At 38.3% G+C, this 113,510-nt stretch overlaps 31 protein-coding genes, 1 long non-coding RNA gene and 1 pseudogene across 51 annotated transcripts; 11 read left to right on the top strand and 22 right to left on the bottom strand.

Moving 5' to 3' along the window:
• Nucleotides 1-1,693: 1,693 nt before the first annotated feature.
• Nucleotides 1,694-3,456, bottom strand: LOC9301188 (probable pectinesterase 68). The gene is made up of 5 exons (XM_021016280.1): nucleotides 3,050-3,456; nucleotides 2,727-2,916; nucleotides 2,436-2,642; nucleotides 2,055-2,293; nucleotides 1,694-1,970 (listed from the first exon to the last, which is right to left on the bottom strand). Exons 1-5 carry the CDS (start codon nucleotides 3,343-3,345, stop codon nucleotides 1,814-1,816), a joined length of 1,089 nt encoding a protein of 362 aa, XP_020871939.1. The 5' UTR covers nucleotides 3,346-3,456; the 3' UTR covers nucleotides 1,694-1,813.
• A 1,731-nt stretch (nucleotides 3,457-5,187) lies between these two features.
• On the top strand, nucleotides 5,188-7,898 carry LOC9299416 (phosphatidylinositol/phosphatidylcholine transfer protein SFH11). Of its 3 annotated transcripts, none has more exons than XM_021015556.1 (11): nucleotides 5,188-5,849; nucleotides 5,919-6,018; nucleotides 6,101-6,367; nucleotides 6,448-6,525; nucleotides 6,595-6,696; nucleotides 6,770-6,819; nucleotides 6,924-7,032; nucleotides 7,111-7,185; nucleotides 7,268-7,342; nucleotides 7,416-7,457; nucleotides 7,564-7,898. In XM_021015556.1, exons 1-11 carry the CDS (start codon nucleotides 5,683-5,685, stop codon nucleotides 7,627-7,629), a joined length of 1,131 nt encoding a protein of 376 aa, XP_020871215.1. In that variant the 5' UTR covers nucleotides 5,188-5,682; the 3' UTR covers nucleotides 7,630-7,898. The 3 variants fall into 3 exon arrangements, with proteins under 3 accessions (XP_020871215.1, XP_020871216.1, XP_020871217.1); XM_021015558.1 differs by having other exon boundaries at nucleotides 5,685-5,849; nucleotides 5,960-6,018; XM_021015557.1 differs by lacking the exon at nucleotides 7,416-7,457.
• A 109-nt stretch (nucleotides 7,899-8,007) lies between these two features.
• LOC9301187 (ras-related protein RABA5a) lies at nucleotides 8,008-10,410 on the bottom strand. Of its 2 annotated transcripts, XM_021015559.1 has the most exons (5): nucleotides 10,203-10,410; nucleotides 9,394-9,461; nucleotides 9,234-9,313; nucleotides 8,691-9,104; nucleotides 8,008-8,550 (listed from the first exon to the last, which is right to left on the bottom strand). In XM_021015559.1, exons 4-5 carry the CDS (start codon nucleotides 9,028-9,030, stop codon nucleotides 8,225-8,227), a joined length of 666 nt encoding a protein of 221 aa, XP_020871218.1. In that variant the 5' UTR covers nucleotides 9,031-9,104; nucleotides 9,234-9,313; nucleotides 9,394-9,461; nucleotides 10,203-10,410; the 3' UTR covers nucleotides 8,008-8,224. The 2 variants fall into 2 exon arrangements, with proteins under 2 accessions (XP_020871218.1, XP_020871219.1); XM_021015560.1 differs by lacking the exons at nucleotides 9,394-9,461; nucleotides 10,203-10,410 and having other exon boundaries at nucleotides 9,234-9,322.
• A 1,221-nt stretch (nucleotides 10,411-11,631) lies between these two features.
• Nucleotides 11,632-14,171, top strand: LOC9299415 (cytochrome b561 and DOMON domain-containing protein At5g47530). The gene is made up of 3 exons (XM_021033137.1): nucleotides 11,632-13,298; nucleotides 13,381-13,635; nucleotides 13,725-14,171. The coding sequence occupies exons 1-3, from the start codon at nucleotides 12,669-12,671 to the stop codon at nucleotides 14,028-14,030; spliced, it is 1,191 nt and encodes a 396-aa protein (XP_020888796.1). The 5' UTR covers nucleotides 11,632-12,668; the 3' UTR covers nucleotides 14,031-14,171.
• A 47-nt stretch (nucleotides 14,172-14,218) lies between these two features.
• LOC9299414 (putative MO25-like protein At5g47540) lies at nucleotides 14,219-16,811 on the bottom strand. Its single transcript, XM_002863292.2, has 11 exons — nucleotides 16,264-16,811; nucleotides 15,993-16,154; nucleotides 15,790-15,908; nucleotides 15,645-15,719; nucleotides 15,448-15,541; nucleotides 15,284-15,343; nucleotides 15,105-15,173; nucleotides 14,917-15,015; nucleotides 14,790-14,834; nucleotides 14,591-14,693; nucleotides 14,219-14,509 (listed from the first exon to the last, which is right to left on the bottom strand). The coding sequence occupies exons 1-11, from the start codon at nucleotides 16,390-16,392 to the stop codon at nucleotides 14,433-14,435; spliced, it is 1,032 nt and encodes a 343-aa protein (XP_002863338.1). The 5' UTR covers nucleotides 16,393-16,811; the 3' UTR covers nucleotides 14,219-14,432.
• A 641-nt stretch (nucleotides 16,812-17,452) lies between these two features.
• LOC9299413 (cysteine proteinase inhibitor 5) lies at nucleotides 17,453-17,990 on the bottom strand. Its single transcript, XM_021033159.1, has one exon. The coding sequence runs from the start codon at nucleotides 17,944-17,946 to the stop codon at nucleotides 17,578-17,580; it is 369 nt and encodes a 122-aa protein (XP_020888818.1). The 5' UTR covers nucleotides 17,947-17,990; the 3' UTR covers nucleotides 17,453-17,577.
• Nucleotides 17,991-21,210: 3,220 nt separating this feature from the next.
• LOC9299412 (tonoplast dicarboxylate transporter) lies at nucleotides 21,211-24,214 on the bottom strand. Its single transcript, XM_021032550.1, has 3 exons — nucleotides 23,528-24,214; nucleotides 21,545-22,685; nucleotides 21,211-21,467 (listed from the first exon to the last, which is right to left on the bottom strand). The coding sequence occupies exons 1-3, from the start codon at nucleotides 23,972-23,974 to the stop codon at nucleotides 21,433-21,435; spliced, it is 1,623 nt and encodes a 540-aa protein (XP_020888209.1). The 5' UTR covers nucleotides 23,975-24,214; the 3' UTR covers nucleotides 21,211-21,432.
• Nucleotides 24,215-26,333: 2,119 nt separating this feature from the next.
• On the bottom strand, nucleotides 26,334-27,862 carry LOC9299411 (NADH dehydrogenase [ubiquinone] 1 beta subcomplex subunit 8, mitochondrial). The gene is made up of 4 exons (XM_002863289.2): nucleotides 27,596-27,862; nucleotides 27,439-27,525; nucleotides 27,275-27,370; nucleotides 26,334-26,589 (listed from the first exon to the last, which is right to left on the bottom strand). Exons 1-4 carry the CDS (start codon nucleotides 27,731-27,733, stop codon nucleotides 26,533-26,535), a joined length of 378 nt encoding a protein of 125 aa, XP_002863335.1. The 5' UTR covers nucleotides 27,734-27,862; the 3' UTR covers nucleotides 26,334-26,532.
• A 79-nt stretch (nucleotides 27,863-27,941) lies between these two features.
• LOC9299410 lies at nucleotides 27,942-30,529 on the bottom strand. The gene has a single exon (XM_002863288.2). The coding sequence runs from the start codon at nucleotides 30,291-30,293 to the stop codon at nucleotides 28,047-28,049; it is 2,247 nt and encodes a 748-aa protein (XP_002863334.1). The 5' UTR covers nucleotides 30,294-30,529; the 3' UTR covers nucleotides 27,942-28,046.
• Nucleotides 30,530-30,795: 266 nt separating this feature from the next.
• LOC9299409 (putative 57 kDa heat shock protein) lies at nucleotides 30,796-32,271 on the bottom strand. Its single transcript, XM_002863287.2, has 3 exons — nucleotides 32,161-32,271; nucleotides 31,422-31,796; nucleotides 30,796-31,345 (listed from the first exon to the last, which is right to left on the bottom strand). Exons 1-3 carry the CDS (start codon nucleotides 32,213-32,215, stop codon nucleotides 30,984-30,986), a joined length of 792 nt encoding a protein of 263 aa, XP_002863333.1. The 5' UTR covers nucleotides 32,216-32,271; the 3' UTR covers nucleotides 30,796-30,983.
• Nucleotides 32,272-32,744: 473 nt separating this feature from the next.
• On the bottom strand, nucleotides 32,745-33,757 carry LOC9299408 (14.7 kDa heat shock protein). The gene is made up of 2 exons (XM_002863286.2): nucleotides 33,392-33,757; nucleotides 32,745-33,288 (listed from the first exon to the last, which is right to left on the bottom strand). Exons 1-2 carry the CDS (start codon nucleotides 33,438-33,440, stop codon nucleotides 32,948-32,950), a joined length of 390 nt encoding a protein of 129 aa, XP_002863332.1. The 5' UTR covers nucleotides 33,441-33,757; the 3' UTR covers nucleotides 32,745-32,947.
• A 96-nt stretch (nucleotides 33,758-33,853) lies between these two features.
• LOC9299407 lies at nucleotides 33,854-34,940 on the bottom strand (the record flags this gene model as incomplete). Its single annotated transcript, XM_021030159.1, has 2 exons — nucleotides 33,854-34,470; nucleotides 34,550-34,940. Coding segments are annotated over 2 exons (738 nt in total), but the record flags the coding sequence as incomplete, so codon positions are not given.
• Nucleotides 34,941-35,742: 802 nt separating this feature from the next.
• LOC9299406 (RING-H2 finger protein ATL79) lies at nucleotides 35,743-36,750 on the bottom strand. The gene has a single exon (XM_021034710.1). The coding sequence runs from the start codon at nucleotides 36,436-36,438 to the stop codon at nucleotides 35,938-35,940; it is 501 nt and encodes a 166-aa protein (XP_020890369.1). The 5' UTR covers nucleotides 36,439-36,750; the 3' UTR covers nucleotides 35,743-35,937.
• Nucleotides 36,751-36,817: 67 nt separating this feature from the next.
• Nucleotides 36,818-39,377, bottom strand: LOC9301186 (heterogeneous nuclear ribonucleoprotein 1). Its single transcript, XM_002863283.2, has 5 exons — nucleotides 38,989-39,377; nucleotides 38,826-38,905; nucleotides 38,528-38,751; nucleotides 37,209-38,268; nucleotides 36,818-37,112 (listed from the first exon to the last, which is right to left on the bottom strand). The coding sequence occupies exons 3-5, from the start codon at nucleotides 38,747-38,749 to the stop codon at nucleotides 37,099-37,101; spliced, it is 1,296 nt and encodes a 431-aa protein (XP_002863329.1). The 5' UTR covers nucleotides 38,750-38,751; nucleotides 38,826-38,905; nucleotides 38,989-39,377; the 3' UTR covers nucleotides 36,818-37,098.
• A 1,453-nt stretch (nucleotides 39,378-40,830) lies between these two features.
• LOC9299405 (acyl carrier protein 3, mitochondrial) lies at nucleotides 40,831-41,719 on the top strand. The gene is made up of 3 exons (XM_002865065.2): nucleotides 40,831-40,905; nucleotides 41,066-41,275; nucleotides 41,350-41,719. The coding sequence occupies exons 2-3, from the start codon at nucleotides 41,066-41,068 to the stop codon at nucleotides 41,536-41,538; spliced, it is 399 nt and encodes a 132-aa protein (XP_002865111.2). The 5' UTR covers nucleotides 40,831-40,905; the 3' UTR covers nucleotides 41,539-41,719.
• Nucleotides 41,693-42,993, bottom strand: LOC9301185. The gene is made up of 2 exons (XM_002863282.2): nucleotides 42,235-42,993; nucleotides 41,693-42,165 (listed from the first exon to the last, which is right to left on the bottom strand). The coding sequence occupies exons 1-2, from the start codon at nucleotides 42,431-42,433 to the stop codon at nucleotides 41,873-41,875; spliced, it is 492 nt and encodes a 163-aa protein (XP_002863328.1). The 5' UTR covers nucleotides 42,434-42,993; the 3' UTR covers nucleotides 41,693-41,872.
• Nucleotides 42,994-43,793: 800 nt separating this feature from the next.
• On the top strand, nucleotides 43,794-44,897 carry LOC9299404 (nuclear transcription factor Y subunit B-2). The gene is made up of 2 exons (XM_002865064.2): nucleotides 43,794-44,602; nucleotides 44,633-44,897. Exon 1 carries the CDS (start codon nucleotides 44,016-44,018, stop codon nucleotides 44,583-44,585), a length of 570 nt encoding a protein of 189 aa, XP_002865110.1. The 5' UTR covers nucleotides 43,794-44,015; the 3' UTR covers nucleotides 44,586-44,602; nucleotides 44,633-44,897.
• On the bottom strand, nucleotides 44,871-48,585 carry LOC9301184 (nudix hydrolase 2). Of its 5 annotated transcripts, none has more exons than XM_021028573.1 (8): nucleotides 46,589-47,051; nucleotides 46,199-46,264; nucleotides 45,967-46,104; nucleotides 45,796-45,873; nucleotides 45,666-45,716; nucleotides 45,535-45,569; nucleotides 45,348-45,456; nucleotides 44,871-45,249 (listed from the first exon to the last, which is right to left on the bottom strand). In XM_021028573.1, the coding sequence occupies exons 1-8, from the start codon at nucleotides 46,889-46,891 to the stop codon at nucleotides 45,061-45,063; spliced, it is 969 nt and encodes a 322-aa protein (XP_020884232.1). In that variant the 5' UTR covers nucleotides 46,892-47,051; the 3' UTR covers nucleotides 44,871-45,060. The 5 variants fall into 5 exon arrangements, with proteins under 5 accessions (XP_020884232.1, XP_020884249.1, XP_020884239.1 ...); XM_021028590.1 differs by adding an exon at nucleotides 48,504-48,585 and having other exon boundaries at nucleotides 44,895-45,249; nucleotides 45,535-45,716; nucleotides 46,589-46,778; XM_021028580.1 differs by adding an exon at nucleotides 47,058-47,159 and having other exon boundaries at nucleotides 44,895-45,249; nucleotides 45,535-45,716; nucleotides 46,589-46,778.
• LOC9301183 (trihelix transcription factor GTL1) lies at nucleotides 48,237-50,358 on the top strand. The gene is made up of 2 exons (XM_002865063.2): nucleotides 48,237-49,006; nucleotides 49,437-50,358. Exons 1-2 carry the CDS (start codon nucleotides 48,582-48,584, stop codon nucleotides 50,185-50,187), a joined length of 1,176 nt encoding a protein of 391 aa, XP_002865109.1. The 5' UTR covers nucleotides 48,237-48,581; the 3' UTR covers nucleotides 50,188-50,358.
• On the top strand, nucleotides 50,341-51,709 carry LOC9299403 (nuclear transcription factor Y subunit B-6). The gene is made up of 2 exons (XM_021028609.1): nucleotides 50,341-50,673; nucleotides 50,870-51,709. The coding sequence occupies exons 1-2, from the start codon at nucleotides 50,610-50,612 to the stop codon at nucleotides 51,505-51,507; spliced, it is 702 nt and encodes a 233-aa protein (XP_020884268.1). The 5' UTR covers nucleotides 50,341-50,609; the 3' UTR covers nucleotides 51,508-51,709.
• LOC9301182 (tRNA (guanine(9)-N1)-methyltransferase) lies at nucleotides 51,686-53,016 on the bottom strand. The gene is made up of 2 exons (XM_002863280.2): nucleotides 52,160-53,016; nucleotides 51,686-52,088 (listed from the first exon to the last, which is right to left on the bottom strand). Exons 1-2 carry the CDS (start codon nucleotides 52,952-52,954, stop codon nucleotides 51,849-51,851), a joined length of 1,035 nt encoding a protein of 344 aa, XP_002863326.1. The 5' UTR covers nucleotides 52,955-53,016; the 3' UTR covers nucleotides 51,686-51,848.
• A 129-nt stretch (nucleotides 53,017-53,145) lies between these two features.
• Nucleotides 53,146-62,695, top strand: LOC9299402 (sister chromatid cohesion protein PDS5 homolog A). Of its 4 annotated transcripts, none has more exons than XM_021028543.1 (33): nucleotides 53,146-53,440; nucleotides 53,964-54,167; nucleotides 54,250-54,431; nucleotides 54,637-54,763; nucleotides 54,859-55,077; nucleotides 55,289-55,505; nucleotides 55,578-55,723; nucleotides 55,813-55,958; nucleotides 56,093-56,242; nucleotides 56,354-56,402; nucleotides 56,508-56,699; nucleotides 56,785-56,967; nucleotides 57,156-57,310; nucleotides 57,412-57,538; nucleotides 57,640-57,789; nucleotides 57,891-57,950; nucleotides 58,083-58,219; nucleotides 58,298-58,415; nucleotides 58,521-58,655; nucleotides 58,755-58,951; nucleotides 59,083-59,236; nucleotides 59,391-59,537; nucleotides 59,696-59,782; nucleotides 59,857-60,456; nucleotides 60,549-60,635; nucleotides 60,738-60,817; nucleotides 61,063-61,114; nucleotides 61,204-61,290; nucleotides 61,368-61,423; nucleotides 61,527-61,592; nucleotides 61,687-61,817; nucleotides 61,987-62,246; nucleotides 62,343-62,695. In XM_021028543.1, the coding sequence occupies exons 1-33, from the start codon at nucleotides 53,348-53,350 to the stop codon at nucleotides 62,391-62,393; spliced, it is 4,845 nt and encodes a 1,614-aa protein (XP_020884202.1). In that variant the 5' UTR covers nucleotides 53,146-53,347; the 3' UTR covers nucleotides 62,394-62,695. The 4 variants fall into 4 exon arrangements, with proteins under 4 accessions (XP_020884202.1, XP_002865107.1, XP_020884212.1 ...); XM_002865061.2 differs by having other exon boundaries at nucleotides 53,147-53,440; nucleotides 61,386-61,423; XM_021028553.1 differs by having other exon boundaries at nucleotides 53,147-53,440; nucleotides 61,386-61,423; nucleotides 61,984-62,246.
• Nucleotides 62,696-63,083: 388 nt separating this feature from the next.
• On the bottom strand, nucleotides 63,084-64,031 carry LOC9301181 (60S acidic ribosomal protein P1-3). Its single transcript, XM_002863279.2, has 4 exons — nucleotides 63,918-64,031; nucleotides 63,772-63,846; nucleotides 63,386-63,595; nucleotides 63,084-63,311 (listed from the first exon to the last, which is right to left on the bottom strand). The coding sequence occupies exons 2-4, from the start codon at nucleotides 63,841-63,843 to the stop codon at nucleotides 63,258-63,260; spliced, it is 336 nt and encodes a 111-aa protein (XP_002863325.1). The 5' UTR covers nucleotides 63,844-63,846; nucleotides 63,918-64,031; the 3' UTR covers nucleotides 63,084-63,257.
• Nucleotides 64,032-68,130: 4,099 nt separating this feature from the next.
• LOC9301180 (protein C2-DOMAIN ABA-RELATED 11) lies at nucleotides 68,131-69,841 on the top strand. 3 transcript variants are annotated; one of them, XM_021028999.1, is made up of 5 exons: nucleotides 68,251-68,436; nucleotides 68,587-68,622; nucleotides 68,926-69,044; nucleotides 69,166-69,261; nucleotides 69,343-69,841. In XM_021028999.1, exons 3-5 carry the CDS (start codon nucleotides 68,934-68,936, stop codon nucleotides 69,634-69,636), a joined length of 501 nt encoding a protein of 166 aa, XP_020884658.1. In that variant the 5' UTR covers nucleotides 68,251-68,436; nucleotides 68,587-68,622; nucleotides 68,926-68,933; the 3' UTR covers nucleotides 69,637-69,841. The 3 variants fall into 3 exon arrangements, with proteins under 3 accessions (XP_002865106.1, XP_020884658.1, XP_020884651.1); XM_002865060.2 differs by lacking the exon at nucleotides 68,587-68,622 and having other exon boundaries at nucleotides 68,131-68,436; XM_021028992.1 differs by lacking the exon at nucleotides 68,251-68,436 and having other exon boundaries at nucleotides 68,453-68,622.
• A 168-nt stretch (nucleotides 69,842-70,009) lies between these two features.
• On the top strand, nucleotides 70,010-72,675 carry LOC9299401 (probable acetyl-CoA acetyltransferase, cytosolic 2). 4 transcript variants are annotated; one of them, XM_021028962.1, is made up of 14 exons: nucleotides 70,010-70,114; nucleotides 70,202-70,264; nucleotides 70,395-70,493; nucleotides 70,569-70,742; nucleotides 70,824-70,929; nucleotides 71,028-71,166; nucleotides 71,270-71,347; nucleotides 71,430-71,495; nucleotides 71,569-71,654; nucleotides 71,763-71,973; nucleotides 72,058-72,099; nucleotides 72,175-72,261; nucleotides 72,338-72,423; nucleotides 72,531-72,675. In XM_021028962.1, exons 2-14 carry the CDS (start codon nucleotides 70,225-70,227, stop codon nucleotides 72,562-72,564), a joined length of 1,248 nt encoding a protein of 415 aa, XP_020884621.1. In that variant the 5' UTR covers nucleotides 70,010-70,114; nucleotides 70,202-70,224; the 3' UTR covers nucleotides 72,565-72,675. The 4 variants fall into 4 exon arrangements, with proteins under 4 accessions (XP_020884621.1, XP_020884632.1, XP_020884614.1 ...); XM_021028973.1 differs by having other exon boundaries at nucleotides 70,016-70,114; nucleotides 72,338-72,445; XM_021028955.1 differs by having other exon boundaries at nucleotides 70,091-70,264.
• Nucleotides 72,676-72,934: 259 nt separating this feature from the next.
• LOC9301179 (SEC14 cytosolic factor) lies at nucleotides 72,935-75,657 on the bottom strand. The gene is made up of 11 exons (XM_002863278.2): nucleotides 75,135-75,657; nucleotides 75,031-75,059; nucleotides 74,742-74,825; nucleotides 74,605-74,658; nucleotides 74,443-74,520; nucleotides 74,302-74,355; nucleotides 74,157-74,216; nucleotides 73,982-74,077; nucleotides 73,766-73,867; nucleotides 73,593-73,673; nucleotides 72,935-73,515 (listed from the first exon to the last, which is right to left on the bottom strand). The coding sequence occupies exons 1-11, from the start codon at nucleotides 75,187-75,189 to the stop codon at nucleotides 73,183-73,185; spliced, it is 1,026 nt and encodes a 341-aa protein (XP_002863324.1). The 5' UTR covers nucleotides 75,190-75,657; the 3' UTR covers nucleotides 72,935-73,182.
• Nucleotides 75,658-78,511: 2,854 nt separating this feature from the next.
• On the top strand, nucleotides 78,512-79,809 carry LOC9299400 (U-box domain-containing protein 37). Its single transcript, XM_021016015.1, has 4 exons — nucleotides 78,512-78,950; nucleotides 79,034-79,152; nucleotides 79,255-79,370; nucleotides 79,453-79,809. Exons 1-4 carry the CDS (start codon nucleotides 78,689-78,691, stop codon nucleotides 79,682-79,684), a joined length of 729 nt encoding a protein of 242 aa, XP_020871674.1. The 5' UTR covers nucleotides 78,512-78,688; the 3' UTR covers nucleotides 79,685-79,809.
• LOC9299399 (serine/threonine-protein kinase D6PKL2) lies at nucleotides 79,754-82,460 on the bottom strand. Its single transcript, XM_021016007.1, has 3 exons — nucleotides 82,173-82,460; nucleotides 80,996-81,936; nucleotides 79,754-80,834 (listed from the first exon to the last, which is right to left on the bottom strand). Exons 2-3 carry the CDS (start codon nucleotides 81,877-81,879, stop codon nucleotides 79,955-79,957), a joined length of 1,764 nt encoding a protein of 587 aa, XP_020871666.1. The 5' UTR covers nucleotides 81,880-81,936; nucleotides 82,173-82,460; the 3' UTR covers nucleotides 79,754-79,954.
• Nucleotides 82,461-83,005: 545 nt separating this feature from the next.
• On the bottom strand, nucleotides 83,006-102,406 carry LOC9299396 (phosphoglycolate phosphatase 2). Of its 5 annotated transcripts, none has more exons than XM_021016011.1 (16): nucleotides 102,229-102,406; nucleotides 101,166-101,280; nucleotides 100,876-100,947; nucleotides 100,317-100,411; nucleotides 100,169-100,241; nucleotides 99,799-99,842; nucleotides 84,826-84,996; nucleotides 84,682-84,749; nucleotides 84,516-84,611; nucleotides 84,302-84,445; nucleotides 84,123-84,182; nucleotides 83,987-84,039; nucleotides 83,813-83,910; nucleotides 83,646-83,745; nucleotides 83,462-83,565; nucleotides 83,006-83,346 (listed from the first exon to the last, which is right to left on the bottom strand). In XM_021016011.1, the coding sequence occupies exons 7-16, from the start codon at nucleotides 84,902-84,904 to the stop codon at nucleotides 83,243-83,245; spliced, it is 906 nt and encodes a 301-aa protein (XP_020871670.1). In that variant the 5' UTR covers nucleotides 84,905-84,996; nucleotides 99,799-99,842; nucleotides 100,169-100,241; nucleotides 100,317-100,411; nucleotides 100,876-100,947; nucleotides 101,166-101,280; nucleotides 102,229-102,406; the 3' UTR covers nucleotides 83,006-83,242. The 5 variants fall into 5 exon arrangements, with proteins under 5 accessions (XP_020871670.1, XP_020871671.1, XP_020871669.1 ...); XM_021016012.1 differs by having other exon boundaries at nucleotides 100,322-100,411; XM_021016010.1 differs by having other exon boundaries at nucleotides 100,340-100,411.
• Nucleotides 92,140-94,258, bottom strand: LOC9301178. Its single transcript, XM_021016008.1, has 2 exons — nucleotides 93,495-94,258; nucleotides 92,140-93,106 (listed from the first exon to the last, which is right to left on the bottom strand). The coding sequence occupies exons 1-2, from the start codon at nucleotides 94,194-94,196 to the stop codon at nucleotides 92,252-92,254; spliced, it is 1,557 nt and encodes a 518-aa protein (XP_020871667.1). The 5' UTR covers nucleotides 94,197-94,258; the 3' UTR covers nucleotides 92,140-92,251.
• LOC9301177 lies at nucleotides 94,802-97,184 on the top strand. The gene is made up of 2 exons (XM_021016009.1): nucleotides 94,802-95,878; nucleotides 96,267-97,184. The coding sequence occupies exons 1-2, from the start codon at nucleotides 95,177-95,179 to the stop codon at nucleotides 97,050-97,052; spliced, it is 1,488 nt and encodes a 495-aa protein (XP_020871668.1). The 5' UTR covers nucleotides 94,802-95,176; the 3' UTR covers nucleotides 97,053-97,184.
• Nucleotides 102,407-103,385: 979 nt separating the features above from the next.
• Nucleotides 103,386-104,655, bottom strand: LOC110225861. The gene is made up of 4 exons (XR_002330013.1): nucleotides 104,479-104,655; nucleotides 104,195-104,322; nucleotides 103,920-104,098; nucleotides 103,386-103,802 (listed from the first exon to the last, which is right to left on the bottom strand). It is a non-coding gene; the product is annotated as an uncharacterized LOC110225861 (long non-coding RNA).
• Nucleotides 104,656-113,371: 8,716 nt separating this feature from the next.
• The window catches only part of LOC9301176, a 1,792-nt pseudogene continuing 1,653 nt past the window's right edge, over nucleotides 113,372-113,510 (bottom strand).

The raw sequence follows: 113,510 nt of genomic DNA, 5'->3' as shown, positions 1-113,510 counted from the left end.
AAAAAGAATTAAAATCGTAGAAACATAACATCATTAATAGAAAATAGAGAATACACAATGAAAAATAAAAATTAGATTGCTCAAAAACTGAAGCATAGATGCTGAGAGAAGTTTGTGTGGATGAATGAAAAATGATTTGCCGAATAGCAGAGCCTATATTTATAATGTTTAGAATTAGGTTGCTTTATTAGGGTTTTAAGAAAAGCATATTCTGCAAAATATTCTATAAGTAATTAGCGTAGATATGCTATAGTTAATCGCATCAGAATATCTAAACGAAATTAATTTCAGTTTCTATCGTTAAAGATCTTAACATATTTGATTTGCGCTTTCGCGATTTTTATAATTTTGCAGTAAACCAACTTTATGACTTTCCATAGTTCAAGATCGTAGAGAATATTTGATGGTTAATCTGATAATTAGAAGATTCTATATATCTTAGCGAAATTTTTTCACTAAATAACGAAGAAGTTACCATATACTTCGGAATTGTATTTGTTGATTTAATATTCGATTTTAAATTGAATAATTTACATAGAAGTTACCATACAAGTTCGGTAAGGTTTCTTATTTTTGCTGTCAAAAATACTCATATATCCGATTATCATTATTTCTATCAAAAATACCCAATTTATTAACTACATTTATTTTATAATAAATTAAAATAATATAAATATAACATCAAATAAAAGTGAAATGAGAATTATATAATTCTGTTTAAATTAGGTCGAGAGATTGTAAAAAATTAGCTCAAATTTGTTAATTAGCATTAACTCATCATATTTTATATCTTTTTCTGTAAAAATCGTGAAGAATATATGTCATAAATAAAGAGTTTAGATATAGAAATAGTTAAAAATATAGATATTTTTAGAGTTTATAAATTAATTTCGTTTTGGATATTGCCAAAATTTAAAGAAAGATCCAATTGAATATTTTTGGTCACAAAAAAAAACCTACCCATAAAGATTAAAATTTAGGATTATAGTTATTTCAAATTTTAAACTAATTTAGATTTTATAATTTTCATAAATACGAAAATAATTTGTTCACCTATATCAGAAAATATAACTAAAACAAATTACGTAATATTATATAAAAATTTAAAATAAATAACTATTTTCATTTTATGGTGTAGACAAATTATTATTAGTATTTATGTAATTTAGTTTCAAAAATAATTTAGAAAAATAACAAACATTAAATTTTATAACAAAACAAATTATTTTCGTAAGAATTTGTCCCCAAATTAATATTTACAAAATATTTATTTTAATCACATATTCTTTCTATATAAAAATAAGTAGTTAGATAATTATGGTTAGAAGTAAGTAAGGTAAATAACAAATATGGTTAGTTTAGAGATATCATATATATATAACAAATAAGATTATTTACCATTAAAATAGGTAACTTATTTGTTTTGTTATACGCATATTCTCTTAAAGAAAATTAATAATTAGGTGTGGGGAGAAGTTAAGGAAATTAACAAATATGAATTAATAAAGGAATTAATTTCGTTTTAATATTGCCATAAATTTTTTCAGTTTGAAATTAATAAAGGCTTCATTTATTAGTTTGAAATTAAGACAACATCCTTAAAATTGCTTATCCAAGATCCGAATAGACTAAAACCGGGTCAAACCCGGATCCAAAAGAATTAAAGCAAAAAAATACTGTAAAAATGTATATGTAGATGTATAAAAATAAATTGGGAAAAAAATAAAACAATAAAATAAATAAACGAATGATAAAAATAATAATGAGCGAAGGAGGAATTAGGAAAAGAAACCCAGCCAAGGTTTGAAGTTTGTTAAGCGTCTCGAGGAGCGATCCAATGTCTACCATTAACGAAGCTCTTAGCTATAAACGGATGGGCCGATTCATAGTCCAACGCTCTAGCCCATGACACGCCTCTCGTTGCTGCAGCTCCCGGCCCATAGCAATTGTACACTCCGAAAAACGCCGTCCTAATGATTTTCAACATTTTTCTCAGTCATTAATTTCTTCGGATTAACTCAAATCATACATATTTTGTGTTAAGTAGTACGCACTTGCTTTTGTTGGATTTGTGGTCCCAATCGTCCCAGCCACCGTGAGCGACGAGAGCATCAAAGTAGGTGTAGGCGTAAACGATACGTGAGTATTGTCCCATGGCCCGGCCCACGTACAACGGACCCGTACCTGTTACCCGACAACCCACGAACGCGAACCCCGTTTTCTCCTCCGGGCATGTCCTCCCGTGCGCCGCTATCGACCCGAATCTCGACGCTATCGAATGCAACTCACAATCCTTCACCAACAAGCAACACATTAATAAGTATATATATTTCACAAGTCCCAAAACATAGTCTATTTCCGCCTCGAATATTCTGGTTATAAAAAGTTATTTATATATTCATATTAATGCTGTAGTGCTATTTAGAAGTTCTTACTTTATACATGGAGCGGCCGTTACCAAAGATAAAGTCGATAGAGCCTTCAATGTAACACTCCTTGAAGTAATGACGGCCAGCATCGTCGCATAAAGTGTCTTGTGCACCATAAAACCCGCAGCCGAAAAAGAAAGCTTTGTCACCGGAGATCCTAAACGCCACCGCTTGCCACCCTTGCATCCCCGGCAATGGAGCCGGCGCAGTATTCTTCATAATTCAAAATAAATATATATAAAATACTCACATTTTTTATAAAATTTTCCTTTTTTTCTTGCGTAAGAAATAGAGTACCGTGAAGCTAATGTTTCTAGCGGTGAAATAATTAGCGTAGACGGTGACGGAAGCGGTTTGATAAGTACGTAACTGTTGACCGTTAGCGCCAAGGTCGGACGCACGGTCGTGCCACTCTATAGCCGTCACATCCCGACCCGCTCCTTTGAACGTTATGTACGGTTTTGTAGCTGGAACTACCACTTTCTCTCTGGAAAATGTATTCATATGCAAAGTTAATTAGATTTTACATGAAGCAAAAAAAAAAAAAAAAAAAAAGTGTGACAAATAAAGGAGAACTAGGTGAAAACAAAAAGGAGAATTCATTAGGGGATTATATCTACCTGTAAAATCCGGGAGCAATCTTGATAGTGATGCTCATGTTATTGTTCTTTGGTATGGAGTCGACAGCGTCTTGGACGGAGCGAAAGCGAGCGTGGCCGTTAATTGAGACGGTGATGACTTTGTGGCCTGAGGGACCAACCCATTTCCGGTGGTGACGGTGTTGAATCTGTTGATCGTCGGTGGAGTTTGAACAAGCTGCAACCAAAGAAAAACGAAAACATAAGCAGTGGAATGATACAAATAATAAGAGGGAAACATAAAAGAGATAATTGAGGGAATTAGTAAGTTGCGCCATTGGATTGTGAGAAAGGAAACGGTCGGAGTAAGTAAATAACGATGGAGGATCGATAGGTTTTATATATGTACTTGTAATAAGGTGGTCCTTTTTACGTTTCAGTCTCAACGGTCATATTTTTTGTGGTGAAGTGTATAGCAACAAAGGCAAAGAATTACACAACAAGATCTATATATGTTTTTGTCTTCATATGTATGTATTAGCTTTTACTGTTTAAACCAAGAAATTGAGTTGGTATATTTTATTTATATAATAAAAAGTAGCCTGCCTATTATCGTACGTGTTAGGTCGTTTATTTTTTCTATTTGGAATTACGTGTTTGGCTAACTATATATTTCAGGTTTATATGAGTTTAGGGTTTGTCTTTAGTTCAGATTCGACCAATAGTGTAGCTTCATTACTAATTATAAATAGGAACCCATGATTTATTATTTAAGTGTGACTAATTGTTTTTTCATAGCCTATAGCTACCATATATATATATATATATATATATATATATATATATATATATCTTGGGACTGCCCATAATCTTGATAATTTTATTTGAAAACCGCATGCTTGATTAACCACAATGTAGCATGAGGAACCCACTCCTCTCTCTCCCTCGTTCGTAGTTTTCTATTTATACATATACACATGCACCCAATCTATTGAAATTTTAAAAATAGCTTCGGTGTTAAATGGGAATATGGACAATAAAACGGTCTTGTGTTGAGGAGAAAAATGAAATTAAAAACAATAAAGCAAAATGGGATATAAAAGAGGGAATTAAAGAAGAAGAATGGGTGAGAAAATAAGGACGTGAAATTTATGATAGTGCGGACACACTGCTTCTTAAGCATCACGTGAACCTCCTTTGGGTCCTACTTCCTTTGAAAAGTTGCACTCATCATTTATCAATCTAGCATTATTATAGCTAGATGTATATTTTGAACGTTGGAGATTGTTCCAAACCTTTGTGGTTAAATCCGAAGCCGAAGGGGACCATAGACTCCTTTGATATCCGATCCCGTTCGTTATTACCTTTATTTCGACGGATCTTAAATTTTTAGTTAAAACATAAATTAATCAAATGCGGGCTACAAGTCTACAACCTAATAATATTCATCCTATTGGAATAAACCAAATGACATTTGAATAAAATTTACGAGGATATATGCATGTATAAAACTCTAAAGTCTACATATAAGTAAACTACAAATCAAGAAAATAAATACGAAGATTTACATGAATATTTATCAAAGTTTTATTTTTAAAGGACATATCACATATCAATAGGACCGAAGCTTATTTTTTCCTTTTTTTTTGTTTATTTGTTAATAGCTTATTTTAGGTGTGTTTTTAAATAGAGAAATACCATGTAATAGCAAGCAAGCTTTATGGACAATTGTATCATACATTCCACAAATTTCCAAAATTACCGTTAGTGAATTTACAAAAAAATTAATTTACTTTTGTCTAATTATGTATAATAATAAAATTAATTACAATTTGAAATAGCGATTATAATATGATAGCATGAAACGTCAATTAAATGTTTATATTAGTCTTTTAAATACTCCCTTTGTTTCACAAAGAGTGTCATTTTAGAGTTTTGCACACAGATTAAGAAAACATTAATTTTTTTGTTTTTTCTAAACAAAAACATCATTAACTATATACCTAAACATAATATGCCCAATAGTAAAACAATCTGCAGAATACTAATGGTCATAAAACATAAAAAATTATTAAATTTTGCATTGAAAACCTAAAACGACACTCTTTGTGAAACAAAAATAAAACCTTAAAACGACACGCTTTATGAAACGGAGGGAATATTAAGTTTGTGTTATTTTTGAAACTTTGGAGATTGTGTGCTAAATTTGGTAACAAAACTTAAATTTGTGATATTTGTGAGCATTGTACCTTTTAAAAATGTCTCTATTAATTAAAATATCTGATATATATAAATTTGCTTTTTTAAAAAATCTTATTTTATGTATAGAGTTAAGATATGTAAATGAATACTTTTTTGGTTTAATTTTTTTTTATTTTCTCGTATATCAATGAAGATCAGTTGATTAAAAAAAAAACTAATTTTTAGAGAAATGTAAATGTATAACCATCCTTGAGGCCCACCTTGTTTCAAAGCAAACAGAAACGACGACGTAAAGCAAGAATTAATAACACAAAAAGACCGTTATTCGCCTAACTTTTCCCGCGCGGAGAGAAACCAATTATTCGATTATCTCTCACAAGTTTTCTTTTCTTCCTCACTAGTTCAATTCCAATGCACCATGTATTTCATAAATTCTTCTTCTTCTTCTTCTTCTTCTTTAGAAACAGAGCCCCATGAATGATCGATCATTGCAGATGATGATGCAAGAAACAGACAGAGATATACACATCTCTGATTCTCTGCCAAATAATAATGAAGATATGGTTGAAGCGTTTCGTAAATTGCTTCTCCTCCATGGCCACTTACCTTCCAAGCACGGAGATCATAATACACTTCGCAGGTAATCATCATTATCACCCTAAAGTTTGATTGGTTTTTCTTCTCAAAATGTTTCATTTTGTCATACAAGGTTTCTAAAAATGAGAGATTTTGATCTGGAGAAATCCAAAGATGCGTTTCTCAATTATATCAAGTGGCGAGTGGATTCTAAAGTGGATTTCATCTCTCAGGTAAGAAAAAATGCGAGACCTTTCGGTTTATTTTTCGTTAAGATCAGCATACTCACAACGTGTTCGACGAAATGTCTGACAGACGTTTAAGTTTGAGGAATATGGTGAAGTGAAGAAGCATTACCCTCATGGGTTTCATAAGGTTGACAAAACTGGTAGGCCAATTTACATTGAGAGACTCGGGATGGCTGACCTGACCGCGTTTCTTAAAGCAACCACCATTGACAGATATGTTAAGTATCATATTAAAGAACAAGAGAAAACGCTGAGATTCAGATATCCAGCTTGTTCTATTGCTGCAGACAAGCATGTTTCGTCTACCACTACCATTTTGGATGTCTCTGGAATCGTAAGCAGTCCGCCTTTTATATTGTTGATGAAATTTTATCAACATATTGTTTGTGAGCTGATCCATTGTTTTTTGAAAAGGGAATGTCAAACTTCTCAAAACCTGCGAGATCTCTCTTCATGGAAATTCAGAAGATAGACAGCAACTACTACCCTGAGGTAGCTTGATTCACTAGCAGCTTCATATCAACAAATAATGCTTGTAATTCTGATTGGTTTTGGCTCTAGACTTTGCATCGCCTCTTCGTTGTCAATGCAAGTTCTGGATTCCGGATGCTGTGGCTTGCACTCAAGACCTTTCTAGATGCTCGGACATTGGCCAAAGTTCAAGTAAGCATATGCCACTCGATGCTTGCTTTTGGTTTAGTCACAAATTTCTTTACCAAAATCATGTTTGTTGTAGGTGCTAGGACCCAATTACCTTGGAGAACTACTTGAAGCAATAGATCCAAGGTATAAACCCTTGTCAGATTTCTTTCTCTCCTAAACCAGTTGGTCGTATATTTGGAATTGCGTTGGAATCTCAGCATTGTTTGTGTTTGATGTCAAAAAAACAGCAACTTACCAACATTTCTTGGAGGAAACTGCACCTGTTCAGATCATGGAGGCTGTCTTTTTAGCGATGAAGGACCTTGGAATGATCCAGACATCAAGAAAAAGATCCAGGTTTGTACCATAACCAATGATTGAACTTTCATCAAGTACTATACACTACAATTTGGATAATTTGTTCGATATTTATAGGAGCCTTCCACAATCGGAGATGCTGATTCAGAGAGTATGGATAAAGTCTCAGAAAATGCTCCAGCCAATCAAAAAGTAAAAAAAGATTGTGTAAATGAAAATCGAATTCTTGAATTCAATATTGGAAAGCTGATTCAGATATATAAATGGAATGCAGGAAAGTACAGGCAAGATCATGATTACATTGGAGAAGTATGCTGCCCTGAAAACTGCTGTCAAGGATTCCCAGAAGGTGAAATTGATGAGAACAAATATTTACTTATTTAGTTTAACGAATCTATTGACTGATTTGTGTGTGTGGTTAGAGAATTGAAATGTTGGAGATATCACTCCATGAGACAAAAAAGGTAAAGAGAGACAAGAGAAGCTAAATGACTAGACAGCATTTGAGCTTTTCATTTACAGTTTTACTTGTATATGCTCAAGAGTTAATGGTCTTTCTCCTGTTTTCAGGTCTTGAATGGACTCGCGGAGATCATTGAACCGAATCAACCTATAGACAAATGCAAACCGGTTTAGAACGTAAGACAATAGTCAAGAAAATGTCCGGTTTAATGAGCTGAAATGATGATGATGATAGTGTGTGGAATCCTCCGTACTACGGCGATTAATGCAATCATGTGTAGAGCCAATCTGTCTCACATGCAACTGCACGTGTGATCTCTGCACCACAAAACTTTCATCTCTCACATTTATTTCTCTATTAATCTAATTCCACAGCTCGATTTGATCCTCTTCCCGATGACAAATGCTTCTTTGAAATAACAATATTTTACTTAGGGAACAAATCATTTCTAGTAACAGGATCTATGTATAAAGATTTGGCATATAACAAGTGACAATAACAGAAGACTAATTAATCATCATCATCTTTCATCATCATGAGCATTCGTCAAGTTAAACAACAACAAACTCTATGGAGAGACTAGTGTGAGTTTCATAAAGCTTCTGCAATAGAAAATTTACAGATTGCTACTACACCCTAAACACTTCACACCACAACACAAACCCATCTCAAACTTCAATATTCATGTCAGCGTGGACCAAATAAAACAATCGAACAGATGATCAATAATAACCTTCCTTTTTAAGCTCTCTACAATTTTAGTTTCTATCAAGAAGAACAGCATCCACCTTTCTTGGACTCTCCCTGCCCATCTGATGGAATCACAACTTTCTTGCCATTGCTGAGTGAAGCAGGATCTTGTTTGTTTAGCTCCTGTGAGCTCATCACTTTCCTGCTCAGTATGTTGTATATCTCCTTCACAACCGTCTCAAACGCAGCTGCCACGTTTGATGAGTCCAGAGCCGATGTCTCCATGAAGAAAAGACCTTGTGCTTCAGCCAATGCCTTCCCTTCCGCTGTTGACACTTCTCTCAAGTCCTTCAGATCCGACTTGTTGCCCACCAGGATCGTCACAACATTCATATCAGAGTGTGCTGCAACAGTTTTATGAAGACAACCCTCAGTTTCATTATTCTTGAATCAATTAGCATACCAAAGACATTTGCATTGGAAGATTGTTTAGCAGAAGGTAAGAAAAAAAGATAAAAGAGTATTTTTCTGTGTGGTTTCTTACTGTGTAGCTCGTTGAGCCATCTACCAATGCTGTGAAAAGTCTGCCGTCTGCTGATGTCGTAAACCAGAAGAGCTCCTACTGCACCTCGGTAATACGCAGAAGTGACTGCTCTGAAACGTTCTTGACCCGCTGTGTCCCATATCTGTGCTTTGATCTCCTTTCCATTAATATCCATCTTCTGTGTCTGAAACTCCACCCCAATCGTCGACTTTGAATTGGGATAGAACTCATCCCTCGCAAATCTGGCAAGCAAATTTGATTTCCCCACAGCAGAATCACCAATTAGAACGATCTTAAAGAGGTAGTCTTCGCTCTTGTCATCCTCAGAGTAGAAAGCCATCTCCTTTATATGCTCGAGATTACCCCTTCTACAGAAACATATCTTTACCACTGGCTTGTAGCCTGTCAACAAAGCTAAGGACAAAACAAAGTGCCAAAGTGAGGAAGAGGGTAGACAAGTATAAGAACAGTTGGCAAAGGAAACTTGAGAAACATGAAAGATTGAGATCTAAGAGCTAAGAATAAAAGAATATTTAAGATCACCTGTCTACTTGAGGTAGCTTCCTAGAAGGTTCTGTGGAGCAAAGTTGACTAAATTTCAAAACTTTCAGCTCTCAACCACCCTAAGAAAATCAATAACAAGCAAATGAATCAGCACATAAACGCATTCTGGATCCAAAGTAAAGACAGCAATACAAGTTACCTCTTCTGAAAGCTGGATCTGACCCTTAAACACCTCCTAGAGAAACTTGTTATACAAGCTCATTAAGCCTATATACAACAAGTAAAGGCAACTTTAGTTGTGAGCTCACCCTAAGAATCTAAGTTAAAGACGGTAGATACTAACTATTCACAAATCATGAAAGCCTCCAATAAGAAAGCAGAGAAAGATTCTCTCTATCATAAGGAGGAACAGAATTGAGACAGAAAAGACAAGCGCGGGCCCAATTCAACCAACACTAGTCATCACTTGATCACACAAAGTGCAATCTTAAAACTCAGTCTTGTCCTCAGGGCTCACATTAAAAGATGAAAATTGCGTTAATGATTGCTGCAGGTATATAATATCTGCCTGAATATGAAAATCTATTTTCAAAATACGCCATTAGAAAATGAAGGTAGGCCACACATTACTTGTGAAAAAGATGATGAGACGTGTGTAACAGAGACGATTTATAAACACCAATTCACAACAAAAATCGAAACTTCACCTACGAAACTAAACCCAAGTAAGAACCCATTTCGCTAGAGAGAAAGAGGAGAGATTGTAAGAACTCTTTAAAGGAAACAGAGCATTGTAATACAAAATTCCAAAGTTACATGAGAGATCACATTAGAATCCCTTCAAATGTAAGATCACACACATAACAACACAGAGAAAACGTTGATGATCACAAATTCAGAAGACTCATTTGACAAAATAGAACAAAAACCTCACATTTACAGGGATAATCATAAGGAGAAAAACCTTGTCTTTTTTATCTCGGGAATTGCACAGGAAAACAAAATTACCTTGTAGAAGCAACAACGATTTAAGAAATTGGGAGGGTACATGAAGGAATGGATCCAAAGAGAAGAAACGAAACAAGAGATCCCAAAATGGAATCGGAAAACGAAAGGATTCAACGCTTCTCTTCTGGGAAATCAAAGACACGCAGAGTTACTCTGGCATAGAGAGAGAGAGAGAAAGAGACCGGAAATTTTCCCATTTCGGTTTGGATTGGTAAAATGGGCTCAGCAAAAATAAAACATCTTGGGCCCTTATGGACCCACTTACCCTATTTTACCATAAACTTTTTATTATCGTAGGTAAGGGTGTCAGTTAACCCAACCCAACTCAACTCATTACCCAATGAATTTGAAGTTAAATGAGTTTATGGGTTGAGTCGAAATGAGTTTGAGTCAACCCATGAACTCATTTAATTTGATGGGTTAGATGGTTAAATCGGTTGACCTATTAATGTAATAAATAAATTAATAATTAAAATAAATTAATAATTAAAATAAATTAACAATAAAAAGAAAATAATAATAATCACGGATTTATGTTTTTGGCCGAAAAATAACCGATTTACGTTTTTTGGCGGGAAAATCATTGATTTACGTTTTTGGCGGGAAAATCATATATTTACGTTTTTGGCGGGAAAATCACGGATTTACGTTTTTGGCGGGAAAATCACGGATTTACGTTTTTGGCGGGAAAATCACGGATTTATGTTTTTGGCGGGAAAATCACAGATTTACGTTTTTGGCGGGAAAATCACGGATTAACGTTTTTGGCGAGAAAATTATCCATTCTCATTTTTGGTTAAAAATTGTAAAAAATTTTGGCGGAAAAATTATGGATTTACGTTTTTGGCGGGAAAATCACGAATTTATATTTTTGGCGGGAAAATTAAAGATTATATTCAATCGGTTTAGAAGTTTTGGTTAGACTCAAATTGAAATCAGTTTAGAGATTTGGATTGGTTTAATTCAATTTAACAAAAATTGTTGGGTTAAATGGGTAAACAATTGACCCATTACAACTCAACTCATTTCACCCATCAACCCATTTGACTCAATAACTCATTTGATCCATCAACTCATTTGAGTCAAAAATTTCAACTCATTAGGGTTCATGGGTTGAGTTGAATGGGTTGAGTTGAGTTGAGTTGACCCATGAATCTTGACCCATTTTGACACCCCTAATCGTAGGTATATTATAATTTATTTTTCCATTGATTTGATGGTTTTTTTTTTGTTTTTGTTTCACTTAAAACATATCACTTGTTAGTCCAAAATTTAGTTACCAATTATGTACACTCTAGTGTTACAAAGATATAGATATATTTAACACTGTTATTTATTAAACACAAAAAAAAACTTTCAAATATCATGGATTTCAATCATATTTTTTACAAAGTAAAATATTTATATTTGAAACATCAACAAAAGCTACTCAAATCATAACTCCCTCTAAAACAACTATGCTATTTGAATTGTTTTTCATGAAACTAGTGATTTTTTAATAATTCAAATACTTTTCATTCATTACAAAATATATCTAAATATCTCCTTTTTGTTTTTTTTTTTGACAATCCAAAGCCCATATAGAAGAGTAGGGGACATGTGGCAGGTAGTAATTGGAGCGTTGACCTAGAAAGGACATTATTACACATCCACGTGGTTAGCAGTTGAAATATTGGTCGCGAAGAACCTAACCCTAAACAGCTAAACCAAACCAATTCCCTTGGATTGGAATCTCTCACAAACTCGATATTCGGCCTCGTCCGCTTCGGTCCAAACTCATAAGGTGGTGGATATATGTCTGAATTATAAGCTAGAACAACAAAACTTAGGGCATATATATACATGCACAACTTTAGTAGTTGCATTGTTTACTCTTTATCACGCGAGAGTCATTCCCTTGAATTACACCACTAATCCTTTGATACTTAATATGTAGCTTATATATAGTCTAACTAAAAGGGAAATGTCATGAAGAACAAAGAAAAATAAAACACACGAGAAATGAGTTTGTAGTAAGTAAAGTTATTAAAGTTGGTCAGGCAGGTGTGAACTGGTTTTTGAACGTGAAGATGACCCCTTCATATATTTTATTTATTTATAACCACTTTTGTTTATTTACTTTCACATTCTATTATTTCTTGGTTTTTGCTTGAGAGAGTTAAAGAGGAAGAAATACATTACCCGTCAATCCTTCTTGGGAAAATAATGAACGCTTCATTTATAATGTTTCTTCTATTGGTTACTCTAAGGTAAAACATTGCAATTGATAGATGAACAAGAAAAGCAGAGGATTAAAAGAAAAAGTGTGAAGAGAATTAAGATTCTTTATTAAGACAGATTAACTAACAAACCTAACCCTACTTGTCCCACTTTCTATTCATACTTAACTCATTCCCCTCTTCCCCCTTCATACGTAAATCTCATCCTTCATCCATCTTTAGTCATATAACTCAAGATTCTGTTACCATGGCCAAATCCTCAAATCTTCTCCTCTGCCTCTCTGTTTTGATCTTCATCATCACCGAATCCGCCTTGGCTCAGAAATGTTCCAACTACAAATTCTCCACCAACCGTCTCTTTGAGTCTTGCAACGACCTCTCTGTTCTTGATTCCTTCCTCCACTACACTTATGATTCTTCTTCAGGCAATCTCCAAATCGCGTATCGCCACACAAAACTCACCTCCGGGAAATGGGTGGCATGGGCAGTGAATCCTACATCCACTGGCATGGTCGGAGCTCAAGCCATTGTAGCTTATCCACAATCAGACGGCAGCGTTAGGGCTTACACGTCACCCATCAGCAGCTACCAAACGAATCTCCAAGAAGCTGAGCTGAGTTTCAACGTCTCTGAGTTGTCTGCCACTTACCAAAACAACGAGATGATCATCTACGCAACGTTGAATCTTCCACTTGCGAATGGTGGAATCATTAATACTGTGTGGCAAGATGGGTCTCTGTCAGGGAACAATCCTCTGCCTCATCCAACTTCCGGCAACAATGTTCGCTCTGTTTCTACTCTTAACCTTGTCTCCGGTGCATCTGGTTCCACCTCAACCGGAGGAGGAGGAGGAGCTTCCAAGCTACGCAAACGCAACGTGAGTCCATGGTCTAATCCAATCATTGTTAGTTGGTTTGAAGAAACTTAACACTCGGATTAATTTCTAATCATTATGGCAGATACATGGAATATTGAACGGTGTGAGCTGGGGAATAATGATGCCAATAGGGGCAATCATTGCTCGCTACTTGAAAGTCTCAAAATCAGCAGATCCAGCTTGGTTCTACCTTCATGTTTTCTGCCAGTCTTCTGCTTACATCATTGGTGTTGCCGGTTGGGCCACAGGTCTCAAACTGGGCAGCGAATCAGCCGGGATTCAGTTTACTTTTCACCGTGCTGTTGGGATCGCTCTCTTCTGCCTCGCAACAATTCAGGTAGTAAATAGTTAACGGTACAGAGAGAGAGTTAAATTTGTCATGAACATGTTGCAATTACTAAATTGCTTGTGTCACACGTACGTCAGGTGTTTGCAATGTTTCTGAGACCCAAACCAGAGCACAAATACAGAGTCTACTGGAACATTTATCACCACACCGTAGGCTACACCGTGATCATCCTTGCGGTGGTAAACGTTTTTAAAGGACTAGACATCTTGAGCCCTGAGAAGCAGTGGAGAAACGCTTACACCGCTATAATCGTAGTACTAGGTATAGTCGCGGCTGTGCTAGAAGCGTTTACTTGGTATGTAGTCATAAAGAGAGGGAAAGCAGAGGAATCTGCGAAAACAGGTCAGCGTGTAGGCAACGATGGTCGGTCTCTATACGTATAGACAGGCTGTGTAAGAGATTAGAGTAAAATTTTCTGGCTTATTTGGTCATTATGGGTTTTCTGTTGGTTAATTTTGATTTGATTTCGGGTCTCTACATACATATATATATTGCGAGATTAAATTAATACATTTGATGTTGAATAGTTGTTGAAGTTGAACAACTCTTGTGCTCTTTACAACATTCACGATGTGAACTTCTGACAAACCATTTTATTTCATCGACAGTGAAGTAGTGTACATATGAATACATATATCGAACAAATATCTTTTGTGTGTGTGTTTTGTGTGTGGAGAGAGAGTGAGAGAAAGATTGGTTACCTAATTTAAAAAACAACAAGATGCTTCAAAAATGTCTTTTCGAGTGTTTTCAAAGGGAAGGAAGGATGATTTGCATTGGTTGGTTCAAGCAAGATCTCGAGGTTCAAGTGCTGCGATTTCTCTCAAAACCTGACTTTTGTCTGCTTCAAACCGCTCATCCTCTGCCAACCAAACAAAGCATTATTAAGGTTGAGGAGAAGGATTAGATACAAGCGTGTCATTTAACAAGATCACTTCCATACCTTTGTCTGGTTTTAAATCAGCTAACAATCTCAGAAGCTTGCTTCTGTTGGCCACCAGAATGTTGACTATATCTGCAGGCTTGTTTTGGTTCGCTGCAAACAGCTGTACAACAGCGACGACAATCTCAGTACATACATGTTGGATTGACAAGTGACAATCATCATTATGTTACATCTCTTTAATGTAGATAAACTATACCTTGAAGACATGGAATGCTTCTATTTGGATACTCTTGCTTGACTCCTGTAATTCAAAGTGATTTGAGTATATTTCCCAAACTAATATAATCAAGAACAAAAAGATCAAGGAGGGTAAAGCATCATACTCTCAGAAGATTCATGAGAATCCTCAAGTTATCCCTTGAGCTCACATATTTCGTCATCACAGCTGAATTTGATCGATCCAGTAATATATCACCCAACAACTGTTTAACATTTACACCATACAGTACATGAGATTGATCAGCCACTACCATCATTTTAATGTCTTAGATTCTCGTATAAGTTGCCCTACCTTAATAGCTTGCCGTCTGGTTATATAATTACTTGATTCAAGAAGCTTTGAGTTGTAGTCTGCGAAAAACTGCAAACCAAAAAGTTTGAGATGATACTAATCTAACGCAGGATCTTGAGAGTATAAAATCACAATGTTATGTCTTCAAGCATGAATTATAGCGTTGTTAGAAACCTTACCCAATCTTCATTCTTGGTTAGAAACTCGGCAACAGTAGACTTATGCCTTGTTAGCAGTTCCTGTGAAAATAAATTACAGGTTTGGAGTTATGATTGAATGTTTAATAGTCCCAGACAGGGAAAGATCCAAGCAAAAATGCGAATTTGTTGCAGTGTTTTGGAACCTTAAAAGTAGCAGCAGCATCGGCAGCAATGTCGAAATTAGGAAGCTGTATGTAATCGAAGAATTTCTTCACATGGTCAGACTCCAAAACATATCTGAATCCAAAGAAATTATGTCAGTAAACCCATTTGTGGATACCTATGAACCGATAATTACTTCACAGATTGTAAACTGAAGAAAATGAAATGATTTGCTCACTTGGCCACAATCTGATGACGGATGCACTCCCTAAACATAGCACCATAGTGTAAAGCCATGTCTGTGTTCTCGAAGCTGACATGAAACATGGAAAGCTATAAAAAATGACATGAATTGACCACTAAAATAGGATCACAACACTCACCCTTCTATCAAAACATCCATAAGATCAATGTTGGCTTCAAGATAATCAGATGCAATCAACCGTGAATTGACCTGTTGCCTCTGTAGATTGGCAACAACTTGAGTAGCATCTTTCCTAGCCTAATAACAAAAAAAAAACAAGCGATTTCGCAATCGAATGAATCTCAAAAATGCTGTCTTTCCTAGAGGGGAAATGTTAGCTACCTCCAAGTTAAGTTTAGGGAGACAAGTAATCAAGAGACGTAGAGTATCCTCTTTAAAGAATTCTTGAGTCAACTGCGCACAAGCCTCAGCGACAGGCTCGGCTTCACTGTTTCCATAGAGAATCGACTTCATGTCACGGATATTGCGGCTTAATTCCGCCATCTGCAACCCAAGAAGAATTCATGGTCATAATTGGAGCACAGATGGTATACGACATTATTGCAATGAAGATACCAAAACCAAACACCAAGATTGTATATAAAAATGGAACCTTTTCTTCGCGTTTGGATTCTCGGAGGTCAGGCAAAGAGGTAGATCGATCGGCGTAGAGGAGGAGATCGCGCGTTTGTCGAACAAGGTCAGCAGGAGTGCGTGGCTTAGACTTGAAAAGCCCTTTCATCTTCGCACCGCCGACATCGGATTGATCCGACGGTTCTCCGCCGTAGCCAGAAGAGCTAAGGCTACCGCTGTGGTGGTGCTGCGACGGAAGCCTCCTCGCCGATGCGGAGGAGGAGGCTTCACGTCTAGCAGCACCTCTCGTTGACACGCACGACCCTATCCTTACACACCTTTCCCTTCTTCCCCCAAAAAGACAGAAACTTTTTCACAAAAATTGAAGCTTTTTTGTTGTTGTTGTGTCTGAATATGAATATGGATTCTCTCCTTCCTATATCTCCTCGCCTTTCACCATCTTTCTCTCTCTCACTTGGGCTTCTTCCATTTTTAGCGCAGGGAAATGTTCAGAGAAGAAGAGAGAGAATGCTATTTTCTCCTATCTCTTGCTTCCCTCGGATTTTAAAACTAATTTATATTTTGTTTTCGTGTCATTTTTTTTTTTATTATGATTATATTTTTTCAATATGGCTGAAAATCAATTGTTCGAATACTTGGGTATGTGATTGCAAACATTTACTAGTCAGCTTTTATCGTTTTAATAAAAACTAGCAGTACTGATTTTAGCATTTTTTGGATAGTTGTCTTTTACCATTGTTTCTTATATATCGTGATTGTTTCAGTATCGTTATTGTTTTCTTTTAACGCTAAATTGGTTTCACCGTTTTGTATTGCCAATCGGATCTGTTGATTACAAATCAAATAAAATATATTCCCATAATTTAGACACTTAGTACAATATTTCATAGAAAATCTTCTTCTTTTTTGTTAGTAGAGAGAAATGAATGATGATGAAAAATGTGAAGAAGGTAGTTGGATAAACAAAACAGGAGAGGGTCGTCGGTCGTCACATGTAAATGAGCTTATATGGATGGATGGACCAAAGACAAATGACACCTTCACTCTTTCTTTCCCTCAGCATCACATGGTTCTCTCTTGTCTCCTCTTTTGCAATTTGACTCATTTAATTTAATTATTTAGTGAGTGATACATCTCTCAACTTTCTCCTGACTGACCCATAATCTTCATACCCGGCATAATTACCGGATATGTCAAAAAAAAACTTGTTCACTTATCATTTCTTCAGATTTGCAAATTTTGAAAACTAATACAGAAATTAGACAATAATTATCTTCGTTTATTTTTGTTTGGTTTCTGCAATATTTTAAAAGAGCGGTTACATGTAAAAAACTTAAAGGAAGCGACCATTATTGGCAGGCTCGAAGGAAGTGAGATTTCTGAATTTCATCCACGGCTTTTCCCATACAATCGCCAAGTAGTTCTTGCTCGCTCCTTCCCCGTCATTAGCCGCCACCGTAAGCCGGTAATTCGTTCCAGCGACCACCTGAGTCTCGCCGCGAACAACCGTCTCGAACTTGAGTCCCGATTCGCTCCGTTTGTTGTACTCGGAGACCGCGAATTCCCCGATCTCTACGACGTGAGGGTCCGTAACGTTGCTGATGGGACTCCAACCACCGACGCGGGCCGCCGCAGAGGCGTAGAGAGGGAGGAGGAGGACGACGAGAGAGAGGGTAAGAAGAAAGACGACCTTACTAGTCATTTTGCTTTGTAACCGTTTGTTTCCTCAAAGTTGATTCATTGGGTTTTATGGGGTCTTTAAATACACTAGCGGTCTGCCACGTGGCATAACGTGTCGCTTAATTCTATATTACTAGCAGATTTTTTTTTTCTAATGTTTAATACATGGGCTTAAGTTAGGTGAATTATTTAATTAAAACAGTTTTGGTACTTTTTTGCTTTGTATATGTATTTTAAAATTATATTTTATTGCAAAATAGTTAATACTCACAAATTTCCTTAGAAAATATTTATAGGTAAAATATACACTTTCTGTTTAATAAAAAGTGTCATTCTACAGTTTTATTTTTGTTTCACAAAGAGTATTATTCTACATTTTTAATGTGACTTTTACACAAAATTTCTTAATTTATCCTTAACTTAAAGCTATTTTTCATTGATTTTAAATCAGGTGTCACTTATGAAGTATTCGGTATATATCTGTTTTGGAATTCAGCATAATAAAGACAAATTAATGAGGTTTATCCTCTAGAGGTTGGATATCATTTATGTAATTTGCAATGGCCAACTTCTACCTAGGAAAATAAAGAATACCCAAAAGGATTTGACTATTTATAGTTTTCTACGATTATTTAATAGACAAGTACTCCAGTATATAGCAAAGGACAAAGAAAGAACGTAAATGAGTGTAAAGGACAAAAACTAATTAAAAAGCAAGCGTTACAAACCATGCATTAATGTTTTTTTTTTCTTCTTTGCTTTTTGAGTTTGTAGAAAACCGGAAACAGAAGAAGACACGCTGGACAATGACGTGGTATGGTATGGTCAGTAAAGTTGGCCCGCTGGATATGCCACTAGTGGCACTAGTAGTGTTGTGAAGAAGAAGAAGAAGAAGAACACACAAATCTGTATTAATTAACCCTTTTTATTAGGGAATTTGGTTGGAAGTATCATTCACGGTATCAAAACTTATCAAAAATGCCACAAAACATAAACTTTTTCAAATGTGCCACAATTGAACTTTATGAAATAATAAAGAAGACGAAAATGCCCCTTGACTAAACAAGTGGGAAAGAGATGAGAATGTGTTGAGTACACAATACCCACGTGCCTTTTTGTTTTTATTTATGGTTTTAATTAATTTATATTTATTTAGATGTCAGATATTTGGTATTTAAATAATTCATTCAGATGCAATAAAGATGTCATTTATCGTGAACAACTACTATTATTGTCCACATCTAATATTCGTGGACAAAATCTAAAATCCTTGTCCATATTTGAAACAACAAATTCGAAGATATTTGACGGACAAGATTTTGAAATAACAGACTTAAAGAATTTTGGTAGACAAGTATTGATGTCCACGTTCGAAACAACAGACTGGAAAGATTTTTTGTGGACGAAAAAACTTGTCTACATTTGAAACAACAGAGTTCAAAGATATTTGGCGGACAAGATTTTAAAATAACAGACTTGAAGAATTTTGGTAGACAAATATTGTTGTCCACGTTCGAAACAACAGATTAGGAAGATATTTGGTGGACCAAAAAACTTGTCTACATTTGAAACAACAAAGTTCGAAGATATTTGGTGGACAAGAATTCAAAACAACATATATAAAAAAAAATTGGTAGACAAAAAATATTGTCCACGTGCAAAATATAACAGATCTCGTCTATCTTCTTTCTCAGATTTAGACTCGCTTCTACTTTCTAAATTAGATTCAGACCCAGATCCGTTAAAAAATCGAAAACAATGCAAATAATATTTATTTGAAATTAAATTGGACCATATTTGAATAAGAAGAAAAAAAATCAAAATTTGAGAAACTTTTATATTTATGGAGATTGAGTTATCCATGGAGATTGAGCTCTATTATTAGAGAAAAGAGAGAGATGAAAGAGAAATGAGAGAAAAGGAGAAGAAGAATGGAGAAAAAGAGAAAAAGAAACGTGGAAGAGAGAAATAAAAATAGAATTATTTATTAATGATTTGGTGGAAGGGTAATTTTGACATTTCTCGTAGAGACTATGACAATTTTGGAAAGAGTGAAGCCTTTGTGGCAATTTTGCTGTATCATATGGCACAACACATTTATTAGATTTCTCTTTTTATTATAGGGAAAATTCCCAAAAAAACCTCAATTATTTTTTATTTGGACGTTTAATACCCAATTATTTTCGGTTGGAAAAAAATACACATATTAATAAAATTGTGCGATTTAATATCCAAACAATTAAATGTTGTTATTTTCATACTGACGATCTCACAACAAAAATAAAATTCCAATTTTACCCTTACTATTTCAATTAATTATTAACTTTTAGATTACGTCACAATAGTTTTTTATTTAAATAAAAATTAATTTTATAAATATTTCATTTCTTTGTTATCCCAAAAAAAAATTCAAAAAAATTTTCAAAATAATTTTCAGTTTATTTTACAAATATTTAATTTTAAAAATTAAAAATAAAATTAATTAGCTAAAAATTTAGAAAAAGTAAAAAAAAAAATTAGCCATTTTTATGAATTGATAAATCTTGAGAGAGACGATGAGATTCGGATTGAGATTTTGTCGAAAATAGTTTCATTCGTGAAGGATTTATATTCGAATAGAGAGTTTCTCACGACGAAAAAAAAGTTCATATTGATGCTCGTTGATATCATATGCATCACGACGAATCAAATCAAATTAGTTTTATTGGCGATGAAGATTTTGGATAGGATTAAAAGGAGATTGCGAATGGTTATCGAATTTGATGGTTACAAAAGAGGACGACGGAGATTGTTTACCGGTAATTCTCGTAGATATTAATCAAAAAAATTAGAACCGAAGAGAAAACGTCTCTTTGACATTGCAAAGACGGAATAAGATTGTACAAATGACTATTTTTAATATTTTTGATTTTCTGCTAATTTTTATGTTTAATTTTAAAATAAAATAATTATATAAATTTAAAATTTATTTTTTAGGCATCATAAAATAAAGCATTAACAAAATTAATTTTTATTTAAAGAAAAAAAATATCACCTTATTTAAAAGTTAATAATTAATTGAGATGATAAGGATAAAATTGGAATATATTTTTTGTTGTGAGTTCGTAAGTATGAAAATAACAACATTTGATTGTTTGGGTATTAAATCGCACAGTTTTATTAATATGTGTATTTTTCTTCCAACCGAAAACAATTGGGTATTAAACGTCCAAATAAAAAATACATAAGGTTTTTTTTAGGAATTTTCCCTTTTATTATATACACACACAAAAAAAGAAGACCAGACTTATCCGTACGTTGGACGCACAAAAGAAAGCAATCGTACCGGAAACTATAATCAGGCGGGTTACAAAAATGGGCCGATTTTGTGAATTTTGGCGACCACATCTAGATTTCCCATTCCATCATCCATTGACCATATATATCTACATGCCATATTAGGGTAATTCATAAACTATAGTACAACGAATCAATAGTGTCCATATGTTCTTGTGCTTCGCTCGTAGAACTAAACTCCTCCCTTTGATGCAAAAACGTAAGCCCCTGCCATCATATAATAATAATTATAAGCAAACTGGATTATATTTATAGAAGAAGGTTTTGAGTAAAGTTAGGTGTACCAAGCGTGGGCATCAAGATGGAGAGAAAGATGGTTCCAGCAATCTTGAGAGGCAAGCCTGTTTTGATCATGTCTTTGATCTCTATATGCCCTGTTGTGAACCCAACGACGTTAGAAGGTGTTCCCGTGGGGAGCAAGAAAGCGAACTGAGCCCCTATGGCACCAGGGACCATCAAGAGCAAAGGATGGATCCCCATGGTCTTTGCAATCTCGATCAGTAACGGAACCAACAATGTAGTGGTTGCGTTGTTTGATGTGAACTCTGTGATAGTAGCAGCAATGAGGCAAACCGTTGGAGCAATGGCCCAGTAAGGAGCCGTTTCAAGAAAGACTAGTCCTTTGGATAAGACTTCAGCTAAGCCACTTGTGCGTACTCCATCGGCTATAGCGAATCCAGCTCCCAATAACAAGACAATGTTCCATGGGAGTTTCTTGCATTTGCTCCAATCCATTAGCTTCTCTCCTTTTTTAATCTTGCTTGGGATAATAAACAACAATGTCGCCATCATCACACTCACGGTTCCATCCCCAGCCCGGCCGTCAAAGATCCGACCCCAGCCGGGGATGTCATCGGTTATATTCCTTGTCATCCACAACACAACCAACCCACCAAACACGGCTAAGACCATCTTCTCAGCGAAATTCATTGGTCCTAACATATCAAGCTCTCTCCTAAGATGAGATTTATGGAGATAAGGAGAAAGAGCTTGTCCTGCTCCTTTAGGACAATACATAACACATAGAATACACCAAAGCACCACAAATATGCACAAAGCCAACGGGAAGCCAAAGAAGAACCATTGGCTAAAACTGATTGGATCAGCCTCAGGGAAATAGCTTTTCCACATTCCAACAAGTATCAGATTCACACCAGTTCCAGTGAGTGTGCTCATTCCACCAACAGCCGCCGAGTATATCACACCTAACACCACCGCTCTGCAAAACTTCCCCACGGCCGGATGCACCACTTCTGTCGACGATGATGACGAGGGAAGTCTCTGAAGTATCCCTGTAGCCACTGGCATCATCATGACCGCAGCTGCTACGTTGTGCATCCACATGCTCACGAACGCCGTTGTGGCGCAGATGCCAAGCAGAAGCAGCGGCGCGTTTAGCGGCTCCACGCAGAACACCAACGTTATCTTCAAGAATAATATAGATTATCCATTAAGTTTTGTTATTAACTTATCATAATTAGATACGTAGTGACTGGTGAGCTCCACTTAGTTAGGATTATAGTTTTAAAAAGGTGATGATGATTATAGTTGTGACTTGTGAGCTAATTATTGGAGCCCGCACAAATTAAATCATTCTCATTGCTTTTTAAATAGTCCTGGAGAAACAGAGTGTTTACGTGTCTCTCATCTATTATGGATTGGCCTAGGCCATGAAATGACTTCTCATCTACTATACTACTCATAATAATATAAAAAAATTGCATAAGTAATTTGTTTGTTTTAAAAAAAATCAAAATTGAATAGAGAGAACTCTTTGTGTATGTTAACAGCTTAACTTTAAATGATCAATTTATCATTAGACTTTGTACTTTCTGGAACAAAAAAAAAAAGTTATGTAGACACAAATTATTGAATATGTGAAGAATCAAAACAAAATAAATGTGTGGGGGAGGGAAAAGTATATAAACTGGCATCCCCACGTATAAACATGCATGGACCACTACACATTGTTATGTTATCATAAGTGTATAATTTTATAAGTAGGGATTCAATTGAAGCAATCCACCTATTTAAGTACGATCATAGTTGTAATTAATTCACCCGTGGACCCGCACACAATCAACATGTCTCCCCCACATCAAAAACTCAAATATAATTCATATAAATAAAAATAACACAATTGGTGAAACTACCGTTGATATTTTTTAAAAATATATATATAATTCATATGGACGAAAATAATCAAATACTGAATAAATATGTAGAAAAAAATAAGAAGAAGATAAAGAGATAAAGACAAGACTAACGTTAAGGGCGAGCCGGCGATGGATGTTGTAGTGTTCGACGGCGAGAGCGAGTATGAAGCTGCCGAGGACAAGGGAGATTACGTCATCCATGTATGAATTGGCCACGTCATCCGCCGCCGATATTCCAAAGAGAGGGAAGAGGAAGAGCGGCGTCATGGAAGTGATAGGCATCGGAACGGCCTCCGTCAACCACCACGCGAACATCCACACCAAAACGCCGAGCATGTTCCTCGCCGTCGTCGTGTCATCTCCGCCGAGATCTACGCATAGACACACGACGGCGCAAAGAAGAGGACCAAGAGCGATGTAACAATTCTTGGGCGTGAATATTGTCCGGAGTTGTTGTCCCACCGTTTGTCGTTCGAATGGTTCATCATTATGGACGACTGGTAAAAGCGGAGATTTCAGGTCGTCGGAACCGGCGACGGTGACATCACCACCGTTCATTCTGTTTATTCTGTTTTTAAATGGAAGGACAGAAAAGAATTAGAGAAATGTTAGGAACTAAAGAAGATGGGAAAGGAGCCTTTTTATAAATTTGTTTATTTATTTATTTTATTATAATGTGTTTGGCATAAAAAGAAAGAAATGTGTTTATATTAAAGATTATTTATAAAAGAATTAAGTTTTGTGATCATATGAAGAAAATATTCGGTTTAAGAGCGTGAGTAACACATGTTTAGTATGTAAAGACCTTTTAGTAGACTTGTATTTTTTTCCTGTAAAATGTTTTATTTTTTTATTAAAAAATTGTATTTTCAAACAACAAATATTTGCTGGTTCACAATTATATTGAAAATGTATGGGGTCAGATAAATTTAAGAGACAAATAATGTATTTTCTTGGAAGACAAAATCGCATTATTGAATAATAGGTAAATATAAAAGAAAGGTCATTCTTGATTCTACGGTGAATATACTATGATAACTTTTCAGTTTATCTAAGGATATTATTTTTATTTATTTAATTTAGTCCATTTTAATATATTTGTAATCGACCCTTGAAAATGATGGGGTCTCGCAAATTACAAGTTACAAGTGGGAAAGCTGTGATGGCTTATATTTTGTCTAGACTATGGAATATGATGACCCATAAGGACATTAGAGATTAAGATGACAAGTAATCATAACAATCTATTTGCTAATTTATTAGTCATATAAACCAAGTGCCATAGATAAACTTGACTGTAGCTTCTCCATTTATGATTTAACATTCATTAGTTTCGTTTTATTCACAATAGTTTATAGCTCTGATTAGAACATGTGCAGCGAAAAGTTCTCACAAGTGTTCTAAAGAATATAAAAAATGAAAATAATAAAAATTAAGAGAAAAACATGAGTATGGGTTCTCACATGAAAACTTTTGAAAACCTCTTGAAAGACCCATGTTACACATGACAACATGTAATTGGTATGCTACACTTTTTTTCGACGATTCGTATGCTACATATATATTTTTATATATAGATGTATATCTATATATAAAAATATATATTATGGTTAAGAATGAATTAAGAGGTTATGGAAATGTTGAAAAAGATGGAAATAAATGAGGAGAAAAGAGAATAGAAAGCCAAATTGATAGTTGGCAAGAGTAAAGAGAGAGAGAGTGAGACACGTTATATATGCAGCCTTTGGTACTCCTCCAGAGCCCAACTTCCCTGGTTCTTACCTTCCTCTTTTTTTGTCCTTTTTTTCTCCAATTCTAATAAAGTAATAATAATGATATTATTCATATGTATCCAAAATAGTGAAGAAATATTCAAGAATCCACAAGTATTTGAAATTTTGAAGGGTGCCAAATCTTTTTATTTGTCTATTAAATCTCTCTAAGAGATATATATGGACTTGGTCTAAAGACTAAAGATAATAATTCTACACATACACTGATACACACATGCGTGTAGATATACGTACGATGAGTTTTGCTATATCCAGTTTGCCAACAAAAAAAAAAAAGGAAGACTAATAAGAACTATTCCCTCAAATATAATTAGAGATGTAACATAAAAAGAGAGAAAGAGAGAGGTGTGGTACCAATCACAATCTTGTTTTGAAGGGGTCCAAAACAATCAGGTTGAAGAAGAGCCAGTAGAAATGACACGTAGGCAGATCACATTGATGATCTTGATTCTTGATCTTGAAACTATTAATTTACTCAATGGAATATTTGAAACTTGAAAGAAATCCATATATCCATGAGACTCATGTGGCTGTCTTTGACTCCATCACTTGGAAAGTTTTAGCCCATTAGATTATCAACTATACTTTTAATCGTCTGCATTGTAGACTATGTGGTCTCCAAACTTACCCCTTGTGATAGTCTCCTTTAAACGTGTATTTGTACAAGTCAAATTCAATTCACTAATCAAATTTCAAATTAGAGTTATTCTCTTTTTCGTATAGTCTCCTTCTTAGTGTAAAAATGTTTAAAACAGTCACACCAGTCTTTCAACATATTAATTTTTACCCGTTAGATATCTTCCCTAACCTAGTTGCCGTGATGATTTTGATAGATAATCATCAGAGAAAACGAAGAGAGGCATAAATAAAATGCGTATAAGATATGAAAAATATACAAAAGAGGAAAGGAATACCGAATACCGAATACGTAATGGTTAAAACCAAAACGGATACGAACAAGTTCAATTGTTTCTCTCAATGTCCCATTCACATGCCACATTAGGCTAATTATGTAGCCTTTGTTTGATTGAAGTCGTAGGAGGCTCAAACTTGGTTCGACACATGGCTTTAACTGTCAATTGGGAGAAGATTGATTTCTAAAGGTTACAAAACACAGTTCAAGATTTGCTTAACCAGGAAGTCTTCTCTTATGAATCTCTCATTGGTCACTGTTAATTACAGAGACAACGCATATAATAAAGACAAAGTCTTCTTTTTATTCTTTTGTCTTCATGTTCTAAGTAGGAAACAACAAACATTTTGAAGAAGAACAAAGCAGTGAAGAAAACAAGCTTGAGTTTTTGATGAGCAAATCACTTGTCTCTATGGCTCTCCTCCAAGCTCAACTCTCAGGTTGTCATATGGATACACTCTCGGTGTCTGCAACGAAGACAGTAAGAGAAGAGATGATTATGATATGGAAAAATAAGTTCCAAAATGACAAGAACATGAAACAAAAGCAGAGATATGAGATTATCACAGAAGAACATCTAGAGTAAAAGAACAGCACCAATTCATCTCTCATGTATATAGACAGGCCTAATTCTTTACTCGAAATCCTTCAAAACAAGACTCATCATAGTATAACCTATTAACATTTGATACAGAGTCTATGATTCTTCACCAGTGGACACTAAGAAAACTAAATCATAGATTATAGCTGCTGATACATACACCGCTAGAAGCCCTCATGTTTTTTCTTACACGCATATAAGCTTAAGCATTTACCGAGTTCCGAACAACATTGTGGGTGTTTCTGTCAAATGTTCCTAACTAATATGTACAGGCTCAATATTATGAAAGCAATGCGGACATAAGATCCATCTGTTCCACTAGATGCAAGAATTGTTTATGATCATAAACAGGCAAAATGCAAAAACTGAAAGCTAAATGTTGCGGCATTCAGCAAATGAAGAAAAGAACATTGACACATTCTCTGTTATGCGAGCATATATGGTAGATTCCGGCAAAAAAAGTTGAACAAGAAACATAATAGCTGCATAGGGATGATAGATCACACTCAGGACAACAAAGTGGGCTTGAAAGTTGAAAGATTTTCACTTACAAATGGAACCTTTGAAGCTTTGTCGTTCAAAACAGCGAGCAGACCGAGACCCGCAAAGAACCCTAATCCGCCACTCAACCATGCCAATGCTTCATACTACTCATAATCATCCAAACATCAATCAATCATTTGCTTTTTATTTCATCAGAAAATTAGAAAACTACCTTTCCAACGGTATCAGCAATCCGATCTATGCAAGGTTCTGGAAACGCAGTCCCGTTGTCCCACATCAGCTCGTCGTTAACCGAAAGCTGAACCGCACAATTTGGGAACGTAAGAGTTTCAGAATCGAAAAGAATCTAAGAAGAAATTTTAACTCACCGGCTTATCGGGGACGATGTGTTTGCCGACGGGGAGACCCATTCCGGCGCGTTGACGGAGAGAAGAGCCGACGGATCTGGCTACGACGCCGTTTCCACCCATGATTCGTGAGGCCACACCGCTCAATCTTCCAGCCATTTTCGCTCTTTTCAGGTTTCGATCCAAAATCCAATCAATTTCACAGATTGAGAAGACGACGAAAGACGCAGTCACTGAAACAACAATTCCCTAAACGCCGTCGTTTTAAAGAAAAGGGTCAATATAGGAATTTCCTTTTTACGAATTTTAAAATCAACAATGAGCAACTTTTATTCATCTTATACTATTCGAGCACAGACACTTCAAGTGTATCATCAAAAGCTTCAGATTCTTACTATATACAATGACATTCATGTGGTGTGAATACACAGAGGTACAAAAACAGAAAAAGCTACAATCTTTAACATCATATCTATTCAACAGTTAGGCGCAGTTCGTCCGACTCCTGATAAACTGTGTTGCTCTTATTATTACACTCCGAAGAGTTTATCTTGTAGAATGCTCTCCATTCATCGATGTTCTTCATCTCATCACATCTCAATTTAGGTAAGCTTCTTCTCTCTAATATCTCTAGAATCTTCTCTGTTCTTCCCAGATGCAGAGCCGCTCCTCTCACTGATTCTTCCCTCACTTCTACAGCCGACACCAAACACTTGACGGATATCACTTGTGCTACGTTGCAAAAACAACCTGAAACTATGTCTGATATTGTGCTTTCCAGCTTTCTCAATAGGGCTTCCCCTGTTCCGTAGTCTCTTGATTCGTAGTTGAGCAGAATTGTTTGACATATTCGGTACATGGAGTTTGCCGCTAGAGTCTTGATGGGCCAGTGAGAGGGCTTGTGCTTCATGCACACCATCAGGTTCATCTGCCATGACTCTGAGAACTCTTTCTTCGCGATTTCCATGAGCTCCCGAACGGTTTCTTCTGGATTTCTTTGTTGCTTTGATAGTTTCCGAAGATCCACATCAAACCACTTGTGATAGAGATCAGCTCCTAGCCAAACTACCTCAGCAGCTTTCCTGAGGTTAGCTGACTCTCCTCCCGTATCCAGGACGCGTTCAAACTTGTTGACAAAGTCCAGTGCCTCGTTGACAGCATTGAGTAACTTCTTGAGGGAGGGGGGCTTGACGTCCGGAAGAGCCACAGCGATGCTTGTGAGTGTTACCAGAGGGAGAGCCCAACAATTGGGTGGTTCTCCATGGGCAAGAGAAGCCACTTTGTTGCTGTCAAACTCTGCAATCCCATCAAATCCTTTTGAAATGGGTGCTGTTGCTTCCAAAAGCTCTATCAGATTCACTGGTTGTTTCTTTCTGCCATTCTCTATCCAATGATCTGTGGCTTCCCGGTTGCTCCGCACCATCACATCCACCAGCGGATCCTCTCCTTCAAGATGCAGGACAAAACTCGCAAGGTCCTGTCTCGAGCTTGGATTAGAATCGGATTTTTCTGACTCACTGTGTGTGATAGTATTACTGGTCCTTAAGATAAAATTACAGCACATCAAGATCTTACCCACACAGAAAACCGAGATGTAACGGATAATTTTGCTACCAAACACAATCACATACTGTATGACAATACATACATCCAATATCCAGCGTTTTGCATTGTGCGCAATCTTCCTGTATCTGCGATCTTTGAGGATCCAAAGGCTTAAGGGATGTTGCTTCTTCTCTGAGAACCAATGTGTCCAGTAACTCTCTACTCTAAACTCATCCCTATAATACTTCTTCCCTCTAATCGGACACCTGAAGTTCACAGCAGTGAACCATCTGATCGCAGGAGCAATGGTCCCTATGGTCACGGCAGTAGTCTGGCAAACAAGAACCAGAGAGGTTGACCATTTGTAATCAGAATCTCCATGGCAGAACCCAAGTGACCTTGGTCTTAAGAAGTAACTCCTCACCATGGCTTCACCAAGCGTAATGGCACTCAAAAGACAGAAGAAACCAGAAGCAGTGCACGTGACAGAACGAGCCATCACGAATTGAGGGCTACTAGTATGAGCCATCATCCAGAACTTTGACAAATCTTGCTGAATTTTCTTAGCAACAGTTCTCTCTGTAGCCAAAGGACACTTCATGGCAACGTCGTACCTCTTCTTGTACTTAGCCTCCAAGATTCTTTTCGTGGTGGGAACAGTAGTGGCCGAGAAACACAAGATCATAAGCATAAGAAGCATGAGAAGTACGACCAGAAAATGTTCTTCAGAGAAGACATAAATCGCACCAGTACCCAACTGAATACAGATGTTAACAACATCAGTGATTACAAGAATCCCTAAAGCCATAAGATTCATAAGGAGATCATTGTTGTCCATTATACCCAGAGAAGGCATCGAATTTCCCATCACCGTACACACAAAGACGGTGCTGCTGAGTTTAGCTAACTGATCCTGACGACTCGGCATTGAAGTGTTGAGATCCACAGAGAGTTTGATTCCGACAGCGATGAAAGTCAGAGAAGTGGCGTTGAGAGAGAAGAACTTACACGGAAACCAGAATTTGCGGTGTCGGAAGCCGTGAATAAGATCAGCGGCCATGGCTAGACCACAGATCAGTGAAGCTACGGCAACGTAGATACCAATCAAAGGTAAGGGCTTGCTGAACTCTGCATCGTTCAAATCGCCATGGGCGTCGCAGCCGAGGATACCCATCAATCGAATTCAAGGATTTGATCGAAAAGCTCTTCTTCAAGTTGACTCCATGGAAATGAGTGATCTTGTTGACATCATTCTAGAGACTGGAAAAGTAGCAAACTTTGACTTCTCTGACAAAATTCCAACGTTCTACCACACTCTTCTATGACCATTTCAACTAAATTTCGGATTAGACATTGTTGAATCGCAGATCAACCGGGAAAAACTCACGGGGAGAGGTGTTTCTGCCGGAGCTGCCTGCTTTCGTGGAGGTTTCCATTTTTGGAAAAGGCCTGGAGCTATTATGGGCCTAAGAATCGGCCCAATTAGTTTTGTTACTGGATGTGTTAATAATGATGAAGACAAGAAAATGAGGAACTTTGACTTGGCTGATAAAAATTAAAATCACCACACTCCTTTTATGACCATTTCGATTCAACTGTTGAGTGACAGATCAAAATGTCCAACGTTCTTTCAACAATTGAGATTCCATGGAATAAAAGAATTTTCAATATCAGCCTTAGGGGTTTTGAGCAATCATGCATCATCACCAATCAGGTTATTCGATGGATCCAATTTGTTTTAAAACGTTTTCAATTAGCTTAGGAAAACAAATAACATATATCACTTGATTCCCATAGCAAAAACAAATGTCTCAACATAAACAGAGAAAAACTAATCAAAGTAACTTGTCCCAAGAGAGGTCGATCACTCAATAGGGCTTCTTTTGTTGTTGATGATGGCCATGTCGCCAGGAGATGCGACAGCAATCCTGAGAACACCAAATTCTGCATCCCAAGCGATGGTGTTGTTCGAAATTAAAGAGGGAAAAGGACTCTGGACGCTTCCGAGGTAGGTTCGACCGCTCTCATCGTGCTCATACACGTTCTTGATCTCAGCTCTGAATCTGATTTCATTTTCATTAGCAGACACTTCTACATCATCCGGACTAACACCTGGCAAGTCCACTGCAAAGAAAGCCCCTCCTCCCGCTGTTGCCTTCCCAAATAATGCTCCCTTGCGACCATTCACCAGACACGGGTGTTCCTCCAAGCGTATTCCGGATTGACCTGAGAAAACAGAGTACTGTATTAACAACAAATGATGCAGCAAAACTTTAAAGAAGAAGAATGGGATCGAACGAACCTGTGAAAGGAGGCACAGTGAGAGTACACTTGTTGTTGTGTTGATCCTTGTTCACAACCTTGACCCTTGAGAGAATCATCCTCAAGACTCCATCTTTCATTTTGGCATCGACGACGCCTGTGATCTCGCAGCAGTCACAGCCAAGACCAGCGGTTCCAGAGTACTCACGAATGCCGCCTTCCTTGGGATTGAGAGTCTCGCCGGAGAAAAACACAACCTTTTGTCTCACCGCGTCAACTCTGTGATGAACGCCGTCGTCTGGAACACCAGGCAAGTCGACACGTACATAGAGATTGTCATTCTCCAGAACCTTCACTTCAATGAAACCCTTTGGACCCGCTTTCTGAAACTGATTGTTCGTCGCGTAGAATCCCTCTGTAAACAATAAGTGCAAAGATCAAAACTTGATGAAGAAAAGTATACAGAGAACAAAGGAAGACACTTATCAAAGATGGAATCAACTCGATCTGCTTCATTTTCATGGCAAAAAGATACAGAGAAAACTTATAAACAAATCAGTAAAGAAGTAAATTGATGAGCTTCATTTCTCATGAAAAAAACTTGCTTTTTTTATCATGCACACAAAAAATGTAAATCTTTGTACCAAGTTCATGTTATCTCAGTACTTCACCGGAAAAAAGGAGTCAACTTTCTAGAAAACCCACAGGAAAAAAAAACAATGTTCTTGGGAAATCTAGTGGCTCGTGAAAAGGAAAACAAAGAGAGAAGAAAGAGGTACCTCGAACTTTAGGAATTCTTGACATGTCCCTGAATTCTACCTTTGGCTCACCCATCTCTCTTCTCTAGTTCAAGGTAGGATGCGTAAAAATGGCGTTTTGTTTTGCTGTTGATAAATATAGACGAAGCACCATCATGAGGTACAGTCTGTGACGTGGCACTCTCCAGCTGGCTTTTTTCACCTTCATAGCCAAGTTTGACTGGTCTGTCTTGCCTACGTCACCCACTCTCTCTCGGTAAGAAAAAAACTTGCTTTTACTCTTTTGAATTTTTTTATCCCATGCTTTTTAGTCATTTCGTTTACGACAAAAATGACTGCAAAAGACCCACTCTCTTCATTACAAGAAGACGCTGACGTCAGCAATTATGAGCTGTACATGTCAATTATCTTTTTTCTCATCAAAGATCAAATAAGGTTTCAACCGTTGTGTAGTGTTTATCCAGTTTTCCCAACACAATAAAAAAAAAGTTTGTTCCTTTCTTACAAAAAAACATGTCAAGGTTATGTACTTATCCAGTTTGATAATGGCAAAGATCTGTAGTATGATCGATTAGCTATATATCGCCTATACGTTTAATGCAAGATTAAACAAATCAAAGAAAGCTGACAACTTTTTCATTATTGAGATCACGACATTAGAAGCAAGAGCGTTCTTAAACCACAAAAGATAAACATAAAGCAGCTAGCTGCATCAAAGTTCCTAGATAGATAGATAGAGACGCTAGCTAGCTAGCTAGCTAAAACCCTAGACACATGCATGTACCATTAATACGAGACACAAACCAAATCAGTAACGGATGATCCTCTCGATGACATCAATGGAGGCGTTTTTGCCTGGGATCTTAGGGACGGTGATCCAGAGCACTCCGTTGATAAGCTTCACCTTAACTTTCTTGACGTTGTAAGACTCAGGGTTGAAAACCATGGAGCCTCCGTATTTGCGACCGGTGTTTTCGTACTCGGGCATGGCTGGTTCGTCGGCGAAGAAGTGGACGTTGTTGTCGTCGACCCAGTAGGTGAGATCTGACTCGGGACAACCAGGCATGTCGACTCTCATCACGCAAGCTTTCTTTGTCTCTGACATCTCGTACACTGCTTGACTCCCACTTTTCTGAAATAGGTTCCTCACTGTACATAAGATAAACAAACACAAATTCGTTATTAGAAAGAGAGATTTGACGAAAAAGGTTGGATTTTTATAAGAAATGAAAGTGAAAGATGAGAACTTTACTTGGAGACGGAATGCTATTTTCGCTGGAGCTGCCTGCGTTCCGACTCATTTTCTCAATACGACGCTCTTTCTCTTTCTTTTGGCAGGAAACCGAGTGAGAGAAGTCGCTCTACTCTACTTGCTTCTATTTGTAGCCGAGGGAGGGACTATAGGGTTTTGGGAAAGGCCTGGAGTGACCTATCCATTAGGCCCATTAATAAGCCCAATTAGTGTTAAAATTCGAAAGTGTTTCTGATTTGGTGAAATTGATCGAAAAGGAGTGATCTTGTTGACAACAATCTGGCGACCGGAAAAGCAGCTAACTTTGACTTGTCTGACCGATTTTTAGCACTAAATTCCAACACACTCTTCTATTACACACTGTTGAATCGCAGATCAACCCGAGTGACCACCTATTATGGGCACATGAGCCCTAAAATTGATTTGCTCTTGTTGAACCGATCATGAAATTGTCCGTGGATAAATCTATAAACAATTGACATAGTATACTATATCAGCTTAGCTTTCTGTAAATTATGCTATGGAACCAATTTGTTTCAATCAGCTTAGGGAAAAAAAAGAGTTAAGTTTGTGAAAACAAATGACATGAATCATTTGATTCAATAGCAAACACAAAAGCAAGGACTACTCTCTCTTTCAATTGTCTCAACTTCAACAGAGAAAACTAATCAAAGTAACTTGTCCCAAAATGCAAATATAGCTAGAGAGAGAGAGAGAATAGGGGTTGGTTCCTTAGTTGTTGTTGGTGTAGCCAGGAGGTGTAGCAACAATCTTGAGAACACCAAATTCTACATCCCAAGTGATGTTGTGGCTCGAAACTGAAGGTAGAATACGGGAAGGAGGACTCATGATGCCTCCCGAGTAGATTCGACGGCTCTCATCGTGCTCACACACGTTCTTGACTTCACCATAGAATCTGATTTCATTTTCATGAGCAAACACTTGTACATCATCCCCACAAACACCTGGCAAGTCTACTGCAAAGTAAAGCCCTATTCCCGCGGTTGGTACCCCAAACAATGCTCCCTTGCGACCTTTCACCACATATGGATGATCCTCCAGATATCTTCCGGATTGACCTGAAAAAACACAGTGTATATATTTACAACAATGATGCAGCAAAAAAGGTGGAGACTTTATAGAGGCATGGGATCAAACCTGTGAAAGGAGGCACAGTGAGAGTACACTTGTTGTTGGGTTGATCCTTGTTCACCTTGACCCTTGTAAGAATCATCCTCAAAACTCCATCTTTCATTTTGGCATCAACGACGCCTGTGATCTCGCAGCAGTCACATCCAAGACCGGCGGTTCCAGAGTACTCACGCAAGCCTTCCTTATCGTCGTTGAGAGTTTCACCGGAGAAAAACACAACCTTTTGTCTCACCGCGTCAACTCTGTAGCGAACGGCGTCGTCTGGAACGCCAGGCAAGTCGACACGCACATAGAGATTGTCGTTCTCCAGAACCTTCACTTCAATGAAACCCTTTGGACCCGTTGTCTGGAACTGATTGTTCGTCGCGTAGAATCCCTCTGTAAACAATAAGTGCAAAGATCAAATATGGAAAACATCAAAAACTTCAGACTTTAATGCTCAAAAACCTGAAAAAAAAACTCAACTTTTTCATGGCAAGGGAGAAACAATCAAAGATCAGTGTCGAACTAACTCGATCGATCACGATCAGCTTCATTTCCATGAAAATACTCATCTTTTTCATGGCAAAAAAAAATGTATACAGATAACTAAGGAAGACACTATTATAAAAGGATCAGCTTCGTTTTCATAACAAAGTATCCTTCATTTCACCTCAAAAAAATGTAATCTTTGCACCAAGTTCACGTTAAAGACACTCTATATCATTTCATCGGGAAAAAGAGACAACTTTGTAGGAAAAAAACACATTTTTTTGGGGAAGAAAACGAACGATGTTGTTGGGAAATCTAATAATTCGTGAAAAGAAAAGAAAGAGAAAGGAAAGAGGAGGACGAAGAGAAACCTGGAAAGAAAGTAGTTCTTGATAGGTCAATGCATCTTACCTTTGGCTCACTCATCTCTCTTTTGGAAGAAAATGAGTGAAAAGAAAGTCTACTTTGCTGTTTATAGCCAAGGAAAAGTCTACTATAGGTTTTGGAAAAGGCCTGGAGTGATCTATTCTTGGGCCCATGCATCAGCCCAATGAGTGTTCGAAAACTGCTTTTGATTTGGTGCTGTATATGTTAGTTATGAAGCTGATGAGCTTCCATCATTTATTCTCCTCCATACACATTATAATTTAACTTGCTATTGATTCTTACTGAAAAAAATGATTGATTCATCTGATTGGTCCAGAAACTTTCCTAGTACGATGAACTCGTTTTAATCAAAAAACTCTGTTTCATTGCGTGGCGGTGTAGAATTAGATTGATACAACAAGTACTAGTAAGTAATACAACTTGGTTGGTCTACCGTCTACGTTACTTAATAATACAAAGCAGAAACAGGGCTATTCTCAAGCAAAACATGATACAACTCTAAAGCTTTGGAAAAGACAAGATTAAAAATAAAGAAGCTAAGCATTGATCTGGCTTGAAGGTGTTTCCGAGTGTTGTGAGAAGATACAAGTTCTACAAGTGGGACAGGAGGAGCGAGTAGAGAGCCATTTGTGGATACACTTGACATGGAAACCATGTTGGCATTTCTCCAGCACTTGGATACTTTCTCCTTGTTCGAATTCCGACAAGCAAATGGCACACTCTGCTTCAGCTCCTGCGAGTTCAAGGTCGGAGGAGTAGACAAGTGTAGGAGTTGTTGCAGTGGATGGAGCAGCTGCTTCAAGGTCAGGCTTGTGGTCGTCTTCAGTCTCGAGGGTTGGTCGGAGAAAGCAACGGATTGCAGCGTAAAGAGAGAGAGCACAAATGAGAGCAGAGATGACAAGGATGAGGAGGACGGATGCATTAGCTGTGAAGTCAGTAGAGTTTGAGTAAGGCTTCCATCTGCAAGTATGAGAGTTACATGTTGGAGTTGCAGCAGAGGACAATGGTGAAGCTACTTCTTCTACTAGAAAACGCATCTTAATTGGTTTGAGAGAGAGCCTCGTGAGAAGAGACCTTATAGAGGAGGAAGAGTGTAGGGACAATGGTGGCGATTCCAGTGAAGTCTTGAAGCTCTGAGAGAGAGAGAGTTTGAAGGATTAGGATGGTTTCGTCTCTATTTTGAGGACTGTAACACTCTCTTCTCTCTCTTTTGGTCCACTTCACATTAATGGATATTATTGTGATGGATGAGGGATTGCTTTCTTTGTCCTGTGGCTTATCATCATCCACATGTTTGCCACACGTCGGCCTCATACTACGTTGCCTACATTCTAGGCAAATTGCTCTTTTTTAATTCGTTTTCATGTTTGAATTTGTCAATATACGGATCTAGATAGATGATAAAAGAGAGAGAAAGACAAGAACAAAATACACTTCATTGTTTCTCTGTCTCTTTTTATATCACTCAAGTTTACATCTTTTTCTTTAAGATAAAAAAGAAACAAAACCCCAAATTAGAAAAAAAGGGTGAAAAGAAAGCTATAACAACAAATCAAAATAGTAAAAAAAAAAGAGTAAAGAAAGCTTTAAGCTTTTTGGTACCAATATATATATATTTTTTTAAAGTAACTTTTTTCCTCTTCTAAAAACTCTCTTCTGCAATCATCTGATCTCCATGGTATGGATTTCTCACTTCTCTAAGCTGCAATTCCTGCAACAACACCATTTTCATATGATTTCATCAGATTTTCTACAAATCCTTGAATTCTCAGATCGAAAAAGGCGTTCATTCATTCATTATTCATACCTCCGTTTGGTTGCCTGTTCATGTATCCAGCTGGTCCTCTAGACATGAAGTCCAATGCTCCCATTCCCAATCCTTCCTCTGCCTTTGCAGGCAGAGAAAGCCACATTGAGTCGCTGTACAGAGAGTCTGCCTCCATGCTGCTTGAGCCACTGCTGTAACCACCAACATGAACTCCTCTCATTGCTTCTAATCCTACACCTCCTCTCTCACCGTGGTAGCTACTACGTCCACGTGCAGCTGTTCCCCAGTTGTCACCAATGCTGCCTAGTGAAGACGTTCCAGAGTTTCCACTGAAGCTGCTTCTTGATATCGGAGAGTTTGACATGTAACCTAGACCACCATTTCCCCATAAATGGTTCTTTGTTGCTGCATTTAGCACAGAACTGTTCCCAACACTAGCTCCTCCCGTTTCCATCTGGCTACCGTATCTGCCGAGACTCGCAGCATACCCAGGGCTAAAAGGTCGTCCAAAGCCTCCGCTGGAACCAGAACCGTAGTTCTGAGTCTGGTTTGGCTCAAAATTCAGCTCGATTCCGTATCCATGCCCAAACGGTGAGAATCCGCCCCTATTACCTACTGCTGGACTGTACCTAACTTCAGGTTTTACTCCATAGCCAGAGATTGGACTCGGGCTGAATCCTTGGGTGTACTCGTTCAGCAATGTACTGATTCTACTACTGCCAAAGCTATTTACATTCATTTGGTTCCGCATTGTGTTGAGAGCCATTTCCTTAGGAACAGCTAGTTTGACCTCCACCATCTTACCATTGAGTTCGTGGAATGTCTTCTGCAGCACTTTGTCAACAGCGTCCTCAGAGTCATATGAGATGAACCCAAAGCCTCTCGGCCGTTGGGTCCTGTGGTCATACATCACCACAACATCAGTGATCATTCCAAACTGAGCAAAATACTTTTTGAACTCAGCCTCTGTGACGGATGAAGCCAAACCTCCCACAAAGATCTTCTTGGTGGTTGAAGGGCCAGGTGATCCCTGAAGGCTGCTGTTACTTTTGTTAAAAACTGCGTGATCATCTCTTGGAACAGCCTTCTTTGCCTCAACCTGGATATATCATGGAGAAAGTCAACACACCACACCACACAACTCAAAGAAAACAATTTGTTATATTCTCTATCTTTTGATATTGGTGCTTGTTTACACTGCTGATGATTGTAAACAATAGAGAGTCTACTAACTAGAACAGGAAGGAAAAAAAGGGAGTAGCTTTGCTTTGAGAAGCAGCAACCTCAAAATGAAGCAAGTAAGATTGTTGAAAATGGAAGCAATGTATATTGGTTGGTATATAGAGGAGGAAACTTACAATTTTACCATCAATGATATGTTTAAGCAAGACGACTCGCTCAGCAACAATAGGATCAGCAAAGACAACGAAACCAAAGCCACGAGCACGACCAGTGGCACGATCCTTCATAATAACAGCCTCTAGAACCTCACCAAAACTGTGAAAATACTCACGAAGACGATCTTCACTGGTTTCCCAAGATATACCACCGATGAAGAGCTTACATGATTCCATTTCCATTTCTGCCGAAAACAAACACGAAAAGCTGATGTCGTCGATCTAAGTGAATAATGGAATCGAAAGAGAAAAAACAAACCTCAAGGGAAGCAATGAAAAAGAGCAGATGGGTCGTGATCGGATTGTGTAAAAACCGATCGACCCAACGATCTTGGATTCCTGCAAAACAAAACAAAAACCCAAATGATCAAAAAAGGTGTAAGCTGAAAAACCCAGAAGACAGACAGAGACAAGGAATCTACCGAAAATAAAGAAACGGAGAAAGAGGAACCAAAAAAAAAAAATAAGATTTTGGATTGAGAAATCTTCAGATTTGGACAAAGGCAAGGTTTTTAATAAGAGGGCGAGAGGCCTTCCTCTCTCGTTTCTGATTATCGTCCAAATTTTAGTCCTTTTTTTTTTCTTTATTTTGGAATTAAAAGGAACAAAAATGGATGGAAGCTATGCTCAGCACCAATTCAGAAAAAAAAAAGAGAAAACTTTTCCTTACGTTTTTGTTTTTATATGGCAATGTTTCGCTTTGGCTATCCTCCTTTCCTTCTAAGAGACGAGGGCTTTTTCGTCATTTCTTTTTCTTCTCTGTGTAATAAGTGATTTCTTAAATCTTAATAATAAATGTACCAATGCGTGCACCTTTTTCCCCTTAAGTTAAAAAATCTATCTATCATTAACCCTGATTTCTTCCTTCTACTAGATTTTAACTTCATTTTTATATGCTAAATATTTACACATTAGCATATACATTTTTTTTTATGGTTCGTTAATCAGATGATTATGAAAGATGCAACATGTGCTTTTCAAATACAATAATTTGATTGCATGAATTTTTTTACATTAAAATGAAAATGGCATGAAATTCTTAGTATTAGAGCTTTTGGGGAATCAAAGTGGGCAGGAACATGGGGAATGGTTGATGACGATGATAAAGATTGCCATCCCACAATTTTTTTATATGCCCCTTCATTTTCCTTTCAAATAAACTAATTAAATATGTTATGAATTGAATAATCATTTTTAAAATAATTTATCACCAAGTGGAAGATGTTCCAAGTACACAAGGCATTACTTGTGCTTCCAAATTATTATTACCAACTTTCATAAGCTTACTTTTCTTCTTTAAATTAATCACTTCTTTTGCCGTCCAATTTTTTTTATTTACACCCTTTAGAAAACAATGTTATGTCCGTTTAAACTTAGATCGACAACATTCATACAAACCACTAGATTATTACATCTACAATTAATAAAAGGGACTTATTATCTATAAAAAAAAAACATGTTTTTATTGATGGTATGTACTCCCTCCGTTTTCGAATAGTTGTCGTTTTAGAGTTTTTTTTTTTGTTTTAAATTAGTTGTCGTTTTAAGGTAATAATGTAATTTATGCCAATAACTACCCAAATTACCCTCATTTTATTGAACACAAATTATTTGTAAATAATTACTTGTCATTTTTATGAGGTTAATATAGTCATTGTATATATTTTCTTAATTTGTCCAAATACAGTTAAAACGACAACTTTTAAAAAACAGAGGGAGTAATATATACAAGTCAAATATCTACCGTTGACAATGAATACGGTTTGCATTACATAAGTCAGTCAATATATGTATACCACTTATTTTTTAATTTTTTTAATTTACAACACTAGTCCAGAGTTTAATAATTCGGATCACCTAATATGTATTCATAGACAAGGTCTATTAATTCATTAAAAGCGTGACATCAAACGTTAGACACATGGAGATGGAATTGAATATTAGTCCACTAATCATAATAGTAATACACGACAAGTCTTATAGCCTATTTATCAACTATCTCTTGTATACTAGTATTAAAGTTTGTTTGTTCTATTAGTAATAAAACTCATCTTGCAAGAATCCAAGATTAAGCAGCCTTACTAATTCGGGGAAAATAGGTTTATATAATTAGAAATGAGCAGGAGAATTGTATGGGAAAAGCCATAAGCTTCGTTGGGCCTACAATTTGATTGAAAAGAAGAAGACGAAACGCCGCATCCCAAAAAGGCCTATGTTATCTTAAGGCCCAATAATGTTTTCGGCCCAGTAGATGTTCTCTACTCTCTGCTCTCTCTCTCTACCACCATTCTTTCTCCAGCTTCAGAGGAATTAGACCTAAGAAGAATCCTCACTCGCAGGTATGGCTTCAAAGAGCTCTCGATCTATGTTATCGTCTCTATTTGAAATTCGGTGTATAAAGTTTCAATTTTTATCACCTTGAATTTGATTTCTTCCATAAAAGCTGAGACTTGATTAGAAATTCGTCCATTTAGATTGAAATGCTAATGTTTGTTTCAGATGCATTGCATTAGGAGCTCCATTCTGCAACACTTGAGACTGAGAGTCTCTGTCAGACCCACTTTGCTTCTTCAGAACGAGAATGGTTTCAAGAGTATTGGTTATATGAATTTCACATCAGAAGCAGCTGATGCAGATGGAGGCCAAGATCAAATCTTGAGCAGGGTTATTGAACTGGTGAAGAAATACGACAAAACCAACACCTCTGAGGTTATTATAAAAACTGCTGCTTTTTCTCTGTGTGTAACCTTTTTTGTTTTGTAAGACGGCTTGTTTACTTGCAGGTTACTGAAAGGGCTGATTTTCAGAAGGATTTGTCGCTGGACAGCTTAGACAAGGTGGAGCTAGTTATGGCTATTGAAGAAGAGTTCTCGATTGAGATCCCTGATGAGAAAGCTGATAAGCTTACTTGTTGTGGTGATGTTGCAACTTACATACTCTCTGAAACTCCTACCAAAGCGTCTGAGTCCTGAGTGATATCTCTGCCTTTCAGTCTTGTCTTCAATGTTGAGTAAATGCAAGTTTAGAGACATGGTTGATGTCTTTGCTTCACCCAATATTATTTGGGGTTTGTGCTGCTAAACATTTTTCATCTGATACATATTCAAATGTGATCACACTATCTTGTATCAAAAACATAGAAGCCTTTTTATACATGATGCAAACAATTTAGAGAGACTCAACTCGGTTCTGTGACTGTAGCGCCAGCTAAACAAACGAGGACCAAAAGAACAAATCCTTTTCACAAGATGGAACTTGAAGAATCTGTTGTTTCTGTTCAAATCTTTTGTTGACACAACGAGCTTGCTATGATCTTGAAGTGTGGCCCTGTAACCTGATCTTCCCTGAGGTGTAGACTCGGAGGCCATTGGTAGAGGAAACAAGTTTAATACGTTTGTGTATATTGGTAGAGGTGTGATAGCATCTATAGTGCCTAGGCACATATACTGGCTTGATGAAACATTTGTTTTCGAGGTCTGGAATCGCGTGGAGTTGGGAGGGGAGATCGATTTCAAACTCTCCCAATTCATCAGTAACAGCCTTAATCCATTTGGACCTCCTTTTGGATCCAGTTTGGCATTTGATGGCAACAGTGGCACCTATGAGGATCATATAAGTATTCGGACGGAAGACAAGAAACGTGAAGAGGAAGGTAGAGAAACAAATACCTGGAATAGGGACAGAGTGAAGGTAAGGACGTGAAGTGTCGCAGAGAAGAGATCCGGCGATGATGACAGAGGAGAGTTTCTGTTCACCGTAGCCAGCCATCTCCACCATTTCCGTTCTGGTCCATGTATTCCCAAATGCTCCGTTGAAGAAAAAGAAGGAGAATAACAAGAAGCAAAGGAGGATGAAGAAGCTTCCCATCGTTAAACACAAAGAAAAGAGGTTTGTTTGTTTGTTTTTTTGGCTTTCTCTGCATATGAATACGTTGGATTTTGTTAAAGAAATGAAAATAGCATGAATATATAGAGAAGAAGGAAGCTAAAGAAGAGGAAGAGACCCTTTGCGTGGTGGCTTCAGGTCACACAGCTCTGTACGGCAGTGTCTCTCTTTATACCATATAGTAGCCTTTTTCTTTTTAGTTGTATCTCTTTTCTAAATATATAAAAAAACTAATACATGGCTGACTTTTTTAGGGTCAAATTTAGAGCTGAATCTTCCAAATGAAACAATGAACCGAGAGAGAAAGAGAGACGGCACTTGGAAGCAATTACTGAGTGGTTCGCCTACTCTTTCACTCCTTGTATAAGTATAATTTATTAATAATATTTGGTGCAACGTTTTTGTATCAAGTGTGACGTTTCTCCTTTTCTTCATTTAATTAAAGCCACAATTCAATTGGAGTAGTCATGCAGGAACCAAAAGATTCAAGCCTACCTTCAACTATATACTCCAACACAGATTCACATTCGTGGGTTTAGTCGTCTCCACGTGGCAGAGTATCTAGCTCAAGGAGTCAGCAGCACTAGACCTTTAAGGTTCTGTTGACCAAACCACACATTTTGATGAGGAAAGGAAAAAAGTATGGGCCAAAACTAGCATATTAGCCGGTAAAAAGGTCCATCACCTTTGATGGGTCTTTGAAATTGAAATATTGACGGCCCATTAGGATTCCAGGTGGGACAAGCATTAGTGTGATATAGTATCATTAAGAGCTTAATACAGCTGGGAGCTGGTGATTATTGTTAACTAATCACACGCTTAGAAAAGCGACAATGGATCGGAGAAGATCGAGACCGTCAAAAGTGGGACGCTTTTTGTTTCCAAACAGCTGTTTGATCTGATTGGTCGATGCAGTTTGATGGCCATGAACCCCACCACAGACCACACACCCTCAATACCTCAGTCATGATCCCAACCCAATTCGCTCTTAACACAAAAAAAAAAAAAAAAAAAAAGTGAAAAATTGACCGATGGGTCGTTGAGTGGCAGTTACCCTCTGTCCCCCTAACGCCTTCCACTTTGCTCCGTGTCTTACACGCGCTCTCTTTCTCTCTTATGATTGTTGACCACGCTCCCCTTCTGCGCGTCGGATTTAGACAAAAGGTCGGACGGGTCCACTAACGGTCCACAACACGTGGCAGAGTGTTAAAGGGGCTGGTTTTATCTCTCAAACAAGATCATTCCAATCCGACGGTCGAGCACGAATCCAGTTGTCAGAATCTTATCAGTAAATGGACGGTTCATATGAGATCACGTGAACAGAAGTCGTGCTTCCTCGCTTTTATATAAACTCCGGCGACTCCTTCACCACTGTGTACAATCCCAGCCGACACTTACCAATTCACACCTGCTCTTTTACTCTTTCTTAAACCCTAATTTTCTCGCTTCAGTCTTCCCACTCAAGTCAAACCACCAATTGAATTCGATTTTGAATCATTGGTGGAATGATTTGAAAAAAAGAGTAAAGTTTCCATCTTTTTTTGATTTCTTGTAATTATCAGAAATGGGAGATTCCGACAGGGATTCCGGTGGAGGGCAAAACGGGAATAATCCCAACGGACAGTCCTCGTTGTCTCCAAGAGAGCAAGACAGGTTCTTGCCGATCGCTAACGTCAGCAGGATCATGAAGAAAGCCTTGCCCGCCAACGCCAAGATCTCCAAAGATGCCAAAGAGACGATGCAGGAGTGTGTCTCCGAGTTCATAAGCTTCGTCACCGGAGAGGCATCGGATAAGTGTCAGAAGGAGAAGAGGAAGACGATCAACGGCGACGATTTGCTCTGGGCTATGACCACTCTAGGGTTTGAGGATTATGTTGAGCCATTGAAAGTTTACTTGCAGAGGTTTAGGGAGATCGAAGGGGAGAGGACTGGACTGGGGAGGCCACAGACTGGTGCTGAGGTCGGAGAGCATCAGAGAGATGCTGTTGGCGATGGCGCTGGGTTCTACGGTGGTGGTGGGATGCAGTATCACCAACATCATCAGTTCCTTCACCAGCAGAACCATATGTATGGAGCCACTGGTGGCGGTAGCGACAGTGGAGGTGGAGCTGCCTCCGGTAGGACAAGGACTTAAAAGATTGGTGAAGTGGATCTCTCTCTCTCTCTCTCTCTCTCTCTCTCTCTCTCTCTCTCTCTCTCTCTGTATATAGATACATAAATACATGTATACACATGCCTATTTTTACGACCCATAAAAGTTTCGATATATAAGGTATCATGTGATAGAACGAACATTGGTGTTGGTGATGTAAAATCAGATGTGCATTAAGGGTTTAGAATTTGCGGCTGTGTAAAGAAGATCAAGTGTGCTTGTTGAACAATAGGATTCACTAACGAATCAAATCTGCTTCATTGAATCTTGTATGTAACTAAAGCCATTGTATTGGATTTGGATAGCATTGAATGCAAATGTTTTCATTAGGGATGTCTTTATGTTTTGGTGAGAGCTACGTAGTGATTCAAGTGTCAAAATGCTTACATAGAGAGGCAGCAAAGAAACCAGCTTCGTTAGAATCTGTGAGGAATGCTCTGTTTGTTGAGCAAGAAGGTCAATTGCGCGAATGTAAGTCGCGGGTGTTGTAGTACAAGTTGCCTTGTTGATCAGGTGCGGTGACGCGGAGAGGAGTGAAACCTTCGTAGTCTCCGTTGGTTTTAGCAGAGCAAATTTCTGTCATGTACCTCAATAGCTCATAATTCTGTACAAATGGTTGCTTTATGTATTCCTCCCAAGGCATCCACTGCACCAAGGTTCCCATTTTCAGAAAGAGAAGAGGTTTATGAGTGTCTTGGCGGATGAGACTGGAGAGTCGTTCAAGTGGGGAGGAAAATATGTTACCTGAGCTGCCTCAATCTCTGACTCCTGTGCATTGATCTCCAAAGAAAGGGGCTTTAACATGCACACGAAGAACAAATCTGACTTTCCAAAGAACGCTTTGTGTGTTTGTCTGCCAGAATTTTAAAACAGATAATAATCAGTTATGTTGCAATATAGAAGATTATGCGGTTGGAGTTGGAGTTGCAACCTGAAGGCCAATATTTGGTCGAATTCTGTATCCACCTGAAAACATACGATGCAAAGAAGAGTGGGATTAGCCTTGGTCTCATGTAAACTGTAAATACTAGAGTGAAAAGTTGAGGCATGAAGAAGGCTCACTCCGGTCTCTTCTTTCACCTCTCTGACTGAGCCATCATGGATGTCTTCACCCTACGTCAATACAAACAAAAGAAAGGCGCATCAGAGAGCTGAACCTAACCATGGTATGAGCTTTGATAAGAAGCAGCACCTCATTCACAACTCCGGTGGGGAACTTCCAGATACCTTGGCCTTGAAATCTCCCTGTCTTCTCTTGAACCACCAACACCTTAGGATAAAAATACAGAAAAAGAGATGTGATACATTCTTGGAGATGTTCCAAAAAGACACTGAAAATCTCTCATCTCATCAGTAATCACACCTCTCTGTTGTGGTTAATGACAAAGGCACCTATGCCAACACGGTGAGATGCATTGGCAGGAAGCGTATGGTCTTCTTTGGGAATCCAATACACAAGCATCAAGTAGTCTTTCTCCGCATGATGAAACCAGAATCCTTCCTACACATGGTACACAACCAGTCAGTGATTTGAATAAACAAAAGGGGCTTTGAAGAAATCTGATTGCAGGTTAAGCATCAGGTAACAAGAACACCTTAACAGCAGTTTCAGCAAGACCGATAAGCTGCTTTGGCAATTTGATCCACACTCCCTTCTTGCCCTGCATACACAAAAACGTTTGTAGACGATCTATCATAGACAGTAGATCGGCTCATAGTCCTATTCACCGTCTATCCGGCCTATTGAGCAATGGTTACTGTAGTGGAAAAGTTGAATTCACTTTCTTTGCAGCAAAGTAACAGAGAGTCTCTGGCCCGCATTAGAATACAATAATTTTCAAGAGGAATAGTGACACCAAATTTTTCAATGATTCTTCTATGTAACAACAAATCGGTACCAATATCTGAATTCGGATTACAAAATTTGTCATTCTGATCCTATCCAATCAGAACAAATTTAACAAGAGGAAGAAGGAAGAGAGAACCTGAAGAGTCCAGGTAGAGAGAGAGGATCGGAGAAGTGTGGAGAAGAGAGAAGGATCCATGGGATGAGACATCTCGGTCATCACGCCACCGTACTTGTCTTGAACAGACGGAAGCAGGGTTGCCTCGTCACGGGACATGGGATTAGAGGAGGAAGAAGCAGACATGGATCTGTTCCTCGTGGTGAAGCAACTGTGAAACGCAGAGAACCCATCAGCCGGAAGACGACGCCCATTATTATTATTACTCAACAATAATTTGATTAAACCATAGCTTTTGGCCAAACGGCAACTCATCATCATCATTAGAGAAGAAAACACAACTTTCAAAAACTCAATAACTTACACAAAAAGATTTGCCCTTTATTACTTTCTCAATTCTCTTACACTTAAATAAGAAACAGACAAAACAAATCTGAAAGTTATTAAATTACAAAATGGAACACTCTTTCAAGGATTGAGCGTACAAAACCTGTGTTTTTTTTTCACCAATGCACTTCAGTTTCCCCAAACTATGATGGAAATAATTAAAAAAGGAAGGAACTTTTAAGCCTCGAATCTATTTTTATACTATATACCTTTCTCAATATATATTTTGCTAAACAAAAACAAAAAAATATATTTTCTGTTTAAGGTCAAAAGTTAACACGCGGAAATGGAAAAGTTTATGTGGATCTATATATACATTTTTGGAGTATATTTAGCAAATAAATCCTGGAGTTGAAACTTATTTACGAGTCAATGTCATTGGCATTTATTATTTACTTTTACAAAATTTAAATAAAAGATATTAACCAAACAATATCTTGCCTAATTTGTTTCTAAAAATTTTTACGCAATCTTTCCATATATCTTCAAAAAAGAATTTATAGCAAATATTTATATTAACATTTTGCATAGTAATAAAAATATTAATTTAAAATAATCAAAATATTCACATAGAAAAATCATATACACATACAAGAAAAAAACTATATTTTATCATCATTTAAGCCGTTGCTTTATTTAAATAAAATAAAAACACAAAAACTTGAAATCATATATTTTATATGATAAATTTAAAATATATATTAGTAGTATAAATTTAGAATCATTCAAAGAACGGTAAACTACGGGTAAGATCCTAAAATTATTGGATTTGTAACAATAATAATTTATTTTCTTGGATTTTATAACACTAATAATTTAGCTAACGGGATAATATAGACAGGTTTATATAGAATGACGGGTTTGGGTCGATATTAATAAATAACGTTATATCACAGATGAAATCCTAAAATTAACAATCAAAATACATTATACAATCTTAAACACAAAACAAAAGAAACAATATTAACAAAACAAATACAACTTATAATTTAAATTTTTTAGTTATAAAAAAACCGACCCACGGTATACCGCGGAGTAAAATATTCAAAATTTTAAAATTGACCATACATCGTTACTTAAAAAATGTATGTTTTCGTATCTATACTTCAAAAATTGAAACCTAAACAAAAGTAATCATACACTAAATAATACATAGATAGATATCTATATTTAAAAATACAAATTAATATGATATATCTTCAATTAATTTTAAAAAAAATAATATTACATTTTTTAGAAAAATATAGCGCCGCGGTATACTGCGGGTTAAATTCTAGTTGTCTGTATAATGACACGCTTGATAGAGAAATAAAATTACCAATGATTTTCTTCTAATTTTTGTCAAATTCCAAATCTTAATAAGGATTACGATCTAACGTTTCTTTAGCATTTTATGATTTTAAGAGAAGAAAATTATGTCGGTATCTACTAGCTGAGCCACAAAACATATTCGGGTCGGGTTGTATAAACGGGTAAGAAAACGACTGAGGATAAAATGGAGGTTATGTTGCTCCTTTGAGGGTATAAAGGTAAATATACAGTTTTTTACCCTTTGAACTGCTTTTACTTTGGCCAGTGTCTCTTCTTTCACGCCGCCCATTTAATTTTTTTTTTACCTTTTCCCGAAATGGAACTTCTCGCCGGCGACTGTCGGAAACGAGTCGGCGACGACTTTGACGAAGATGTTAACCCATTCGATGGCTCAGATGGTGGCTGCGGGTGGATGTACGGTAGCCGTCAATCGGGAAACGACGACGCTTTGGCTACGCTCGCAGACTTGGCTTCGCCTCCTCAGAAATTGAAACCTATCAGGTGTGGCGTTAAGCTTCCGTCGGAGGATCGACATCCTCTTGATATTCTCGCCGGAACCCTAGATAGGCTGCCGGAGATGGGGTTTGGCTGCTTCGAAGCTCCTTTGGGATCCAAGATTGCTGACGTGGAGCAAAGTGGTCAATTGACTCGTGGGTTTTCAAAGGAGGATGATGATTCTCTTCCGCTTCAAATGGAGTTTCAAGCTCGAAATCGCATCTCTTGGGATGGTCTCTCTCTCAGGTATAATCTCACCATTAAAAAAATGTGAGCTTTTTGTTCAAGTTTGGATCTGTTACTGTGAAAAGTTGTTACTTTTTTTGTATTAGTAAGAGACTAATTTTTTCACGTTTATTATAAGCTTGTTTGGTAAACACATTCTCTTCCTCTTTATACACTTGAGCTTTGCGGTTTCATTTGATTCTAGATTGGTAACCAACTGCTGCATCTTTGAACATCTCAGCTTAAAGCATTAAACTTTGCAGATAGTAATCAGATTGATGTGGCGTCATTACAACCTTTTACAATATATATTCTGAGGGTTGTTTATACCACTTCTAAGCAGTGTTTGTCTATAGATTCTGAGAAACTTTAGGATGATTAGTTCTAATAAGATAATGAAATCATGTTGGAAGCTTTGAGTTTTGACCAGTACTTCCAATTGATTTTGCAGCTCCTCTGTTGATAGCGATAGCGACTCTTCCTCGGACGTTCGCAAGACCGTCACTGGTAAAAGAAAGCGGGAAACAAGGGTAAAGCTGGAGCATTTCTTGGAGAAGTTGGTGGGGAGTATGATGAAGCGGCAGGAGAAGATGCATAACCAGTTGATTAAGGTGATGGAGAAGATGGAAGGGGAGAGAATACGCCGTGAGGAAGCTTGGAGGCAACAGGAAATCGAGAGGATGATACAGAATGAAGAGGCGCGGAAGCAAGAGTTGGCACGCAGCTTGTCTCTCATCTCTTTCATCAGAAGTGTTATTGGTGACGAGATCGAGATCCCTAAACACTTTGAATTCCCGCAACCACTCCAGCAGATTCTTCCCGAACAATGTAAAGAAGAGAAATGTGAATCCGCTCAGACACAAAGAGAGATAAAGTTTAGGTATTCAAGCGGCAGTGGGAACAGCGGGAGAAGGTGGCCGCAAGAGGAAGTGCAGGCATTGATAAGTACGAGAAGCGATGTGGAAGAAAAGACGGGGATCAACAAGGGAGCGATTTGGGATGAGATATCAGAAAGAATGAAGGAAAGAGGCTACGAAAGATCTGCTAAAAAGTGTAAGGAGAAGTGGGAGAACATGAACAAGTACTACAGGAGAGTAACGGAAGGTGGGGGGAAACAACCTGAGCACAGCAAGACTCGCTCATACTTTGAGAAACTTGGAAATTTTTACAAGACTAATTCCTCGGGAGAGAGGGAAAAATGAGTGAAAGATTTTAAATTATAGGTGTTTTTGGCACGCAAAACGGGAGGAGAACTTGTAGATGATTTCTCGAGTTTAATTTTTATATTTTGGTGTAGTTTGTTTTTAATTTTTAAACTCGACGACTCTGTATTTGTAGAAGGTTCGAATAAAAAAGACAAATACGTTGGGTGATTGTAACGGCTAAGGGAGACGAGAAGGATCCTCGGGCACATCGACTATGGCTGCCACGTTGTACAACTTGTGAGGTCTGAAATTACAAATGCTGACACTTGCCAACACTAATACTAGCTTTATTCCAATTACTCTCTTCTCTCTCTGATTCACTTCTCTTCTTCAAATGCTTCTAAATTTCGGGCATTGATTATTATTTTTTTAGGGATATTCACAAACACAAAAGTCGTGAATTTAGAACAAAGAAAGATATGGAACGTGGAGGCTTCCATGGCTACCGCAAGCTGTCCGTGAACAACACCACTCCTTCACCAGGTAGTGCCATTCTCCATATCCCTCTTTTCACAGGCTTCTTCATTCGGTTGCATGCGAAACCATTCTCCATTGTCATGTCTGTAGTATTTTCATGACGAACAGCGAATGAAATAGCTTTTCAATCTCATAAACCGTGCATGCAGACGTCATCGAAGCCATTATGCACTAAAACTTCCATTTTTCTTCTTTTTGTTAGGATTACCAGCCAACTTTTTGATGGCAGAGGGCAGTATGCGTCCCCCAGAATTCAACCAGCCTAACAAAACCAGTAACGGTGGTGAAGACGAGTGCACAGTGAGGGAGCAAGACAGGTTCATGCCTATTGCCAACGTGATACGGATCATGCGGAGGATCTTACCTGCCCACGCCAAGATCTCAGATGACTCCAAGGAGACGATCCAAGAGTGTGTCTCGGAGTACATCAGCTTCATAACAGGGGAGGCTAATGAGCGGTGCCAGCGGGAACAGCGCAAGACCATCACTGCTGAGGACGTCTTGTGGGCAATGAGCAAGCTCGGTTTTGATGACTACATCGAACCCCTCACACTGTACCTCCACCGCTACAGAGAGTTGGAGGGTGAAAGAGGGGTTAGCTGCGGTGCTGGATCCGTTACTATGACCAACGGCTTGGTGGTCAAGAGGCCTAATGGGACCATGACCGAGTATGGAGCCTACGGGCCTGTGCCAGGGATTCACATGGCGCAGTACCATTATCGTCATCAGAACGGGTTTGTTTTCAGTGGTAACGAACCTAATACTAAGATGAGTGGTTCATCTTCAGCAGCAAGTGGCGGCAGAGTTGAAGTATTTCCGAGTCAACAACATAAGTACTGAGAACAATGGCTAATAACATAGACAGCTGACAGAGCGAGAGTCATAACCGTTAGTAAGCGCAAGCTGTAGCTTATGAATTCAAGTTTAAGCGAAAACAATGATGCTTTTTTCTTTGGTTGTCATCTAGTTGAAAGAACATTGTGTTTTTCATCTGATCTGTCTTGTGGTAAAAAGTGTGTCAATAAAGCATTAGTTTTCCAAACCGCATGCATGTGATCTTACGAAAATGACGGTGAAAGTCGCAATGCGTCTTGCCTCAACATACATAAAAGGGACTAAATATTCCAGATTCCAAAACTCAGCTACAGAAACAACTCTCATATGCATAATCTTCATTTCATCTAGCTACTACTTTCTAGAGGAACTTCAACGCATACCTTTTTCCTCTCCAGAAGATCACTCTCGTCCGCCTCAGCCTCTTCCTCCAGATGCTCTTCAGAAAGAGGTTCCAATTTCGAACAATCAACAGGATCAAGTCCGGTTCTTTTCCTCTGAGGAATGACAGTGAAGAAGGCTGTTTTCCAGTCCCTAGTCTCCAGAAACTTGACGAGTATCTCCAAAACTTGGTTCACAGTGAGAACCTAAATCAATAAAACTTGACATTAAGAAAGTACAATGAGACAAGAATTGAAGTGGCCTTTTAGTTAGTTACCTGAGAACTTGACATTTTCATATACTCTCCAATGGGAAGCTTAGCTGTTTTAATGCCTTGTTCTTGAGCCTTGGTCATGGTGATCCCTTTGAACCGGTTTCGATCCACTAAGCCACCGATAATGTAGATGTGCTTGAGGTCAAGATCATCCAAAACAGTTTCAGAATCAGCCGTAAGATAGACCAAATGATCTTTCTGATCAGCCATGGCTTCAATGTAACACCTACTCTCCTTCTCAATGAACCATTTCTCAAAACCAGGAAGCTTGTCAAGCTCAGTACTCATCTTCCCTTGGACTCCTGTAAGCCATAGATGACAAGGTGAAGTGCTTCTCCCATTGACCGCATAGCAATACATAATCTGCTGAACGAGGCTTGAGATCTCAGACTCAGACATAAGATGAGCAAAATCAACATCTACTACGATCTTTTGACCTATTTCTTTAGCTCGATTAAGCCTCTCCATCTTCTTCTCCTTCTCCTCCGATCTCTTCTCCATTCTCTCTTTCCGAAGACTCTTCCTCGACTCAATCAGCTTCAGCCTCTCTTCCTCCGTCGCGTTCGCTAGGGTTTCTTCCCATTCCTTAAGCTTTCTCTCTCCTTCTTTCCTCTTCTGCTCCTTCTCCTGTGCCTTCTTCTCAGCTTTCTTCGCTTCGTATCTTTGCTGCTTCAGCTGCTTCTTCTTAGCATTCTTCGACAGAGGAGGCGAAAGGTTTACCGGAGCCGGTTCAGATTCTGGTTTTGGCTGGTTATCGAAGCAGCCGTTGTCGTCGTCATTGCCCGTCGCCGCCGCCATTGCCGCGAGAGAGCAAAGAAGAAGGAAGGGAGGTCAAAAAAAAAAAAAGAAAGTGTCAAAACGACGTCGTTGTTCTTGAAACTAATGGGCCTGTTTGTTTTAAAAATGGGCTTTAGAATGGGGTAAAAAGGTAAAGAGAAGAGAAAGTGAGGGACCATATATATAAAATAAGAGAAAATGAGGAAGCGATGAGAGACACAAAGCCGTCGTAAGTCAGCTAATCGGGGCTCTTGTTGTTTAGAGAGAGAGCTCAGATCAGATGTGGCTTTCTTCTTCTTCCTCTTCCGTAGAGTGACTCTGAGAACATCAAATTCCACCTTTTTTGTTTCCTTGTTCGTTTATTAGGGCTCCTCTCTAACAGCGTCGGTTTAAGAGTTGTCTGTTTCACTCGCTATGGCTCAGAAGCCGGAGGAACAGTTGAAAGAGCTGGGATCGAAGCTTGACCTACCTCCTGTTTCCAAAGATTCGTTGCTCAAACTCTTAAAGGTGATTCCCCATCTTCTACAAAGTTTCGATTTTTCGTTTGGAGGGAACTTTTTTCCATCTTTGTTCCTTGTTTAAATTCGGAACCGAATATAAAGTTTTCAGCTTTGTAGATCCTCTTCCATTCTGGGTAATGCTCATTAATTGAGCTAGTCTTTTCTTCTTTCGACGTGTGTTAGGGTTAGTTTGTACCATCTTTTTCGTTTACGCTTAGATTGTTCTTGCGAAATTAGGTCACTTGGGATTGTTCCTAGGACAACCAATTCATTTTCTATATTTGCGACTTTTCCTTTTGTATGATGTCTGCTGTTAGAATGTCGACTTGTACTCTCTACATTGACTAAGATGTGTATTTATCATCCACCTTTGTGGAAGTGTGATTTGCTTTTGATTGGTTTCATTGGGGTGACTTGGTTGGGTTAGTTTACTAAGATATCTCTCTCTTTAAACACTTTTGCGTACAATACTGTGACTAATCAATCAAAAAAACTTGTGGTCTCCTTAACTTGTGTGTTGCTACATGCAGGAAGCTGCTGTTTGTCTTTCTGAGTTGGAGCAGTCTCCACCATCTGCAGTGCTCAAGTCCATTCAGCCTTTTCTTGATGCAGTTATTAAACCTGAAATTCTCAACCATCAAGACAAGGATGTCAAGCTTCTTGTTGCAAGCTGCGTTTCTGAGATAACTCGTATTACAGCACCTGAAGCGCCTTACAGTGATAATATTATGAAGGTTGTTTGTCCTGAATTTTCTCTGGCACCGTGATCACAGACATGTCCACTACTGATTTCTTCTGTTTCCTATCTTGTTTCAGGATATTTTTCAACTGATTGTGAGCGCTTTTGCTGGGTTGAATGATGCCAGTGGTCCATCATTTGGAAGGAGGGTTGTCATTTTACAAACGGTTGCAAAGTACAGGTCATGTGTAGTGATGTTGGATCTTGAATGTGATGATCTGGTGAAAGAAGTATTTACTACATTTCTTGATGTTGCTAGGTGGGTTTCACTTTCAACCTAGATTTCTTTTCAGATTGATTAAAAGTTCCGCTGATTCACAAAACATCTTTAAATTTTCAAATTTTTAGTTGTGCTTTTCGTTGCTGTTCTTGGCTAGTAATACAAAATATGAATGGTTTCTGTGATTTTTTTTCTTTTCTTTTGGGCTTCATACTGAAAGATTGTTTTATTTCTGAATGTGCAGAGATGACCATCCGGAGATGGTTTTCTCATCAATGCAAAATATAATGATTGTTCTTTTAGAAGAAAGTGAAGATGTGCAGGAGTATCTTTTACTAATTTTACTCTCTAAATTGGGCCGCAATAGAAGTGTGAGCATTCTGACTTTGCTGGATCTGGCTTCCAATTTAGGATTCGTTGTTTTATGGAATATCAGACACCTCATATTCTGCATTTATGATGGCAGGACGTTAGAGATGCTGCAAGAAGACTTGCTATGAAAGTCATAGAGCAGTGTGCGCCCAAAGTTGAATCTTACATAAAGCAGTTCCTTATCTCTTCAATGTCTGGAGATAGCCGAGTTTCCAGCAGTCAAATTGACTACCATGAGGTTATCTATGATTTGTACCGCTGTGCTCCTCAGGCCCTATCTGGAGTTGCACCATATCTCACTGGAGAGCTTTTGGTATAATTTTATTTTTGGTCTGTTGCCAATATCTTGCACGTCAAATGTCATCATGACTCTTGAACCATGCACAATACTTTTATTATTATGTATTTTGTTTGAATAGTCACTTTTATCCAATTGTTGTTTCAATACTTCATGTGGTATGAGCTCATCTTTTCATGTAGATTGGTATTGAATAATACATAATGCATACTATTAACATATGCAGGCGGATAAACTGGAAACTCGTTTGAAAGTGGTTGGATTGGTTGGAGAGTTGTTTTCCTTGCCTGGGCGTGTCATCTCTGAAGAGTTCGGTTCAATTTTTTTGGAATTTCTGAAAAGGCTGACCGATAGGGTAGTTGAAGTTAGGATGGCCATCCTTGACCATATTAAGAACTGTTTGCTCTCGGATCCTTTGAGAGCTGAGGCTCCTCAAATTATATGTAAGTCTTTCTTTATCATGCCATTAATATACATTAGAATTGACTAATCTTATGGTGTTAATACTTATGTAGCTGCTCTCTGTGACCGGCTCTTGGATTATGATGAGAATATCCGCAAACAAGTTGTTGCTGTTATTTGTGATGTGGCTGTGAGTGCATTGACTTCGATTCCAGTTGACACTATGAAGTTAGTTGCTGAACGGCTTCGTGACAAAGCTGTACGTTTTATGTATTCAGTCTGGATGTCTCTGATAGTTGCATATTCAAAGCTGTACCATTTGAACTCAGAGTTCTTTTTCTAATTCAGATACTAGTAAAAACATACACAATGGAAAGGTTGACTGAGTTGTTCCGGGTATATTGCTTACGGTGTACTGATGGGAAGGTAGACACTGGCGATTTTGATTGGATTCCTGGGAAAATCTTGAGATGTCTTTATGACAAAGATTTCAGGTGGGACATTTGTCTAAAACATTTTGAACCCTGCCTGGCTGGCTCCTTTTCTTATATTTTTGTGGTTTACTTAATTCTAGTTGAATATTATCGTACCTTTGGGAAAGATGTTCTAAATATTTTATGTGTTGCAGGTCAGATACAATTGAGTATATTCTATGCAGTTCACTGTTTCCTAGTGATTTCTCTGTAAGAGCTAAAGTTAAGCATTGGATACAAATCTTTTCCGGGTTTGACAAAGTGGAGACCAAAGCTTTTGAGAAGATACTGGAGCAAAGACAAAGGTGTATTTGATGACTTTTTTTATTGCACTTAAATTATTTTGAATGATCGTTATCATGCTGTTCATTTTTTCGATACTGAAGATTGATCTTGGAGAATTTTTTGACCTTTAGGATACAACAAGAAATGCAAAGATATTTGTCAATCAAGCAGACGCAACAGGTTCGACCAAATCTAGTTGTAGATTTTTTCTTTTATAAATTTCTGGTTGGAATTTTTCCCTTTTAAGTTTCACCATCTAGAACCTTATGTTCTGTCTGAATGCAGAGTGCTGATGCTCCTGAGATTCAGAAAAAGATCCTATTTGGATTCAGAGTTATGTCACGTGCATTTTCCGACCCCCCAAAGACTGAGCAAAACTTTTTAATTCTTGATCAACTGAAAGATGCTAATATCTGGAAGATTTTGACTAATCTGCTTGATCCCAACACTAGCATAATGCAAGCGTCCAGGATTCGGGTGAGAATAACAAGAAGTTTGTATTTACATTTAGATTTACTTTCGACAACCTTATAAATGGTTTATGGTTTTAATTTGTGTGCAGGATGATATGCTCAAAATACTCTCTGAGAAGCATTCTCTCTATGAATTTCTCAGCACTCTCTCCATAAAGTGTTCTTATCTGCTATTCAGCAAGGAATATGTGAAAGAGATATTAGCGGAAGTATCTGCTAGAAAGTCGTCTAACAATATATTGGGGATCCAACCTTGCATGGACTTCTTAGCGGTAAAAATTGATCTGACACATCATTTAAGATTTACTAACTTTCTGTCAATAAATTTGTTTTGGCTTTTGTTTTATTTTTTCAAAGTTTTGGCATTTATTATAGCCGAGTATATCCATGCTCATGAACATATTTTCTTTTACTTACTACAAACTCCGCCGGGTTGATGCTTGTTCATTGATTTTTTTAGCTCCTGGCATATTTCTGTCCATCATTGTTTGATGGTGCTGAAGAAGAACTCATAAGTTTCCTTAAAGAAGATGATGAAATGATAAAGGAGGGTACTCTAAAAATTCTGGCAAAAGCAGGTGGTACCATTCGGGAGAATCTCATTGCTTTAGCGAGGTACTATATATATATTCATCTTTTTCATAAAGCTTGATCTCACTTCTTTCGTTAATTGCCAATTTCTGATTTATATTGTTTCTCCTTTTGTCCCATTAAAGTTCTGTGGACCTTTTACTGGAGAGGATTTGTGTTGAAGGAAACCGCAAGCAGGCTAAGTATGCTGTTCACGCACTAGCATCAATAACAAAGGATGATGGCCTGAAGTCGCTCTCTGTTCTATACAAGGTGACAATTCTGTTGAGTCATGGATAGTTTGCTTAAAAGTATCACTATCTGTAGTTGATAATTAGCTTGTGGAAACTCTGGTTTTTATACTTGATTTGTAGAGACTCGTGGACATGCTGGAGGACAAGAGACATCAGCCAGCTGTTCTTCAGTGTCTTGGATGCATAGCGCAGATTGCGATGCCAGTCTATGAGACTAGAGAAAGCGAAGTAGTTGAGTTTATTAGAAGCCACATCCTCAAGCTCAAAAGTGTATGTATTATTAATGTTTTGTTATCCGCCCTCTCTATCTTTCACTGGTTTCCCAGATTTCTTTTCATTTTTAATTGAAAGACACTTGAACCTCTTTGCAGGAAACTGTAGATGACAAAAAATTATCATGGGATGACAAAAGTGTAATTTGTCAACTGAAGGTTGGTACCTGACGAAAAGTTTCTTATAACTAACTTCACTTATAGTTGCCAATGTTTGTTTGACCTTATGTTAAAGTGATCAAGTAATTTCTCTCTTGTCCGGTTAGTTTAAAACTCTTTTTTTCCTGATAGATATATGGGATCAAGACGTTGGTTAAGAGCTATTTGCCTTTTAAGGATGCTCAGCTTCGTGCGGGTGTTGATGATCTTCTTGGAATACTAAAAAACATTCTTTCCTTTGGCGAAGTATCTGAAGATCTAGAATCAAGGTTGGTAGATGTGTTAAATATGCTAAGAGGTCATTCTTCTTTAAAATTTGAAGGCACTCATGCTCAACCTCTCCACAGTTCTGTTGACAAGGCCCATTTGAGACTTGCTGCTGCAAAGGCAGTCCTCCGCCTTTCTAGACATTGGGATGATAAGATACCTATTGAGATCTTCCATTTAACTTTAAAAACCCCCGAGGTACCATCCGTCAATTTTGTTTTCCATTCACACCTCCCATCCAATCCTTCATCTGATCTGGGTTCTATTTTAACTTTTAACAATTTTTCTTAACCTCTTCTGTAGATACCATTTCCTACAGCTAAGAAAATATTCCTCGGGAAAGTTCACCAGTATGTAAAGGATCGGGTTTTGGAGACAAAGTATGCCTGTTCATTCCTATTTGATATCACTGGATCAAATGTTCTCGCATCAGAGGAGGTATGTCATCGCCCTTCACTTGAAAACACATATATAATGTTTCTGAGTCGAGAATGTTGACAATCTGGCTATAAACTATGCGTCTGGATTGGCATACAGGAGAAACACAACCTAGCTGATATCATACAGCATTCTTATCAAACGAAAGTGCGGAAAATTTCTGCTCAGACTGATGCAAATTCAGTGACTCTCTACCCTCATCATATCCTTCCTTATCTGGTTCACGCACTTGCGCATCATTCTTGTCCTGACGTTGAGAAATGCAAAGACGTTATGGAATATGAAATGATATATCGGTAATTTGTTTTCCTGTTTACCTCGATATGCCACCACTTTTCTCTTTCTATAACTGTGAAATTAGTGATTTCAGTTATTTGTTTTTTTCTATTGATAATTTATGCCTACTATTTCTGATTGTTTATTTCAGCCAATTATACTTGATCATTTCTATGTTGCTCCATAAAGAGGAAGACGGGAAGACTGAAGATATTGATAAGGAACATGAGTACGTTCCCACCATTGTTCTTATCTTCCATAGTATAAAACAGTCAGAAGATGTCACTGATGCAACAAAGTCAAAGGTTGGTAAAAGACTTTCTTGAGCTTGTTCTATTTTACAGCAGTCATGTCAGGACTACTTTTTATAATGATTCTAAGCATGCCGGTATAATGAATCACACTACTTGCCACTGTCGTGGTGCCATGGGGCTAACATCTCATAACTTATATTAACAGAACTCACATGCGATCTGTGAGCTTGGGCTGTCAATAATCAATCACTTAACTCAGAAAGAGCCTGATATACAAGGGGAAATCACACCTGTATCGTTGCCTCCGACGCTTTACAAACCTTCTGAAAAAGTTGAAGGTGACAAGTCTCAGGTAAGAACCCAGAAATTTTTCATGGTTGTGGGTTCAAATTTTCATGATGAGTTCACCAAGAATTCTTTGGCAACCTGAGCTCTCTGTCGTATTTGCTTATAGATTGCTGTGTTTGACCTCATATTTTATTCTGGTTTGTGTTTTCTAACCATGGACAGGTAGGTGAAGAGAAATTGTGGCTAGCTGATGAGACTGTCCGGGCACACTTCAGGGCTCTCAAGTTGGAGAGTCATGCTGATGCATCTGTATGTTATTCAACTTGAAAATCTGAGTTGTAGTACATAGTGATTTCTGTATTAATCCATATTTCCCCTTTCAGGTGATCCCCCAAACTTCGGAAAATGAGGTTATGATTGATGGGGAAAGTGATGGAAATGAAATTCCTCTGGGTAAAATTGTAGAGCGTTTGAGAGCTCAGGGAACCAAGACTAGAAAGGGCAAAAAGAATAAATCTGTACCACCTGAAGATGAGAATGGTAAAAATGATGTCGATGTTTTGAAGATGGTGAGGGAGATAAATCTAGATCACTTGCAAATGCTGGATAAATTCGAATCCAGTAATGGACATAAACATTCCCCTGGTGAGGGAGCAGAGATATGTCAAAGAGATCAGAAGGGTAACAAAAGGAATGTTGGTGATGCAACATCAGTAGTTTCAGTCCCTAAGCGCCGGAGATCATCTTCTGGCCATAGTCCTTACAAGTTCTCAAACAGTGGTCCTAAAGTTCCACTGAAAGGTTCTGAAGATGAGTTGCATCAAGAGAGAGACATGGACAAAAATGTCTCTTCGGACTCGCACGATGAAAATTCAGACCAAGAGAAAAGATTAGCAAGCATCTCTCCCCGAAAGAGAAAGAAAAGCTTATCATCAAAATTAAAGATTACAGAATCTGATTGGGCTCTCACTGATCTGGAGAGGGTAAAAATCATCAATAGCATCGTACCCTTTGTTTTATTTCACTCTAATTCTATTTATTGATATTCAATCAATATGCAATTTTTTCTAAGCAGAGTAGGTCAGCAGGAAGTGGTGATAGCAAATTAAAGTCTGCCTCTGGATCAATGAAAAAGCGAAAAAACATGTCAGGACTGGCGAAGGTGCGGAGCTTTACCTTCCATTGATGTTTATCACTGTCACTTTGTGGTAATTGAACATTGTGATAACAAATAATTTCTTGTCCGACCTATTTTCTTGTCCAGTGCTCTACAAACGAAAATAAATTGGTAAATGATGAACTGATCGGTTGCAGAATAGAAGTTTGGTGGCCTATGGATAAACGGTAAGCATCTTTTAGCGACTTTCATTGGATTGACAGTGCAAAATTGATCTCATTGTCTTTATACGAGTTACTATTCTGACATCCATGCAAATCTACACTGTGAAGGAGTAAATTCGTTTAGTTCCCATTCTTAGTCTCATTTTGTTACTTTGAATCCATCTGATGCAATCATTCATTTTCAACAAATTGTGGTATCTTTTTCTACATTTATCTCACCAGAAGTTGCATCTTGGTGAAATAAATAGGTTTTATGAAGGGACAGTTAAATCTTATGATTCCACTAAACAGAGACATGTGGTAAGCTATCGGCACTTTGTTTCTCCTTTGTCCTTTTCTTAGGTTAGTTGGTCCAGCCAACTTTGTACTTTATCCATATGATATCGCAGATACTTTACGAGGATGGAGATGTTGAAGTACTTAACCTAGAGAAAGAACGGTGGGAGCTCATAGACACCGGTGGAAAGCCCACGAAGGTTCTGAGAATTTCTGGTTTTTGGGTTCTGTTGTCAATATTCTATCGTTCCTTTCAGCTTAATAAATATTCTTACAGTATTTGTACCTACTGCAGAAGTCCAGAACATCAAAGGGGAGTTCTAATAAGAAAAGGTAATACTTACTCTCCGCAACATAGTGCAGTTGGCCTTGTATTCGTCTTTTAGCTTATACACAACAATCTTATTCTTTTGTTCCATTGATTTTTTTTGTTTAGATCTTCTGAAAGTAAGCCTAAGAATTTGGATGGCCTACTGAGGGATGAAGACCCAGTTACTACTACGTAAGCGAAATTCTGTCATTAGAAATCCAAATACGAGTCACGAGTCATTCTATTGTTAACCTTTTGTTTTTCTCGGGACTGCTATCTTTTCTAGGCCAAAAGGGAAAAGAACTCCTAAGAAAAACTTAAAACACACACACCCAAAAGGCACACCAAAATATCTTTCTTTAGAACATGAGAAACTAGAGAGCAGAAACAAGAAAAGACGATCTTCTGCCATACCAAGTAAGCTCCATTGGGATCCACTGTTTTGTTAGCAATCCCTACTGCTTCTAAATTCTTTCAGCCTATTTACTTTCATGCAAACATACATACAGCAACGGTGTTAATCTTATTACACAATGCAAGATTCTTTTTTGTAACTGAGTTATTCTATTTTGAAATGATTCAGTAGGGACAGAATATAGTGGGGAGGCTGGCGAAGAGAAATCAGAGTCTGAAGGAAAGTTGTTGAAAGAAGGCGAGGATGATGAGGAAGTTGTAAACAAGGAAGAAGATTTACAGGAGGCAAAAACAGAGTTGAGTGGGGACGCTGAGGGGAAAGAAGCTGAACATGACAACTCAGATACTGAAGGGAAACAAGAAAACAATGAAATGGAGACAGAAGCTGAAGACGATGCCGAGGATGCTGAGACTTCTGACAATGAGACTCTTGTATCTACCTACCTTTCTCTTAAATCTTTCAAGCAGCATAGACAGAAAGATGAGTAGAGAGTTCTGATATGTGTTTACTTTCGAATGCGTGTGCAGGGAGCGTGGAAAAGTAAAGTGGGTAAGTCAATCTCGAGGAAAACAATATAGGTTTGTCGTATGCCATAATGTAGAAGAAATTGCGGTGATTGTCCCTAAGTATTGGTGGTCTCTGGATTGCTGTGGTGTATATGTGGTAAAAATGTGAGATTTGTAGGGTTAGTGATACATACTTGTTCTAACCACCATGTTGGAAAGAATAATAGGCAGAAGAAGCTCCTCCAGAAGCTTATGTGGTCATGTATTGTAGCCTCTGTGTGTGTTTATTTGTAGGTTTGTTTTATGTTTTCTGTAATATTTACAACTTATATTCCTTAACCCAAAGTGCTATTCTCTTTTGAACTTAATTACTTTGCCATTTTCTTTATGTAAACTTGTTTTGATTAGTGTATCGCTTCTCCAAGAATGATGATGAAAATAAGCAGAATCACGTTTCAAATCATGAAAGTTTTTCGGTTCAGATGCCAACTACTTAGCTTGCGAATTTAAAAGAACTAAACAGAATTAAAACAATACAAATGTACAACTGCGAAAAGAAACGCAAATAGGGAAGAACAAACAACAAAATGTTGTTCCTCAAGCCACACGCCTAGCCAAACGGAGCAGGTTAAAACCGGCACTCAACTATAACTGATTATATTGTAAAATTGTTAAGCCTCGCATAGTGATTTTGTCCACAACTAATCTCGTGCAACTCCGTAGGGAGTTTTGTATATAATGGTTGGACGAGTCTAGAGACCATTGATGAAGAAAAGGTGACAAAATCAGTTCCAACGAAATAACGAGCCTATGGGTTTGCTTGGAAACTTGAGTCATACAACATATGGTTTAGAAAACAACTCATAGTTCTTTAGCGAGAAAGACAAGTAATAGGTCAATACGGAAATCGAAGAAGAAAAAACAAGTAAAATGCGCTTAATCGAACAAGCCGAAACCCAAATCTCCATCACTCTCCTCTGCTGGTTCGTCCTGCAACAAAAAAGTTACCAAACAATTAGATAAATAAACCAGGTCATGCTTCGTTAGGCAAAAGGTAAATATACCTTCTTCTTCTCCTCAGCAGCAGGAGCAGCTGAGGCGGCACCACCGGCAGCAGCAGCAGCAGCAACGGGAGCACCACCTCCACCACCAGCACCAACGTTCATGATTAGATCAGTGACGTTACGTTTCTCAGCCATCTTGGCGAATAGCATTGGCCAGTAAGACTCAATAGTAACACCAGCAGCTTTGACCAAAGTGGCGATTTTGTCAGCCTATCCAACACAAGTTCAAGGATATAAACAAACAGAAGCAAAAGATCTCTCTATCCAGAGATATTTATTTAGACATTATTAACAAAACAAAAACACTTGTTCAATTAAAAAAGAAATCCCAATGATGCAATCAAAATTAAGAAAATAGAAACGCAGAAAAAAGGAAGAATACCGACCGTGATAGCAATACCCTCGTCCTCGAGGATCATAACAGCGTAGCTGCAAGCAAGCTCTCCCACTGTCGACATTCCCTGAAGCAAACCAATATTATTCACAGAGAATAAACTCGATAGAAAGAAATGAAGAATCATCGAGAGAGTACCTTAGATTGAAATGCTTTCGCAACACGCGGCTCCGGCTAGGGTTTTTGATACAGAGAGATGGGAGACGCGGCGGCGTTTATAAAGAAAGCATAGCTGGTATCATTAGGCCCATTTATACATATATTGGGCCTTTTATCCTATATGCCTCATACATAAATAAAGATAAGAGCCCAAATGCAAAATAAATAAAAAAAATACAGTAGCTAGAGTGGGTAATTAACAGATTTTCTGGTTTTATATCATCTATGTATGTGTTAGATTGGTGAACTAATCAACGGAGGATATTAAACAGATGTTCTAAAACTAAGTCCTAGAACATAAACAACAAAAATATAAAATTATGGAAATCATTGATATATTGTTCTACAAAGGGAATTAAAAAGGCATACTCACACCCGTTAGCGAAATAGAATCTAAGAAAATACGAAAACTTTGAATCATAATACTAAATTTGAAAACCGTAAGAATTCACATTATTATATGTAAATATATCATACGGTGTACTACGGATTCAACCCTAACTCTATATTATTCTACAAAACAAAACAAAACAAAAATCTAAAAAACTTTATATTATTCAAAATACAAATAATTAATTAATACCGATTGTCGCACAATAGTAGGTTCAAGGCCCAAGAGAGGACGCATGAGACGGATATACAGTGGCATACATGTTGTTACAACCATTACTTTCATATTTAGGAAATTATTTTTTAGTGTTTAGTTATTACTTTTTAAAGTTAGGATTTATGTGTTTATGACTGATCGTTTTGAATGTTCTGGAAAACAAACTCTCAATCATGTCTCTTTCTAAGCCTCCAAAACGCCCTCAGCTAAATCCTTCTGTAGAGGTCTCGTCATTCTGGAAAGGTGTGGAATAAAGTCTCCCACATAATTGATTACGCCAAGAAATTGTTGAATTTGTAGTCTTAAAGCTAGCACGAGCGGAGGGTCGTGTTGACTAAGTCTAGCACGACGAGTCGTATTTACAAGCAAGGGTTCATATTCCAGGTAAAGGGAGCGGTTCGGGCCTCATTGCCATCTGTATTGCTTAACCTACTATTAGGAACTGTGAACCCCGGCGAGTACTATTGACTGCCGTGTTCGACCGTCGTATTGACGGACCGCTTATGCTAACCTTAAGAGAATAACACAGAATCGCGACTGTGTTTAGAATAGAAAGAAACAAGGTTTATGAAGAAGTTAGGAAGTCTGGAAAACTTAGAGAGAAGTTAGAGAAACATTTAGAGAGAGAAAGCTATTATGAAATTTTATGATATTTCAAGTTGTGATTTCTTACAAGGGGTACACACTTATTTATAGGAGGATTTAAGGCGCTGACATAAGCGCTTACCTCAGCGATACATCATCGCTTACATCATTGCTTACATAATCATTACATCAGCGATTACATCATCGCTTACATCATTATTTATTTTACATGATTTTAAACATATCATATTATATTTTATTTATTTTATATTTTCACATACCGTTTAATGATCCATTTCGAACTCCAGCATATGTTCTTCACAACATCCATAATGATCATCTGGACATTCATACGAGTCTTCAATCATTCGTGCATCTTCTCCTGGTTGAACATTTATGTAGAATTTGAACTTCTCTTCGATATCTTCAACATTTACTTCATCATCTGGGGATTGAGCGTCTTTGAAGTAATCGGCACAGTAATCTTGAGAAGTCACCTAGGGAGTTGTTTCTTCTTGTTTATCTTCTTTTGGACTGCTTGGTTTTCCTTTGTTGAACTTCATCATGTGATACTGTAAATCTTCATCAAGTTGCATCTGATAGTCGACCGGATAATAAACCCAGTTGGGTATGAACGGAATGGGGAACGTTTGTCTTGCATTGTTGAGGTGAAACGCATGAGTTTGAAAGTTCTCGTATGCTTCGTTGTCTTGAAGGTTGAAATCTGGACGAACTCCTCTTGAAAAATCGCCGTGATGAATAAGAGTTGGGAGAGCGAGGATTTTGCTTGTTTTGCGGTTGACCTTGACGGGACGATGAAAGAAGTAGATTGAATGTGGATTGAAGAATGGGTTGAGTCCACCTCTCTTCAGCTTTTTGAATGTTAGATTTGTCGCATTTGCGGATCTTCGTAGTTTTCCACTCCAGACAGTCAATGGTGAAAACCACCTTAGGAACGTTGAGAAGCTGTCTCTTTTGTCTTGAACTGTAACATCTTGGGAAATGAAGACATATCCATTTCTATACGAATTTTTAAATTGTCTCTTTTCAACTTTAGTTTGGTAAGTGGGTAAGGTTTGTAAGTTTTTTTTCTTGTTAGGTTTCGTGTTTCCTATGTAACCTTTTATTATTTGTGGAAATTAAAAAAATAAAAAAAATGAAATGTGAAATGTTTATTACGCAAATTCAAATGGTCCTCTATTATTAGACCGAGTCAAAGCGTGTCAGAGGCCACATCTGATTTCAAGTATATTCATACTATTATAAAACAATTTTGAAAGTCTTAATTTTCTGTTTTCGTGGTAAAAAGAGTTTGATTCACTAATTTTATAATGACGATTAGGTTTACCTAACTTTTGCAGTAATTAATTCATTACCGTTACCGATACGTTGTTCAAAGAATCAAATATATATGATGTCCACATCATCATCCAAATCATCATATTTTAATTTTGTGTAGATTCTACATATTTTATTTTCTTGTAACTCTGAAATTCCTTTAAATACACTGAAAACACCGACCATTCGGTTGAGAAAGACACCATCTTCACCAGGTCAGAACAGTCTGTAAAGAATGATACCTCTTGATTATCTGCACCAATCATACACTTCATCACCCAATGGAGGGCCTCGACTTCTGCATGTAGTGGAGATAGACTTCTACGGAGGTTTGCAGCACCCATGGTTGGCGGTTCTCCATTTGATGATGTACATAACCATCCTGTACCGGAGAACTTATCACTTTCTTTCCATGATTCATCCACAAAACAACGGTATCCCGAATAAAAATGAAATTAAAACAATAACAAAAAAGTTAAATTAAATATTAAAAACGAAAAAATAAATATACAACAAAACATATAAATTTTTTGAATAAAGATTGGATAAATTTAAAATTAGATTATTATAACTTAACTTATAATGAGTAAATAGTTTTTAATGACTAAAGATTAGGAAAAAAAAACTTATCATATATTTAAATGGTACAACAATCATTTTTAAGAGTTACAATTATTTAATAGAATAAAAAAATAAGAGTTAAATGAAAATACCAAATTTAAAAGTTTTTACTTAAAATACAAAAAATAATTCATTTCTAAAAAATATACATTTAAAATTTGAGAATATATTTGTTAATGTTAAAGTATCATGATACCGATTAAAAATAAGAATAATAAAAAATCACTATTAAAAATAAAGTAATATAATCGAATAATAAAACTGTGTAATAATAATATTTGAGAATGCTATTTGGAAATTAGAAGTAAGAATAATTTTATTTTTAGAAAAGATAAACGTATTTTTAAATTAGAATAATTTTTACGAGTTTGTAAGTTACACATTTTAAGAAAATCAATATTAAGAATACTATCTAGAATTATAATATATGTCAAATTATATACGTGAAAAGAAAACTTTGTATTTTTCAAATGGTCAAGATAAAATGCAAAATTTGACGTTAAAATACGTTGTTTATGAATATGAATGAGTTCATATATGAGATTTGTTGTCTTTAAAACAATTTTATATGTACCAAAACATAGTCAAAGAAACTTTATGACAAACATTCTCCATGACAGATTTTTTTATGTTCATTTTAATAAAAAGATAATGCAACTTATAAAAAAAAAGTATTGAAAGATAGGAAAAAAAACACAGATATGACATATCTTGATAACTAGTTCATAGTCGAGTATGTTATATGTGAACTAAGATAAGGTGAAAAATAATAAATATCGGTAGACGACGAGTGAATAGAAAAGAGCGAGAGAAATCGTAGTAAAAAGTGTGAGAATTTTTTTACTACTTTAGAAAGGTAATGCACATGAATAAAGTAAAATCTTTTAAAATTCAAATGATTATATTTATACTCAAAAATTTGTATTGATAAAAAATTTAAATTAAAATTCCGCACAACGCGCGGGTACATAAACCACTGATAATAATAATAGGGTGCTTTGGATAATTTTACAGTTTTTCACTAATTAGATACTAGTAATATACTATTACGGTCAAAACGCATGTTAAGGCTTTTGTTTGGTCTAATAACATTCTTTCTTTATTATAGCAACCTCGAGACTCGAGTCGAGACCATGGAATTTGTCTTTAAGAAGACAACATTTGTATGAAAACGATATTTTCAATTTAAAAAAAAAAAACAAAAATCTGATTGAGAATGATGATGATACTCGTCGCCTCCGCGTAAGTAGCTGCGTTAATCTCAAGAAGACGAAACCAAATCTTTTTGTTTTGTTCAATTCTCTCACAACCACAAGAAGACGATTTTGTATTCTTGTTTCCAAACTGGTAAAGTTGGTTTCTTAGTTATTTGGTTTTTTCCCCTAAAGCTGGTAAATTTCTCAGTGATACTTCCTTTTCTGGGAGCTTCTTCGCTGCTTTACTCAATTCTTTTTAGGGTTCAACCCACAAAGTTTGAGCCTTTTTTTTGATTTGCAGAGTCCTCTGTGTGTCTTGGTTTCTCTCTTGATCAAGGTCTGCTTGCGTTTTATGTATCTTACTCGCTAGATAGATGTGTCTGTAGCATTTATTATTTACTGGTACAAGTGTGAATCTTTCCCAGAATTAAGTCTTGTATCAAGAAGCTCCCAAATAATTTTTGGGATTGGTGTAGTTGTTAACATGTATATATATTCTAGGGATTGAATGTTGAATGACTCGTGGTTCCTTCTCTTTCTCTGTGTCTTGGTTGTTATATTCAATTGATTGTCTTATAAAGATAGTTGCTTTGGCTCTGTTATTCACGAGCATTATAAAGTTGGTAGCTTGTGCTTGTAGAATCTGAGATGGGCGAGCCACTGGGACTGCTCCAGGTGACTGTTATTCAAGGAAAGAAACTGGTGATCCGAGATTTCAAGTCAAGTGATCCTTATGTGATTGTCAAATTAGGAAATGAGGTAAGTTTGGTCAGTGTTTTGCATTATTCTTGGCAATTAGAACAAGTGTTTGTGTTTCTACCAAGGAAAGAAGTGTCTTGTTGTGTTTATTTATCGGTTGATGTGTTGTTTTGAAAACCAGTCAGCCAAGACCAAAGTGATCAACAATTGCCTGAATCCAGTGTGGGATGAGGAACTCAGCTTTACACTGAAAGATCCTGCAGCAGTACTCGCATTGGTATGTCTACATATCTTCATGAATCTTTCCTTTTGTGACCATCATGATCATGATACTGAGATTGTTAATGGGGTGGTGCAGGAAGTGTTTGATAAAGATAGGTTCAAGGCAGATGACAAGATGGGTCATGCCTCTCTCAGCCTTCAACCGCTTATCTCAGTTGCTAGGCTAAGACATGTAGTCCGCATTTCCTCTGGCGAGACAACGCTTAGGAAAGTGTTACCGGGTCCAGAGAACTGCGTATCTCGGGAGAGCACAATCAGTTGCATAGACGGAGAGGTGGTGCAGAGCGTGTGGCTGAGGCTGTGTGCTGTTGAATCGGGTGAGATTGAGTTGAAGATAAAGTTGATTGATCCTCCTGGAACAAACAAGTAGCAATAGGGTATTTTATGTTAGTCTGTAACACGAGACCGTTTGTCTAGTATAATTGCAACATCAGTGTGGTCTTGTCTTGTTTCCAAGTGTGCCTTTGTGACCACTCACCAATTTATTAGAAATCTTTGAGATACGTTATGCCGCTCTCATCCCGTAGCTTGTTCCTTTTTTCCTTGTGTGTACATTTTGAGTGTTTTGATGGAAACTCCAGGTAAACTAACCATCAATGGCAGATTCTCATATCTCTCTACCTTAATAAAACACTTGGAAGAAATTATCTGGCAACAAAGCTATCACGCATACCAAAGTTGTGGTGGTGGAACCGACACTGATATTGGTATCTTACGTCACGCACACACTTTGTTGTTATCTCTATATCCACCTTTTTCTTTTTTGGCTCAATTATGATCTTTCTCTTTCTCGTTTCCTCGTAATCTTAACACAAGCCTGATCGTCCTCATCAGCCACCAAACCAAAGGTGTTGCATTTTTCTTTCACCAAGAACTCAAAAACTGTGATCTTTCTTTTGATTCTCAACATCTCTGCATTTTCTGAATTGGCTCAGACATAATTTCTTCGGTGACTTCCATGGCTCCGCATGTCTCTGATGATTCCCTACAGCCTCGAGGTTCTCTGTTTCTCCTGTCTTTACGAGCTTGTTGTTCTGTTCCAGTTTACTGTTTTCTGGTTGGATCATCATGTATTATCCTTTGATCCAGCAGTAATGGCTACTTACAGTTGAGTTCTGGTGTGTGTAGATGTTTGTGTTGTGGGAGTGGCGCGAACGCCTATTGGGGGCTTCCTTGGCTCCCTCTCGTCTTTGACTGCCACAAGACTTGGGTCCATAGCCATTCAAGGTAGTTTAGTTATATTACTACTCTCTGTCTTTGATTCAGCCAAGTTATCATTCTCTTATACTGCTTCTCTCATAGCCGCACTTAAGAGAGCACATGTTGATCCGGCCCTTGTGGAAGAGGTCTTCTTTGGCAATGTCTTAACTGCCAATCTTGGGCAAGCACCAGCAAGACAGGCTGCACTTGGTGCTGGGATTCCCTATTCTGTGATCTGCACCACTATCAACAAAGTCTGTGCTGCAGGAATGAAATGTAATAACCTTTTATTTATTACTCCAGATGATCATTCAAACGGTCTATATATCACTGCTTTTCCTTCACTTGTAATCTCAGCTGTAATGCTAGCGTCTCAAAGTATTCAGCTCGGCTTGAATGATGTTGTTGTTGCTGGTGGGATGGAGAGCATGTCAAACGTACCTAAGTACCTCCCGGACGCAAGGTACTTTCTGAGTTTCCTAACTCAAACTTTGTAGAAAAAAAATCTAAGAGAGGCAGATTCTTTCGATCTGTTTTCTCATCTCTGATTCTTGTTAGCAGAAGGGGTTCTCGATTAGGCCATGATTCTGTCGTTGATGGTATGATGAAAGATGGACTTTGGGATGTATACAATGACTTTGGAATGGGAGTTTGTGGAGAAATATGCGCTGACCAGCACCATATTACAAGAGAAGAACAGGTCACTCATGTTCAACCTTGATCTGTCTTTCCAGTTTGTTCCCGTGGACTCATTACTGATGATGAGACTGTCTCGCTGTCGTACAAAATTTTTCTTTTCCTAGGATGCATATGCTATCCAGAGCTTTGAGCGTGGTATTGCTGCGCATAACACTCAGTTGTTCGCTTGGGAAATTGTTCCGGTACACCTCTCCTTTCCCTGCATTCCAGGAATTCACTTTATGGCATTGTGATGGAATATTGTTCATACACTCATATTGATAGGTCGAAGTTTCTACTGGAAGAGGAAGGCCTTTGGTAGTTATTGACAAGGATGAAGGACTGGGGAAGGTAAATAGTTTAGGAACCGCTGCTTCTCTTAGGATACTTTTGATTGATTTTAACTTTGTTTGGCATGAACCAGTTTGATGCAGCCAAGTTAAAAAAGCTTAGACCAAGTTTCAAGGAGGATGGGGGATCAGTCACTGCTGGAAATGCATCAAGCATAAGGTCATCTTTTATCTCTCAACTTTGTTTCTTCATTTGTAACTCTGCATGCATTTTGTGTTGTTTACTTCCAACAGCCACTTATTGGCTCTGGTTTACGTTGGTGGACAGTGATGGTGCGGCAGCATTAGTGCTGGTGAGTGGAGAGAAGGCTCTTGAGCTTGGACTGCATGTCATCGCTAAGATTAGAGGATACGCTGATGCTGCTCAGGCACCAGAGTTGTTCACAACCACGCCAGCTCTTGCTATTCCTAAAGCTATAAAGCAGGCTGGTTTGGATGCATCACAAGTGGATTACTATGAAATAAACGAAGCCTTTTCTGTAATCGCATTTACTGAGCTCTCAGTGTTTTATAGTTGCTGGGTATGTATATAGAGGTATGACTTTGGCTTGTTTCCCTCACAGGTTGTAGCTCTGGCCAATCAGAAACTGCTGGGATTAGATCCTGTGAGTCATGAAACAAGTACAGTTGTGGATGTTGCAGACTTAATGTTCAGTCTCTGATGATGTATATATAAACAGGAACGGCTGAATGCGCATGGAGGGGCAGTTTCACTGGGACATCCATTGGGATGCAGCGGTGCTCGTATCTTGGTCACATTATTGGGGGTAAGTCGTAAGACCAGGCAACAATGGTATTGAATTGAATCCATCCTGTAAATGTGGTTGAATACTTCTGATTCAGGTGTTGAGAGCAAAGAAGGGAAAGTATGGAGTGGCATCAATATGCAACGGAGGAGGAGGAGCATCAGCAATTGTCCTTGAGTTCATGTAAGCCCCCTCTTTAACTCTGGTAAGCAAAGCATTAGCACAAGCAAGAGATTACATGTCCATTAATGCTTCCCAACACAGTACTTTTAACTTCAACTTGTTGACAGGTCGGAGAAGACAATCGGATATTCGGCACTCTGAAGCCAAGAGATGTTGTTTTATAACGCAAAGCGTATGTATATGGGTAAGTCTGTGTCACAAGACTGTTTAACTTTGTACTTGAGAGAGATGCAATAAAAGTATGTTAGAAAATGAGACGTGTAATGTCTATAAAGTAGATAGATTTACACAATCCGAGGTAAATTGTTGAAGCCAATGATGTTTTACCTTGACCAACAAATAAAAGATACTCTATTAAAGATAATCTGAGGCAAGAGCCTTCGAAGGAGTTTTGAGGACTTCAGAGGAAATCGATAATCAGATAAGTTGAGCATAACCTAGAAGCCTAAAACTGTTGATGTTCAGCCAAAGAGCAGAGCAAAGACCAAAAGAATCACAGCACTCACCCAGATGCTTAGGGAAATGAGAGGTAGATTTCCCACAAATAAATTTGCTACATTAAGAGGATCAAATAATACTATACATAAAACCAGAAGTGCATTCAGTTCAAGATTTATTCTCTTCTTTTCGCTTTACATTTGCATGGCTAGGGAGCGGACACAGCTCAGTACTCGCTTACTCATTTGAATTGCTAGCTCACCTGTAAAATATATATATATCTTAAATGTGGAGGCACAGAAGGAATTCCCTCAGAAGCATTCAGAGGTCATCATCTGCCAGTGTTTCATGACTGGCTTTTCTGTCATCAATGGACATGGCCAGACCGTTGCGGTTCTCAAACTTGTGCAGTTCCGATTCTATGGTTTTGGCTATCACACAACGTTCAGCTTCAGGCTCAGGAAAACCCACGTGGAACGATCCTTGCTTTGCAGGTTCTGCTTGTCCCCGGGTTTCATAATGGTGCTTCACATAGTTGTATAGCTGTTGATGGAAGGGATGATCGATAGAAAAACAATTTGCGCTCTGAGTGTGGTGAGATGACCCAGAGCTTCCACTTCTACAGAAATGTGGGAGGGATGTGAAGTCCATAATCTACGAGAACCACAAGAGTTTTAGACAAGTTGCATTTCACAGCAAGATCATAAAAAAGAAGATGCATATACATATACCTTCAATAATTCATCCTTTCCGCATCCGGATAAGACATGAACTTTTTTCCGTGTCCTCTCTTGTAAAAGAGGTTTTACAACCTGCTAGGAGCTCAATGAGATACACATACGTGCTAAGTAGCTTAACACCCTGAGTTACAAACAAAAGTGAATCAAAGAGGCTTATGGCTTACCTTCCAACATGCGGAAAATATATATGGAGCGTTCACAACATAGTAAGTATTTGTCTTCTCTGGATAGTTGAGATCATCGATGGTCGATATGATAGTCACTAACTGCATTAATGTGAACACTGAAGTTATTAATAAAAAAGTATGCTAATGAATTTAACATCTTTGCAGTATCATTATTCATGAAGCAACTTTGTCCACAGACATGGACTACCATACCTTGATTTGGCTTAGCGCTGAAAGCTTCAACCCCGTCATATCTAGAACCTTGACGCAGGTGGTGATTGGCCGCCCATTCTTCTTAGAGATAGAAGGCTGTAACAGTGTTTTACTCATTACATCAAGAGAGAAAACCGCAAAAAGAAGAGAGTGTAGTCATCTGCCATGTACTCACCAGTAATACACGGTCTCTATATTCATTGATTTGTATGTGGGACTGGACATAGTAGTGAACCTGTATGTGGAAGAAGAGAAGCACATTCATTTTTTGTTCGTCATCTGATTGTCAAAAGTGCGAGAAAACAATGACAGCGTCTTACAGAAGCTTTGTCGAATGTGCTGAGGCCAACGCCAATAGCAAAGACAGGCAAGCCCTAAACATCAAGGCAGAAGCAAATCAAGAAGAAAGAATCTGTTTTGATCAGAAAAGGCAATGGAACCATGGGTACTTGGAAGGCTACCTCTTTGGTGTAACCTGACATTCCTATGAGTTGAGAATCTCGTACGTCCCTATACAACTCAGTAGGAACAATAGGTTTCTGCAGAAACCAAAAACATAAAAGATCAAGTTTCAGCACTCAAACCAGAACAGACCAAGGAAAGAGGGAATGAATTTAACTCACGGATAGGATACTGTCAATTTCATTATCCACCCTCCAACGCAAACACTCAACCAGCTGAAAGTGAGTTAGAAACGGTGTAATCAGACAAGACAAACTGTGGAGTCACTCAAACCACATAAAAAGTTTTGGAGACGTACCATTGTGTGAGCTTTGCATACGTTCCAGTCTCGTGCTTTCAGAAAACGACCCAAATTCTCTCTCAGAAATCCCTGATGGACTCTCTGCAGATCCACAAAAATACCTTCCTTAAAGGTTTAGTTTTTAACCACTATTATAGAAAAAACCAGTCATAGATTCAAACCCAAATCAAATTTGAGTCCACCTAAACTTAAACCTTTATGAGAAATTTTATGGAGAATCTAATGCATCTGTGATCTGCTCAGTTGTTTCTAAGAACAGCTCTAACAAAAGAAAAAACGAACATACCTCATATGTTTCCTTCAATGGCTCCTCAACTAGCACAAACAAATTTGACCAGATTCAGTATTTACTAATTAGAAATCAAAGAAGAAACAGAGAAAAGGTCAGACCTTGATCCATCAGCTCTTGGAATTCATCAATGGCTTCTTCTGAAACGATCCCCATTGTTTTGGCTCACTTCCTCTGCAACCAAACAGAATTGCCCAGAAAATAATATGAAATCTCCAAGATCGACTCTTTTTTTGTTTCTCCTTTTTGTCACTTTGCACCAAACTATGAGTCCATCATTAAAGGTCAAAGAGGTGGTAGGAGAAGAGAAACGACCCAACAGAGATATACACTTTTAATAACCAAGTAGGAGACGAACTACTTTGATTAAGACTGGTCGTGACCAAAAATTAATAAGCAGCTTCTGATTTCTTCTGTGGGATTTGTTGAATAATCCATCAAACTCCCAAAACCCATTTGATTTCCTCTTCCTCCTCTTTGTGTGTGGTTCTTGGTCAATGGCACAAGTAAAAAGTCTGTTCCTTTTTTTCGTTGAGGAAGGTTCAAACTTTGAAATAGTAGAGGAAAATTCTATCGTAGGGTGAAATTCTACAACTTGCTAAAGCTTTGTACCATGTAGGCATGGACTTTCAGATTTCGGATCGGATATATTCGGATTCGGATAATTTTGGTATGAGAGTTTATTATCCGTTCGGATTTTATGACTTTTTGGTTCGGTTTCGGTTCAGATATATTCGGATTCAGATAATTTGGTAGGAGAGTTTATTATCCGTTCGGATTTTATGAGTCATCGGTTCAGTTTCGGTTCGGATAGGTGTCGGATTCGGATCAGTTTTAGAGAAAAAAAAAAAACTAAAAAATTGTTCAATTTAAATAAAAATTGGTTTAGTCTTACTAAAATTTGGTAAAATTTCACAAAAATATGTATAATTTTAACAAATGTAACTAAAAAAATTTCGAAATCTAGGTTATTTAACATATTTTTGTTATTTGCTATAAAATTACAACTAAATATAACTAATAGTTTTGGATATATAATTTTATTTTCGGTTTTCGGTTTGGATGGGGTTCGGATCAGGTAATTCGGATAGGAAAATTCATTATCCGTTCGGGTTTTGTGACTATTCGATTCAGATTCGGTTCTGAATTTTTTGAATCGGTTTTCGGATTTCGGATTTTATGCTAGCCCTAGTACCTTGTATGAACTGGTAGCTGATTTGGTGAGCCTTGTCATTTATTGGAAAAAGAAAAAGATCAAAAGATAGATAGATAATGGTATTCAAAGTTGGTCTCTTTTTATTTTTACTGCTTTTTGGGTCAAATATTCAAAGTTGTCTTTTTTAGAAACGTTTTAATTACTTTTCAAGTGAATTAGTATAAGGGATGTATAAAGAAGAGCAAATTTGTGGCGTATTAGAAGGTTTAGGGGCCGGAGAGATGGCATGGATGAGTTGCTTTATGGGTTATTCAAAGGTCAATATCTTTGTATGGCCTATCACATAAAAAAGTCTTTCTTTGATTTGCAATTCAAAAGACGCAACAACTTTGGTTTTTGGCTCTTTGCTTTGCTTCTTTAATCCATCTTTGTGCTTAGTTGGCCATTGAATGCGAGTTATGTGTGACTATGAATCATGGACAGCAGCGAAACAGACTTGGTGGGCCACTTCTCTTTTGGGCCTAAAACTAAGAGCAAGCATAAAATTAGTCAAAAACTTTGCCCATCACCTAAATATGCCAGCTTTCATCTTTTGGGTCAAAAAAACGATCTATTAAGGGCTTGGAGGATTTTCTTAAATGTAAGAGAGAAAGCATCATAGTTTAATAGCTGCTGATGTACAAGGTTTTGTTGTTGCAATTTTTATGTGTGTTTGACTTTTGATTATTAAAGTATAAAGATTCCTGCTTGAGATTCGGATATTCGACCTTGTACACATATGCATCTTTGATTGTTTATGCTTAAACACTTGCCAGTTGCCAATAAGCAACGAGCAAGCAAAGGACGTTGACCCATTTTTATAGTTTCACATTCTTGACCATGAAAAACTATGAGAAATGATGTAAAATAGACACTTTTTTAACAAATAATTTGCAAAGTAGGTAGTTTTTTTAGAAATTAGAAGGATAGACACTTTTCTCTTTCCTCTCTAATACAACTTTCTCTCTAATAGAGATTTTAGTAAATGACTTATATATCCTTTGTTGTTTTGTTATGTAGCAAGACAAAGACAAAACTATTATTTTTTCTCTTTCTTTTTTTAACTTAAACTTAAATACTTTTATTTTGTTTTGTTTTGTTAAAAATTCTTCATAAAAAATTACATAAACATATTAATCTTTAAAATTTTATTACATAAACATATTAATCTTTAAAAATTTTAAGTGAATCTTAAAAGTTCAATTTTGCTATATTTTACATTTTTTTAATTTAATCTCAATCCGTCGGTGTACACAATAATGTAAAAAATGGTCTACAAATTGTAGTGTACGGCGATAATATAAAAAATTAATGTATATTATTAATGTTAAAGTGGTATACAATATGTAAACAGTATACAAGATGGTGTACAAACGACAATTGATAGAGGTGTACATGTACATAATACGATGGTGTACGGAGATGATGTAAAATATGGTGTACATAAAACGATGAGATAGTATGTCGCACCATATACCACCTCGTGTGTAGTCTACAATATCGTACACCCACCTATTTTGTACTTGTACATCACATACAAAGAAAGAACCATTTTTGTCAAGTGATAATGTATAAAAAAATATTTACACAATAGTGTACGAGATTGGTGTACAGAGGAGTGTACAAACGTTAGTGTACACTACGTAGAAATGTACAAACATTATTTCAATTTAATGGTATACACAATCGTGTTTGTATTAATATTATGAACAATAATTACTTCAATTTACAAATATAAGACAAATCGATGTACTTAATGACTTGGTGTACAAGTTAGTGTACAAAACTATGTTTAAAATGCTGGTGTACGAGATTGGTAGCAGAATATATACAAGTCATCTTTTTTTTTTAAGATTCTTTTTAAAAAAAAGAAAACAAAAAAGATTAAGAAAAAAAAAAGTAATGATATAATATAATTTGATCCAATAATATAAAAGATTTGAACCCACACAAAAACTAACTCACAAAAGACAAGGGGTAAAATGGTATTTGACTTCTTTCTTGTCTTTTAGTCTATTACACACCACTTCTATCTCACAAAAGAAATAAAAAGTGTCTATTTCACAAATTTCTAAAAAAACTACATATTTCTCAAATTACTTTTATAAAATGTCTACTTTGCTAAAAAGCCCAAAAACTATATATCTTTCTAAAGTTGGATGATGCAAATGTATAATCAAATTTTGTTATACTTACGGAATTTATTTTATTATAAATTGACACATACGTGGGTGGATAAACCTTGTATACGGAAATCGTCATGATATGTAAAAGGTTCAATGTCTTGAAAAGTTCAGGCTTTCACAAACCTCACACGCAAAAATACACCACAATCATCAGGTCATACATTCCACAAGCACATGTAGATTGCACATATATATATTAAAGGAAAGGAAGAATATTTGATGCGGCAGAGAGGGCAAAAGAAGAGCAAAAAAGTCAACGAGAAGAAAACTTGAAATGCAACGGAGGAGCAATGAGATAGAGGAGGAGGAGGAAGATGGAAGGAGAGGACTGGAGAGCGTGAGAGAGAGCCAGTTGGAAGGGAGAAGCAGCGGAACAGTGTCGATGAATGGAGAGGACTCCGTCTATGTTGGGGTTGGGAAAGGAGACTCGAGCATGGAGGCATTGCGTTGGGCTATTGACAATCTTATGACTTCTTCTTCTACTCTTCTTTTCCTCATCCATGTCTTCCCTGAGACTCGCTTCATTCCTTATCCCTGTCTGTATATATCCTTCTCGTCCATTTGTTACCTTTGATTAAATGTGCGTCCCTGCACTCAAGTGTATGTATGATCCGTGTAGTGGGAAGGCTGACGAGGGAGAAAGCAAGTCAAGAACAAGTAGAAAGCTTTATGTCTCAGGAAAGGGAAAAGAGAAGAACTCTGTTGCTCAAGTTCCTTCATACCTGCTCTGCTTCCAAGGTCCCATTTCTCCCTTTCTCTCTATTTTGGTGTTGTTTGGATGCTTAAGAGTGGATCAAGATATATAGTTTGCTAACATATGAGAGAGTAAGTGAGGAACAGGTGAAGGTGGAGACAATACTGGTTGAGAGTGACTCTGTGGCTAAGGCTGTACAAGACCTCATTACCATTCTTAACATTAAGAAGCTTGTTCTTGGGATCGACAAGTCTAATGCTAGGTAATATACACAAGTATGAACCCCACAACTCTTTCAGTTGTCAGATGACAGGACACCCTTCTCTCTTTATGGCTTCTTGTAGGAAAGCAACGACGATGAAAGGAAACAGTGTCCCTGAACTGATAATGAGGAGCTCCGCAGCAGACGTGTGTGAGGTTAAAGTCATATGCCAGGGAAAAGAGATAAATATGGAGCAGGCGACGATGGCGAGAAGCCCAGCTAAGTCCCCAATAGCACATCGACAAAAGAAAGATCAACCCGTTGACCCTTTTGCTTGCATTTGCTTTATCAGTAAGCCCAAAACTAACAGATAATAATGTAAAGAGAGATCAAGATGCAGAGACAATACATTTGATGTTACTGCGTTTTGTCATTCGATAGAGTAAGTGAAAAGGAATTCTGATAAAAACTAATAAGGTTACGAGAAACAGTTACAACATTTTTATAAACTACAGCAGCTTATGCATACAAACAAGCATACAATTCATGGCAATCTATAAAGAGCGAAACATCAACACCTGATAATCATCTTTACCACAGAGTCTTTAAAGGAAGAATAGAGTAACATATGTCTAACCGTAACGCTAGAAGAAATCAAATTCCAAATAGTTATCAGATCCTTTCTGAGCATTCAGAACCAAACCGGCTGATGTCTTCTGGCTTGATGGTGCCTCTGCAACACTCACAGGTCCCTTTTCCAGCTCAACCGGCTTTGGGATTTCCGGTGGAGTCGCACACCGAATCAAAGCCCAGTTCACACCTTCAAAGAATGGGTGCTGCTTAACCTCAGTGGCTCCCCGTTTGAACCCCAGCCGCTGCTGCGGCTCCTTCATGAGCAAGCCCCGGATGAGGTCTCTTGCTGCAAAACTCACCACAGGTGTTTCTGGGAACCGCAGAGGCTGACCCACCACATTGAACAGTGTTTGTCGGTTTCCCGAGCCCTTGAAAGGCGTTCTCCCAAAGAGAAGCTCGTAAAGGAAGATCCCAAAAGTCCACCAATCCACTGCACTGCCATGCCCTTCGCCTTTGATGATCTCTGGGGCCAAGTACTCGTGCGTGCCCACAAATGACATGGACCGTGCATCGGTTGGCTCGGCTACCAGCTCTGGCAATGGCCTAACCTGATTCGCGGTGTCATTCTTGGGTTTACGGTCTTTCTTAGATTTGCTTGAGAACAAACGTGGGGAGAAGCAAGTGGTGGGGACGGTGCAAGACGGTTGAATGCAGGAGGGTTCAATGCAAGCGGGCTGCACACAGTAAACATTTTTTCGTAATGGATCTGACTCGATGGCGGCAGATTTCACTAGAGTGGGGCTGACAAGACAGCGGAGTGAAAGGTCAAAATCAGAGAGCATTATATGTCCGTCTTCCCGAACTAGAACGTTTTCGGGCTTAAGATCGCGATACACAATCCCAAGCATGTGCAGGTATTCCAAAGCTAGCAATGACTCTGCTATGTAAAATCTGCGACACATTGAAAACAAAACCCTCAGTGAGATGAGAATAAGAAACAAAGTAAATGGCTTGATCCCAAAATATTCTCTTTTGATATTTATCCAATACTTTGTAATAAGATAAAATCAAAGGAAATGCTAATCTTGACAGACAAAGGAAAGATGACTCACTTTACGGCTTGCTCAGAAAAATGCTTCCCCGGCTGGCGTTGCCTGAGAGTATGCAAATCTCCTCCGGGACAGAATTCCATCACCAGGCACGAGAACTTGTCAGTCTCAAAGTGAGTGTAGAGGGTAGGGAGAAACGGATGATCCAAAGACTGGAGAATCTCTCTTTCGGTCTGAGCTCGGAGAAGCTTCTTGCGACTGGCAAGGGATGTCTTGTCCATAACCTTCATAGCAAAGTAACACTTAGTACCGCTCAGCTCAGAGAGATAAACACTCCCAATGTCCCCGCAGCCTAGCCTCTTAAGGAGCCTGAAATGGCTAAGACCTAAAACCCCATCCCGAACCCTAACAGCCTGGATTGCTTCCCATCTCAAGTCGTTGGCCTTGTGGGGTTTGTTGACAGTGCTACTAAAGCTGCTGCAACTACTCTCGTCACTGACATCACTGCTTGTGCTTCCTCTGCAGATACTGCTCTTGCCACTCTCCATGAAATCAAGGCGGCCACTTAGCTTGGCACTTCCACTTGTCTTGCCAAGACTGCTGGTACCATCACTCATTTTGGCTGAAGCAGAGCTGGTCTTGACACTGCCAAAGCCAGATGTTTTCTTTTCATCAATGGTCAATGAATCTACATGCTCAAGAACGGTTGATAGGGAGCTAAAATCGGGTTTACAAACAGCTGGGTCACTAGATCGCTTCCTAAAAGACTCTGGCAACCGTTTACTCTCCGGAATTCCAACAGCACTTGGATTTGTTACTGATCTTTGTAACTGCGTCGGCTCAAAAATCTCGGCTTTGGCTGACTTAGTATTACTACTATTTGAAGAGGAGCGCTTCTGAGCTTCGATTTCAGCTTTATGAGCACTGGGTTTACGAGTAGACGCCATTGGGACACAAAATAGATTATCTTTAGCTAACGGGAAAGACACATCTTCCTTCAAACCCTAGTTGGATCATGAGAACAAGTTAGAAGAAGAACAAAGCCCCACAGCACAAAACTAATGTCTTTGATGTACAAGTAAAAAGAAAGAAAAAAACGCAGATCCCAAATGGGAGAGACGTGATTTCAGGTCGACGAAGATCTAAAATGAGAAGAATAAGACAAGGGAGATCTGGAAACAAGGTAAAGGTAGTAACTTTAGGAGAAACCCTAGAAAGAAGGAGAGGAGGAAGGAGATACCTTGGGTGTGGATTGGCGCAGAGAAGATTCGAATAAGAGAGGAAAGTACAGTATATATGCTTGCTGCTACAATTACATGCATGATGATCAATCACTTCAGCTTCACCATCTCTGTTGCTCTACACACTTGTCATTTCGCCGGATACGGAGGGGAGGATCCAGTCAGTCACACAGCCAAGAGAGACTTACAAAAATAAATTAAAAGACTCTAAAAGCGCTAAGTTACAAGATAATACCTTTCGCCTTTTTTTTGTTTGTGTTAGTATAATACTAGTATTAAATTACATCAATTTTCTATATCCGTATTGGATACAAAAGAAAAAAGGGGTAAAGAGAGTGCGACCAAAAAAAAAAAAAAAAAAAGGAATTAGTGGCTGAATGATCACAAATGTGCGTGATTGCATAAATTGATAATTCCTGAATTTCTTAGAAAAGACAAATGTTAAGCAAATGATGAAAGATTATGTTTTAGTTTCACGACGCAGACAATTAGACCTGTTGTTAGTAAGCATTAATGACTTTGAGAAGAAAAAAGAGAACAAGGCATGCCAATTACTACGATTTGTACTCTCTTCCCTCATTATGTTCCTATGCCCTTTGCAAACTGAGGATGAGTTTCATTATCATTAGTTTTAACTTTGCAGTAGCGGAATATTCGCATCACATGCCGTTTGGATGGGAACCTTTTTAAATCTCTTAACTCAAGAGATCTGTGTTCCTCGATTTACATTTTAGTTTCTATTATCAATAAGCATCACATGTTTCTGGACCAAGCAGGCTAATAATAATAAAGAATAACCCCCCTAAGTACCCTATGACATGAAACCAGCCTGTGCTTTTGGACTTTCCATGAAAATTCTTATTTGCTATTATCAATCCTTCATATGCTTCAAATCCTTATTATTCAGAAACATAACAAAAGAATTCAACTCAGCCTTTATTAAAAGCTAGCACGCCATGTTTTCTGATGATGTGGACCATCAGATTATTAACTTCCCTACGCAATAACAGGGACATAAATGACTGTTTCATTCATGGGTAAAGCAACATGATGATGATGCCCTTACTTACTAGGGAGACTCCATCAGTTTCATCATATCAGAGACCGTGCTTGTGTAATAGTCTGGTTCAATCTCGTTGCCCTCTTTTAGTAGATTTGATTCACTTGTCACCCCTGTTTTGAGAAAGCCTAATCACTGTGAGTTCACTTAAACATTGTCCACATATCGCCATTGATTTGTATTGGCTTGGAAAACTCAAAACAGAATCATACAGTCAATAGCAATGACCTGTTAGGACGAGGAGAGTTTTGCAGCCAGCATTCTGTCCAAACAAGATATCAGTATCTAGCCTATCACCCACCATGCACATTCTTGACGTTTCTGTCCCAAATCTGCAAACACAAGGAAAAACACCTCTTCATCACACAATCCTATATACTGCACACTGTTGTGGGATTTCATGTGCACATACTTTTGTAGCAGAAAGTCCATCATGAAAGTAGATGGTTTCCCAACAACTATTGGTTCTCTTTCAGTTGATCCACACATGGCAGCAACCATACAACCAGCACCTAGAATTACAAGTAAGAATTTGATGCTTTTAAAACCCATCTGCTACTTTGAGTCTAATGACCATACCAGGCCACTCTTGGAGATCCGTCATATGTCCTACTGCATCACGGTTGGTTGCAATGAAAAGACATCCCGGATTCTCGCGTACACAGAGGGTACCGTATCTGCCATTTCCGTTATTGTGTTAGCCTAAACTCTCGGAAACTTGATTAAGGTGCATGCAACAGTTATCCATCTTACTGAAGCTTATAGTAGTTTATATTGGGGTCTAGTCCGACCACAACTGCTCCCACCTGGCAGAGGAAGTCATACATGATTAGAAAATAAAGCAAGATTCTATTTTTGGAGAAGGAATCGAAGTCTTATGGCACAATACGCTTTTATCATGTTCAAAGAGAGAGTTTGATTTCCATTGTGCCCTCTTTTCACCGTCTTCCTGCATGTAAACAAATACTGCTTTAGATAAACAGAGGAATTCCAAGTATTCAAATTTTGACCAAAACATGACACGATCCAAACGTATTCATCAAAACGGTCGGAAAAAAAACTACTTACAGGACCACCGAGACCTGTAAAACCAGCAATCTGGAGCTCCTCAAGAATGCCTTCCCCACCAATCACATAAACCTTCTTGTCCTTATGGAAATTGTTGACTTTGAGGTACATAGCGGCCGCAAATGACGAAGAGAAGATCTCATCCTTGCAAAGGAATCACATTTTTTAAAATGGTAAGCAGAGGAAAAGCGTAGTCGGGAAAAGTGAAGTATACCTGAGTAACAGAAGGGACACCCAAAGATCGGAACTTTTCAGCGTATTGCCTCCTCGATTTGACCGAATTATTGGTCACAAAGACAACATTTTTACCCTGAATATCGCAAAAGATAAGAGAGAGGGGAAAGGAAGGGTGAGAGTAAAACGAAAAGGGAAGAAAGTGCCTTAGAGCGGATTAGGTCCAGAGTTTGGGCGACGCCATCGATGAGCTTTTCACCCTTCCATATAACACCTGGACGGACCGAATCATCAGAGGGTAATTAAGGATCACTATCGAATGAAAAATAGGGAGAAAAGAGTGTACGTACCATCGCAGTCAAATAGGAAAGTGTCGACAGAGTCAAAGAGAGATTTGAAGTTACGGGAGGAGAGAAGCTGAGGCGCCATTGGAGGGAGGAGTGTCTTCTTTTTCTTCTTCTACTTTCCCTTTCGGGAATTTGATGATGATTTCATGATTCTGGCCAGAGTACACTTGGACACTGTTCCATTGAGAGAGGCCCATTATTATCGGGCATGAACATAATTATAAGGCCCATTTCAATTTTGAATTATAAAAATACTAGTATTATACCCGGAAGTCTTTCATATAATTAACTCAAACTTCATATAATTGAGTTGACCTTAATTCCATAGCCTCAAACTTTATCATCTCGTGTTTGTACCCAAAAGATTGTTAATCCAACCACTTTTAATCATTAGTGTGGCTTCTCTCTCCTTCATGCATGAAGTCCTTTCTCTCTCCTTCATGCAGCCCCCCTTTTGTAACAGCTAGTTTCTTCTTCTCCTTCTATATATTTGTATCTCTTTGTACTATTCAGATCTAAGTGAAATATACAGATTCTCTCTGTTCACTATTCTCTCTATTCTCTATTCTCTTCCGCTTATACTTTTCTACATGGTATCAGAGCATTAGATCCTTATTTTCTCGCTTTTTAATCTTCCAATTTCGTTTTTTATTTCTCTGGATATGAAAAACTCAAAACAGATTATCCTTCCTGTTATCCTTAAAGAGGATAATTACTTACTTTGGTCCAGAACTACTAGAACTGTTCTTTGCAGCCGTGGTTTATGGAATCATATTATAAGCACCCAAGAGGTGACTGTTGACATTCAAGAGAAGAGCCAAGATGTGATGGATGACAACCCCTTTGGTGTTTCCGAATCATCCAAATGGTTTCAGGAAGACCAGACGGTTCTTGCTGCCCTCCAGTGCTCTCTAGAGCAGTCTATTCTTACTGCTTATTCCTATTGTGAGACAGCCAAGGAGTTGTGGGATACCTTAAAAGGTGTCTATGGAAACGTTTCAAATCTCAGCCGGATCTTTGAAGTGAAGAAGGCGTTGAACACTCTTCATCAGGAAGAAAAGTCTTTCACCCAACATTTTGGAGAGTATCGATCTTTGTGGGCTGAGTTGGAAACTCTTCGTCCTCCAACTGCAGACCTTGCGGTGATTAATGAAAGGCGCATTCAAGATCAAGTTTTTGGGCTTCTTTTAACTCTTAACCCTTCTTTCAATGGTCTTATTCGTCATATCCTTCGATCTGACAAGCTTCCAAACTTGAATGAAGTATGTATGCAGATTCAAAAGGAAGAAGGATCCACGAGTTTGTTTTGTCAAAAGAGTGAGCTTGCCTTCGTTAACAAAGGTGCCTACAAAAAGGGTGATTACAACAAATTCATCTGTGATCATTGCAAAAGAAAAGGGCACACCAAGGATAAATGTTGGGTTCTTCATCCACACCTAAAGCCTGCTAAGATGAATGAATCTAGGAAGGCTTTATCTGCTTCCGCCTCTGAAGATGATGTGGTTAGGAAATCGGATTTGGATGCCCTTATCAAAAGCATTGCATCTCTAAAAGAATCTGGTAATGCTTTACTTACTCTTAAAACTGATAAACCAATTATTGTTGATTCCGGTGCTTCCCATCATATGATTAGTGACATTAATCTTATTAATAACATTAAACCTGCTACTGGAAATGTTATCATTGCTAATGGTCATGGTGTCCCTGTTAAAGGAGTAGGAAATCTGAAATTATTTAATAAGGACTCTAAAGCGTTTTATATGCCTGAATTTGCTTCAAATCTTCTCTCTGTCCAAAAGGCTACAAAAGATCTTGATTGCTTGGCTATTTTCAGTCCTAATGATATTTGGTTTCAGGATATTAAGACGGGGATGACAATTGGTGAAGGTTCAACAAAGAATGGTCTCTATGTTATTGAAAATCTCAATCCTATTTATGTTTTTGCTAATAATTCTGTTTGGCATGCTAGACTTGGACATCCTCATATTAAAGCTCTTAAGATGTTACTTCCTGAAATGTCGTTTGATCATGAGAAGTGTGAGGCATATATCTTAGGAAAGCATTGTAAAACTGTGTTTCCAAACTCTTCTACTATCTATGAAAATTGTTTTGATCTCATTCATTCTGATGTGTGGACTGCTCCTTGTGCTACAAGAGATCAATACAAGTATTTTGTTACTTTTATTGATGAAAAATCCAAATACACATGGCTAACTCTTTTACCTTCTAAAGGCCGTGTTTTCAAAGCTTTTTCCAACTTTCACAGCTATGTCTCAACTCAGTACAATGCTAAGATCAAAACCTTGAGAACTGATAACGGTGGTGAATACACAAGCAATGAGTTCAAGGCGTTTACCTCTAAGCATGGAATAGTTCATCAAACTACATGTCCGTACACTCCCCAACAAAATGGTGTCGCAGAACGTAAAAATCGCCACCTTATGGAGGTTGCAAGAACTATGATGTTCTATAAAAATGTTCCAAAGCACTTCTGGGGTGATGCTGTCATGACTGCTTGCTATCTCATCAACCGTCTTCCAACCAAATGTCTAAAAGACATTTCTCCATATGAGGTACTAAACAAAATTAAACCTACTGTGGATTTTCTAAAAGTTTTTGGTTGTGTTTGCTATGTGCATGTCCCAGATGACAATAGAAACAAGCTTCAACCAAAGAGCATATTTATTGGTTACTCCACGACTCAAAAGGGATACAAATGCTACAATCCTACAAACAAAAGAATGTATGTGTCTCGGGATGTCAAGTTTGATGAGGAAAAAGGCTTCTATGAAGAAAAAGATTGGGACACCTTAAAGGACTTGACAAATTCTGAATCTGATCGTGCTCAAAGCCTCAAGTTCCTCTTGGAAAACCTCAACTTCTCCAATAGCAGTAAAAGAAGTGAAAACGTCCGGCAGACTTCATCAGACTTGCGGCAGACTTCTGAAAACGTCCAGCAGACTTCATCAGACTTACAGCAGACTTCACCTGACTTGCAGCAGACTTCTGAAAATGTCCAGCAGACTTCACCAGACTTACAGCAGACTTCAGAAAACGTCCAGCAGACTTCAGAAATCGTCCTGCAGACTTCTGAAAACCTGCAGCAGACTTCTCAAGATTCAGATACAAACACCACTAACACTGATTCCTCTGATGAAGATTTAGAGACAGCCATTCACGAAGATGATTCTCCTGTGCCTCTTAGAAGAAGTACTAGACAAAAGACTGATCCTGCTACAATGATCAAAAAGCGGTTTTGTTATAACTCTGCCATTGCTCATCCTATCCAAGCTTATTGTTCGTTAACTAACCTTCCTACTGACCATCAGGCTTTTCTTAGCAAAATTGACCAGGAAACTGTGCCAAAGACTTATGAAGAAGCAAAGGACAGTGAGGTTTGGATTGTAGCTATTGATGAAGAACATGGAGCCATGAAAAGAAACAACACTTGGGATGTGGTGGAACTTCCTAAGGGCAAGAAACCAGTTGGATCCAAATGGATTTTCACAATCAAATATCATAGCAATGGTGAAATCGAAAGGCACAAAGCTAGATTAGTTGCTAAAGGCTTCACTCAAACCTATGGAGAAGACTATAAAGACACGTTTGCTCCTGTTGCCAAACTTCATACGGTACGCGTTGTCCTTTCTCTTGCCACTAACCTCTCTTGGGATTTATGGCAGATGGATGTTAAGAATGCTTTCCTTCAAGGAGAGCTTGAAGAAGAAGTCTATATGTTACCACCTCCTGGCATTGACGTTGAAGATGGCAAAGTCTTAAAATTAAAGAAGGCTATTTATGGTCTAAAACAATCTCCACGTGCTTGGTATCACAAACTGAGTAAAACCCTACTTGATCATGGTTTTAGAAAGTCAGAAGCAGATCATTCGCTATTCACAATTCAGGGGGAAACAGGTATTGTTGTTGTTCATATTTATGTTGATGATATTATCATCTCTGGTGATGATAAAGAAGGTATTCAAAATACTAAGTCTCTTCTTAAATCTACTTTGATATTAAAGATTTAGGTGAACTAAAGTACTTTCTTGGCATAGAAGTATGTCGTTCTCCGGAAGGACTATTCTTATCCCAAAGAAAGTACACACTTGATCTTCTTAGTGAAACAGGAAAGCTTGGAGCTAAACCAGCAATGACTCCTCTTGAAGAAAGCTACAAGGATTGCCGTAAGGGGGAACCTGAGGGGGAACCATACGAAAACATTGGACAATACCAAAGAATTGTGGGTAAGCTCATTTATCTCACAATTACTCGTCCTGACTTATGCTTTGCTGTGAACCAGGTCAGTCAACACATGCAAGCACCAACAATTCATCACTGGAATATGGTGGAAAGAATCCTTAAGTACCTAAAGGGAACCCCAGGCAAAGGAATTTGGATGCAGAAGAATGGTCACACCGAGATCGTTGGCTATTGTGATGCAGATTGGGCTGGAGATCGTACATACATGAAATCAACTTCAGGGTATTGTACATTTGTTGGTGGGAACCTTGTCACATGGAAAAGCAAGAAACAAAAAGTGGTTTCAAGGTCAAGTGCAGAAGCCGAATATAGAGCTATGGCGACTACAACTGATGAACTTATCTGGCTAAAGGCTTTACTTTTGGATTTAGGAATCAAGACTCCTCAACCAATCACCATGCATTGTGATAATCAAGCTGCAATTCACATTGCCTCCAACTCTGTCTTCCATGAACGCACCAAACATATTGAAGTGGATTGTCATCACATCCGGGAGAAAGTTGAACTTGGAGTTATCATTCCTACTTACACAAGAAGTTCAGATCAGCTCGCTGAGATCTTCACTAAAGCTGCAAATTCAAAGGTCTGCAACTTCATTCATGGCAAGCTTGGCTTAGTTGATCTTCACCAATCAAGAAGATGATTGTTGCACTCTTTTTCCCTGTACCATAGTTTTTCCCATTGGGTTTTCCTGGTAAGGTTTTTAATGAGGCAACTCCATTCTTGGCAAGCTTGGCTTGATTAACATCTCCCAGCCAACCTTGAGGGGGAATGTTAATCCAACCACTTTTAATCATTAGTGTTGCTTCTCTCTCCTTCATGCAGCCCCCCTTTTGTAACAGCTAGTTTCTTCTTCTCCTTCTATATATTTGTATCTCTTTGTACTATTCAGATCGAAGTGAAATATACAGATTCTCTCTGTTCACTATTCTCTCTATTCTCCATTCTCTTCCGCTTATACTTTTCTACAAAGATGTGGTGAAGTTAAGATGTTAAGAGTCCTTTTTCAGCAGTCTTTTTTTTTTTTTTTCAAGCGTTTTATTTTACTAATAAATCTTCTTCCTTTATTTGGGCCATGTCTATTGGATCAAGCTCCATCACTTTAGCCGCGTGTGGATGTCGGATTCACACACTCAAGTATTTTTATTAGTAGGAAAGATTATTCTTGAGGGACAAAAAATAAGAATGTAAAAAAGGCTTATGAATTGTTACAAAAAATTGCTATAGTATTTCTTGCTCGAGAGAGAAATCCCCCCTTTACATGGCCATTGGCCTTTTTATTTATACATAGAAAAACGACATTTAAATGGCTAATTAAGCACAATTATTCTCTCTTAATGTGTCCGTATTCGCATAGTAGTTAATTACTATTAAAACGGGAAAAACCTTCCCACTTCCCACACAACTTCCGAGGCGGTTTCATCATTTAGCTTGTGTAAGGTAACTTCTTTTCACCATCATTTTCTTCTTTTACTTTTGTGCTTTAATCAAAACTTCTCTCTACTTTTCTTCGCCGAACCTCTCTTCGCCGGATCTTGAATTTTTCATTTTTCTCCGATGACTTCCGATTCTAAGAGACCTGAATCCCCGTCTTACGATGAGAGGCGCTCTAGCAATGACGAATGCACTTGTCCTAACGATATTGCCGGTCTTCATTACAAATCCACCTGTACTCTTCAATCCCTTGAACGATTAAAGGGGCTTTGTCAAATTCCTCCTGGAATCATAGCGGAGGCACAGATAGCCGATCCCACGGAATCCCCGGAGAACCACCGCGACGGCTACTTTTGTGTTTACGAAATCTACTTCAAGGGCTACGGATTGACCTTCCCCCTTCCCGAAGCCCTAGTTCGATTCTTGGCGGCTCTTGAGATTGCTTTACCTTAACTAACCCTCAATCTCCTCCGAACCATCCTCGGGATTATAACCGTTGCGGCGGAGGCTGGCTACGTCATTGGAGTCCCCGAGCTGAATGAACTCTTAAGTGTAAGGAGTTCATCAAAGAAAACATGGTACTTCTCGGCGTATCCAAATGCCAACAGGAACGTTATTTCGCACCTCCCGAATAAGGATGAAAACTGGCACCATCCTTGGTTCCTGATTAGGAAAACTCCTGCTTCAATTGGAAATCTTTCCGATGTACTCCCATCGAAGTGGTCTGCGAAGCCTGGTAGAAATTAGGTCGTATATTCCTTCCTTGGTTGTTTTATTTTTTACTGACCAAACTCGTTGTTTTCACTTCGCAGCTGTCATCGCTTCGACTCTTCCGACTGAAGAATTCGTCAAGTTCTTCAAAACAATCCTTGAAGGGGAAACCTTTTGGAACTCTTTCACCCTCGATCGGTTTGTCGAGGCCAACCGAAAACTCAGGATGAGTCCTCCCAATCTACTTCATCGTCTTCCGCCTCCTCCCTCAACTCAGGGAATGTCAGCTCGGGCCCTTACTGCCCAGCGTAAGAAACTTTCCAAGCCGATAGCAGAGGCTTGTGATGAAAACAAGGCGTTCCTTGCGGCCGCCATTGACAAAAAAGACTACAGCAGAACCCTGCTGGTTGATGATAACAGCACCGAGGGAGCCAGATCCGTTGCTGCTTATAGGTTAACACCTCGTCGCGAACGTCGTGACGAACGTTCTCCTCGGAGAGAGCGATCTCCTCGTCGTGATTCGCAGGAAGAGGGACAAGTCGTCCCGTAGTGACTCTTCTCCGCAAAGGGAGAAATCAAGGGCCCGGACTGACCGTTCACCTCGATCATCCCCTCCTACTGAACCAATGGGTCCTCCCCGACCTGTTGATATGTCTTCTTCTTCCCAGCCCGACAGCGAAAAGACTGCTCGGAGTGCATCTCCTAAAAAGGGAGATTCTGAATCTCGAGATGCTTCCTCGAGGTTAAAGCCTGCTCTTGTCCCTCAAGTCAAATCGCTTTCAGGTTTGGTGATTTACACATACTTAAACGTTTTTGTTTCTATTAAGATTCCAATTTTTACAACTCCTCCTTCGCAGCTATGGAGAAAGAGGGCAGCGTCTTCCGATGCTTCAAGACTCGATCTTGCCAGACTTCGACAAGTGGCGCCCTGCGATTCGTGAACGTTATCTGCTTCATGCTCATCATTCATCTCGGGTTAGTTCCGCTTTGTTTTTCCGATTGTGCTGCCGTTTATCGAAATGTCTCACCATCTCGATTTCATGCATAATGGCAGGCTAACGGTGAGCTTGATGACATGATTAAACATTAAGAGGGGCTGGTCCTTGGTCGGGAAAAGGAGATTGACGCGTGAAAGTTCAATCATGTGTTGGCACTTGCCACATTGGCGCCACATCTTATTGTTCGCAAGAGATTTTAGCTTCACGTCATCTGCTGGAGGGTTAGGATGCAATTTCTTATACTCAGTGCAGGACAGATTTGCATGCCACGGAACTTTACAGTCCACACAGAAGAGGCCACGACATTCAACACATCTCCTAACTCCAGATTTAGGGTAAACAGACAGTAAGCTCTTGGCAGATTCAGAAATCTTGGTCTTGGACATCAAAGCCGAGCACCTCGGGTAAGGGCAGTAAACTCTCTCTGTGACAGGTATCGCATTCTCTTTAAGTCTTTGTTGCCACATTTTACTCAGTTTTGGAGTCAAAAGCTTGCCACAGGCATCGATAACCAGCTCAGACTTGCAGCCATCGTGAGGACATTTCGGAACCATTCCATGAAGCAGCTTCACCTCAACATGTTGTTTCACACATTGAAAGCAAAAGCGGTGACGGCATTTTCCAACAGAAAACATGCGCTCAGCAAGGATATCGTTGAAACAGATAGCACACTCCTCTTTCCGAGCTGATTTTGCTTGGCGAGGATCTTCATGAGGGGTGATCTTAGAAAGTATTGATTCCCTTGCAAGTTTATAAGCAAATTTAACATCGTTTCCAGCCACCAGAACATGCTGACAAGATGAAAAGTGTTGCATGATGCTTTGTAGATCATCTAACAACAAAGAAATCTTCTTTTGCTTGGCCATCCATTTTCCCGTGACCTACATTCAAGTAAAACACAATCTTCTCAAACATATGACAGGAAAAGCTAGGTAAAGAAGCATAACTCATTGCAATTTAAACCATCTCTCAAAACACAAGCATAGAACCTTAGAAGTCACGGTCTACTGTCTCCTAACTAGTAAAGATTAGCGCAGTCAGATCTATATAAATGCAAACCAAAGACATATGATAGTGGCTTAGAAAATGGTTACAATATACACTACACTTTTAGATTCCAGGACAAAGGAATCAGCAAAAAGTTCAAACGAATTGCAAAGAGAACAAACCAGATCATCTTTAGAAATACATAAACAAAGTCGGAATCATAAATCTAGAGTAGTTCATATTAAACATTCAATGAATAAACAATGAAAATCGGAAACTTACGTATTGGAAAATCGGGAAAGAATCGCAAAAGAAAACAATATGCTTAATCCCCAACTTCAATGCTTCGGTTAATCCTCGGATCAATGCCTTAAGCTCTGCTCCCTGACGACTCGTGCCATAGTCCATCAATGGTCCCTTCATCTCAAACAACAAATTATCCCTCTGGTCACAAATAGCAACCCCAAACCCAGCCACTACGTCCGTCATCTTCCCCTTCCCGTTCTCATCGCTAACCAAACCCTTAAAGTAAAGCCTATACAAGAGGTTTCCATTAAATTTTCCGGCAGCAGCGTTAACCCTCGAACTACCCTCACAGACTAATTGCGCCGGACGAACAGTTACCTGCGGCAAGGGTTTCATATTATCGTGTCCGGAAGTACTCCGGGAGTTACCAAGCCCAATGTTAGGGTTTGGTTCATCTGTACGTACACCAGTGATAGACTCGTTGGTTTTGCCTTTGCCTTTAGAGTTTCCTCCGCCGATGGCTCTCCTAAAATCGAAACCGTAACCGCTACTTTTTTTAGCCGTCGTCGAACCGTTCCGATCGTTTTCAACGATAGCGATACCACACCGAGCCACAATCGGAGGAGAAGGTGGTCGTTGAGGAGTGCGAGATTGAGAAGATAGAGAAGCCGCGAGTGCCTCCTCCATCTGTAACCGAAAAGCATATTCGGAATCGGAACCCATACTTGCTTTCCGCATAGTTAAAATCCACTGTTACTCTCTGTTGGTGACGATTGACGACGAATGGTTTTTGCTTTACGTCGTCCTTTTCAAAATATATACAGAGAACCGTCACATCACACGTGTGTAGGAAGGGGTAAAAATGTCATTTGTGAATGGCTTACATGAGACGCTTCTTGGTCAAAAGAAGTCAAAGAACCATAAATTCTTGATTTTAACCAGTAAATAAAAAGGTAAATTGATCTCTCCAGTCTCCATCTATCAATCAGTTGGAGTAAGTTGAGTAAAAAATGGAAACTATAACACTATCAAATTAAATCATTGATTAATGACAGTATCAAGGAAATTAATTAAATTAGCAAAGTAGTAATTTTTTTCTCCTTGGGATCCGATAGCTACATTTTGAAATCGAATTATTTAATCCCAAATGAAATCATCATTATCTGACTCGCATTTTGTCTATGATGTTAAAATACTGTAGACTTAAATTTCGCGGGCCTAAACGGGTATAAATAGGCAGCCCAAACAAACACCATTACAAAACGCTATCGTTTTCTAAAATTTTATTAAACGACGCTGGTTTATGAACTTCACACGAGGCACGACAATCTCTGCTGCTCGAGTCGCAACTGTCTTCCCCAGGGAGAGAGATCCGAATCTCGCTCCAATTCTCTATCGCTTACTCACGATTTCGAAGAATCTTGGTGGTTGATCTTCGTCATCTCTCCGTACGTTAGTCTTTCTCCTATGTCTTTTCGATTTTCACAGTGAAATCGAAATCAACAATAAATCTAATTTATACGTTTTTCACTGCCGCATAGCTCTCCATCTAATTTCCTGTGAGACTCTCATGTAAGCCATTCACAAATGACATTTTTACCCCTTCCTACACACGTGTGATGTGACGGTTCTCTGTATATATTTTGAAAAGGACGACGTAAAGCAAAAACCATTCGTCGTCAGTCGTCACCAACAGAGAGTAACAGTGGATTTTAACTATGCGGAAAGCAAGTATGGGTTCCGATTCCGAATATGCTTTTCGGTTACAGATGGAGGAGGCACTCGCGGCTTCTCTATCTTCTCAATCTCGCACTCCTCAACGACCACCTTCTCCTCCGATTGTGGCTCGGTGTGGTATCGCTATCGTTGAAAACGATCGGAACGGTTCGACGACGGCTAAAAAAAGTAGCGGTTACGGTTTCGATTTTAGGAGAGCCATCGGCGGAGGAAACTCTAAAGGCAAAGGCAAAACCAACGAGTCTGTCACTGGTGTACGTACAGATGAACCAAACCCTAACATTGGGCTTGGTAACTCCCGGAGTACTTCCGGACACGATAATATGAAACCCTTGCCGCAGGTAACTGTTCGTCCAGCGCAATTAGTCTGTGAGGGTAGTTCGAGGGTTAACGCTGCTGCCGGAAAATTTAATGGAAACCTCTTGTATAGGCTTTACTTTAAGGGTTTGGTTAGCGATGAGAACGGGAAGGGGAAGATGACGGACGTAGTGGCTGGGTTTGGGGTTGCTATTTGTGACCAGAGGGATAATTTGTTGTTTGAGATGAAGGGACCATTGATGGACTATGGCACGAGTCGTCAGGGAGCAGAGCTTAAGGCATTGATCCGAGGATTAACCGAAGCATTGAAGTTGGGGATTAAGCATATTGTTTTCTTTTGCGATTCTTTCCCGATTTTCCAATACGTAAGTTTCCGATTTTCATTGTTTATTCATTGAATGTTTAATATGAACTACTCTAGATTTATGATTCCGACTTTGTTTATGTATTTCTAAAGATGATCTGGTTTGTTCTCTTTGCAATTCGTTTGAACTTTTTGCTGATTCCTTTGTCCTGGAATCTAAAAGTGTAGTGTATATTGTAACCATTTTCTAAGCCACTATCATATGTCTTTGGTTTGCATTTATATAGATCTGACTGCGCTAATCTTTACTAGTTAGGAGACAGTAGACCGTGACTTCTAAGGTTCTATGCTTGTGTTTTGAGAGATGGTTTAAATTGCAATGAGTTATGCTTCTTTACCTAGCTTTTCCTGTCATATGTTTGAGAAGATTGTGTTTTACTTGAATGTAGGTCACGGGAAAATGGATGGCCAAGCAAAAGAAGATTTCTTTGTTGTTAGATGATCTACAAAGCATCATGCAACACTTTTCATCTTGTCAGCATGTTCTGGTGGCTGGAAACGATGTTAAATTTGCTTATAAACTTGCAAGGGAATCAATACTTTCTAAGATCACCCCTCATGAAGATCCTCGCCAAGCAAAATCAGCTCGGAAAGAGGAGTGTGCTATCTGTTTCAACGATATCCTTGCTGAGCGCATGTTTTCTGTTGGAAAATGCCGTCACCGCTTTTGCTTTCAATGTGTGAAACAACATGTTGAGGTGAAGCTGCTTCATGGAATGGTTCCGAAATGTCCTCACGATGGCTGCAAGTCTGAGCTGGTTATCGATGCCTGTGGCAAGCTTTTGACTCCAAAACTGAGTAAAATGTGGCAACAAAGACTTAAAGAGAATGCGATACCTGTCACAGAGAGAGTTTACTGCCCTTACCCGAGGTGCTCGGCTTTGATGTCCAAGACCAAGATTTCTGAATCTGCCAAGAGCTTACTGTCTGTTTACCCTAAATCTGGAGTTAGGAGATGTGTTGAATGTCGTGGCCTCTTCTGTGTGGACTGTAAAGTTCCGTGGCATGCAAATCTGTCCTGCACTGAGTATAAGAAATTGCATCCTAACCCTCCAGCAGATGACGTGAAGCTAAAATCTCTTGCGAACAATAAGATGTGGCGCCAATGTGGCAAGTGCCAACACATGATTGAACTTTCACAAGGATGCAATCACATAACTTGCAGGCTGAACTAAGCTCTTCTACCGGCTCCAAGCACGATCTGGAGGACAAGGTCGATAGTCTGACATCCGAGCTGGCGAAGATTAAGGGGGAGCTGCAGGACCAGTATGACCAAAATTTCAAACTCCAGGATGAGCTTTCTGGTGTTCAGGGTAGGCTTCACGAATCCGAATCAACCGCTGATTCCCTGAACAACCAACTTATTGAGCTTAACGCGAAATACAAGGCGATCGCCAAATTGCGTGATTCCGAGTTGGCGAGGTCGACATCGAAAGCCAGAAAGGAGGTTAAGGGACGCGGGATGGAGTTGATCCAAGGGGCCATCCGCTTCATGCAGACCGAGAAAGCTAGGTCAGATTTGGAATCAGACATCAAGGAGCACGAAAGCAACCTGATTCTGTTGGATCAAAGTCATGATACAGATTTCTCCGAGGAGCAAGAAAGGACTGAACTGTCGGCTAATCTTTTTGAAAAGCGGAGTTGCTTGGCAGCTCTTCCCACTTCGACCTTCAACCCGCAGGACTTCGAGGAATTCTTTACTGAATCGCCTCCTATAAGTGAATCGGGTCTAGACTGGACAGGTAACTCTTGCCTCCTGACACTTACCACCTTTTTCTCACCTTATGTTTTTTTTTTAAATTGACTGGAACTGTCCTTTCCAGGCTCAAGTGAGACGGAAGATGTCGTCCCACCCGAAGTTCCAGCGGCACCGGAGGTCACCCCGGAGGATGGTTGCAATGTAGAGGGCGGACCAAGAGCTCCATCTGACCAAGCACTAGTCAAGGAGGCGAATGAAACTTCGGTTGCTGAGCCGGAGTCCGAGGTGGCTATCACTCTGTAGTGGCTGCGTCCACTTTAAATTGGGTATTTGTCTCATTTATTTTAAAACTTAATTTCGAACTTGTCTTTGCCTAAGAAGGCTTTATTATTTCTTTTGAACAAGGTATTTTCCTGAGGAGGCTTTTAAACCTTTCTAGGTTTTGACCCCAAGGGGGTTCGGTTAAAATTATGTGCGGGTTTGCAAAGTCCGCTTTTAACCCTTTGTGGCCTTGTGGTTATGCTTTTGAGATTTTTAGGCTGATCAGACCTTTCTCTTAAGAATGCGAGAACTGAGCTCGGCTTAAAGCGAGTTCCCCACTTCGGGTTTAGTCAACTCGGTAAATTTATTGGGCTTGGGCCTTAGAAACTTTTGTAGTTAATGCGACGGTTGCTCTTTCCCTTCTTATTTCTTAAAAGTAGGAAAACGGCTCGTCTTTAATGCAATAACTGTCTTTTCTCGATTTTCCAAAAATGGTTTAAACCACTCGGGCACACTACCATTATTGGATTTATGGTTCCAAGACAAACCCTAAACCATTATAAATAAAGGCTTACCTACCTCTAAGTTTTCTTTAAATACGATTTTAGAATCTTACTTGAGAAATATTACGAGAATGGAAAACGAAAAAGTAGCCCCCATTGATCCCGGCAGCCCACTCTTCTTGTCCGGCGACGGCTTTGAACCAGCCGGCGTTCTTTTTCCTCACGCCGTCTTTCACTTTCCTTCAAAGGAGAAGAAAGAGGCTTGCGACTTTATTGACAAGGTTAATATCTGTCGTCTTTGATTAAAAACTTTTTGTTTCATCTTATTCATTCATCTTTATGCTAGGTTGCCGACAAACACCGTCGCTTATGTGAAGAGAGGCAGCGGCTGGGCCTCAAAAGGAAAACACTCGAGGCTCGCATCGCTCGGGTGGAGAGGAAGATACGGGCTTTGGAAAGTGATCCCTTTCAATGGGAATGGCGGAACTTTGATTCTGTCGCTGCGATCCCGAAGATGCTCCGGATGTATCTCCGCGCTAAAGGAGTCCCGAGTCCCGTGAATGCCCCGGTCTATACCGTTCCATCTGACAGCGAAGAAGAAGACGAGGGGGAGGCCAGCACATGTCGAAAACGCGTTCGAGATTGTCCCGAAGTGGATGCCAAGAACAAGGCGTCCACTTCGAAAGTTAAACCGGCAATGAAGGAGCCTGTTCCTGAGCCACTTCCTTAAATGTTCCCTAACTCTGCTCCTATTTTGAACTCGTAATGGGCTTCGGCCCCCCTTTTTATTTATGAAAACTTTTGCAATTTTTCTTTCTCTTCAAATATTTTCGGAGATGCGTCTTTTAATGCAGGATTGGTTTAAGGACATAAATCTCGCCGCGAATCACTCCATTTCCGGGCTGAATCTGCTGCTTGCTAGGGATATGAAGTCCCTATAAATTACAGCTTCAACTTCCCTTTACTTCTCACTATTCTTCTTACTTCTGCAGATATGGATTTTAACTTCGATGTTCGGAGTCTATGCCGGACTTCTCTAGGATCGGAATGATGGACAAAGATGTTCCAGATGTTCCAAGTAGACGATCTTCTCCACTTCGCGGCTTTTTCAGATCTCAGATCCGAGCTCCATGCGCTTTGATCAAGAACCTTCCAGATAGAGACCGGGAGATTGCGATGGCCTTATGACTAATTAATAAACCGTGTTAAGTGATGTGAGAGTAAAGGAGATTTGTGTTTAAGTGTGAGTGTTAATAGTTTTGGCAATCAATGAAATACAAAAGGCTCACACCTAAACAATTATTAAATTTGATGTAGACAACCCTAATTAACAACTACCAACCATTTTCAGACTTTAACATGCATTGATCACAGCTAACGAGTATTAACTATCAAACTACACAAGTTCACCCAAAAAATAACACATTCACGAAATTTAAAGGAAACAGAGGAACTAACCAGAAGGAAGTTGCTTCAGAAATACAACTCTCTTTCCCTTGAACCTACCAGCAAAGATGATCAAATAACCTTGTGTTACTATCAACATGGAACAAACTTAGACACAAAGAACTATTATAACAGGAAAGTACATGAGCATTAACTTGATCACATCCATAAAACGTGTATTTGCCACTCAGAGTTTTCACAATATAAATAATCCAATCCAAAGTTCCAAAGTATACATTAATTAAGTCTAATATACAAACTCTACAATGTAAAAGTCAACCACAAGGTACAGAACACAATGAGTAACATTCTATATTATCATGAGCAATCAAACAACCTGAAACATAGAAGCTATGAGGATGTATCATAAACATAAAAATACCTAAAGCAATGCCGACTTTCTTCTCAGTAAGGGCAATGGCCTACGCTATAAGTGGTGGTACTTGATTCTCCATCTGCACAAACAAAGCCAATTCTTAAACCCAAAAACACCAACATTTAAACGATATGTTCCGAAAATAAATGTGTACTTTACTGTTCATCCTTGTCTTACAAAATATTATCTGCCTCCTTCCTCTCTTTCTCAAAATGTTATGTCTCCTTCCTCTCTTTCTCAAAATGTTATCTATTCCGAAAATAAACAAGAAACAAATGTTTAAGCTTAAACAAGTACAGAAGCTGCTATAACCCAAAGTGTAACAAAATAATCTCATTGTAACAAGATAAACACAAACAAACATTCTCATTGAAACATACTAGAACTAGAGTTCACAAGATACAAAAGCTAGAGTTCAAACTAGAATTCAGAGCACTGAAATAAGAAACAAAAGCTAGAGTTCACAAGATACAAAAGCTAGAGTTCATACTAGAATTCAGAACACTGAAATAAGAAACAAAAGCTAGAGTTCATACTAGAATTCAGAACACTGAAATAAGAAACAAAAGCTAGAGTTCATACTAGAATTCAGAACACTGAAATAAGAAACAAAAGCTAGAGTTCATAAGTCTTCATTCGTCCCTAATCTAAATTTCACAGAAAAAAACTAATCTAAATATCATAAAAGCATGAGTTTAGAGGGAAAGACTCACATCAGAACCGGGGATATGGATGTCATTTTTTGTTGCTTTTCAGAGAAATCCAAAGAGACTTGCTTTTCAAACCTGAAAAGAAGCAAATATTTGAATTAGCTAGATAACCATCAAGCAAGAATTCAAAGAATGGTCTTAAAATAGTTATCTTGGCAAAACTATAACAAACAAAGCTGGTTCTGTCCAGCTACTTCAAGACTGAAACATATCATCTACTTCAAGCAAACAGCATCAAAGACACTCTTTTGTTTCTTTCTCCTTGAACAAATTGAATAAAGTCTGGTTCTTACTGAGAGTTTGAACGTTGATTTGACTTCACATAGCTTTTCAGGGACCCAATGACTTCGAAAGAATTGAACAAGGAGTATTACAACGTTTCAAGCTCTTCTTTATATTGGAAAACAGCTGCAAACAAGGCATTTCAAATGGTTACAGACGGTAAGCTATGACAGATATAGTTTGTATTTGAGTTTTATTAAGTTTTCACCACACAAGCTCAAAACTAAGAAACTAGCCAACACATACTACATTGTTATTATCATGTATCCTAGAAGATATCAATCTATAGAATATTAAAGAACAACACTGAGCAAATCTGATGAACACACACACATCAACCAAATTAGACAAAAGAACTAAAATCAGTCCACTGAACTACAGAAGCTACAAGATTTTACAACCTAAGAACTAGGCCATCATAGAACATCTTACGGATGCAGGTGCTAAGCTAAAGTCTTTGCTAAGCCAAAGCTTGACTTAGGAACGTTTTAGATGGGTTCTGCTGTCTAAACACGAATAGCTTCAATTTTCAAACACGAATCAAACAAGAGCTACTTCAAGACTGAAACATATCTCATCTACTTCAAGCAACTTCAAGACTGAAACATATCATCTACTTCAAGCTACTTCAAGACTGAAACATATCATCTACTTCAAGCTACATCAAGACTGAAACACTATTAAATGTGTTTACAATACTTAGTAAACTAGTCTCTACATTGGCCTAGTGATCCACGAACTTAAAGCCTAAGCACTATACAAAACAGAGGCTTTCTCCATGAGAAATTGCAGTTTTTCACTAAGCAACAAACCAAGAGCGAAGAAAAAACAGAGATCCAAAGCTTTAGCAAAGAAGATACTACTTCATAAGCAAACTGATACTACTTCACTTCTATTAAGCATGTCAAGTGACTGTTAAGAACCAACCCAGAAGCCCAAAATCAATACAGTTATCAATACGACGAAGGACCGAACAAAAGAGCTCCTGAGACAGAACTTATCGGAAAACACCAATTTTGAATCCTAGACCCGACTTTGAGCAAACCCATAAACCATATGAGAGAAACAACGTACTAGATAGGCGAGATGAGTACCAACTGCTCCGGCGAGAAGTTCCGGCGAAAAGATCCGGCGAGATCTCAGTGAGATTGAATCGATATTATGGGTCAGAGTACTTTGGAGGCTGAAGTGAGAAACCCTAGATCTGTTGTTGTTTGTCGAGAAGAGGAGAAGAAGAGATAAAGTTTGGTGTAATTCTTTAAAAAAAGTCAAGGGTATTTTACACTCATCAGTCATCATTGAGTCGTCATATCCCCTGACAAACATTTTAAATAAAAAATATTACCTTCACGTGTGATTTACAAGACTGTCATGCTGACATGTCGTAACCAGAGAAACTCTGAGCAAACTTAATTATTGTCCAATATTTACTAGACTAATTACATATAATGTAATTAGTGGTACTTATGCATATTTTTCCTCTATATTTAAGAGATTAGCAATTAATAAAGGACAATTATTATATGTTTTGTACTTATATTTTCTTATATGTTTTATAAAAAACATTTAAAATTTAACATATATGACATTCTATTTTTTGTTATAAATTACAAAACATCTAAATGTATATGTGAGCCCATATGTTTCTTAAATATATTTGGAACATAGTTTTACATAAATTAGTTAGTAACATTTCATTTATTACACATTCACTATAAACAATATTTCAATATTAATCTATGTTAAAAATGTATCCGCTTACTCATTATTTTCAATATTATTTCTTTTCAAATTTTTACCTTATCAATTTATTAAAACTTTTACACGGTTTATTCAATTTAATTAGTCATTTACTCATTTTAGTTACAATTTATTTAACTATGCAACTCAAGTTTTGACTTTTACACGGTTCAACAAAATGTGGATGTCGGATTCACACACTCAAATATTTTTATTAGTAGGAAAGATTATTCTTGAGGGACAAAAAATAAGAATGTAAAAAAGGCTTATGAATTGTTACAAAAAATTGCTATAATATTTCTTGCTCGAGAGAGAGATCCCCCCTTTACATGGCCATTGGCCTTTTTATTTATACATAGAAAAACGACATTTAAATGGCTAATTAAGCACAATTATTCTCTCTTAAATGTGTCCGTTTTGATCTTTGGTTTTAATGCTCAACGTTCGAATTTGAGTTGATTCTGATCTTCATGGGCCTCGCCTTTTGGCCCAAATATCCTTGGACCGACTTAACCATGACTTCGTCTCCGGACTCGTGTCGAGGTGCAGTCACTTCGAATTCTCCTTATGGTGGTAACCACTTCGATTGTTCTTTTGACTTGTGGGTCTAGTGGGCTTTATCCTTAATGGGCCATTACCCCGACTACGTGGCAATCTTTGGTTGGTCCTGGACCTCTGGTGCGGGATCCGACACAACACCGCGTATTAGGACATTGTTCTTTCTGTTAACTTTTGACCATTTATTGGCCCTCTTCATTGACAGATGCATAGCCATTGATCATTCTAGCCTTCTAAAAGATTAAGGTGTTCTATATGGCCAAATTCTCTAAGGGCCTCTCTTTTTTTTCTTGGAGTCAACTCCATGAAATCCCTTCGGAATCAATCTCCTACTTGAAGTCATACTACTTCTGCAAAGTTTGAGAGTAAAGTAAAAAGATCAATTCGTTAAGAATCGTTGTTAATTGATTGGTGTTTAAATTAGAGTGAAATTGTGTAAGTGCATTTCACGAAAACTATTTCAGTACCTTTATTTTAATATTGTTTCCTCAAACTTTGCAAGGGGGAAACATAATCCCTAGTGATCAATATCTCAATCTCAAGATTAATCTTGTTCTTTATATGTGCTGCGTACGTCTTCGTAAGTGTCCTTACAAATCCAAGATGTGGAGCACAATAAAGGTGGTCAATTTCACTCTTTCAACTCCTTGAAGGATGCACAATAGCCAAACACACAGTTAAACCAATAAAAATATGAAAACATAAACTACAAACTAAAAATAGTAAAAGAATGTGAGTCTACCTTCTTAAAAATTCAGACAGAGAGTATCCAGTTAGAAGTGAGAATTTGAAATCCAAGCAACGATGAAATCAAAGTCACCTAGAATTCTCTCGGAGGATCGTTGAATCCGTTTCTCTCTTCCAAGATATCTGAATAAAATTACGAAGACACAAAACGAATCAGATTTCTTCTTCCATGTATAGCAGATTTGATGAGGAGAAATACGACGATGAAGTAAAAAATCAGCCATATGTGACCCGGAAAAATCTAAATGATTGAAAAAATAAGCAGAGGAGGAAAATAACCTAGAAATCTAAAATGGGGCAGTGCAACTGTGCGAGATATTTGATTTCTAACATTAACCCATGAGGGTCACACTGACACAAGTACACGACGATGATGAAGAGATGATCTGGAGAACAGATTTATATAAGGATCATAAATTTTTTTTTGAAGATGGATCGTGGGATGGAGAAGTGAGGCACGATGATACGGTTATTTTGTTTTTCTTTTTGTCGACATTTTATTTAGTTATTTCGATTAAAGTTAATAATTTTTTAAAATTACATGTGGCAAAATCTAATTGGTCAGATGACTTGCGATTTATAAGATAAAAGATTATATACTTTTTATCTATTTGTTGGCTTGACATGACAAATGTAAAACTGGCAGAGCAAGTCCGATGTGTGGGGAAGGAATGGATGGCAGAAGTTGTAAATAAGCAAGAAACAGAAGGTGTCTTTTGAGGGGAAGAAAGATGAGGAATGAGTGTGAGTTGTTATTGATCAGTTTTGACAATTTAGTTACTCAGTTTTGACTTTTCGTGGAACCATCTGCCAGAGACAGCTACCAAATGGACGGTTCTTACTACGCGAAGTTTATCGCCTTATTAATGTCCCTGGCGTACCCAACCTTGGTCTAAACTTGTTGAACCATGAGCGCAACGGTTTCGCAATCTCATGCACGACGAGGAGGAGCATGAAGACTGATTTAGAGTATTCAATTGGGTAGTAGGATTAAATATCTTAATTGAGAGATTTTGACTAATGACAACTTGCTGTTTGTGAATTTTGACTCATGAGAAGTTCGGGTTTTTGTAAAAACAAAAAGAGTAAATGGTAAACCAAACCGGTTTGCATTTTTCTTCTTTGTCAAGTCAGTAATGCTCGGTTTGGTATTAAATTAACCAGAAAAAATTGTTGGTAAACCGGTTTGGTTTCTGGAAATTGCAGATTATCATATATCAATGCCAATCATTTGTTTCCTATTCCTGAATTTGGTTCTCTGAAATTGGATTGAACCGGGAATACGGTCTCGACTTTACTAGATAATGCTGTAACTATTCAAAAAGCTGTGATCCGATATTTTCATATTTCTGGGTTTGGTGTCAAATGAAAACTGTACGGTTTACAAGAGTAAACATAGATACAAATTACAAGTGTCTCACGCATCACTCACATATGAACACTCTTTGTATCAATCTATGTTCTAATGAGAAACCCTCCCCAAAGCTTATGCTTTCTACATGTTTCTCTCACCCTTCTAAGCTATTTTGTGTGCAGCTCTCTCAAGCTCCCACAGGCCGTGAGTCTCTCCCGTACTCACCGCTTCTTTTCTCTCCGGTTTCAGTGAACCCCCACTTTCAATAGATTAGGTTCCCTATTAGTCTCAGCTTTCTCCTCTATCTATGCAGCATGTGCTCTTCTCTTTTTTCCTTCACCACATTCCCCGAGGAAGAAGAAGACCAACAAAACAACAAGTCTTCAAGAGTAATTACGTTCCTCTCCTTTTGTCTTTATGTTGCTTGAAACCTTCTTTGAACAAGAGACTTTGGGCAAAAAACACTTAAGCCAAATCTCCACCTTGGTTTTGTGTTAACCCTCTTCTCGTTGAGCCATCAACACGTCTTCAGATCATTAGTTGTGAAAACCAGCTCCAATGCAACCTTGCATTAAGCTCAACTCTTCCCTGTTCATCTCCTGTTGCATTCAACACTTGAATACTTGATATCACCGCTCAGAAAACTCCATTAACAGGCTTATAAAACTCCATAATTGCTTCACCGCTTATAATTCATTCAATCACACATTCTCCATCATGGCTTCTGTTCAAGCCATCAACATGTTGCAGTGATTGAAACGCCATATCTGCAAAACCTGATTCCCTTGCTTGCTTCTAGGATTTCCTCATGCGCATTGGAGATCAAAATCCCTCGAATTTACTTGAATCATTTGCAGAATAAACTGAATCATCTTAGCCTCTAACCTGAAGCACTTTGATTCAACTTGCAGCCTCTCACCAACAGCTTATACCATTGTAGACTAACCTCTATAACATGTTTAAGCAAACCACATTCAGGACAGAACCCCTGCTCAGTCATCTTGTTAAAACAGACCACACCAGCAGCTTGAAAACCTGCTACTAGCCACCTTTAGCATGTCTCTTTTCAGCAAAACCTTGTGATGTTCCTAAGACACGACGACTTACAACAGCTTATACATCAACTCTAGAACCCTTGATGGCTCTTTCAAGCTGTAATAACAACCTGCAATACTTCTTATTGTATGCAGCCTCCACCAAACGAATTTGGCCATTGCATCATTCGATTTGCAGTCTTTAGTCACGACCTTTATTCCTCTTAAGGACCATTCCCTTGACTGACCTGCAAATGACTTCCATGAGTAGACACTTATGTAGACTTCTCATAATGCAACCAAGACAACTAAACAATCCTCAGTTGTTGTCTTCTAAATGCAGCTTAATTTTCATCCTATGTAGGACTCTTTTTCCAGCTTCTGACACTAGCTTTGAGATGAGTTGTCCATCAACTAGATACCCAACTCTTTCACATCCTTGGCTGTTTCTGAAATGCCAGTTTTGAGCAATGTTAATGTGCCACCACCATCTAGCTGCCAAAGAATTGATATATATATATATATCAGCAATAATTTAAGGTAATTACAGCAAGTTAAGGTAAAAGCTAACGCATATTGAAACTGATATCCTCTGAAACTGAAATATATCCACGTTGAAAAGGTTAAGCCGTCACTCGAGTCAACTAATTAGGAAACCAAAAAGTGATATCCCATGTTTATGCATAAGAAGTCATTTCAACAAGTAAATAAAGGTAACCAATCCAATGAGAAATCAAATAGTATAATATAAATAACATTAAAAGAGCTTCACGTCTGGAGAAAGAAACACTTCCACGATCAATAATAAGACGACATAGATATACCTCACTCAAGATGAGATTGATGTTGTAGGGTTGTCGTAGCAATACCACTTTGCTGCAAAAAGAACAAACAAAATGGTATCAGCTTATTTGTAAATAGATGTTGTAATTTCAAACTTAGAAACCCAAAACATTGCTAATTCAAAGATGAGAGCGATGATCAGTCAAAAGTGACTTTTCTGCTCCCAACAGGTTACCTCCCCCTGGTTTCTCTTCACATGAACGAGCCGACCTGTCTTCTGATATTGCACCAGGTATTATATAATACATTCTTAAAAATGGATGGTTTCAACTTTGCATAAGCTTGAAACTCTCATAACTCATATTATGCAGGGACTCGCTTGCTTGACTCGGCCTCCTTGTTGAGGAACACATATCATGTCCCACCTCCAAGTGGCAATTTGACCGCCGCAGCAGATATTGAGTTTATTGATCCTGCAATTTTAGCTGTTGGAAGGGGAAGACTTCACAGTGGGATGGAAACAGCAGACTTTGATATGAGATCAGGGTTCTCTTCTCAGTTGAAATCCTTTGAGAACGATGCAAGACTTCAATTGTTGGCGCAGAGGTCTCTGGCTGCACAACAAGTCAATGGATTTCATGTTCTCATGAACGTTAACAACTTTTCTTCTTCACTCTCTGACCCATATGGAATTAGTTCCAGGCTAATGGATCAAACACAAGGAACTGGCTTATCTCCTTTCACACAATTACCTAGACAAGCTTCACCAAATCCGTTGTTGTCAAATGGACACTGGGATAAGTGGAATGAAACTCAAAGTGGTAACAATCTTGGGACCAACCAGCTTCTAAGGAATGACCGGATGGGATTTAATGACAATGTCTACAGCCGTTTTGAAGAGCCTAAGTTCCGGAGGCCCGGTCCTGGAGATCAGTACAACAGAACTTATGGGATTTGATTATGTATAGATCTTATCAAGAAGAGCCAGTCGATGCTTTACACTGACTTCTTTATCTACCCCTTGTGCAACCTCTTCATCTTGTTTCTGTTGGTTTAAGCTTGAATGAGACTAAACCGGGAGATTGCTTGAGTCATAAGTAACCGGTTTAGTAAAGAGATAAGAGAAGATCCTTAGGAGTTATCTAGAGATTTATGTTAATCTTGAATGTAGATTCTAATCGTGTTAGGATTAGGTCATGAGGGTTTTTCTTATATAAAGAGATATTGAGTTGTGATATCCTTTAAGAGTTGTATGAGAAGTTTGAGAGGTTAAGAAAACTTTAGGTTTGAGGAATTTCCTAAAGAAATAAAAGAGAGCAATTCTTTTGTTTGAGTTCTTGATCTAAGCATTGAAACTATATTTGGTATCAGAGCGCTAAAACTTGCGGTTGTAGAGAAGAGGATCGTAAACAGAGAAGATGTCGGAACTCGCGGTTGCGACGGGAAAGAAAGATGGAGAAGGAGTAGGATCTTCATCAGCGACAGGAAAGAAAGATGGAGAAGGAATAGGATCTTCATCGATCAAGTGCCCTATGCTTACCACGACAAACTACACAGTATGGGCCATGAAGATGAGGATCGCTCTCCGTGTACACAATGCATGGGATGTTATCGAGACCAACGTTGTTGATAACGATAAGAATGACATAGCCCTAGCCTTGCTCTTCCAGTCAATACCAGAGGCACTGGTTCTGCAGATTGGTGAAATAGATTCTGCAAAGAAGGTATGGGCAGCAATTAAAGCCAAGCATGTTGGAGCAGAAAGAGTAAAAGAAGCAAGGTTACAAACCTTGATGGCAGAATTCGACCGTCTTAAGATGAAGGATTCAGAAACCATTGATGGATTCTCTGAAAAACTAGCTGAGATAGCTTCAAAATCAGCTGCACTAGGAGAAACTATTGAATCAACCAAACTTGTTAAGAAGTTTCTCAAGAGTCTTCCACGAAAAAAATACATCCATATTGTGGCTACTCTTGAACAGGTTTTAGACCTTAAAACCACAAGCTTTGAAGACATTGTTGGACGTCTTAAAACATACGAAGATCGTATTGATGATGAAGAAGATACACAAGACGATCAGAACAAACTAATGTACACTAATGCAGAAACAAATTACAATGGAGACTACAGAAACAGAGGACGAGGAGGTAGAGGTTTCTATAGAGGCAGAGGACGTGGTCGAAACGGAGGAAGAGATCTCTCACAAATAACATGCTTTAGATGTGATAAAAACGGTCACTTTGCCTCACAATGCCCAGACAGGTTGCTAAAGCTACAGGAGACACAAGAAAATGAAAATAAAGATACACAGAATGCTGATGAACTCATGATGCATGAAGTAGTCTACTTAAATGAGAAACATTGTGTACCAAGCAACTTTGAAACCAGCATTGATGGAGAAGAATGTTGGTACCTTGATAATGGTGCTAGTAACCATATGACTGGTGATAAAAGGTATTTTGATCGACTGGATGAAACTATCTCTGGGAAAGTAAGGTTTGGAGATGATTCCCGTATTGATATCAAAGGTAAAGGTACTATAGCATTCACTGACGCAAATGGAAGGCCGAGAATAATGACTGAAGTATACTTCATACCCGACTTAAAGAGCAACATCATAAGCCTCGGACAGGCTACTGAATCTGGCTGTGATATAAGAATGAAAGGAGAATTTTTAACTATGCTTGATTCAGATGGAAAACTATTAGTCAAAGCAGAAAGATCCAAGAACAGACTCTACAAAGTCAGAATGGGACTGAGAAACAGAGAGAATTTGTACTTGACAACTGTAAGTGATTCAGAACGTTGGCATGCAAGAATGGGACATATCAACTTTGTAACTCTGAAAAATATGATAGATAAAGGACTTGTTCAAGGAGTTCCAGGTATCACAATTCAGAAAGAAATTTGTGGCTCTTGCTTACTTGGAAAACAGACCAGACAAGTGTTTCCTCAAGAAACAACATTCAGAGCAACTAAGAAGCTTGAGCTAATTCATGGAGATCTTTGTGGACCAATAACACCGAGTACAAGCGCTGGAAACAGGTATATATTTATACTTATCGATGATTTTTCTCGTTACATGTGGACCATACTGCTTAAAGAAAAAGGAGATGCATTTCAGAAATTTCAGAACTTCAAGAATTTGGTAGAAAAGGAGTGTGAACAAAAGATACAAACATTTAGAACAGATAGAGGAGGGGAATTTGTATCTTCTGAGTTCAACTCTTTCTGTGAAGAATCAGGTATCAAAAGACACCTCACAGCTCCATACACCCCACAGCAGAACGGAGTGGTAGAAAGACGCAATAGGACTTTACTTGAAATGGCTAGAAGCATCTTGAAGCACATGCATATGCCAAATCATCTGTGGGGTGAGGCCATTAGACACTCCACTTACCTTTTGAATAGAGTCACTACACGTGCACTTAAAGATAAAACTCCTTATGAGTGTTTTCGGGGAAAAATGCCTACTGTTGGTCATATAAGAATTTTTGGCTGCATTGCATATGCGAAAATAGATAAGCAACAACTGAGAAAGCTTGATGATAGGTCTAGAATGCTGGTTCATTTGGGAATAGAACCAGGTTCTAAGGCTTATCGCCTACTTGACCCGCAAGCACAAAAGGTAGTAGTGAGTAGAGACGTTGTGTTTGATGAAACAAAGGGGTGGAACTGGAAGCATAATAACTTGACAAAAGATGGAGACGGAAGCTTCTCTATTACGTTTCATGATTATGGGAATCATGGCCTTCGGGATAATGTAACAAATGTTGAAACAGAGCACGCAGAAACAGAACAAGAATCACGAGATCATGAAGTATCAGATGATGATAATGACAGTAACTCAGGGGAAGAAACAGGATATGATGAAGGAAATAATGAAAATACTGAGTCAAGTATTCCCTCTCCACCTGCACTAAGAAGAACTGAGAGACAGATTACTAAACCCAAATATCTTGAGGATTATGTTCTTATGGCTGAAGAAGAAGGAGAGTCTTTGCTCTTGTGCTTAAATAATGAACCAAGAACTTTCTATGAAGCAAATAAAAGCAAAGATTGGATACAGGCTTGTGAAGACGAGATTGGCTCCATAGAAAAACATAAGACATGGGATTTAGTAGATTTGCCTACAGGAGCTAAACCAATTGGTTTAAAATGGGTTTTTAAACTCAAGAGGAATTCTGATGGAAGCATAAATAAACATAAGGCTCGTCTTGTCGCAAAAGGATATGTACAGCAGTATGGGGTTGATTTTGAGGAAGTCTTTGCTCCAGTAGCAAGAATTGAAACAATAAGACTCCTCATTGATCTAGCAGCCTCACACGGGTGGGAGATACACCATTTAGATGTTAAGACAGCTTTTTTGCATGGAGAGCTTAAAGAGACTGTATTTGTTAACCAACCAGAAGGTTTTGAGAAGAAAGGAAGTGAGACTAAAGTATATAAGCTCAATAAAGCACTATATGGTCTGAGACAAGCTCCGAGAGCTTGGAACAACAAGTTGAATCATATTCTTGGTGAATTACAGTTTAAGAAATGCTCAAAGGAGCCATCAGTCTATCGAAAAGAAATCAAGGAGCATCTACTTGTTATAGCCGTATATGTTGATGACTTATTTGTTACAGGGACTAGTTTGGATGTCATAAAAGGGTTTAAGGAGGAGATGTCTTCAAAATTTGAAATGAGTGATCTAGGGAAATTGACATACTATCTTGGCATCGAAGTCATTCAACATAGTGATGGAATAGCATTGAGTCAGAACAGATATGCTCTTAAAATTCTAGAAGAAGCTGGTATGAAGGAGTGTAATTCAGTTCGTATACCTATGGATACAGGCTTTAAAGCATCAAAGTCAGAACAGGAGAAGGAGGTTGATGCAACTATCTACAGAAAGAATGTCGGGTGTCTCAGGTATCTTTTGCATACAAGGCCAGATTTGAGCTACTGTGTTGGAATATTGAGCAGATATATGCAGAGTCCACGTGAATCACATGCTGCAGCCATGAAACAGTGTCTGCGTTATTTGAAAGGTACTACCACGCTTGGTATAATATTTAGCAGGTCTAAAGATGTACCAAAGCTAGTAGGTTACAGTGATAGTTCTCATAATGTAGACCCTGATGATGGAAGGAGTACAATGGGTCATATATTTTATCTTGGGAATAGTCCTATATCTTGGTGTTCTCAGAAACAGAACGTTGTAGCACTATCATCCTGTGAAGCAGAATTTATGGCAGGAACAGAAGCTGCAAAACAAGCCATTTGGCTTCAAGATTTACTCAGTGAGATTGCTGGAACGCCAAATGAAAAGGTTACTATCCTCATTGACAATCAATCAGCTATAGCTCTCACAAAGAACCCGGTTTTTCACGGTAGAAGCAAACATATCCATAGAAGATATCATTTTATCAGAGAATGTGTTGAACATGGTCAGATTGAGGTAATGCATGTTTCCGGTGAAGAACAGAAAGCAGATATATTGACCAAGGCTCTTGGCAGGATCAAGTTCAGAGAAATGAGAGAGTTTATTGGAGTGCAAGAGGTGGTGAAAAGAGACTTCAAGCTTAAGGAGGAGATTGTTGGTTTAAGCTTGAATGAGACTAAACCGGGAGATTGCTTGAGTCATAAGTAACCGGTTTAGTAAAGAGATAAGAGAAGATCCTTAGGAGTTATCTAGAGATTTATGTTAATCTTGAATGTAGATTCTAATCGTGTTAGGATTAGGTCATGAGGGTTTTTCTTATATAAAGAGATATTGAGTTGTGATATCCTTTAAGAGTTGTATGAGAAGTTTGAGAGGTTAAGAAAACTTTAGGTTTGAGGAATTTCCTAAAGAAATAAAAGAGAGCAATTCTTTTGTTTGAGTTCTTGATCTAAGCATTGAAACTATAGTTTCTGTATTACTCTATCCAAATTGAATGAAAGAAACTCACAGCATTACACTGTGAATCGGTTTTTGGATATGCGTGCTGGGTAAGCGCTGGTCGTTTGTTGAAAGATTACTAAATCCTCGTTCTTATTTTCCTTATTTAAAGTTACAACAAGCAAGCAAAATTCACAAGTAAATGAAACACATGACCTGTAAATCTGTAATATATCACACTACTACTTGAAGACTTAGCTGACAGTACATTCT

Source organism: Arabidopsis lyrata (assembly GCF_000004255.2).
Source record: "Arabidopsis lyrata subsp. lyrata unplaced genomic scaffold ARALYscaffold_8, whole genome shotgun sequence".
Taxonomy (NCBI): Eukaryota; Viridiplantae; Streptophyta; class Magnoliopsida; order Brassicales; family Brassicaceae; genus Arabidopsis; species Arabidopsis lyrata.
This window is presented reverse-complemented; position numbering and strand designations above follow the sequence as displayed.

Coding starts and splice junctions, on each gene's coding strand:
- LOC9299403 (XM_021028609.1), top strand. CDS start 50,610: ATGGAACGTGGAGGCTTCCATGGCTACCGCAAGCTGTCCGTGAACAAC. Junction 50,674..50,869: donor CAACACCACTCCTTCACCAG/GTAGTGCCATTC, acceptor TCTTTTTGTTAG/GATTACCAGCCAACTTTTTG.
- LOC9301185 (XM_002863282.2), bottom strand. CDS start 42,433: ATGGGAAGCTTCTTCATCCTCCTTTGCTTCTTGTTATTCTCCTTCTTT. Junction 42,166..42,234: donor TCACTCTGTCCCTATTCCAG/GTATTTGTTTCT, acceptor TGATCCTCATAG/GTGCCACTGTTGCCATCAAA.
- LOC9299414 (XM_002863292.2), bottom strand. CDS start 16,392: ATGAAAGGGCTTTTCAAGTCTAAGCCACGCACTCCTGCTGACCTTGTT. Junction 14,694..14,789: donor AAGCATTCCATGTCTTCAAG/GTATAGTTTATC, acceptor GCTGTTGTACAG/CTGTTTGCAGCGAACCAAAA. Junction 14,510..14,590: donor TGATTTAAAACCAGACAAAG/GTATGGAAGTGA, acceptor TTTGGTTGGCAG/AGGATGAGCGGTTTGAAGCA.
- LOC9301184 (XM_021028568.1), bottom strand. CDS start 46,891: ATGATGATGATGAGTTGCCGTTTGGCCAAAAGCTATGGTTTAATCAAA. Junction 45,874..45,966: donor TCATTAACCACAACAGAGAG/GTGTGATTACTG, acceptor TTTTATCCTAAG/GTGTTGGTGGTTCAAGAGAA. Junction 45,250..45,347: donor CAGAGATTGAGGCAGCTCAG/GTAACATATTTT, acceptor ACCTTGGTGCAG/TGGATGCCTTGGGAGGAATA.
- LOC9299396 (XM_021016011.1), bottom strand. CDS start 84,904: ATGGCGCCTCAGCTTCTCTCCTCCCGTAACTTCAAATCTCTCTTTGAC. Junction 84,446..84,515: donor GTGTCCCTTCTGTTACTCAG/GTATACTTCACT, acceptor TTCCTTTGCAAG/GATGAGATCTTCTCTTCGTC. Junction 84,183..84,301: donor TTACAGGTCTCGGTGGTCCT/GTAAGTAGTTTT, acceptor GTTTACATGCAG/GAAGACGGTGAAAAGAGGGC.
- LOC9299402 (XM_021028536.1), top strand. CDS start 53,348: ATGGCTCAGAAGCCGGAGGAACAGTTGAAAGAGCTGGGATCGAAGCTT. Junction 55,724..55,812: donor AACGGCTTCGTGACAAAGCT/GTACGTTTTATG, acceptor TTTCTAATTCAG/ATACTAGTAAAAACATACAC. Junction 56,968..57,155: donor CTTGCATGGACTTCTTAGCG/GTAAAAATTGAT, acceptor TGATTTTTTTAG/CTCCTGGCATATTTCTGTCC.
- LOC9299411 (XM_002863289.2), bottom strand. CDS start 27,733: ATGGCTGGAAGATTGAGCGGTGTGGCCTCACGAATCATGGGTGGAAAC. Junction 27,526..27,595: donor ACATCGTCCCCGATAAGCCG/GTGAGTTAAAAT, acceptor TGTGCGGTTCAG/CTTTCGGTTAACGACGAGCT. Junction 27,371..27,438: donor TTGCTGATACCGTTGGAAAG/GTAGTTTTCTAA, acceptor GATTATGAGTAG/TATGAAGCATTGGCATGGTT.
- LOC9301177 (XM_021016009.1), top strand. CDS start 95,177: ATGCGGAAAGCAAGTATGGGTTCCGATTCCGAATATGCTTTTCGGTTA. Junction 95,879..96,266: donor CTTTCCCGATTTTCCAATAC/GTAAGTTTCCGA, acceptor ACTTGAATGTAG/GTCACGGGAAAATGGATGGC.
- LOC9301187 (XM_021015559.1), bottom strand. CDS start 9,030: ATGGCTTTCTACTCTGAGGATGACAAGAGCGAAGACTACCTCTTTAAG. Junction 8,551..8,690: donor ATGGCTCAACGAGCTACACA/GTAAGAAACCAC, acceptor AAACTGTTGCAG/CACACTCTGATATGAATGTT.
- LOC9299412 (XM_021032550.1), bottom strand. CDS start 23,974: ATGAACGGTGGTGATGTCACCGTCGCCGGTTCCGACGACCTGAAATCT. Junction 22,686..23,527: donor ATCGCCGGCTCGCCCTTAAC/GTTAGTCTTGTC, acceptor TTATTCTTGAAG/ATAACGTTGGTGTTCTGCGT. Junction 21,468..21,544: donor CATCTTGATGCCCACGCTTG/GTACACCTAACT, acceptor ATATGATGGCAG/GGGCTTACGTTTTTGCATCA.
- LOC9301178 (XM_021016008.1), bottom strand. CDS start 94,196: ATGCGGAAAGCAAGTATGGGTTCCGATTCCGAATATGCTTTTCGGTTA. Junction 93,107..93,494: donor CTTTCCCGATTTTCCAATAC/GTAAGTTTCCGA, acceptor ACTTGAATGTAG/GTCACGGGAAAATGGATGGC.
- LOC9299415 (XM_021033137.1), top strand. CDS start 12,669: ATGGCCAAATCCTCAAATCTTCTCCTCTGCCTCTCTGTTTTGATCTTC. Junction 13,299..13,380: donor CCAAGCTACGCAAACGCAAC/GTGAGTCCATGG, acceptor TCATTATGGCAG/ATACATGGAATATTGAACGG. Junction 13,636..13,724: donor TCTGCCTCGCAACAATTCAG/GTAGTAAATAGT, acceptor CACGTACGTCAG/GTGTTTGCAATGTTTCTGAG.
- LOC9301179 (XM_002863278.2), bottom strand. CDS start 75,189: ATGGGGATCGTTTCAGAAGAAGCCATTGATGAATTCCAAGAGCTGATG. Junction 74,659..74,741: donor TATGCAAAGCTCACACAATG/GTACGTCTCCAA, acceptor ACTCACTTTCAG/CTGGTTGAGTGTTTGCGTTG. Junction 74,521..74,604: donor AAATTGACAGTATCCTATCC/GTGAGTTAAATT, acceptor TGGTTTCTGCAG/AAACCTATTGTTCCTACTGA.
- LOC9299413 (XM_021033159.1), bottom strand. CDS start 17,946: ATGACTAGTAAGGTCGTCTTTCTTCTTACCCTCTCTCTCGTCGTCCTC.
- LOC9301180 (XM_002865060.2), top strand. CDS start 68,934: ATGGGCGAGCCACTGGGACTGCTCCAGGTGACTGTTATTCAAGGAAAG. Junction 69,045..69,165: donor TTGTCAAATTAGGAAATGAG/GTAAGTTTGGTC, acceptor TTTGAAAACCAG/TCAGCCAAGACCAAAGTGAT. Junction 69,262..69,342: donor CTGCAGCAGTACTCGCATTG/GTATGTCTACAT, acceptor GGGGTGGTGCAG/GAAGTGTTTGATAAAGATAG.
- LOC9301181 (XM_002863279.2), bottom strand. CDS start 63,843: ATGTCGACAGTGGGAGAGCTTGCTTGCAGCTACGCTGTTATGATCCTC. Junction 63,596..63,771: donor ACGAGGGTATTGCTATCACG/GTCGGTATTCTT, acceptor TGTGTTGGATAG/GCTGACAAAATCGCCACTTT. Junction 63,312..63,385: donor CTGCTGAGGAGAAGAAGAAG/GTATATTTACCT, acceptor TTTTTGTTGCAG/GACGAACCAGCAGAGGAGAG.
- LOC9299404 (XM_002865064.2), top strand. CDS start 44,016: ATGGGAGATTCCGACAGGGATTCCGGTGGAGGGCAAAACGGGAATAAT.
- LOC9299399 (XM_021016007.1), bottom strand. CDS start 81,879: ATGGCGTCTACTCGTAAACCCAGTGCTCATAAAGCTGAAATCGAAGCT. Junction 80,835..80,995: donor TTTTCTGAGCAAGCCGTAAA/GTGAGTCATCTT, acceptor AATGTGTCGCAG/ATTTTACATAGCAGAGTCAT.
- LOC9299405 (XM_002865065.2), top strand. CDS start 41,066: ATGCATTGCATTAGGAGCTCCATTCTGCAACACTTGAGACTGAGAGTC. Junction 41,276..41,349: donor ACAAAACCAACACCTCTGAG/GTTATTATAAAA, acceptor GTTTACTTGCAG/GTTACTGAAAGGGCTGATTT.
- LOC9299408 (XM_002863286.2), bottom strand. CDS start 33,440: ATGAGTCGGAACGCAGGCAGCTCCAGCGAAAATAGCATTCCGTCTCCA. Junction 33,289..33,391: donor AAATAGCATTCCGTCTCCAA/GTAAAGTTCTCA, acceptor TCTTATGTACAG/TGAGGAACCTATTTCAGAAA.
- LOC9299410 (XM_002863288.2), bottom strand. CDS start 30,293: ATGGGTATCCTCGGCTGCGACGCCCATGGCGATTTGAACGATGCAGAG.
- LOC9301186 (XM_002863283.2), bottom strand. CDS start 38,749: ATGGAAATGGAATCATGTAAGCTCTTCATCGGTGGTATATCTTGGGAA. Junction 38,269..38,527: donor ATATCATTGATGGTAAAATT/GTAAGTTTCCTC, acceptor TGATATATCCAG/GTTGAGGCAAAGAAGGCTGT.
- LOC9299401 (XM_021028962.1), top strand. CDS start 70,225: ATGGCTCCGCATGTCTCTGATGATTCCCTACAGCCTCGAG. Junction 70,265..70,394: donor TGATTCCCTACAGCCTCGAG/GTTCTCTGTTTC, acceptor TGGTGTGTGTAG/ATGTTTGTGTTGTGGGAGTG. Junction 70,494..70,568: donor TGGGTCCATAGCCATTCAAG/GTAGTTTAGTTA, acceptor CTTCTCTCATAG/CCGCACTTAAGAGAGCACAT.
- LOC9299409 (XM_002863287.2), bottom strand. CDS start 32,215: ATGGGTGAGCCAAAGGTAGAATTCAGGGACATGTCAAGAATTCCTAAA. Junction 31,797..32,160: donor AAGAATTCCTAAAGTTCGAG/GTACCTCTTTCT, acceptor TATTGTTTACAG/AGGGATTCTACGCGACGAAC. Junction 31,346..31,421: donor CACTGTGCCTCCTTTCACAG/GTTCGTTCGATC, acceptor CTGTTTTCTCAG/GTCAATCCGGAATACGCTTG.
- LOC9299416 (XM_021015556.1), top strand. CDS start 5,683: ATGAATGATCGATCATTGCAGATGATGATGCAAGAAACAGACAGAGAT. Junction 6,526..6,594: donor ACAGCAACTACTACCCTGAG/GTAGCTTGATTC, acceptor TTTTGGCTCTAG/ACTTTGCATCGCCTCTTCGT. Junction 7,458..7,563: donor CACTCCATGAGACAAAAAAG/GTAAAGAGAGAC, acceptor TCCTGTTTTCAG/GTCTTGAATGGACTCGCGGA.
- LOC9301188 (XM_021016280.1), bottom strand. CDS start 3,345: ATGGCGCAACTTACTAATTCCCTCAATTATCTCTTTTATGTTTCCCTC. Junction 2,917..3,049: donor ATTGCTCCCGGATTTTACAG/GTAGATATAATC, acceptor TACATTTTCCAG/AGAGAAAGTGGTAGTTCCAG. Junction 1,971..2,054: donor CACAAATCCAACAAAAGCAA/GTGCGTACTACT, acceptor GAAAATCATTAG/GACGGCGTTTTTCGGAGTGT.
- LOC9301182 (XM_002863280.2), bottom strand. CDS start 52,954: ATGGCGGCGGCGACGGGCAATGACGACGACAACGGCTGCTTCGATAAC. Junction 52,089..52,159: donor TGAAAATGTCAAGTTCTCAG/GTAACTAACTAA, acceptor TTATTGATTTAG/GTTCTCACTGTGAACCAAGT.
- LOC9299400 (XM_021016015.1), top strand. CDS start 78,689: ATGCAACGGAGGAGCAATGAGATAGAGGAGGAGGAGGAAGATGGAAGG. Junction 78,951..79,033: donor TCGCTTCATTCCTTATCCCT/GTCTGTATATAT, acceptor TGATCCGTGTAG/TGGGAAGGCTGACGAGGGAG. Junction 79,153..79,254: donor ATACCTGCTCTGCTTCCAAG/GTCCCATTTCTC, acceptor AGTGAGGAACAG/GTGAAGGTGGAGACAATACT.
- LOC9299406 (XM_021034710.1), bottom strand. CDS start 36,438: ATGCGTTTTCTAGTAGAAGAAGTAGCTTCACCATTGTCCTCTGCTGCA.
- LOC9301183 (XM_002865063.2), top strand. CDS start 48,582: ATGGAACTTCTCGCCGGCGACTGTCGGAAACGAGTCGGCGACGACTTT. Junction 49,007..49,436: donor TGGGATGGTCTCTCTCTCAG/GTATAATCTCAC, acceptor TTGATTTTGCAG/CTCCTCTGTTGATAGCGATA.